The sequence below is a fragment of the Hoplias malabaricus genome, chromosome 9, assembly GCF_029633855.1.
Source record: "Hoplias malabaricus isolate fHopMal1 chromosome 9, fHopMal1.hap1, whole genome shotgun sequence".
Taxonomy (NCBI): domain Eukaryota; kingdom Metazoa; phylum Chordata; class Actinopteri; order Characiformes; family Erythrinidae; genus Hoplias; species Hoplias malabaricus.
In genome coordinates this window covers 6,957,782-7,060,546 of record NC_089808.1, presented here as the reverse complement: position 1 = coordinate 7,060,546, position 102,765 = coordinate 6,957,782, and the positions used below count along the sequence as shown (strand labels likewise).

Genomic DNA, 102,765 nt, shown 5'->3' with positions numbered 1-102,765 from the left:
GCATTATTTTTTATGTCACTTTTAAAAGGAGAATTCTCTATAAGAGGAACAAAGACTCAAAAGGATAAGATGGCATAAGGGCAAGAACCAAGACTCCACAACATCTCAGAGAAGAAACGCTGAAAAGGGCTAACGCTGCATCAGTGCACAGCAAAGAAACACAGCAAAGTACCGAGACAAATAAATCTTCACAGAGTTGCACAAGATAGTGGAATAACTGAGTGCATCATCTATCTGTTCCTTGCTTATTTAACCCTTTGTAATTTCCTTCAAGCAGCTGGACTTGACCTTCTTAATCCAGACCTTCAGACATTCCTCCTCTATGTCTGCATTTAAAATGCGATATTTATGTTCCAAAAAACGAAGAACAGGCTGTTGGTTTTGCTCCCCAGGGACCAAAAGTCTCTTCCAGAAGAAAGTTCGGCATTCGGTGGATGCCAGCAATTTACATAAACACATGAATAATTTTGAGTTTTTTTTTTTTTTAAAGAGCGAGTGAGAGTTCTTTTTCAACACAAAGCCACAGCTGTGGACTGTTAGCGCATGCTGCACGTAGGTAATAAGTGTGAAGGCAGAGTCTCTATTGCCTCTTTTTCCTCGTGTCCTCCTCATGTGAAACATTCAAACGGCTGCCGACGTACGTCTGATTGTTGATGAATAAATTGCTGCCTCTGGGTTGTGGAAGGCTGGGTTTTTTTGGGTTTTTTTTTTTAAACGACTATGAAATTGGACAGATCTTTCTTTTTCACTCACACTCTCCTTTTATTTCCTTTTTCTCCCCACCCTCCCCCAACTGCATTGAGTGAATGTGCCATGTGAAGCATTAGCTATGCTGACTGCAGCGTCATAAATAAAATTCCAGAATGCTGTGTGTGTGTGTGTGGGTGAGAGAGAGAGAGAGAGAGAGAGAGACACACACACACACACACACACACACACACACATCTGGGTTTGAATTCAGAGGCAAAAGGCAAAACATGCTGCGCTCAGCTTATACAAGCCATGAGAGATGGAAAGGCCTCAGTATGGAGGAGGAATGCAAAACAACTTGAACAGATTAGTACAGTCTCTATCAGAGGGTTGCACCAGGACAACGCTTGGCCTTCAACTTCTGGTGTGCGGTGCTGTTCTGCATATCAGTGCCGTAATTTAATTGAACCCATGTATTATATCACAAATGCTACAGCAGTACTGTGAACGCTGAGGAAATATGTTACTTGGTAACTGTAAAATTGACTGCTCTAAAAAACAACCACAGAGCTATTTTCTTAAGAACAATTTTGGCCGTAAAATAGAAAACAATAATCTCCACAATGATGCTACATTCTAATATTAATTAAACACAGGGTTGTAATATTATGTGAGTGCTAAAACAACGGTAATGAACATTGACAATTATTTTTGGCCACAGAAAGATAGACTTCCACACATTCACAGTCTGTCAAAGCGTGATTTGTTGATTCAATTGTCACCTCCTATTTGTGCTAGAGGTTAACCTGGGTCCTGCATAATCCCTCACTGCATAGTTTTTTATTAATTTTTAAATAAGTATTCCAAGAATATAGTCCCAATGTTTCCAAGGGATTCTTCTCATTGGTGTAGCACTGTCCCTTCGTGTCTGAAGCCCATATTTATCTGAGGAGATATAATAATAATAATAATAATAATAATAATAATAATAATTTTTACCTCACAGAACTGATGAGGCCCTGAGAATTTCCCATAACCTTTAGTCCAACCAACCCGGATTACTGAGGTTAACTCGAAGCCCGAATCGTTTTTCACGCTCACACTCTGCTGCTATCTTTCTTTCCATGTTTGTGTACAAACTCTATGTCCAATGTAGCCTTAGAATTGACAGCTGGTGTGTTCTGCGTGTGTGTGTTGGAGCTTGTGTGCTTGTATTTCAATATTTCTTTATTGCTCCATCATGGGCACAGTGGGACCTATTATCACTGCTCAGTCTAATGAGGATCAACTGATGGGCCAAAGAGAGAAGTGCAGCCAGACTTGTGATAAACAGTCAGAGAGTGACCCCTGGTGGACAGGAAGAAATTGCAACTATGTTGTTCCCATAAGATCAGTGTTAAAACACACTTGTGATGTTTGTGATGCTGGTTATTACAATAATAGTTATATATAGTAAAAATAAAAATAACTGATTGAAACTACCACTTTAGAACAAAATGTAAACTTATTAAAGTTTATAACTTGTTTAAAATCTGTTTATTAATATGTTGTTACATTAATAGTCATAAGTAGACATTTATAACACATAGGACCACGGTGACCTAATGTGATGTGTACATTAACATATTAAATGACTAAATTCACATTCTCTGGTCTGAGTTTATTCTTTCCCTTGATATTTTCAGTAGGTTCTCTGACACTTTCAGTGTTTTCCAAAAAAGAGTTCATTGTTTTACTTCCTCTCTGTGTTATAAATGATTATTAATGACTTTTAACATGTTTACAACCTAAAATGATTTTCATTTTATTTATGGCCAGCAGTTATTTGTTCCCAGATTGCAATGAAATTTTGGCCGAGATATGGCTCACATCAGCATTTTTTTTTACAGCCCATATCTGGCCGTAAATAACAGCATTGAATCAGGGTGAGTTTTTCTGCCTCAATTCAACCACAAGTCCACTTTATATGTCAGATATCTGGTATGTTTTGGGTCAAATCAACATTTGGCTCACTTCTGGCCCACGACAGGTTCCAGTGCCATAACTAAGTCAGATTAAGGCCACATGTGTCTGTTTGGATCGGTGATGAAGTGTAAATTACTAAATTCAACAATTATTCAAATTAAATTTTGAAAGCAATAATTGTAATCATTTGTCCCTTACCTCAGCTTTTTTATTATTTTAATGGGAACTTTTTACACGCCTTGTTTCTCAGCTGAGCACAAAAGGCAAGGCATTCACCAATAACTGATATATTTTTAAAGCAACCTGTCCATAAAGTTTTGGTAAATAAGGTCAGTGTTAATTTCAAAGTTACCTGATTTTAAATATATATTCATCTACATCTCAAGTACATATTAATTGCTGTTTGTTTTCACCTCTACTACTATTACCAGCCTAGCCACCATTCACATTTTACCCATATAAGTACAGCTACAAACTCAAACTCGAAGCAGTGATGTCTAAATTCTTTGTAACTTGTATTAGACTCATTTGTCCATGAATGTTGTATGTGATTTATAGGTAATATTTTTGTAATTATTTGTTCATTCCAAATTCCATCCATCCGTTCATTATCTGTAAGCGCTTATCAAGTTCAGGGTCGCGGCGGGAATACACCCTGGAGGGGGCGCCAGTCCTTCACAGAGCAACACACACATACACACACACACTCACACCTACGGACACTTTTGAGTCGCCAATCCACCTACCAACGTGTGTTTTTGGACTGTGGGAGGAAACCGGAGCACCCGGAGTAAACCCACGCAGACACAGGGAGAACACACCACACTCCTCACAGACAGTCACCCGGAGGAAACCCACGCAGACACCGAGAGAACACACCACACTCCTCACAGACAGTCACCCGGAGGAAACCCACGCAGACACAGGGAGAACACACCACACTCCTCACAGACAGTCACCCGGAGGAAACCCATGCGGACACGGGGAGAACACACCACACTCCTCACAGACAGTCACCCGGAGGAAACCCACGCGGACATGGGGAGAACACACCACACTCCTCACAGACAGTAACCCGGAGCGGGAATCGAACCCACAACCTCCAGGCCCCTGGAGCTGTGTGACTGCGACACTAACCTGCTGCACCACCGTGCCGCCCTCATTCGATATTGATATCTGCAATTTTATTCCAAAGAAGGAAGCCAGCAGCATGTTTACCACTGTTTTTTTAATAACACAAAATTATTTGTGTATTTAAGAGAGCAATGGATTCAGGTTTAATACTGTTATAGCAGAAGAGGGAAGAAAACTTAAAGATAAGATACAATCTTGTGGGAAGGATGTTAGAATTGAAGTGTGGGGGTACGGCTGAAGAAGTGTGGGTTCATTCAGCAAGGAGCAGGCAGGACTCAAAATAACATGTGATGACATCACGATAAGAGAGGTACCAATAAAGAAAAGAAAATGAATAAAAACAGTGAGTTGGAACTAAACAGACCTAGTTTCTCTGTACTGCAGTTCCATCACTGTAGTGATGTGTCTGTCGCGAACGAACCGGTTCAAAGAGCCGGCTCTTGTAAGTGAACGATGAGAGCCGGTTCCCGTCTAAGACCGAGCCATTTTTTTCTAAGGCTTGTCCATTAACCAATCAGAGAACAACAAGCAAGCTCCAACCCTCCAAGCTGAGACACTTGATTTCCTGAATGCCAATCTGCCTTCCAAAAATAGTTGAAGAAAATGTTAAATCAGTTAAATGTCTGTTGACACTTGTGGTTGTTTTAATCACTACCGTTGAATGCTGCTGTTTTGTACTTTGCAGAGTATTTGTTTATTTTATTACCCAGAAATGGATGATTATTTAATTTAATAAGCTATTTTGTAATACCTACCTTTTGGGTTCCATTGGCTATATTTCAGAGTTTACAAGTGATTTTTTTTATTAAGGTGTTTACATAAAATTCCAGTTATTTATACAATTGAATGTGTGAGTGCAATCAGTGAGTTATTACAAGACAGCCATAAAACAATTGGCCATTTCAACACTATTTATTATTTTTAATATTGAACAATAATATTTTGTCCATATAGTCATGTCAAATGTAGGTAATATTGTTCTGTACCAGCGGAAATAAGTGGTAAAACAAAGAGCCATTTAGGAGCCGAAAGAGCCGGCTCTTCATGAAGAGCCGAGCTAAAAGAGCCGGTTCCTCAAAAAGAGCCGAAATTCCCATCACTACTTCACTGGCTACCGCAGCCAAATCACCCTCCTTTTAGGAACTTAGCCCCACCCCTCTCTTAATTGGACTAACCCAACTCTGGCAAAGGGGTAACAAAGTTACTTACAGGAAGATATTTATTCCCTACAATATAACCATTAAAAGATATCCCCAGCACAAATTATTCTGGCTTCACAGGTAAGTATTTATCTTTGTACATAGTTTGTTAGTATTTTTACTTATTTGCTTTTTCCCTTTCACAGGTTCCCGAATCCAGCTCTTCCCTCCCCCTCTCTATACTTCACCGTGGGCCCTTCGGCTAGCACAAAGAGAGACAGGAAATTCGCCGCCGTTCCCTTAGGATCAGGACCTGAAACACAAGGTAAGTAATAATACTGGCATTACATTCCTTAATGTATATTCCAGTCTTGGTGATGGGGCCAATTCACTGACCTCATCACAAATCCTAAAGATAAAGGCGCTACAAAGGGTTATTTTAGCAGTGCCATTTCATAGTTATTTACCCATTTAAACATAAGCAAATACTACATATGGAATTATTGTTTTAAAAAAAAAACATTATGAAAATTGTTCAGTGCATGTGCAAATTAACTTGAAATCTGGAGCTCATACACTCAAACTGAACATCCCAGAACTGATCTTCTTCTATAGAGTGCAGGCACTTTTACTGTTGGTTTATGTGAGAGCACAAAGATGAGGTTAAATGAAGCAAAACAAACACAACATGCATGGACAGATAAGCACTTACGGTGAACTGACAAAAACATGGCAATGGAGATGAGAATGGAGAAGACAGACAACCAAGCAAAACCGGCTAAAATCCACAGCTCCTCAGTCCTGGGCTCAGCTGCGAAACTAAGCTCTGGCTCATGGTGATGTAAAGGAACAGGTTCTGAAACAGGTGGAACAGGGCTTTTTAGATTGGGAGAACGTTGTGTTATCTTGACTAATGCGCGTCAGACATTTCATTAAGACCTCCCGACTGTGTTGAGTTGGAAAAGGGATTATTACAGCCCTGAATGGGTATGTAACTTGCAAAGCAAGAGTCAGCTGAAGGAGATCAGGAAATTGTTGATGCTTCTACTTATGACATCACCCCATCCAGCTTTGTATGCACAGGGAAGTGTGTCTGAGTGTGTGTGTGTGTGTGTGTGTGTAAGATTAAAGAGCTGAACTGCTTCAGATATATTTCTCCACGCTCTGCCTGGCAGTCTCTGGCCAGCTTTGCTCTTTCAGGTTTTCCAGCCTCCTAACTTTAGGTTATCAATGACTATCCGCCTATTGCTCTTCTATCAGAAGGCTTTGGCCTTTTCCTTGCAGTGAGGGCCATTGTGAGTTCAAGGAGCATCATGTGCCAATGTATATCACACACTTCACTGGCCAAAGCAGTCATCTAAACACCCCACAAACATAACCCATCATACAATGCACTGTTTAAAGATAAACAGGTTAAAGGATATCACTGCTGTCCAATTAAAAATATGCATTTCTGTGCATTTAACTATATTTGAACACAACAGCTGTCCTTCACACTGTGTAAAATATTCACGAGGAATGGCACAACAGGAACCTAAAATCGTTTTACTTGACTTCTTTTGAAAGGTAAGATGTTTGTCTTTCTCCTGTAAAGTTGCTAATTTGGGAGATATGTGTTTTTCATTGAACAGCGAGAATATGCTACACGAAGAATGCCAGAAATGGACATAAAATATGCCAAACATCTTAATCTAAATATGGATTTTTACCCTGATCAGCCAAAATATTAACACCACCTCGATTGCAAGTGTTTTTTAATTGACATTTCAACCATAGAACAACAAACTACACAATACAACATAAAGGGCACGTGTGCAGTAACATGTGCAATGACACAAGACAATTTAAGATACAATGAACAATAAGCAATACAAAAAGGGAGGGGGCAGTGCAGGTAGCCCACTGGTAGTGGGAGCAGTAAGGTGCAGTTTGATATAAATGTAAACATTGTATTTAGGCTTTATTTATTTATTTATTTTTTGTCCATATTGGTATTAATGTCTGTGAGGAGTTGGTGTGTTCTCCCTGTGTCCGCATGGGTTTCCTCCGGGTGCTCCTTTTTGTTTTTGGATGATCTTCCTTGCTGCCACGCCGTTCTGTGTCTCAAACCAAGCACATCTGGAAGGGAGGCTTCACCGTCATAGGCAGGTGGTGTTGTCCTGTAGTTTGTGACGGCCTGGATGCCTTGCCACATGCGCCATGTGTCACCAATGTCCTTGAAGTGGCTGTGGATGCTCTGGCTGTGTGCTTCTCTGATGGCCCTTGCTGCTCTTAGGGCCACATTGTCTCCTGCTTTAAAGGCTGAGCATGTACCTCTGCCATCATCTACAGCTACTGGTTGGGACGTGTGGTGATGGTCGTGGAGACAGTCACGTCATCTATAAGTCAATGTCACTTGTCACCAATAACGTGTACTCCTCCAAGTCTGTGGTGTTGCTGTAGGTTGCAGCCTCCCTAAATATTTGTTCCCTAAAAACAGTCCTGAGGAGCAGAGATGTCTCCTGCTGACCAGGTTCTCATCTGCTTCAGACCCGGGTTTGATCACCTCCTTGTACATGCTTTTAAATAAATTTTACAACATACAGGCTCTAGTCTGTCAGTTTCCTGTTTAAGCCTGTTTTCAATGGTCAGGATGTCCACAGAACAGGTATTATTTGGTTGGTAAACTTTCCTCAGAACTGCAGTGACACTAACATGGCTGTGTTTTGCTCGTACAAGTGTGTGAGGAGTGTGGGTTTTGAGCCCATGGGCTGGGCTCAATGATTAACGGTAGATGTTAAGGGTCGCTGGTTGCTGATCGGATCATAAAAGGCCACAGCAACCTTAGTGTTGAGGTGTAGGATTCAACAGGAATTCTGGTGGCTGCAGGTAGGAAGAGAGTGGGTTGGGCTCTTTGTGAATCCCTAATTGGCATAGGATATATTACATCTTATCCTGTGCATGATTATAATTATATACACAAGGAGCACAGATTAGGAACACCTGGAAAAGATAACAATAGGGTAGGGCAACAAAGGAGGCACAGGTGGAGACACTGATTTGAAGGTGGGGCTAAGGCAGAGACAAGAGAGGAGACAGGATCCAAAACAAAACACAGATTACTGCAGAGAAACAGACATCACAAGAGATGGCAAGAGCGTGGCATATATATTTATCAAAAATATAAACCTTTTCCACAAGTTGATACATACCCCTATGGTCTTAAAATTATTTGTGACATGCTTTTGGTAAAAATACAACACATCGACATTCTCCTCCTGTCTAAAAACCCTGTTCAGAATGAATGACTCTTTTGGCACTTTTCCACTGCATGGAACCTACACGACACTACACAACTCGGCATGGCTATGTTGCTTTTCCACTGGCCAAAACTGACCCCTGGAACTGGGCAAATTTTCAGTCCCAGCTCACTTCGGGTTCTATCCGTACTGAGTAGGTACTAAGACTCACAACGGCAGCTCGTAACATTACGTCAATATGTTTTGAAGAGGTTTAAATGCTCCTTGGGCCGATGGCGGACGAAAATTTCCAGTGAAAGCCAAACATGCAACAAGTAAAACTGATCTGAGATCACTGGGGCGCGGAGCAGTGTTCAGTCCAAAAAACCTAAAACAACAAGCAAATACATAATGAGTAAACAGTGCCTAACCTTACCGCCACCAATGTTGTGGTTTTCAAAGACAGCGAGTCCTGTAAGAGACTGGGATTTTCAACGTCACCAGCTCTATTACGCAGGGGGGGGCCCTGCCAGTGGAAAAGCAACACGTTTAAAGCGTGCCGAGCCGTGTGGAGCCAGACACATGCGGTGGGAAAGCACCATATGAGTCTTTGTTTAATTCAGAGCCCAGGAATGAGGAACAAGTAGCAGAAGATCAGATTTTTTTGTGTGTCTTTTTGCACTTGATTTTCTTTATTCTCCATTCTCATTTCGTCAGTTTTTCCTCAGCACTTGTATTTCGCCAGGCTCATTATGTTTGTTTTGCTGCATTTAATCTTGTATTTGCACTCCCATATAAATGTGCATCCAGTGCTGTGAAACTCAGAAAACAGGCACTTAAGAATTGTTCCGCCTCCTCGTCTACGCTAGACCCAGCAAAAATATCAGAAGAACTTGTCATCTCATGTTTTCAAACTCGGCCAGATAACACAAATCTGAGTAGGTTGTTTTATTCCACAGTTGGTAGGAGGTCCAGATCCCAGATTAATGTGCTAATTAAATTAAAATTCATGTAAATTATTGTACTGAAAGCTTAATAAACTTCTAAACTGAATGGGTGGGAGTAATCCATGTACGACATCTGTCTTGATAAAGCTGTCACCTAATCCAGCTACACTAATCTCCACAAGTCTTCAAACAAGTGATTTCAGTAGATTTATGCAGAAAGATGGTGTTGCCTTCTCATTTCTGATTGAGCAGTGTACTTTTATGGAACACAACTGGATGTTAAACCACTTTACCTTTTCAAGATATATTGAAACTATTTGCCGTGTACATATTCCTCAGTCAGTACCTTCGTACTATATAAGCAGTCTGAACCTCTGAGAGGCTTGGGGCACACACAAACCCACAAACGTCCCTCAATACAAGCACTAGGTGCCACACAGCACCATTAGAATCTTTGATTCTCCCATGCAACATAATGGGACAAATCTTAAAAAGCCATCTGTTCTGAGCTGCATGCCCCTCAAGTCAAGCTTGAATGCCACCTGGTTTGCTATAAGTCTCTCCAGGAAACACATTTATTCTGTCATTTATCAATTCATAGCTGCAAGATGTTATTTCTTTAAAGCAGAACACCCTCAAACAAATCTTGGGCAAGACAAGAGTTTTTTTCTTTTTGTTAAAGCAAATCCATTGTTAGATTTAATGCTTTGATGTACTCATCAGAATGTAACTGGTAAGAGGTCTACTCTCACTTTGGTGATAAGACAAATGTCTGCAGAAATACTGTGCACTACTATTTTCTGAAAATATCACCTTAAAGAAAAGTTGATTGTGGGGAACTGCAGTTCTCTCTGGTTTGTTTATGTTCAGAAGCTTCAAGTCCTTTAACATGGAATGGTTTGTTTGAGGAGAAAAATAGCCTTTGATTGTATGTGTAAGTTTTATTCACTGTTTAAAATACAACAGAAACTCATTTGTAATTTGAGTTCAGTTTTTTAACAGTTCCAGGCTGTTTCTTTCAGCAGTCTCCTAAATTTAGGACCCTGTTTCCTTTCATGGTTTAAAAACATACATTGGTAGGTGGATTGGCTACCCAAAGTGTCTATAGGTGTGAGTGAATGTGTGAGTAGGTGTTGCCCTTTAAAGGTACACACTACACACACTAAACAGGGGTGTGGGTCTAATGAGAAGAAGTACACGAATTGAGGACTATGAAATAGCCCCCAAAACTGACATTCTCATACACAAAACAACACATTCATTTTCTGTAACCCTTATCCAGTTCAGGGTCGCGGTTGGTCCAGAGCCTACCTGGAATCATTGGGCACAAGGTGGGAATACACCCTGGAGGGGGCGCTAGTCCTTCACAGGGCAACACACACACACATTCATGGACAATTTTAAGTTGCCAATCCACCTACCAACGTGTGTTTTTGGACAAGGGAAGAACACACCACACTCCTCACAGACAGTCACCCGGAGGAAACCCACGCAGACACAGGGAGAACACACCAAACTCCTTACAGACAGTCACCCGCAACAGGAATCGAACCCACAACCTCCAGGTCCCTGGAGCTGTGTGTCTGTGACACCACCTGCTGCGCCACAGTGCAACACATTACCAAAAAAAATGTGTGTGCACATGACTGGATCTGAATTGCTGTAGTGCTGTAGCTTCCAACAAAACTATGGAGCCCATGGAGTTGCCACAGAAAATAAGACAGAGAAGAGGAAGCTTTACAAAGCCCTGGTAACTTTTAACATAAGAAGACGCTTCAAATAACCGATGGGATTCTTCTTCAGTTTTGTATATGTAAATTAAAACTGAACTATGACAAAAAAATGACATTCAAGTCACTGCTCCAGCTGCTTCACTTTCTCAGTTTCAGTCACATCTCATTGACTTTAACTGTCCCTTTCTGTGTTGATTTAAAATGTACTTTTCAGAGCATTTTAAACAGTTGGAGAAACTTTCTTCAATCTATAGATATGTGTTATGAAGCCAAAAAACATCTCATTAGCATTTAGCTTGATGTGTTTTGGGAATGAATTAAATGACAAGAAATACACTCAAGAACCAGTAACATAACAACTTGATATTTAATGTAGGACTTTCAGTGTCATGATCTATGTTTTACATTTAGGTTAAACTGCAATTATGTAAGGCTCTGAAGCCTAATAATTAAACGTTACGTTATAGGAGCAAACTGTTTATTTTAGCAAATAGTTAGAGAATAAATGTTCTTGATCTGCTGACAGCTCCACCTCAGTTTCTGTCGGTTAACCAATAAAGCACTGTCATTTAGTGTTCTACTCTAAATGTGTTCAGATGTTCAATTACCTTTTAATAGTTTCAGTTTGAAAATGTGTGATGAACCTTCATATGGGTCACTGAAAAGAACATTTCTAAACTGGGGAAATAGTGATGTGTTTTATCATTAAAAAGACAAATGTAAACACATCAAAGACAGGACTTTCTCCCAGTATAATTTATGGCTTGATATAAAGTACTATCTTAAATGACTGTTGTGTTTTACTGTTATCTTCTGAACCTTGTACCCATATAGTTTCTCTAGAAACAAATAAATGTTTAGCCACTCTGAACAGCAGCTGAGACATGCAGATGTTTTGGAGTTTTCCTTTAAATCTGTATACGCTAAAATGCTTGAAATTCTTTCTTTCTTTGTTTGTTATGTGCCATTATTGTTCTTTCAGTTCTTCCCCATGTTAACAAAGTAAATATTTATTCCGGAGTTTGAGATGGAAAAAGGTGCAAAGTCCACAGCAATTTAGTTCTGATAAATACAGTGCCAGTCAAATGTTTGGATACACCCAATCAGGGATAAGGGAGGGTTTTCTTTGTTTTGGGTCATTTTCCACATTGTAGTGAATGTACAGTACCAGCCAAACGTTTTGACACATCTCATTCAATGGTTTTTGTTGTTTTCTACTTTGTAAATGAATATGGAAGACATTAAAACTATGAAGGAACACATATAGAATTATGTAGTAAAAAAAAGTGGTAAACCAACATGTATGTGTTTTATACTTTAGATTATTCAGTAGCCACCTTTTGCTTTGATGACAACTTTGCTCACACTCTGCGTTCTCTCAATCATCTTCATGAGGTCGTCACCTGGAATGGTTTTCAGTGAACCGCTGTGGCCTCGTCAGGAGTTAATTTGTAGAACCGCTCGCCTTCTTATCGTGTTTGAGACTGCATTCAGAGTGTTGTGCAGAGGTAGGGGCTGGTACACAGTTCTAATACAGTGAACAGCCCTATTCCACCAATGACTAATGGGAAGAAGTCCAAACGTTTGACTGGTACTATATATGTGTCACAAAGCCATCCGTCATCAAATGAGTGGATAATATTATTCTGTAATATCAAGATTTATACTGAAATGAAACTTGTGTAAAATAGACCTGCATCCAGTCATCTCATTGGTTTAGTGTAAAGTGGTCAGGATAGCTGTCTTTTTTTCTCATCTACATGTTGTTGTCTAGAGGTCTTTTCAAAGTCTTTGACTTGGTTAGTGCAAGTTAGAAAACATGGGTTAAAACGAGCCCTCATTTTGCTTTGAAGCATGTGGTTTTCCACTTCGTTCCACCATCAATATTTGCTCATAAGATTGATACTGTACAATAAAATGGTTTTATAGCTGTGATTATATGATACACAGTGTACTTTGAGTTCAACAGGACAGCCATATCTTGAATAGGATGATACATTCATTTTTAAATTGTAATTATTGTGCTAAGTGAAACATGTATGGTGAAAGTTAACATAAGGTCTTCATGTAATCTAATAAATATTTATTCAAAAATATTTCTAATTAGTTGTTTATAAGGGTTTCATTATATTACAAGGCGATAACAAAAGCCCCTCTACGTTCTTCAGAACTGTGTAACCTTGTATAGTGATGAAGGGGTATTATCTATAACAGCTGAGTCTCAGTTATTGGCATTTGCTTGGTTTACACAGTAATTTCACCAGTGTTAAATCACCACTACTAGTGTTAACACTAATAAATGAGGTTAATACTTTGGTTTGCCATAATACAGCTGGACATATAGCAGAAGTATGCTGCATATTATTTTATCAGACATAGTGCATTGAAGCATTGCTCATGTTATAACATAGTAACTAACGAATAGCAGAATTATATATTTTTTATTTATATTATGGTTTATTATCAATTACGAACAACAATGTAAAGTGATTGGTCATATCTATTAACATGTAATGCAATCATCACTTTCATAGAAGTTGGGACAGTAAAGGAAATGCAAACAGAAGGCAGTGATTAATACATTCACTTTGACCAGTATTTAAATGAAAGCGGTACAAAGAGGAGTTATGTAATGTTTTGTCTTGTCAACCTTCATATGCTTATTCTGAAATCAGTTCATACTCCGCATTCCAAAATGGCATATGTAACACTCTGAAAGATTTATTCACATTTTGGAGCAACATACGCTGGCAGCTTGGTGACTCTTTCCAAGGTTTATTTTTTTCCAAATGATTTTGCTTGTGTTAAAGACATCTGGCATTCCTCGGGTCCAGATCTGTTTTCTTTAGAAAAATATGCAAAATACTAAAAGCAGAAAACAATCTACTTTCAAAACTGGATTAATTGATGTATTTAATCTCCAAATGATTAAAGCCAATACCCACACATTTACATTTTTTCTTCCACCAGTTATCTCTGTTTTATGATGAATGTGCTCTGAAAAAAAACCTGAAGAACAAGAATCCTGCAGGATTTGTCTTTTGAAAGATTTATTTATTTATTTATTTATTTATTAATCATAAGGCCCTTAAAACCCCATGTGGAATGGAGGAGTTTATAATGAGGTTAACACTTTACACTTATCAATGATAAAACGCATGCTTCCAGACCACATTCAGATTGTTACAGGATGTGTATATTTCCTGAAAAATGCTGCAGCACCCTCTGATCTTGACCTCTGACCTTGCTGGCCCCTAAAAGTTGCATGCAGCCTCTCCCCTGCCAGTAGCTAGCAGAAAAATTTCATCCATTCATTCATTATCTGTAACCGCTTATCCAATTCCGCTGGGTCCAGAGCCTACCTGGAATCATTGGGCGCAAGGTGGGAATACAACCTGGAGAGGGCGCCAGTCCTTCACAGGGCAACACACAAACACTCACACCTACGGACACTTTGGAGTCGCCAATCCACCTACCAACGTGTGTTTTTGGATTGTTGGAGGAAACTGGAGCACCTGGAGGAAACCCACACAGACACAGGGAGAACACACCAACTCCTCACAGACAGTCACCCGGAGGAAACCCACGCAGACACAGGGAGAACACACCACACTCCTCACAGACAGTCACCCGGAGGAAACCCACGCAGACACAGGGAGAACACACCACACTCCTCACAGACAGTCACCCGGAGCGGGAATTGATCCCACAACCTCAGCTGCACCACCGTGCCGCCCAGCAGAAAAAGTCACTTGGAAAAATAATCTAGAAAACCTCTCAAAAGGAAAAAGTCCTGTGTCATTGTCACTGTACAATTTCAGAGCACATTTATCAAGAAAAGTACCGATAACAGTTAGAAGTAACATATGAACGTGTGGACAATAGCTTTATGGTGAAGTGACACAGCTGTAAACAGGCGTCAAATTTGGAATTTTTTTACATATATTTGTTTCATTGTTCTTAAATAGTTTGTTATTATTAAATAGTTCGCTATAGTAACAATTTAATACCTTCTGAAATATGTCTTGTTTAAAAAAATGAGTATTTTATTATATTTGTTGGAAATATTAAGTGTTCTATTGTTGTTTTTAATAATATTATTGTTTTAAACAAGTTGTTTATATAAATTAACAGTAGATGTTTGTATCATAACAAAATAACACACCCATTATGCATTATGTTCAATATTTTACATCTGAAATTTTAGGTTTTACCTGTGATTCATTAATATCCGTTCTCTTAAACATATCTGATGATGTCAGCGTCACATGTGACAGGTTAGTTTAGGCTCTGGTAGCTGCGCAGATTCCTTCTGTCATTTCCCAGAAGTTGTGTGTTTGGAACTGATGAATGCTGCTGTATTTCATTAACAAGTACGGTGTAATGTTCATTTGCTGAAGCTGAGCTGCATAAAAAATACACATTAAGGGAGTACAGCAGCAAGTTAAAGGCAGTGAGCACAGTTACTGCTACCAATCTGCCCCAAGGACACAGTCCTACCCCACCCTGGCAAGACTGAGGTAGGTAGATTTCACTGGGATAGTGGCTGTTAAATTTGAACACGGGCCAGATGATGGCAGCACTGAGGTACATGACAGCAGCACACAGGTTTAAAATTGTTAGCCATCCAAGTTCCTTTGGGTTCCAGATCACAATCTTGATGATACTGGCCACTGAGCAGATGAAGCAAATGCAGTAAACCGCCATGCACCATTTCACAGCTGCCTGGCCATTGTACGACACCGGACTGCTGATGAAGACAAAGATGATCCCTGCCACATAGGTCTGACACACCAGTAGACGGCCTTGTGTTGTGGCCATGAAGCACTTTGCCTCTACCCAAGAGTACCAAGCCTCAAGCAGGTACGCCAAAGTAGCCAGACATGAGAAAATGCCAGCTGCTACAAGGTGATTGTGCACATCGTAGTTCTGTTGATCCACTATAAAGTTCTTGGGAAAGATAATGGAGGCAAAAAGACACAGCAAGGCTGCATTGCTGAAGAAGGTGGAGGGGAAGTTGACCCAGAAACTCTGGAAGTACTCCGTTAAGTTCAGTGTCTCCACCACGAGGACCAGCAGGGTGCCAGTAAAGCTGACGGTCCAGCAAAACATACACCACAGACCCACTCCTCCTTCCAGTCCCCCTGCATGTGCTACAAGGCCCAGCGTTACACAAGAGAAGGCCAGTGAGACCACACGAATGCAGTTTAGAAAGGTCATTATTGGCCAGTACAGTCCCGGAATATTAACTTGGGGTTACAGTGAAACCAGGTCACCCTCTGTAGAGGTTCTTGTACGTTTGTATGTGTCTTTATGTCATTCACCAAAGGTTTGCACAATGTGCCGTCAGAAAACTTCTTCCTGAACATGAGCACTATAATAGAAATAAATATCTGAGTTACTTAAAACAACATTACAACCATTTTATGCAATTTCACTCGTATTAAAGAAAGGCTAATGCAGCATTAAAACTCTTGCAGGACTTGTTTGGTGCAGAAGGAGTTGTATATCTGCCTAGAAACAGACCCATATTGTGTCACACTGAGGGCAGCTAAACCACTGAAATGGTCTGTATGACATTTGGAATCCTGTGACATCTTTTCTAGCGTAGTCCATGGTTATTTCTTTAAGACAGTGACATGCTTCATTCTGCACATGCTACAACAATGTGCATTTATAGACACAGAGTGCATGCATGTTCTCAACTGGCCTGTTAACATCTAAAGTAAAACTGTATGGTGCATCACGTAGAGGAGAATACAACAGTTGCAAACATGGACTGTTGTGTAGCTAAAGTCTAGACTGACATCAAATATGACAATATTCCAGCATGTAAATGTGCTTAAAGGGTAAAGAGTAATAACCTTAATTTCGTTGGATAAGAACAGATTTTTGCGAATACAAAATACTGCTTATAAAGAAGTCCCTTGAAGATGTGTGCAGTGCAGAGTTTTAGTTTCCCAGGGACAACTTAAACACAATATAAAACCATTAATTTTTACTAGCATTACGAATCATTCAGCAGTGAATACGGCGTAGAAGTAAAGCACTATTTGTTTTGAATCCAAAACAACTATAGATTGAAAATAAAGATACATACATTAGTTTAAGGCAAATAATATTTTTCAAAATGGTTTGAATATTATTTACTTTTTCATTTCACAGTAAAACAGAGATTACTCACATTTAGCTCCAAAATGACAGCAAATAAAAATGCTTTTGACAACCAGTGAAGCTCCACTTCAGTTCCCTTCTTCACAGGCCCCTCCCATAATTATTTATACAGCCAAATTATGGTTAATGATTGTCTCCACACCCAAGACTTACCTTAAACCAACTACTATGTGCTGCTAGGTCATTACCACCATCTTCTTAGACATCATAGACATCACATTATATACATTTTTACATGACTAGCTAAAATGCCTTTGTTCTGACATGCCTTATTTAAGTAAATCTATATTCCTCTTATTATATTTTATTTAAAAATATACTCTGACCTGGATTTTTATAATGAACTCATTTCTATTTTCATTTATGGAGTCACCAAGTGAATCATTTAGGGAATGAGCTAGTGAATTGTTTATAGATTTACCCAGTGCATAATTTAGGGAACAAGCAAGTGATTCATTTACGGAGTCACTAATTGAATGAGTTAATGAATGGAATGATTTTGTGAATCATTTATTGAATCATGAATGAATAATTTAGGGGATCACAAAGTGATTCATTTATGGAAGAAACAAGTGTAACGCATAGGGAATAAGCCAGTGAATCATGTATGGAACAATCTAGTAATTCACCATGTGAATCATTTAGGGAATTAGTTAATCATTTATGGAATCACCAAGTGAGTCGATTAGGGAATGAGCAAGTGAATCATTTAGTGAACTAGCTAGGAATCACCATGTGAATGACTTGGAGAATTAGCTAGTGAATCATTTAGAGTATGAGATAGTGAATCAGTTAGTGAATTTAGGGAATCCCCAAATAAATCATTTACAGTATGAACTAGTGAATGAGCAATCAAGAGAGAATCATTTGATGCATACTACAGTTTTAAATAGGCATGCTTACATTTAATGCAACACAGTTTCTAAAAGATTGTGAGGTCCCACTGAGCTGTAATGGGGAGAATAGAGCCTCTGTGGCTGCTACAGCAGGTCTTCTGCTAGTCCTACTGGAATAAGCAACTTCTGAATCACGGAGTGGAGGACTCTTGTGAGAAATGCGTAACACTTTATGGCACCAATGTCATAGCTACAAGCTCTGTATTCCTGGTATGGACATTATATGGCTGAGAGAGCAAGGAGAAGAAAATGAGCTGAAACAGCATGAGGACACAAGCTGGAGTTGCATTTGTTGCCCTTTATTCATGTGTTGCAGTGACAGTGATAAGTAATAAGTAGTACGTGCTTTTCTTCGGTTGCTATGTGGATTAAATGACTTGAGTTACACTTTATGTCGGTGGAATCCAAGCTTCGTTGAGGAGTTTTATAATCAGGTTTTTGAGAGTTACAGATGAACGGGGGCGAGTGATAGTGCCTGCTAACTTTAGCTCACTTTTAGCGTTAGATATCAGTTCTGGTAATACATGCTTTTCAGTTGATAGCTGTTGTAACGGCTGGACTACCACCAAAGTTGCACTTTATGGTTGTAATTATATGGTACAGTGTGTATTATGAGAGACATATGGGTTTTATCATGTGTCCAACTTAATTTCATGGGATTACACACATTTCTGTGATAAAGTGTGTGAGTGAGCGAAAGAGAGAGAGGTGTGTGAGAGTTCATTTCAAGACAGTACAGTAAAATTTTACATTTGCATTTGCTTACAATAACAGCATCATGCTACAGTATACAGGAAGATTGCATATGTGAAAACTCATATTTATTCCCGTAACACAACAGCAAACAAGGTTTTGCTGTTCATAAAGGCACAACAATGCAGCCATTAACAGGTCTGCCTGCATTTCTAAACACATTCTAATAAAAAGTGCAAACAGCAAATACTGTGATGTAGGAAATAGGCTTTTACGTTTCACAGCAAAGATATTTCAAAATAATGGAATCTTTTGTTCTGTTCTAACTCAGCAGTACATCTTACATTAAAGCAGCAGTGGTAAATATATCTTTCATGTGCGCACAAACACCAGTCGTGCAGAGTGCACCAGGTCTGCCAGGTAGATCAGGAAGTTGAGAGCAGTGAGAACAGCTATGGCCACTAGTTTGTCCCAATCGCAGAGTCCATGTGTGTAGTACTGGCAACTACTCGATCTTCCAGATGAACGACTGTAACGACTGTCAAATTTGAACACAGGCCAAAGGATGGTAGCCGTAAGATACATCAGCACGGCCAATAAGGCGTAAGCAGACAAGAAGCGAGGCAAAGGGACTGGAAGGTAGCTGGTACACTCTCCAACACACATCACCACTATGGCCATCGATATGATGAAGCAGATGCAGTACACGGCTAGGCACCATTTGAGTGCAGGATAATCGTCGTATGATACAGGGTTGCTGATGAAGAGGAAGATAACGATGGCCACATAGGTTTCACACACCTTCAGTAGTCCCGGCACCGTGGCCATGTAGCCTACCACTTCCCCAGGCCGTGCTCGAGACAAGCTCACCTCCACCAGGTAAGCAACAGTGGCCAGACAGGAGAAAACAGTGCTAGCGATGCTGTGGTCACGAGCTTCTCCACCGGGATTATTACCACCTTTGAGGAAGTACAAGGGGAAAATGATGGAAGCGGAGAGACACAGCAGTAAAGAGTAGCAGGCGAAGGTGATGGGAAAGTTGGACCAGGACACAGGAACTCGACTCTGGAGACCCAGCAGCTCCACTGTTATTACCAGCAGGGTGGTGATGAAGCTGAACACCCAGCAAAACATACACCAATCAAACATCGAGCCAATCAGCCGGCTTCCGTGAGCGGCAACGCTAAATGCCACACATGTAAACAGCAGGGCTGCCACACGTGCCCACAGAAGGCGGGAGGACTGGAAGACTACCAAGGGCATGATGCGAACTGTATTGATGGGACTGACACAAGTTTATAGTATGAACTGTAGATATGTTGGATTGTCCGCTATTGCCAGGTTTTTGTTCACGTTTTGGATCCTCTGAGGACAGAATCTGGAGATCCTCGTTTATGAAAACCTGCAAGTAAACAGAGACAAAATATTTCATTATGTGGACAAGATTTAAGCAAACACATTTCCCCTTTACTCCAAATGAAGTTGATTTTACATTCATTCATGGTCTGTAACCACTTCATCCTATTCAGTATGTTTTGAGCCGGGGGCCTACCGAAAATCACTGGGTGCAAGACAGAGAGACACACCTTGGACAGGGTGCCAGTCCATCACAGGGCTTCACACACTCACCCAGTCATTCACACACTCAATGGCATAAATTTAGTCTCAAAAAATAGGGACACATACAAATGATAACACTCCCCACCATAGTGTAAAAAATAAATAACCAAAAATCACTATGGGAATTCATCTTGTGAAGGACTGCCACCGCCTTCAGGGTGCATTCCCGCCTTGTGCCCAGTGATTCCGGGTGGACTCCAGACCCTCCGTGACCCTGACCTGTATAAGTGGTTACAGACAATGAATGAATGAATGAATGAATGAACTATGGGAATCAGTAACTAGGACGGATGATAATGTATAAATAACTTAGAGGACTGATAAAATCTGTCCATTACATTGTTAAGGAGCTATATTTACATTTACTTCTTCTGACAATCCCCAGATTCAGGCTTTCCTCAATGGGCAGTAGGTCTTTCAGAGTTGCTGCCCCCACATCTTTTCATCTTCAAAACTCAACTCTTTTCTCAAAACAATTCCTCTGAATCGTATTTTCCTTCTCCTCTCTTAAACTCTTCTCATTGTAAAGTGTCCTTGGGTGTGTGAAAGGCACTATATAAGTGTAACTATTATCATTCATTCATTCATTATCTGTAAGCGCTTATCCAGTTCAGGGTCACGGTGGGTCCAGAGCCTACCTGGAATCATCGGGCGCAAGGCAGGAACTATTATTATTATCATTATTATTTCCCATGTTACGTGTTTCCATGTTATGTTCTTCTCAGGAAGAATTTAGTCTTGTATTTTCTATCTGTGAGAGGGTGAGAGTACGACCTGCAAATTCTGTAACCTGCATAATTCAAAATAAACGGACTTGTTTTATATAACTGTTAGGAGCAAGCCACAGTAACACTGTGATAATGCTGAACTAATACAGTGATCCCTCGTTTTTCGCGGGGGATACGTTCCAAGACCACCCGCGAATAACGAATTTCCGCGAAGTAGAGCAAATATATTTTTTAATGTATTTAACGAGTATTTGGACTTTTAAAACCCTCCCTGTACTGCTACCAGTTTCTTTAATAGAGTAATTCCTAAGCTGTGATTTAGCGTCAGTAAATTTCACTCGGATGTGGACATGAACAATACATGTACTGTACGTAAGAAATACTTGTAAATGATATATTTTGTCACCTACAGGCCTAGTCTAATACATGTAAATAATAAAAAATACTTTTCATTTTCAATTTTCCTAGTTTTTCCCTCAGTATCCTCGATAAAGCGGCCATACGCGCCCTTGAAAAAACCCGCGAAAGATGAACCGCGAAGTAGCGAGGGATTACAGTAAATATACTTTTCTTTAGCTCAAGTGTTCCCTTTTCGCAATGCTTAGACTGTCCACACGAGGGCGCATCTGAGGGAGGCAAACTGTTGTTTATGCAAAACCTGAACTTTTCACCCCTGACGTAAAACGCTGCCAGCAGATAGTTCCTGAAAATATCACATCACTGGTACAAATATAAACCTTCTGTAAAATGAGGTAAAATAATAATAAAGCTTGAAAAGAGGCAGGGGAATGTTAAAAACGGTGTAGAAAACACTGATATTTCAGTACATTGAAAGCAGTCGTTCACACGGGTTCAGAATGTTCATCCTTGTTATTAGACATCACTGAAAACATGGTGACCATAAATTTAAATTTACTGGTAGAAAACATATGATTTGAAAATATGATGTTGAGTTTTTCTTACTCTGTTAAATTGTGAAACACTGTAATTCTTACTTTATTAGACTAACTTAGCACAATGAATGTATACACTAAGACATCACCACAGGAAAGTGTGACTCAACCACGCTTTTGATTTGATCTTGCCGTGCCTGATCTGTGACCACAGAGAGTATAGAATAAACCACACCAAACCAGTCAGACTCAAATGACAAACGCCCTATTTTCTTTAAGAAAGTTTTAATTCAGGAGTAAAAAGTCTGAGAAAAGGGAGGACAAAAAGGAAAATGAAATAGAAACCAAAAGAACAACGAGAATGCAGACAGCAAAAGGGAATACACACTCACACATTCACTCACACCTATGGACGTTATTGAGTCGCCAATCCACCTACCAACATGTGTTTTTGAACGGTGGGTGGAAACCGGAGCACCCGGAGGAAACCCACGCAGACACAGGGAGAACACACCAAACTGCTCAAACCCACCCCAGGACCCTGGAGCTGTGTGACAGTGACACTACCTGTTGCACCACCATGCCACCCTTAAAAATATTACACTCAACATAAAATGTAAAAAAAGAATAATAGATATAACACATTTTGCTTAAAAAAATAGCCAATAAAATACAGCTTATAAAGTAGTTGGTTGGGGTTGTTTGAATTGCTTTAGGAGAACGGCATGTGGCTTGGTTTTAGCAGGTTCGCCTCCCAATGCTGGGATCTTTGGTTCAAGTCCCATCTGGGTTGAGCTTCCATGTTCTCCCAGTGTCTGTGTGGGTTTCCTCCGGGGCCTCTCACAGTCCCATACACATTTAGATTAGGTGAATTGGCTGCTCTTAAGAAACCCTGTCCTGGTGTGAATGTATCAATGTGTATGTAAATGAATGTCTGTATGTGTAAAGGGTGAACCATTTAGCGTCTGATACTGTTCTCCATGTGGATGATCGTTCCTGGCTGAAAATACATGGTGCACATTTGGCTGCTGCTTTCGCCAGTCTGTGTATGGATGATGAATGTTGATGAATGTTGAATGGGATGGCAATATGTGGAGTGCTGATTATAAAGCCTCCTTGGGTACCTTGAAAGGTGCTATATATGTAACTATAAATAAGAAAACGCAAAAAATGATGATGATATTCAAAATCTGTCTTGCAAGCACTGTAATTACCATGATTATGTTTAATCTTGGTGGGAAGGTTGTGTGTGTATATTTCCCATATATATTTTTAAACATGATGCTGTCATTGCAGGTGGTGACAGTGATGTTTTTCTGAGAGTAATGTGGTAAAAATGATGCAAAAGCATAGCACACAAATATCACACTAGTATTTCATTGTCGTCCAGGAACTAACACTGTGTCTTTGAATTTCCTGTTTCTTAATAGCAGAATATGTTGCAGCTACAAACCTACATGTACTTAACACCCACATTTAACAACTCTCATAATACTATTCTATACTATGCCGTAAGTTGAAGTTTATGACTTTGTGAGCATAATCATCCATGGATAACAGCCAATATAAAGTTAAATTCAGTTTACCCTGAACCTAAAGTATCTGAATTCAGTTTGTAGGTTTATTATTTACATTAATATTACTGTGCACCTTGAGAAGAATGTTTAGCCAGAATGTTGGGAAAAGTAGTTCAAAGATAAGAGACATTGTAATCTTTAAACAGGCAAATATCTGTATGTGTCAAATATAATTTAATGTTTTTTAAAAGGAGGTAACACTGACCATAAATAAATGGTTAATATATGTATTAGCAACTATACATTTACACAAACAACAGCAGGACACTACTGCTTACAAAAACGTGGCATTAAACGTTGATAAAAGCCATGACACAGGACTGGTGCTTTAAGAAAAGCAATATTATCCTCCATATCTTCTCATATGCTTCTGATATGTAGCTACTGTTTGGCAGACAACATTTGGAAATGTACATAACCAACATGAACAGGTATTTTAAGTAATGTTTGGCGGGAAAACAGGAACATCGCAGAAATGATTGCAGACACGGGGCGTAGTGATATATATTTGTTCCCTGAGGATTTATTTAAACCGAAATACACACAATGCCCTATAAATTACTATTTAAATACCCGAATCCCCTCTATAGGATATCAGCTAAAATATTTTGCTTGAATTAACTCAATTCCATTTACAAGTAATTCTTTAGAATGTATTAAGTTTTAGAGAACAGGTTGAAGACGTGTTGTAGATGCAATACTGTGTCTGCGGGGTCACTGTAAGCGGATGTGGTGAGTAAACCTGGGTGGGGCTACGGTTGTAATGGTGGAAATAAAAATAAAGTCTAGTAAACGTAGGAACTAACGTAGATGTAGATTCATAGCTAGATGCCCTATTACTGGGTCTTCTACATTCGGATTCTCCTCCATTTTTTTGTATTTATCTTGTAACCACGTAAGAAACCATACATGTATTTTCAAAACTCGTTTCTCTCTTTAAAACACTTGATGACGCCAAAAGGGGACAAACGTTTAAGAAACCACGTTCTAACTGAACAAAGGGTGTTAGGGCGGGGAGGGGAACTGCTCCAAACTGCTCCAGCGCTGAAATCAGCGGAGCTATCGCTAAATGGCTAAGATTTTCACAAATAACGTTTAGCAACGTTTAGCAACGTTGGCTTCTTTGAAAGCCCTCCAATATATAAACTGTTCCAACCCATATTCCACCAAACTAGCGGTTTTCTTTAGACGTTACATCGTGAGAAGTCACGTACGAATTTAACGGATTTTTTTAAAAACATTTTTTTTACACATGTAAAAAACTAGCACCAAATCGTTTCGCTAATGAAGTCAGGTTTTATAAAGAAACGCACCTTTCCTGCGTGAGTTTGTCCGTTGTTTTAAAGTTTCTTGCAAATTCTTTGAGATATAAGGCGACGCCAGATGTTTCCTTCCTCAACGGAGCTCACACCGTCCTCCACCACGCCCATTCCTGACCAAATTAGGCGCTGAAACGCGCTCACTCCTGGCTTCTGTCTCCTACACGGGCCGAAAATACACCTAGGGTTATAAACACAATACATGGTAGCTCGGGATTCGTTATTTAGAGGAACACTCGTGTAGGAAGTGAAACTGGAACAATAAACTAAGAGCAGTGTTAAAAACAGGATAACAGAATCTGTGATTTGTTCGTTCATTCATTGCTCACTCGTGTATTAATTCTCTAACAATGAATTAGAGATTCACAATGACGTTTCACTTCTCTTGTGAAAAATAACGGTTTTGAAATTGAAGTGTACGCCCGGCTACGTCTGGGCGATGTTGGGGAAAAAATGTTGATGCAACGTTCACTGTATTTCTAGGACTTTGTGCACGTCCGCAACACGTCGTATCCTAGAACTGATCGAACGTTCCCAAACATCCATTCCTGGAACTTCCTGTAACGTCCGTCCCTCGGGTAACGCTATTTTTGTCACTTTTAGAGAATGTTTGAGAACGTCCGTGCGTGACTGCAGTAAAGTTGGTTTTATATTCGACATTCGTTTGAGATTCGGAATTCCGCTTTTTTTTTCGCCAGTTACCAAACGTATATTCACCGGTACAGTTGCAGATTCCTAATGTAACAAAAGGAACCAACAAAAAATGACATCCATAACCTTTATTTACTAAACTGGGACCGTTGCACTATTACTAGAATAAACGTATAGCGTTTAATGTTAATATCCAAATATTCCTTATTGTACCTAATGATGTCACAACATCTTACAAATGTTCAGTTTCTTACATACTAAGGCTAGTTTTGGTGATTTTTATTTATTTATTTATTTATTTTATGAATTCAATAACCAAAAAAATTAGTTAAACTTTCAAGTTATGGGAATGTGGTATCAAAACAACTTAGAAAAGTACAGATATTTATTTTTTGCACATTGCAAGGCTTATTTTTGGTGAAAAATGTAGTCATTTATTTTACAATTTTAAAATATTCATATAAATCTATTAAATCTCTCACGTCATCAGACCTAATTATGTCAAAGCAACATACAAACGTACAGATATTTTTGCTTCATACATTACAAGGCTTGATTTGGTGAAAAATTAAGTCATTAATTTTATAATGATTTAAATAACTGTATAAATCTATTAATATCTCATGTAATTGGACCTAATGATGTCAAACCAACACAGAACAATACAGATATTTATTCTTTACACATTACGAGGCTTGTTTTGGTGAAAAATTCAGTCATTAATTTTATAATGATTAAAATATCCATATAAATCTATTAACCTCTCACATTATTGGAGCTAATGATGTCAAACCAACTTACAAAAGTACAGATATTTATGCGTCACACATTACAAGGCTTATTTTGGTGTTAAATTCAGTAATTAATTTTATAATTATTTAAATAACCATATAAATCTATTAATATCTCATGTAGTTGGACCTAATGATGTCAAACCAACACAGAACAATACAGATATTCATACTTTACACATTACAAGGCTTGTTTTGGTTAAAAATTTAGTCATTTATTTCATAATGATTAAAATAACCATATAAATCTATTAATTTCTCACGTTGCTGGACCTAATGATGTCAATTCAACTTACAAATGTACAGATATTTATGCTTCACACATTACAAGGCTTACTTTGATGAAAAATTAAGTCATTTATTGTATAATGATTAAAATAACCATATATATCTATTAATCTCTCACTTTATTGGACCTTAGTTGTCAAACCAACACAGAACAATATTTATTATTTACACAATACAAGACTTATTTAATTTATAATGATATTAATAGCCAAATGAATAAAAAAATCCAAAAGAGTTGAGACATTGTGCACAGTGTAAATAAAAACAAAATGCAATGATGTGCAAGACAACATTTTAAATGTTGAAACTGAGAAAGTTTATGACTTTTTGAAAAATATTTGCCCATTTTGAATTTGATGCAGTTAGTGGTCTCCTCAGTTCTCATATGCTTGCAGAGTGTGATGTAACACAGTGGTAAACATGCCCCTGTCCCAACCATTTTAGAATGTGTTGCTAGCATCAAATTCATGATGGGCAAATATGTTTCACTGTCATTAAACAGAGGGACCTCTTAGCTGTCAACTGTAAGATTTTGGCAAAATTTGACTATATACTTTTCTCACAAAGTCATATTAAATACCTACTATTGTGATATGTATATGGACTTCTCCATAAATACCCATAATGCCTAAACCATTCCACAGTCATTAAACAGAGGGACCTCTTGGCTATCAACTGTATGATTTTGGCAAGATGTCACTGTATAATTTTCTCATAAAGTCATACTTAATATTTACCAATATGGATTTCTCCAAAAATACCCATAATGCCTAAACCATTCAACTGTCATTAAACAGAGGGACCTCTTGGCTATCAGCTGTCATTTTAACTATTCATATCAGTCAAAATATTCTGCAGAAGAGGCTGCAGTATAAAAACATTTACTATTCAATTTTTCTTCAAAGTGCCACATTTAAATCATGCAATATTGCAACATAGTTATTACATTAAAAAATAATGAATGTGGTTACATATTTAACATAGTTTTCCTAATATTTCAACAATTTACGTGTCATCCACAAGTGGCACACCTTTGCAAGATTTTACTTTACTTTTACTTGCTGATTCTAAAACGGTCCATAATAAATACGGCTGTCTATGGTTTATTGCTCATCATTCAACATTGTAGGGGAGGTATTATTATTTACAAATGGTTCCCCATTCTCCTATGAGACTACTACAATACTACAGGTAATACTACAAAATTTGAGCAGGAGAGAAACCCACCACCACAGGTAAACCCAGAACTACTCTGTGAAAAATGTAATGGATTTGCAGCTTTCTTTAGCAATAAAATTGTAAATATCCGGTAAGCGATCTTCAACATGTCTCTTGACAGCAGAGCTGTTCTGATACAGCCTCAAAATCTGAAATGTACCCTGTCTGAATTCCGTGCTATTGATCTGAAAACTCTAGAGAAAACTCTCCAGCGTCTAAAACCATCCACATGCATTAGACGTGTTGACTGCACACTTTATGAATGAAGGCTTCTGTTGTCTATCTGAGGACATACTGCAAATAATAAATGGGTCTCTCCTTTCAGGGGTCTTCCCTCAAATTTAGACATCACTATCCTGAACAACTACAGACCAACCTCTAATCTTCTATTCATAGGCAAAATTATTGAGAAAGTTGTTTTTACTCAGCTCAGCAAATTTCTACATGAACACTGTTGTTACGATGACTTCCTGTCAGGCTTCCATCCACATCATAGCACAGAAACTGCCCTCATAAAGATCCTAAATGGCATCTGTCTGAACACAGACAGCGGGAAATTATCTGTGTTAGTGCTTCTATATCTTAGTGCTGCATTTGATACTGTCGACCACAGAATCCTTTTAGACAGACTAGAGAACTGGGTGGAGCTTTCAGGAATAGTTCTCAGCTGGATAAGTATCTAGTGGATAGAGACTACTTTATTGCTATTGGTAATTATAAATCAAAACGAACATCGTTGACCTGCGGCGTTCCACAAGGATCAATTCTGGGGCCTCTACTGTTTAACCTCTACATGTTACCACTTGGACAAATCCTTAAAAGTAATAAAATCGCCTATCATAGTTATGCAGATGACACTCAGATCTATTTAGCTCGGTCACCAGGTGACTATAGTCCCATTGACACTCTCTGAAACTGCCTAGAATTAGTAAAGGCCAGGTCAGAAATCTTGGTGTAATCCTGGACTAATATCTCAAATGTAATGACCAAATAAAGGCAATATCAAAATCTGCATTTTATTAAGAACATTATGAACATATCAAAATTCAAAGGGTATGTGTCACAACCAGACTTAGAAAAACTCATTCATGCATTCATCTCTAGCAGGCTGAACTACTGCAATGGTCTCCTTACTGGACTTCCCAAGTCCACAGTTAGGCAGCTGCAGCTTGTTCAAGATGCAGCAGCTAGAACTCTTACCAGAACCAAGAGCACCGAGCACATCACTCCTGTCCTCAGGTCACTGCACTGGCTGCCAATTAAACACAGTATTTAAAGTGTTATTAATTGTTTATAAATCAATAAACTGCCTCGGACCAAAATATATTTCAGATATGCTAGAAGTGTATGAACACAGTAGGCCCCTCAGATCACTCGGGACTGGTCAGCTAGCGGTGCCCCGGGTCAGAACAACACAGGGGGAGGCAACTTTCAGTTACTATGCTGCCTGCACCTGGAACAGACTCCCGGAAGACATCAGATTTGCCCCAAATATTACTACCTTCAGGGCGGCACGGTGGTGCAGCAGGTAGTGTCACAGTCACACAGCTCCAGGGGCCTGGAGGTTGTGGGTTCGATTCCTGCTCCGGGGGACTGTCTGTGAGGAGTGTGGTGTGTTCTCCCTGTGTCCGCGTGGATTTCCTCCGGGTGCTCCGGTTTCCTCCCACAGTCCAAAAACACACGTTGGTAGGTGGATTGGCGACTCAAAAAGTGTCCGTAGGTGTGAGTGTGCGAGTGAATGTGTAAGTGTGTGTGTTTCCCTGTGAAGGATTGGCGTTCTTTCCAGGGTGTATTCCCGCCTTGCGCCCAATGAGTCCAGGTAGGCTCTGGACCCACTGCGACCCTGAACTGGATAAGCAGTTACAGATAATGAATGAATGAATTACTACCTTCAAATCTAGACTAAAGACCTTCCTGTTCTCCGGTGCATTTGAGTAGCACTGCACTTAGATTGACTAATTTTTGTTCTAGTACTGTTTTAATAACTCTCCTTTTTAATTACTCTGTTTTTATTGTTTTAAATTTTTCTGAATAGCTTTTAATAATTTTTTAAAATTTATTTATTATTTTTAAATTATATATTCTGTTTTAATTCTATTCTTATTTTCTTTTACTTTTTAAATTTTACTGTAATCTTTCTGTATCGCTCTGTAAAGCACTTTAATAAAGTGAGGTTCTCCAGTGGGCCAAATCCCTGCAGGACACTCAGTGGGTGCCCATATGTTACACAATGGGAACCGTTAAGGTGGATCTACCCTGCTTCACCTTAAATTTCTGCGGGACTTAGAGCTTACACCTTAGGCATGAAATGAGCCACCACGAGGTAAGCCCAGTGGGGGGTGGGGGTGGGGGGGTCTTGGGGTGCGATAGTCAGTCAGAGCCCTAACCTCTGGAGCTCATTCGAATCCCTCAGGTTGTTAAGGGGGATCTACACAATTCCCAAGTGGTTAGGGGTTAGGGGAAAACATCACCATTGGGCCCTGGATCCCCAAAGGTGATATATAGTAAATAGTTTAACCTATAGGGTGGTCATGGGGGGCGTCCAGACATTTAGACTGACCGCTGTCATTTTGGTTAGGGATTAGGAGAAAAAATTACATTTGGGTCCTGGTACCACATCGGTAATACAATGAGGTTTATTAAGGTGGAACTACCCAATACCACCTTAACTGAGTTAGGAGAAAACATTACATTTGGGTCTTGGTACCATATTGGTAATACAATGGGTTTCAGTGGGAACCGTTAAGGTGGAGCTACACTGTTCCACCTTAAATTTCTGCAGCACTTAGATCTTCACCATCTTTGAGAATTTTAGTCATCAGAAATGTGATCTTATTATAATTAGATGTAAAACAATCTGCCTCTTTCTCTAAGTGTGATTTGAGTGAGCTTTCTGAGTTTCATGCTTTAAACTCTGCCCAGTGTGGGCAGGGCAAGTGGGACTACCCACTGTTGGTATGCTCTGTTCTTTTGAGCTGGAGAGGCTAACTGGCCAGCCTGAATTCATCTTGTTCTCTGCTCCTTTGGGGCCACAGTGAATTGCACCAATCCCCTGGAAGAAGACTAAGGTCAGACTCATAATTTTAGTCACCATCTTTGAGAATCAGGCGGAGGGCTGCCACTGGGTGTTCCTCGACCTGGTCGAAATAATTTGTTACTATTAAAAAATGTGGAATAAACAATATATCCAGAGCCGAGCTCTTAAAAGGAAACTTACCTCACACCTCTAGTCTCGTCATTCATGGTGACTAAATATACAACAACAAAAAATAAAATATTCAGCATTATCACATGATTCATTCAGACACACCCATAACACTACCATGCACTCCAGGCAGAGGGGTTCCCCAAAGCCCAGGAAGCACTGTATTCTGTACATTATCTGTACATTATCTGTAACCCCTTATCCAGTTCAGAGTCGCGGTGGGTCCAGAGCCTACCTGGAATCATTGGGCACAAGGCGGGAATACACCCTGGAGGGGGCGCCAGTCCTTCAAAGGGCAACACACACACACAGACTCTTTTGAGTCGCCAATAAACCTACCAACATGTGTTTTTGGACTCTGGGAGGAAACCGGAGCACCCGGAGGAAACCCACACAGACACAGGGAGAACACACCACACTCCTCACAGACAGTCACCCGGAGGAAACCCACGCAGACACAGGGAGAACACACCACACTCCTCACAGACAGTCACCCGGAGGAAACCCACGCAGACACAGGGAGAACACACCACACTCCTCACAGACAGTCACCCGGAGGAAACCCACGCAGACACAGGGAGAACACACCACACTCCTCACAGACAGTCATCCGGAGCGGGAATCGAACCCACAACCTCCAGGTCCCAGGAGATGTGTGACCGCGACACTACCTGCTGTGCCCTATTGAATTTATTTTGAAATTTGTTATTTTTGAAAAATTTGGAAAGAAAAAAAAGGTGCAGATACTGTTTTTTAAATAGAATCATAGCTCTAGGCTCCTCATTCATGGTGAGTTAAAAAAAAAGTTCTCTCCTGATACTTAAATCAATGGAATAATAAAACCCTAGTAATTTGAAAGGAAACTGTTAAATTTGCATGTCCAGTGCCTTTTATTTCTATTTATATTTTTTAGTGTGGGTGGTGTGGAGTGTATTTGAATTGTTAGTTTTGCTGTACTTCTGCCTGCATGCCTTACACAGTCGCTGGTGACTACAGGGGGTTTCCCGAAGTTCATGGCCCCTAAAGCGTTGCAAAAGTGGAGCGGAGTGGTGCCGACCTCTGGTGGTAGTAATTTGTTATTTTTGAAACATTTGGAATGAACGCAACATGCAGATTTTGGTTTGGTTGTGGCAGAAAATAGTTAAATAAGTAGGAAAGTAAGTCCTGATGAATCAGGCTAAGAGCTATCTCATAATAACAATATACTCATCTCATAATCATGACATACTGAGGGTTTTTTTTTTTTGTCATCATACAAGATGCTTCTGTTCTCAGCCAGAAAGAACTCCTCTGTAAATCAGATAAAGATCTTTTCTTGTAGCAGTAAAACACTGACCAAGCTGCTTGTGGTAAAAAGCTCATCTTCATCTTCTCTATGTTTGCTTTCAGAGGGCAGAAATGCTTCCCTGATCGCAACAGATAGAAGAGTCCATTGTTGCGGTGGCTTGAGTTCCTTCGCAAGTCCAGGCCCAACTTTTGCAGATGGTCTGCATCTCAGGAACCTTGGTCTGAATGGTGTGCTCGTTTGAACGCACCACCCTCTGGAGAGATCAGATCTGCTTGGTGCTGTTCCCCAAACCAGACTATGATGTTCCCTTTGAAGATACTTTAGATGGTGCAGGTGTAAAGGTTCTGCAGCACCTTTGAGGGTAGTTTGAAATTCCTTAGGCATCTGAGGTGTAGGTGCTTCTTCGGCAGGGAGTCAATGTGATGTGAAGAATCAGTTGAATACAATGGTTAAATAGAAGCAGTCATGGAGTGTGGATGCGAGTTACATTCCCTGATGAATCATGCGTCTTCATTGGCCAAAAAATATGAAGTTCAAATACTTGTCTTAATTTGGTGTTCTAATGAAATTATAAGATGACTGCCTGAAGAAAACAATCAAAATTCCCCACTCATTTATGATAATGATATATTGGGTTGCATCAAGTACAGTAACAGAGATGATGACAGTTATCACTGCTGCAGTCAATGCACAGTTGAACAAATACATTTTAGACACTTCTTTTTGTGTTTGAGCAATTGTTAATGTGCAATCAAGTAAAAAAGCTGGATGGGCATCCTAGAAGTGTATTCACATTTTTGTCAGGTGGAGTAGGAACTCAGGGTTCTTCTTCACTGAGTCATTTCTGCAGTCTGTGGTGTGTGTGTGTGTAGAGGAGGCTGCCTGTAGGTGGAGATCTGGAGCGTGTTTGCTTCTCGAATCCAAACACAACCCCGGAGCTGTGCTGCGGCTTGTGGTGGTATGGTGTGCTTTCGAAATCAAGCTAACAGCCAAGCGAAAGCACTGTATTCTCACTTCTTTTAAAATGCATCAGCAGCCAGGCACCTAGCAGGGATTGGAGAAGAAGCTATGAGAGCACAGGTGATCGCTCAGGACAAAGGCATCTGACCTGTAATGAAGCAGAGAGAAGATCAGATGAAGCTTTCGGACCATCACAATCTGCAGAGTTCCCCTAGCGACTGCATCACTTGATAAACACTTATTTTTATTTTTTTATACCTCTTTTATTTTTGTGGGTGTTCGATTTGATCTCTATAGCGTTCCAATTTGAGGACTTGCTGACCGAAAACCTGTTTTTCTTCATGGGCCGTGCTGCCCCTTTTTGGACGTACCCGTAGCCGATGGAGCAGGGTCTACAACTGGCCGCTGCTTGTACGAGAGTGCGGGGATTCAGTTGTGGCCTGCGGCACTGGAAGAGCACCACTAGCTAAGCTAAACTGAAGTTACACTGACAGAAATCCGGCTATTTTCATTTTCAGTGCGGTTTATTTGGCAGATATCTATATCTGCATATATACGTAGCAAACTACGATAACTAGTCATTTTTATTATAACATTACTTTATATTTTTATCTGCACAGCCTGGAGCAACACTAACAGAACCAGACACTGCTGCTGATTTATTCTGTAGCCTAACGTAACGTAGCTTTTATTTTCTTTTCTTTTTTTTTTAACCTTACAATAGATTTGCTTTGGTGGATGCACTTTAATTAACATTTCACTGTGTAACAAAATAGAGACACTATTTTTGTTGTGTAGTCGGCTCCTGGAGCTTCATTTAGATCTGCAGGACAGAGAATGGTCCTTGTATGACAAATAGTAACGAAAATGTACAACAATAATATGCTGTAAGAAGTCCTAACAGTTATTATAAGCAGCGGGTTAGGCTTGTTTAAGTCCAGACCGAGGACCAAGATTCATGGCACTGGCCTTCTTATACAAATACAGCCCAGCAGCCTGCCAGAGGTTTAGTCAGTCACTAAATATAAAACAAACAAAGACATTTGTTTATTTTCCTTCAATAAGGTGCTTAATGTGACCTACATATTTTACAAATAACTGTCCTTGGAATATTTCTTGGCTTGTAAAGGTTATTACCAGTTAACTGTGTCTTATCTGTATCCACTTGTTGTTAGAAATATTGTCCCTTTGTTAGATGTTCTGACACTCATATTTGGACAGTCAAACACCCTGCTGGAAAATCACTAAAATAAAAAAAGGAAGCTTGATTTGTTTGATTCAGAAGCTGTTCAGGTGACTGGACAAGACCACACCGTCCAGCTCTCCAGGCCGTGCAAACGAGAAGATGAATTGTAGGACCACTGCTTTGTGCCAAATGAAACCACTTCAGAGAAACATTATTTGCTGTTGAATGAACTGAGACAGAGCTCAGACAGACTTTGGTCAAGGAAATGATCGAATATTGACCATATTTTGCTACACAGACAAGTGCAAACCTTCAGACACTGCGCAGCCATGAGTGTTCGACCCCCGACCTCTACTCTGGACAGGTATGTGGCTAATGCAACTCTGAATGATTTGTGGCCTTTTTGAAGGGCCAGGTTGTTGTTTGTACTACACACCTGATTCAACTGAAAACCATTACTGCATATTTGCCAAAGAAAAACTACAATGCTGAGTCAATTACAATGTTTGTTTGAGACGCTTAATAGGGCTCACTTATTCAACGGTGAGTAAAAATGTTCTTTATTGTTGAATACTGGGATTGCAATATATTTATGATTTTTTTTTTTTAAATCTCAAAAAGTGCTTTGGTGGAGAATCTTTAAAGCATGGTATTTGCTCTTAGAATAGATTTCCGGAAGAATTATCACTAGGCATCTCACAATAATTACCTTTGGCCTACCATACAATATGTGGACATAGCCTTTTGATGGCCTCAATATTGTCCATTGTGATGTTTAAAAACATTTATTTTATTTATGTTTTATTTATTCGCTATATGCAAACATATGCCTACTGCCCCCCAATTTTAAATTATTATTTTTTTAATATTCTAAAGATTGAATTCCAGGAGCATGATTAATTCTTTGATCTCAAAGAACTGTCATCTTTGTACAGCCATCTAAGACTTGATGCTACTGAAAACATAGTTCACTATCAGCAGCTGTTGTTGGAAGTGTAACAGGACTGGACATGATCCCAGTTGTATGACTTAAACAGCGGAAGCATTTGTAGAAATGAAAGTTCACATGCAATAAGCCAGTCTCAAAACCATCAACCCCCACCCCCGTTTGTATCGTAAACTCACTGTATTGATACTGGTTTTTCCACCTTCATGTACTTGTGTCTGTACTGCTGTTTGTTTCCGTATTCATAGTTTTTCATCAGTGAATGTTACAATAGCCTGTTTGTATCAGAGTAGACCACAGTGTCACACATGCGAATGAGTCAGATCAGAACATCTATCTTCATTTGGCAATCCACCAGGAATCTCCATCCATTGTGTCACTGTCTGTAGTCCATAGCCCTCTGTGTGCCTCAGTATCTGTCTTTGTACCTGTCTGTCTGTATGTGTGTTTTTATCTCAGTTTTTGTCTTGCGTTCTGTGTGTCTTCCTTTCTTCCCTTTTGTGTCTTTATCTCTTGCATCTTGTACATGCTCTTCACCTGTGCTTCCACGTCTTGTCTGTGTCCTGGTACTGCAGGACGTCAGTTAAGAAACAAACTCACCTGTCCAGGTAATAATAGCTCGGAAATGTTCATTCTAAATGTACCACACCGGTCATTACAGTGTGCTAGTTTAAATGTATTAACATGATTAGAATTGTGTACAAGAAGTTGGTTGAATATTGGTTACCAAGAGAATCCCAGAATAATCATTTAGCAGCAAAAAGAATAACATAAATTAAACAAAACAAAACAAAAATCTTCTATTTAGATTTCCATTCTATTCCCATTCAACTGTTGTTCCTTGACTGTAATTTAACACAAAATACACATTTATACCATTTTTTAATATGCAGTGAAATACTTTATACTAGATTTCTGATAAATAAAGCCATACAGAAAAATCTCGGAAATCTTCTTGTCATTTTGTATGATTTGTGGCATAAATTATATGCCGTATTTACAGGAATTTAAAGTGTAGTGAAAAATACAGTAGTTCAATAGAAATTATTTAGGTCTGTTTTCCATCTGTTAACACTAATGTGTTTTCTTTGATAAGATAAGATTAGGTTGTCAATGTTCAGTTTACTGCTACCTGCAGCTTTCTGTCAAATGTTGTAATTATGGCCAGAAGCATGATCTGTCTCATGGTAAAGTTTATTTGTATTTGCATTTTTGTTAAAAAAATGCCAGAAATTCAAACATTAAACATTGTTTCATTGTTTTATTTGATAAAATATGCCACATATTCAAAGATATATTAGCAATTTTACCAACAGTAACTAGTAACAGGATAGTAGCATTTTTTTGGAGCACAATTATTACAAACTGGTGTCTATTGTCTGTCAGTGTTTTTAATCTTTTTAGCAATGGTTAAAAATGTAATGCATTTTTGACACAGAGTTATCCTATAATTATTAACCATATTATCTTTAAGCATGGAGTTGAACAGGAGTGAAATGTATGTTATGAAGGCATATTTAATGGTGACTCTCTTTCTTTCTAACTTTTTTCCTTGTTTTTGTTTATGATGTTTTGCATTTCTTTCTTTCTTTCTTCCTTTCTTGCGCCATTCATGCTGTCTCTTAGTCCATTTGCTGCTTGGTGAGTTGTCTTATTTTCTGCATCTGCCAATTGATCTGACCAATGTACAGGGGGGTCAAGACACCAAAGCTTATGCATCATCAAAAAAAGAACTGTTGCAGCAAGTCATCTGCTTTAAATAAGTCACTATTCCTGTTTTTGCTTGAACTGCTGAAAATACCTCTTGCAAAAATTTGTTTAAAATGTTTAGATTATTAAAAGAAGCATTAAAATATCTTGATTTATGCACACAGTTGGTTTCTTAAAAATGGGAAGAGGTGGTAGAAACGCAAAAGCAGAAATGCAATTTCAGAAGTTTTTAATTTACCCATTTGGTTTTTCCCCAGGAGAAGAAATGCTTACTGTATGTGATCTTCTCCATTTTTATGGTTTTACTGTGAATCGTTGCACCTCATCTATTGAAAATCCTCTACAGCCGGCTTTTGGAGTATCTTAGTGTATTGGTGTTTAGTGACTACAGAAATTAGTCATGGAACATTATTCCTTACCCAGTTATTTATTTCACTAGCAGCAGAAGATACTCTCATGCTAGCTAGCATGTTTTAACAGTGGTATTAGGAAGATTCCACCGTATTTGTGCTTAGCAAATGTGAACTTTATTATTTATTTACCCACCTACTGAGAAGTTACTTTCACAGAAACCTCAATTTTTTTAGTTTTGTTTTTAATCTGATTGTTTGTAAAAGACCTTTCAATGTTTGCTGTAGTGACAAAGAGGAATGTCTCAAACTCACTAATCATTGCCAGTAGATTTTTGAGGAGGAAATAGATTTTTGATGACATTGTGTTCTGGTCATGTTGAATGTTTAGCTGCTACATGGGTACCGTCTGAAATATTTATTCATTTTGTTGCTTATGTGTCCTATAAAATGTTGCCTTTCCCTATGATGCTAATCCAAGTTGATCCAGTTTCTGCATTTTATAAACCTTGCCTTGCACAATGTAAATAAAACAAAATACAAAGATGTGCAAATCATGTAAAGCTTGTATTTAGGTACACACACATTTTCTGATAAATAGTTTTTTTAAAAATACATGCTCATTGTGAAATTGATGCCAGCAGCAACATGTTTGGGAAATGCTACAAAATCAAATAAATGATTATAATTGGCAACAGGTCGGCATCTTCTTTAGTCCCTACTCTGCTCACTTGGAACTGTATGTGAGCAAGGACTAAAAAGTACAAGCTTCAAAGGTCCAGGTTTTCCAGGTTTCCAAATTTTCCCAGTGGAAAAATAAAAGAGCCAATTAGACCCAAGTCGAATGGAAAAGTGCCAAAAAAAAAAAGAGCATGTCAGAGAAGCTGAGTCTGTCAGAAGTAAGGATGGGGAGGGGTTCACCGGTCTGTGAAAGACTGCATGGACAAACACGATTCACAATGTAAAATTGTTAACCTGGGGACATCTTCATCTACCATACATTAAAAGATTCAAAGAAATCTATGTTTTCTAGGGGACAAGGCCTACAACCAGTATTGGCTGGTTGTGATCTTTGAGTCTTAATGTGACAGACTTGTGTTTGTATTGGAAATCACTGCATGCACTCAATCCTTTTGGAGTACTATTGCCTGTAAACCACCTGTTTGGCTATAAGCATGCTGTCCAAAAGCCAGCAACCATGTTGGTACGAAGGTGTATTAGTGCACATGACAAGGGTGACTTGCACATCTGTGAAGGCCTCGTTGAACGATATGTACAGGTTTTGGAGCAAGATGCTTCCATTTGGGCTTGTCTTTTTCAGGCAGGGCTTTGCAGCCAGGGTCCACATTCTGCATGGGTTACACCAGCATTGTGCTGTAGCGAAAAGAGGGGCTAAACACGTTCAGAGCCACTGCAAACTATTTGTACATTATAAAATGGAGATCCAAACTATTACTGCAGTAGAATCCCATGACAGGCAAGAATGGGAACAGATTTTACTTTCAGAACTGCAGCAATTAGTCTCCTCATTTCCCAAATATTTAGTGTTTTGGTAAAAGTTGGTGTAGTGCATCACAGTGGTAAATATTCCCTTGTCCTATATTTTGGAACATGTTGCTGTAGGGCTGTGTGAAATGACAATATATATTGTGTGATGATAGAAAAGCATCTATTGTTTATTATTACGTTCTATCGTCTGGAAATGGATAAAGCCCATCGGAGATGCAGCCGCTGTAACAGTCCTTTCTTTAGCGTTCTTGAGGAGCTTTTAGCAGCACACTAGGTTGTGTCTCAAATCACACCCCGTTACATGTTAATATGGATAGTGTATAATGCACTGTTTGGTTGGAACCACTAAGTTACCTCCTTACTTATAGTCCACTGCAAAGAGAATATGTGAAAATTTGAGTCAGTTCCAGCTCAACCGAGCACCCCAGGTTTGATGAAGGCTCTTTTGGGCAGAGATACGTTTGTCTGGGGCAGTTTATTCAGCAGATTAGCGGTGTGGCTAGTTCACTCTGCAGGTTAGTGATATAGTAGTGAGGTGTTAGTGAGCTGAGGCTGATCCAGTCTGGGGAGTTAGCAACAAGCTACTTGTTGAGGAACTATAATTTGGCGGGAGGATTTACAAGTTTTATAAACATTTCATGTCACTTTCACAGCTCAGTTTAATTATTTTATATTTTATTTATTACCCAAACTGTTGTATAAAAGCAATAGAACCTGCGCCTTCGACTCGTGCTTGCGTCGCATCACAGTCATGCTGTTATTTCATGAGATCACACTCCCCCGTGTTCTATTGCTTAAATACACACTTTACTGCACCCCTCCCCCCCACCAAAAAAAAAAATAACAATGTGGTCATTTTATTAAAAAAAAATAAATAAATCACTGAATTTACATTAAATGTTTTACATCGTGATATTATTGTTATCGGGATATGAATGGACCTCTATAGGGTTATGACGTTTTGGTCATACCGCACAGCTCTGCCTTTAAATGCTTTTATTAAATTATACTCAATACATCCCCTTCAACAAATAAAACAAATAATGACTTCATTTAAGTCTGAGATTTGAGAAAATGCATTGAAACGCTAAGGAACCAAACATTATTTGCTAAATTTAAGCAGCAGACTGCACAGATCTACTGAGGTCTGACAGAGTTCCCTTGTGAAACCAGAAGTGTGACATTTTGAGCAACACAACACTTTATAATGCTGAGTACTTTAGAAATATAACCTTTTATAATGTTAAAAAAAAAATATATATATATATATATATATATATACACACCATAGTTTTCATTCCAAACCTAAAACTTATAAAAAATAAAGGCAAATTTAAACTTGCCACGCAAGCTCAAAACAACATTAAAAAGTTTGCTTATCTACTGTAAACTCATTGAGGCCTGCACAGCAGGCTGAATGATTTGGAAAGATTGTGGTTTGCTTATTGAGGTTCCTGAACATGAAATGCTCCCGGTTTCTCCTACTCTTGACAGGTTGTAGCAAACAGTTCGGAGTGTTAAATTTTCAGACATACCCCCAACCCATTGTACAGAAAACCCATGAGAAAGAATACTATGTATTGATTGCGGACTGTTGTTATTTAAATAACAAAGGCTGTTAGAGCGTTTTCCTTCTCTCTGCACCTTAAAGCCACCTGCACTGAACTCAAACAAGGAATGTCCTGCATTTCTGTCATATCTTTCCCTGAATGCACTGATCATGCTCTCTCATCACTTCCTTCTTTCACATTGATTTTCCTTCAGCTTATCATGCTGCATGTCCTATGCCTCTTCATCTTCTTGCCCTCTGTACTTTTATCCTGTCACTTTATCCCTGCTGTTGCAGATGTGCTGTGTTTACTAATAGTGATCTAAATGCATCCTGCTTGTGTTATCATTTAGGTTGAGCAGTTTGACGATAGGAGACGCTGAGCGCAAATCCTGTCTTGGACAGCAGAGGGAGTCTACTGCAGAGCTTCCTGCTGAGGGTGCAGGTAACATGGTCTAGTCAAATTCTTTGAGTGAAAGGAAGATTACATGCTTAAATCGGGTTTTAAATAATCATTAGAACACAACAATTAAATAATTATTAGAATGCAGTTAAAAAGTACTTTGATAACATTTGTTTAAATTGTGTGTGTATATACAGGGGTTGGACAATGAAACTGAAACACCTGGTTTTAGACCACAACAATTTATTAGTACAGTGTAGGGACTCCTTTTGCGGCTGATACAGCGTCAATTCATCTTGGGAATGACATATACAAGTCCTGCACAGTGGTCAGAGGGATTTGAAGCCATTCTTCTTGCAGGATAGTGGCCAGGTCTCTACGTGATGCTGGTGGAGGAAAACGTTTCCTGACTCGCTCCTCCAAAACACCCCAAAGTGGCTCAATAATATTTAGATCTGGTGACTGTGCAGGCCATGGGAGATGTTCAACTTCACTTTCATGTTCATCAAACCAATCTTTCACCAGTCTTGCTGTGTGTATTTGTGCATTGTCGTCCTGATACACAGCACCGCCTTCAGGATACAATGTTTGAACCATTGGATGCACATGGTGCTCCAGAATAGTTCGGTAGTCCTTGGCAGTGACGCACCCATCTAGCAAAAGTACTTCACTCTGGTCATGCAACAGTCTGGGTGATACGCTTCTTTGGGGCTTCTCCACACCGTAACTCTCTTGGATGTGGGGAAAACAGTTAAGGTGGAGTCATCAGAGAACAATACATGTTTCACATTGAATTTGTCCTCTCTGAACTCTGGTATGTCACCCATAATGTTGTGTGCATTGCATTATTTTGAGCAAAACTGTGCTCTTACCCTCTGCTAATTGAACCTTCACACCCTGCTCTTACTGGTGCAATGTGCCATTAATGAGGATTGGCCACCAGGCTGCTCCAATTTAGCCATGAAACCTCCCACACTAAAATGACAGGTGTTTCAGTTTCATTGTCCAACCCCTGTATATATATATATATATAGTTTTTAAATGAAGGTGTTTATTATTAAGAGAGAAGAAAAATCCAAATCTACATGGCCCTGTGTGAAGAAGTGTTTGCCCCTGAACCTAATAAGAGGTTGGGCCCTTAGCAGCAACAACTGCAATCAATCTTTTGTGGTAACTTGTTGTTACTGCAAACTGTAGCTGTGGAGGGATTCTGGCCCACTCATCTCTGCAGAATTGTTGTAATTCATGGAGGGTTGGAGGGTTGGAGGGTTTTCGAGCATGAACCACCTTTTTGAGTTCATGCCACAGCATCTCAATAGGATTGAGGTCAGGACTTTGACTAGGCCACTCCAAAGTCTTCACTTTGTTTTTCTTCAGCCATTCAGAGCTGGTGTGTTTTGGATCATTGTCCTGCTGCAGATCCCAAGTTTGTTTTAGCTTGAGGTCACAAACCTAAGAGAGACAAACATTAAAGAAATTAAGAACTAGTTACTAGTTTATTATTAGTAAAACTAAAACTAATAGAGTTGCACTCAGGCTACTACTATGGTCACTATAATATCAATAATGTAGTAAAAACTCTTTAAATGCACTTAAAACTGCTATAACCCCCCCACCCCCACTCTCTCTCTCCCTCTCTCTGCCTCTCTCTCTCTAGGACTGGTGCAGAGGTGTGTGGTTGTGCAAAGGGACAGCCTGGGCTTTGGATTCACTGTGTGTGGAGAAAGGATAAAACTTGTACAGAATGTTCGCCCAGGTAATTAACACACACTCCTGCCTGTTTTTCTAGTCATTTATGCAATCTATTCTAGGCTTGTAATGATTCTTCAATTTCATAATTTAATGTAATGCAATGCTGTGATTGAATCTTTCACAAACAGTAAAATTGGGTATTTTTATCATATTATGGATGGATTTCAATGTGTCAAATTTGCCATTTTATAGAATTATTCATTCAGTCATTATCTGTAAGCGCTTATCCAGTTCAGGGTCGCGGTGGGTCCAGAGCCTACCTGGAGGGGGCACCAGTCTTTCACAGGGCAACACTCACACCTATTGACACTTTTGAGTCACCAATCCACCTACCAACGTGTGTTTTTGGACTGTGGGAGGAAACCGGAGCACCCGGAGGAAACCCACGCAGACACAGGGAGAACACACCACACTCCTCGCAGACAGTCACCCGGAGGAAACCCACGCAGACACAGGGAGAACACACCACACTCCTCGCAGACAGTCACCCAGAGGAAACCCACGCGGACACAGAGAGAACACACCAAACTCCTCACAGACAGTCACCCGGAGCGGGAATCGAACCCACAACCTCCAGATCCCCGGAGCTGTGTGACTGCGATACTACCTGTTGCACCGTGCCACCCTTTTATATTTTTATATAATTATCCGTCCGATAATCAAACCTAGGATTTTGGAGGAACAATGCGGATTTCGTCCTGGCTGTGGAACTATGGACCAACTCTTTACTTTTTCACAGATGATTGAGGGGGCATGGTTGTTTGCTACTCCAATCTACACATGCTTTGTGGATTTGGAGATGGCATATGACTGTGTTCCCAGAGAGATTCTGTGGCAGGTGCTCGGTCCGTACGGTCCTTGTACCCTCAGAGTTTGAGTTGTGTTCGCATCCTTGGCAGTAAGTCAAGCAACTCCTGTTCCTAATGTTCATAGACAGGGTGACGAGGCGTAGCTTGGGACAGGAAGGCTTCTGTCGAGGGGTTTGGGAGGTGGCATCTCTGATTTTTGCAGACGATGTTGTTCTTCTGGCTTCTTCGCACGGAGGCCTCCAGCGTTCACTTGAGCTGTTTGCAGCCGAGTGTGAAGCGGTTGGTATGCGGGTCAGCACCTCCAAGTCTGAGGCCATGGTTATCGCCTGGAAACAGGTGGCATGCTCCTTTCAGGTAAGGGGTGAGAACCTGCCCCAAGTGAGGGAGTTCAAGTATCTCGGGTTCTTTCTCACGAGTGATGGGAAGAGGGATAGTGAGATTAACTGTAGGTTAGGTGCAGCGTCTGCAGTAAAGCAGTCACTACACTGGACCTATGTGGTGAAGAGAGAGCTGAGCCATAAAGCAAAGCTCTCAATTTACTGGTCAGTTAATGTACCCGCTCTCACCTATGGTCATGAGCTCTGGGTAATGACTGAAAGAATGAGATTGTGGATACAAGTAGCCGAAATAAGCTTACTCTCCGTGATTGGGTGAGGAGCTCAGTGACTAGGGAGGAGCTTGGAGTAGAGTCGCTGCTCCCTCATGTTGAGTGGAGTCAATTTAGCTGATTCTGACATCGGATGCCTCCTGGATGCCTCCCGCAAAGCACATCCAACTGGAAGAAGGCCCCATGGTAGACCCAGAACACGGTGGAGGGATTATATCTCCCAGCTGGCCTGGGAACGCCTGGGGATGCCCCAGGAGGAGTTGGTGGATGTTGCGAGGGACAGAGACGTCTGGGCTTCTTTGCTCACCCTGTTGCCACCTCGACCCTGAAATGGACAAGCGGAAAAGATGATGATGATGATATATATTTATGTTTTTAGTTTATTCCTTTTCGATTTCTGACTCAGTTCTCATCTAGGGACAGTAATCAGGACTGATAATTAATGAAGGTGTAGCTGAAGATCTATGACATTAAAGGTCTTTAAACTGTTTTTGAGCTGCTGTTCTGTGAAATTACATATGTTTTATTCATCTCCTCATTAAGTTTCTTATTCTTCTGTCAGGTGGAGCAGCGGTCAAGGCAGGGGTGCAGGAGGGAGATCGAATCATTAAGGTGATTTTAGTGTCATGATTTTTAAAAACATTTTTCTGCTTTTGAGCACAAGTGCAACATTCTTTGTCTTGTGTCGTCCACTTTTCAGGTCAATGGCTCCTTAGTGTCATCAATGTCTCATCAGGAAGTGGTGAAGATGATCAAATGTGAGTGGGAAATTTGCTCTACGCATCAAGAGTTGTTAATCGTTATCGTTCATTGTAATTATCCCTCTTTGTATCTACACTGATTGGCAAAATTCTCTATATTCCTGCAGCAGTTGCATGTTTTATTGTCATTTGCCCAAATCCTGTTTATTTAAAATATTCTTTTATTGCCAAAAACGTTTTTTTCATATGTAAAATTTAGCAATTAAACAATATCTATGCATTACAAATTGTGACATTTTTCTGTAACTCTCTGCTGTTAATTATTATCAAGGAATTAACCATTATTTATTTATTAGTATCGTATAACTTATACACACTTACAAAATGTTAATAAACTTTAAAATAAAGTGTTACCAATATTTCCTTTAGTTTGCGTAATCAACATGTCATTTGAACTATTTTCATACAAAGTATTTCTCTCTCTGGTTTGCTTTTTCTTGGTGTAGTTATTTCCTCTCTCTTTCTCTCAAACTTTCTTACACCTTATCCCTTGTTCATAGCTGGGACGTATGTGGCATTGACACTGCAAGGACCACCTCCATCTGTAGCTTCTGTCCCCCTTCAGCCCCTCTCCTCAGACCTCCTTCCCAATCACAGGACATCACTAGGAGGTGAAGCTCCGCCTCCCCCACCTCCACCTTTGCCGGCTACAGGAATTGGGACCCCTTCACAAAGAATCACAGGCCCTAAACCTTTACAGGTGGGTCATACAGCATCCGAGCATACTAAGGTCCTGTCTAATACTGCTTAAGTAGTAGACAGTGCCATCACAGTATATCTGAACTACCTTCCAATACTACCTTGAGATGACTTCTCATCAGCCATGTTGCATGTTTTATACTTGAATGAGTAGTCTGAAAAGTTTCGTTTAGAAGTTCCCTAGAGCTTTAAAACTAATGCAGCTTAAAATGAAAGATACAGCCACGTGAAAGCTTTTTTCATGTCAGTACGCATCTTAGTGATAACATCTAGCTTGTAAAGTTTTACTTTCTGATTGACTACACTTGGAGTTAAAATAGGCAACCCATCTAATATCTAATGTGGCCCTCGAGTTAAACCTTCGGTCCACCGCCAACAGAGCCACAGTCACATTGGGTTTGTGTCCTCGAATTTTTGCACATGAAAATTCCAAATTTTTTGCTGCTACTGCAAGAAATACCAGTGCTCTTCAGATGTGAAACTGCTGAGACAAAATGCAGGAGGGTTTACAGCACTGATTTCTCTCTTCACACTCAGCCACGCCCAGCTCAAGCTGTTTCTCAGTTTGTGTTCTTGTGTGTCCCTTCGCTCTCATGTTCTTAGGAAACGTTATCAGACGCAACCCACGAAGTCCACATCAAGCCAAGTACAGTCTAAATATGCATGGACGTATTCTTGCTCCGCCCATATTACAGAGGATGCACTGGGTCTAGACTTCTTTAGATTTGAGAGAGTCAGATATCGCAGAATACATTTCGCACCAACTTCTGCACATTGCCTTTTTTCCGCTACTGAGACAGTGACTCAAGTAGGTTGGCATTCCAATTGCAGAACGACAATCCAGCGTCCTCCCATCCTCAGAGCGTTGTACTCTCGCCCTGTTTGTACAACCAAGTAAGGCATTATATTGAGAATGAGTCTAAGTGAAATGCAAAAACCCAGTGTGACCAGGGCATAAAAGAAAAATGGAGGTTTAGCCTCCACAGCACAACAGGTTGCTCAAATGCATTCATTTTTTAAAGAAATCCTTTGCTTATTTTTCAGGATCCAGAGGTCCAAAAGCACGCCACACAAATCCTTAGGAAGATGCTAGAACAAGAGGAGGCAGAACTACAGGTATCTCACCACCTTTAATTTGATGAATCACACCTATTGCTTCAGCTCAATTACCAATTTAAGTGAGTTATATTTTCTTTGACCAATCAACAGGACCTGCTGGAGGAGCAGTCCCGAAATCCTTCCGCATCTTTAGAAGAGAGGATAGAAAGTGCCAAAAGGCGAGCAAACCAAGTCAGAGTGAAAATTCAGCAAGATCTGGTAAGAGGCATTTCTTGCGCAAGAGCATTGTTTTTACAGAGGTGTTTGCATTTTACTAAATAGCTGTCTGGCTCTGTCTTTCATAGGATGGAACACGGACTGAATCTGTAACCAGCTATGTGATGGCAGGAGGTGGTGTAATTTGCTTATCTTGGTTTTATATTGTTTTTGTTGCAGCGATTGTATAACATCCAAAAAGAAAACCACCTCTTGGACGTTTAGTCTTCATTGTTCAGTTAAATGTATTTTTCTGATCGTGTTACTTCATGTTTGTGCAAGTATTTATTTATACTTAACATGACTAGTGTACTATAACTTATTTTGTTAGGTCGGTTATCTATGGATTCAAGTGAAGGAGATTTTGAGGTGAGTTCCAGAAGCTTAATAACACCTGCCCTCATCAATCTTGTGTCTGGGATTTCCTCCTCCTCGTCTGGCTGTTATGATAAGATGTCTGCAGTAAAAATTAGATTGGTCATGCTGTGAAGTATGAAAAGATAATACTATGCTGGTAGACTGTCATTATATGTGCGCTTCAGATGCTCCCATATCATCCTCTGGCTGTCCTTCAAACTCTTTCAGCTAGATTGGGTACGAAGTGCAAGTCAATGACATTTAGCAAAATTGTACATTTAAATACAGTGATAACAAATATATTAAAACTGAATTATTTCATTTCTAGTCTAAACAGTCATCATTTATCTTTCTTCAGGGTTAAGAGGAACGGCACAGAAAATAACAGACCTGAAATCTAGAGTAGAGCTTGATTTTTATCCCATATATTGACTATGATAGCTTCTAAATGCTGTATATATTAAGGACATTTTTGGTAGGATATATCCTCTGTATTTTATAGCTTTTAATTAAAATTAGATTAATAAAAGATGGCCATTGATTCTGTATAGATCTGAACTACTGCAGTGAAAAATGTCTTTGTGAGACCTATTATGTTGATGAATGAATATTGAACATAAGGAATACTCCCTCCAATTGAACACAGTATAATTACCACTGTCAAATGTGCTAATACTGTTCTTTCTCGTTGTCTAAGGCATTCGAGAGTCCCGTCTCCTCCCCTGTATCTTCCTTCAGGACTCCCCAGCACCGTAGACAAGGCTCAGAAACACACAATATTGATTTGGTAAAATACCAATCCACACTTATTTCTTTTTATTTCTTACATGTTTTAACCCCTTAGTCACTTGGTGTGTCCTGAAGTACGGCTTGTTATTTAGAAAAATGTTAAAATTGCAAGTTGATTTTACCTCATTACAAATGAGGGCAAAAAACCTTTTGTTATATTATTGAGCTCAGCCAAAATATTAGTGTAACTGTTCATGCTTATACCCTGTTCAAACAGGATTCGTTTTAACTTTGGACATTAGGTCAAAGTAATTATTATCCGAGTATCTCAGTGCACACTCACGTTTCAGGCAAGATTCCTGAGCCTTTTACGTACTGTAAAATGAGCAGTAAAATAACCCCAGGTTATAGTGGTCCTGTCAGAACAGGCATGTGGTTGAATATTCGGTCATATCCCAGGGTAATGTGTTTTTTCTTTTGATGGGTTTTCTCAAGAAAGCAGGGGCTCAGCTGTTTAACAACACACTGCATTCAAATCCACAAAATGACTTACAGGATCTCTCAGTGGATAGATATTTCTGGTAGCTGTAAGTAGATTGCATGTTAGGGGTGCAACGATACACACATTTCACAATGTCGTGCAAGACTGTTTTTGCTCCACAATACGATACATTTATCGATAAAACATGGAGAAAGAACACGAGTTTAATTTCCCTTTTATTTAAATTCCCTTTTATTTGATGTAGAGGTCAAAGAGGCCAATACAAACAGTATATTTGGAAAAGATGAAAGGACTTTTAAAAGAAAAATTAAAATATATAAAAAATGGGGACATGGTGCTAACATAAGTTCTATCTAAAAGCAGAGCTTTTTTAAGCAATGACCTGCTGCTCTCCGTGCTGTAGCAATAGGAAGGACTGTGACTCCATTGGCTGATGATTGGCTAAATAAAGGTGACGACCAATGAGAAGTGCGTTCTCTGTTTAGAAGTTGTGGAGTATCTGCCCCTCACTCCTGCTGAGAGAGAGCTGCTAGTTTCTGTCTCAAACCATAACAGTGTGATTTCAAAAATACAGAACAAAAACGCGCCCTGTATCAGTTCAAAACGAAAGCATCTTTTAGTGTCGAAATACAGGATGATTCAATATTTTACAGGACGGTTGGCAACAATAGATCCAGCCCAGTCTTGCTCTCTCCGCTAACGATTTCACAATCAGCTAATCGTCCCACAGGCTAACCAAATAGCATGGTGTTGTTTCCCCAGTAGCTCCAAACACTTCTCTGGAGTCGTCATAGTAACACAGCATTTCTATTACACACCATGCCACTAGATGTCGCATAAAACTACAGAACACCTTAGAGCTGTTCTCATATTGAAACCCCTGAATCGAAAAAAAAAGGATATTACTATGTATATTGTGACACCCCTAATACCTGTTATGAATGTGTGTCCTACTCAATAAAGGCAGCATCTGTGTCTGTTGGGCACTGCAGCTCTCTCTCGTTTGTTTACGCTCAGAAGGTGTATGTCTTTTATGGTGTAATAGCATGTTTGAGGAGGAAAAAAAAAGTAATTCACTGTTTGAATTACCACAAAAACTTGTATGTAACTGTTTACTTTTGTGGCATGCACTCTCCTGAATTTAGAGTTTTAGTTAGAGTTCCTACCTAAGAGCAATAATAAGTCCAAATTAACCTCTTGTGAAGGAAGCGTAAAACAATATTCTTATCTCTTTTCACGATTATCTATTTTGAATGTCTAGAACATCGGTTCTCAAAGTTTTAGACTGAGTACCACCCATTATCACACCCAAACCTCCAAGTACCACGTATGTTTTTTACCACAGAAACATGTGCGCCCCTGGTTCTTCCTCTGTTCCCGGGACATAAGACAAAATCTTGCTTGAATTTTTGCATGTTTTTGTTGCTTTTTATTTATTTATTTGAAATGTGCATGCTTGGCACAAAACGATCTAAAACAATCACTAAAACTTATAGAGAGATTACAGGTAACTAAAGGCCAAAACAATGTCTTAAATGAGAAAAAGACATAAGAAGAAGAAGTCAATGTAATATCAGTTATGTGCTTTAGTAGGATAGAGGTGGAAACAGGCTTGGGGCTTTTACGCTACAGTAGATGGCGGGAATTTCTTGCACACTATGACTGTGTCTGAAACAGAAAGCAACAGACACCTTGCGTAAGGATGGGCAGTAGCCATATTTTTCATACTGTCTCGAAGTATTATTATGGTATTACTGTGGGGAGGGGGGCTCTGTCGGGGCTGAGAATTATGTCTGTGAGCTCCCTCTCTCTGTGGCTCTCTTAAATGCACATGAACATTTTAGCCAATATTTAAAGACACAGAACAGAAATTTGACACACCACACGTCCCACGTGGACGCCCTCTTTTTGAGATATCCTCCATATTTTTAAATACCACACTATACGTTATTATCATTATACCACCCAATGCTAACATTGTGCACCATTTTAAAATGGTGTTTGTAACTAAGTAATATTAGAGAGAGGCTTTAAACGCAGCAATATTTCAACACATTGTCAGGGCACTTGTACACCAACTCTCATTAGGTTACGCTCTTTCAGGCGTGACGTTAACATGGTGTTTCACACCCAAGGGTCTGCATCCATCTCGCACTGCAGTATTCTGAGTCATAAAAATCTAACATGTTTCATTTTTAACATGGTCAATTTGGGCAGCCCTGACTGCGCTGGAAGGAGATTGGAGGAGTAAACACTGAATAACACTCCACACAAAATGATAATCTCATAACATTAACATTACAATCTCCCTAAAATCAACAGGAGCAAACCAGCCTCAAAATCAGCCTGATTGTCCTGTACCGTGTCTCCTCTCTCTCTCTCTCTCTCTCTCTCTCTCTCTCTCTCTCTCTCTCTCTGTGTGTGTGTCTCTGTCTCTCTCTATGCTGTGTACTCTCCACTTTTTTCCACTTTGTACTTATTAGCCATGTCTCTCTCTCTCTCTCTCTATATATATATATATATATATATATATATATATCTCTCATTCTCTCTCTGCTGTGTACTCTCCACTTCTTTCCACTTTGTCCTTATTAGCCATCTCTCTCTCTCTCTCTCTCTCCCCCCCCCCCTCTATATCTCTCTCTCATTCTCTCTCTGCTGTGTACTCTCCACTTCTTTCCACTTTGTACTTATTAGCCATGTCTCTGTCTGTCTGTCTCTCTCTCTCTCTCTGTCTCTCTCTGCTGTGTACTCTCCACTTCTTTCCACTTTGTCCTTATTAGCCATCTCTCTCTCTCTCTCTCTCTCTCTCTCTCTCCCCCCCTCTATATATCTCTCTCATTCTCTCTCTGCTGTGTACTCTCCACTTCTTTCCACTTTGTCCTTATTAGCCATCTCTCTCTCTCTCTCTCTCTCTCTCTCTCTCTCTCTCAGCTCCTGCTTTGTCTCTTTTTGAGCAACAGGCTGTTTTTGAGAACAAGCTTTTGTATCCGATGCTAAAACTTGAGCGATTCCGAATAAAAACCATAAAAACTACACTTAGATTTTATAATAAAGCAAAAAAAATACATTTCCTCAAGTCAGTTTGTGCATATAATGCTACACATTTAAATCTCTTGCAAAAGTCCAAGGAAGTAGTAACGTTTTAACGGTTGTGATGATTACAGTTTTACAAAGACAAAGATACTAATATAAATATAATACAATTATGTTGATCTTAGATTGATTCTTCAGTCTTTAAAAGGGACAATGCTATTAATTGTGCAATTGATTAGTTGAATTCAATCAGCCCTGCTGCGAACATGTTGTTTCACATTGATTTGTCATCACATTATTCAAGCTCCCTCAAACATGTGCACAGAGGCTCCCTGTTAACTTAGTTTTCTAATGTTGTTGTTCCAGGGGGGTAAGGCCCATATCATTGGTCCCGAGGAAGAGGAGGAAGAAGACGGCTATACAGTCAATGAAGTAAATCATTATTTATTTATTTATTTATTTTTGTATCAGTGCGTTCCGTTGGTTGTTTCTAACGTTCTCACAATTCTCCTCTGCTCAGATGGACGGTCCGTTTCAGGACATTGAGCTGCTGAAAAGTCGTCCAGCACATATGACTGTGTTTATGAGATATATCTTCAGCCAGCTGCTAGATCCTAATCCACTGGTTGGTACCAATATGTTCCTTGACAGTCCCTTTTCTGTAAATCATTTCACTAATCAGAGATTTGCCTTTCTGTATTGTTTCATGCTGAGTTATATAACACATTTTAAAATAATAACAATGTACAAGAGAAATATTCTTATGAGGTAGTTCCCTGACAGAACCTTCCACTGTGAGTAACGTCTGTAACGAGGGTATGACTAATGTTCTGTGTGCGTCTGTGTTGTGTCCTCTATCTGTGTGTTGTAGTTGTTCTATCTGTATGTGGAGGTATACCTGAGTTCAAGCCCTAAAGACGCTCGTGCTCTTGCTCCAAAAATCCGCGCCAATTTCCTGGACGCCAATGCTGTGAGTCTCCCAAGTAAACACGGACAAATGGAAAACATGTTTCTGCTCAAATAAACACACACAGCAATAAAAAGAAGAATTGAAGAATTTGTTATTTATGACATAAAAGCTTGTTATATGCAGTTAGAATGTGTACGGTGTAGATTATGGCAAATATACTGCTTTTACATTTCACTTTCAAGATGAAACTAATATTTCAGGTGTTCCCTCAGTCTTATTTCAGTTTTAAGATTATTAGAAAGTGAAATACTTTTCAGGGTTTCAATTTACACATGTACTATGGAAGGCAAGGTCAGTGGCAAACATATACACCTTATATGAACTCAACATATGCAGTGGATCATAAAGATGGAGGTGCTGCATGTTAATTGTGCGTCAGGTGCCTTTAGCAAAACTCAACCCACTCTCTGTTTAAATTCAAGTCAGAAGCAAGTTCGAAGTTAAAGCATTTTCACTTTTTTACTGCAGAAGATAATTTGCTTGTTTTTCAAACACTGTTTGTTGTTGTCTTTCTGTTACCCTGTGTATAAGCTCTTTTTTACTCTCTCAATTTAACTGTGCTACTTAAAATACATAAATAAATTAAAAGAATATCTATGGTAGACTCCTAAAAACAACTGCACTCTAAAGTCACATTACTCGCACAGTTGGGCTTAAGCAGCACCGCACAGAAAACACATCATGTTGCAAGAAATAGCGCTATTACACAGCATGAAAATAATGATGCTGTGTCTAATCTTTGCACCCTGAAATCAAACTGAAGAACAAAACTGGTCCTGTAACAGTCACCACACCAAAACAACACTTAGAACGACTTGCTGCATGTTGATGTACTGTGCACTCTTCTGATTCTTTGCAGCCTCTGAAGATTAAAGTTCGAGACGAGTTCTTATCAGATATAGGTAAGACCCTTTTTTCATGTTAAACATATTTAAAAAAACTAAATAAAAATCTTAGTTTTGAAGAGGGTTAAAGGATTACCTAAGCTGCTTTCAAATCCGATCTCTAAAGTGACTGACCACTGATCTCTGTTTTTGTGTTTTGAGAGTGCACAGATATTCTGGTCATCACTCTTAAGTACGAGGAAACATTGTTATAGTGCATGGTCATTGATTGCTATAGGTTTAAAACGTTACAGCATTCCTCCAAATCCGAAGTAAAAGAGAGCCAAGCCTGTACTATCACAAAGATGAAGTAAATTTGAATTATGGTCTTATCTCTATCCAGAGGGTCGTCTCCATGCTCAGGAGGACATTAGAGGTCCACTCTCTGAACTTCAGCAACAGGTGCTTCCAGACATACAGGACCAAATACAGGACTACAGGTAAAGGCTTAGTTCACATATTCGCTCGTTTACTTGTGAGCTATGTATATTTTGATTTACAATGTTATAAAAATGTTTAAAGGTAGAATTCTCCAGATTTATTTATTTATGTAATGCCCATTTCATTTTAGGACTTGTTATGTGTTTTGCAGTTTAATTGGTTGAGACGGGGTTCTTTGCTATTAACAATGTTGTAATTGACTTGTTCTAACCCAGGAAAAAACAGATGATGGGGCTGGGCTCACTTTTTGGGGAGAGTGATCTTCAGCAGTTAGACGGCGATCCTGCAAAAGAGAAACATGTGGTGGACAGACAGGTCACTGCACTGTGGGAACTCCTGTAAGACCATATCATAATCATATTTTTGTGTAGTAAATGCTATGGTGCATGTTCTTTTCTAGTCGGTGACAGTCGTTCTATATTAGACATATTTTTATTCTTTTAAGTAGAGATTTTGCCTTACTATCATTTTTAAACCTTACCCCTTGCTTTTGACTGTAATCTTGTCTGAGGTACAAGGTGTAGTGGATAAAATGTTCTACAAAATTGGACACACCTTTGAGAACCTGATACGTCATCAGAACAGAAATAAAAATGAACGGTGCTTCATAACCAGGCTACAAGTGGTTTGAAGTGATGTCAGAGGAGCTGCCGGGCTTAAGTCAAATTTAGGGCGTCATACGCCTTGAGAAGTGTTCAACAATCATGTATAATCTCCCATTCTTAACTCATCAGTGATATATTTTATTTTTCTTATGAAGTTAAGGGCTATAATACATTGAAACTAGACTAAACAGTTAATTAAATATGTATCTTATTTTTAAAGGAGAAACAATATAAGAATAAATACGACATATAGAAACGTAAACTATATAAGGAACTGTATAAGAAGAAATTGCCCACTTAATACCAAAGTTGATGATGAAATAAAACGAAATGTTCGGTGGACAATCTTGTGGCTCAGAACTAAACATATTTATTTAATTTTAATTAAATATTTTAAATAAAGGGCAGCACGGTGGTGCAGCAGGTAGTGTCGCAGTCACACAGCTTCGATTCCCGCTCCGGGTGACTGTCTGTGAGGAGTGTGGTGTGTTCTCCCTGTGTCTGTGTGCGTTTCCTCTGGGTGACTGTCGGTGAGGAGTTTGGTGTGTTCTCCCTGTGTCTGTGTGGGTTTCCTCCGGGTGACTGTCTGTGAGGAGTTTGGTGTGTTCTTCCTGTGTCCGCGTGGGTTTATTCCGGGTGCTCCGGTTTCCTCCCACAGTACAAAAACACATGTTGGTAGGTGGATTGGTGGCTCAAAAGTGTCCGTAGGTGTGAGTGAATGTGTGTGTGTCTGTGTTGCCCTGTGAATGACTGGCACCCCCTCCAGGGTGTGTTCCCGCCTTGCGCCCAATGATTCTGGGTAGGCTCTGGACCCACCGTGACCCTGAACTGGATAAGCGCTTACAGACAATGAATGAATTTTAAATAAACCTGATTTTCAACCAACCTACCATTTTGGTCCATGTTGGTGACAAGGGGGCGCTGTAACAGTAGTGAAAATATATTTATCCAGATGAGCTTGAACCCCAATAATTGTTGCTTGAGACTATAATAGTAATACCCAAAGATGTTGTGCCATTTCTATAGTGGATTCTGCTATATGGAGTTACAAAGGTCACTTCTAGTCATAGTCATAGCCTCGACACACCTGAGCTTGGAGACTGCATCACATGACCAATAACACACACACACACAAATAAAACAAGGTCGCTTACCTAGAGCACAGTTAAAAATGCACTCAGTGCAGGGTCACATGATGACACGAGCTTAAGTGACGTCTTGAAAAACAGCTGAAAAGTATGGAAATGTTTCTTCTGTTGTTTTTTGTATTTATTTTGAGGTCTACCATGTTGTGTGTGTGTGTGTTGAATCAATTGTGCCAGTAAATAATTAACATTTTATGTTTTATTTACAGATCAAAACACGAAGAGGAGAAAAGGTAGGGAGAATTGCATTATAGATACATTTTTATGTCTAAACATTTGTGTTACAGAGCTGCTAAGCTTATTAAATAGTCAGATTTGTTCATTAGGATTGTGTTTGTTAATATTTTATTACACTTATTTGTTCTGTGGTGTTTTCTCAAATCTCCCCAGTTCACCATTGACCACAGCTATCGTCCTGTACCTGCGACATTTAGGCATCAAGCTGCGAGACTCTAAGGTTTTCCCAGGCTTGACTACAGAGAAGGAAAAGTGGTTTCCTTCATTTCCTAAACCCAAAAAGGTGCACTTTTTCCTCCCTGTTCCACCTCCATCATATTTGTGTCTCTTGCTTTCGTTTTTATGCTGTCAGCATGTAGGAATGAAAAATCAAAGTGGGTCATCTGTATCAATCGACAGAGTGATAGTATTTTAAAATTCAGGGGGTATGAACATTGTTATAGAGCACAGTATTTATTTTCTGAAAATATTTATAATTTATAAATACTCAAAAGTACAAGTAATGCACCTAAATGGCAGAAAACAATAAAATAAATAAATATATATTAATTTGTCTTAAATTCAGATTGTATAGATACAGATTGTGGGCTAAAATTCTTGGTAGACTCTGTACCCACCCTGACCTTGAAAACGATGGTTACAGAAAATGTATTAATCATATTTTTGCTGTTTAACATTAAATACATTCTTAAATTTGGACCTGACTCTTCATTCTGAAATGGTGTTACTCTGATAAAGTAGTTTATCTACGATGTCTTTTGGTGGGTATTTCCATGGCAAGCTTGATCCTAAATTTAATTTAATGTAAAAGGTTCTCGTGTATTTATTTGACATTCAGACAACGTGGAATATGTGAACACTGCTGACCTTTATGTTTAGCAATATCTAACCTTGAGGTATCTTAAAGATGTTTTCCTGAACAAACTGTTGTCCATCTGGTTAAAGCAGCTTTAAGTTTGTTGGTCTCGTTTTACCTTAAACATTCCTGCCTTATTAAGAAGATAATGATTTTTTGAGGTTTAACGCTATATTCTTGTAAAGGTTAATACAGCCAACATTTTTACAGTGATCATAAAAACTTTACTGTTAAGTAAAACCGTTATGATACCAGTTAATTGTGACAGTATGGAACAGTCTTTTAGAGTATGTTTTAAAATAAGTTTTGAATTTAAACATATGAACTTCTCTCTTTATCCTGTTGTGGGTTTTTGCTCAGTGTTTGCTTGTGTGTGTTTTACAGCAACCGGTTGGCAAGGAAAAAGATGGAGAGGATAAGAAACGAAATCCAATCCTGAAATACATAGGGAAACCCAGGAGCGCATCCCAGTCCTGTAAATGCATGTGCACACATGCTTACACGCATACCTACACACACACACACACACACACACACACACCCTCCCACATGTACATAATCCAGCCTCACTCTGCACGGATTATTTTTGTTTTTGTTTTTCCTTTTATAATGTTCTCTGTTCGAAATGCATTGATCTTTTTTATTTTATTTTATTTTATTTTTTATATCATCCATGTCAAAAGTGATGCTTCATTAGTTATGTTCCCTGTTGTCCCTGTTTGTTTTTCCAGTGTTCCATGTCCCGTTATCCCCTACCGAAGGTACATGCCTTTCCTTGTACATTCCCTACATTCCCATTTAAACGTTTTTGTTGTGGTTTTATTTATTTACTTGTTTATCGATAATACCCTTTCATTTGCATCTATCTCTCTCTGTATGTCGTTCTCATTCTCTCACTCTTTCTTGTAGTTCGTTCAGGCAATGTCAAGAACATAATTCAGCAGTTTGAAAACCATACAGACTCTGTTGGAGAGGACGGAGAGGGCGAGGGACAGAGACTCTCCATTGGCAGCCTCGGTGACGAGAACATGGACAGGTGTGTGTATGTAAATTGTGTGTGTTAAATTATTTTACAAAAATTAGACATAATACCAGGGTTGCATAATTCTGTAGGTTTTTAACTTACACAAGTACATCCTGAAATAAACAGCACGGTTTACTGTACATTGGTGCTATCAAAACAGTCATTACAAATGCATACAAAACAGAGGCCTCCAGTCAGCCCGAGTGTGTGAGAGTAGACCAGCACTAATGTCCTTTCCCCACTAGACACCCTTTTTTTTTTATCTGCTCCCACACCACTCCAGCTTTTCTATTTTGCACTCACCTCTAACCCACTCTTCAAAATGCTTTGTGTTCACTCCTCTCCAGGTATTTTTTTATTTACTGCTCAGTGTTTACTTCCCAAGCAAACAAGCAAATAATGCTCCATGTCAGTTCTGTATTATTATTTATTGCTATATACTATATCATTTGGAACATCTGACCAGTTTGCTTAATATGAAAGGAACTAAAATGGTTGGTGTTCCCTTTGGTGCGTGGCTCATAGTCCTTATATACTATTTTGAAGTCCTGGTCAAGGCATTATTTCCTCTCTAGTGACACTTCTATTTTAGGTCGACTTTGCAGGAAATTCATAAGTCTGCCCCTTCCCAGATATTAAGTATATAATACTGACAGCCAGAGCCGACCGCTCATTAAAAGCTTAGTAGACAATAAACTGATTATAAAATAAAACTCAAGAAACAAACTGAGCCATCGGTGTTATAAAAATCCACCGAAATTTCGTGAATTATGTGCTGTGTGGTGTTCGGATGCTTTGAAGACCATGGGTTAAGTGTAGAGTCGACTGATTGACTGAATCGGTTCATGAATCAAGTACAAATTCAAATAAGTAATTAAAAAGTTTGTTTACAAACATGGGCTGTACATGCTCTGACCTTGTGTACACACAGAGGAATAACACATTAAACAAGTACAGTGGAACCTACACTAACGAACTGTCCAAGATACGAACCGGGCATTTGAATATTTTTTGCCTCCACCAACGAACCATGACTCTAGAAACGAACCCGAGGCTACGCCGAGCGCGTCCAGACTTGAGTGAGCTTTTAAGATTAGCAAATTGTAGTTTTAGCAATTTAGCATTAGTGTAAATAGCAGACATCGAAATTCGTGCTAAGTTAAGCCGTATCTACGCTTCGTCTCCCCACATTCACCCGCCTACTCTCCGTTATTCCACCCACCCCCCACCTCCCGTCATACAGCCAGTGCCTGTGTTACTGCTCCAGCCAGTCGTCACGTCTTCAAGGTAGCGAGTTTTGTAAATATATATCAGTGCAAAAACGGGTGACTTTCAGGGACGTAATAATTGCTTTTCCATTATTTTAAATGGGGAAAATTGACTTGAGAAACAAACTTTTCCACTTACGAACCGGGTCACAGAACGGATCAAGGGCGTAGGTAGAGGTTCCTCTGTACTTAGGAAATTTGAAGGATCTCTTATTATTGAGTGTTTTCTACAATGGATTGATTGATCACGGATCACTGGACATGCCCAAATACATTGGAAGCCTTGATGGGGGAGGGGTGGACGACGTTGTCAAGGCAGCCGCCCTAACTGTAGCTCACTTGCACACTTGAAGCTGCCCTCAGTGGTCTTAATACACAGTAAAATAACTAACTTGACACACGTTTGTTTGTGTTGTCATACAGGAACCAGCGTTAGTTAAAGAACAAGAGTTCTCCATTCACAAGTTTACTGATGTTACAAATTCAGGGACTTAATTCAGTTTTAAATGAAACAGCTCAAATTACTCAAAAAATAAACAAAATTAAGGATGTAATTACAAAATAAAGGATGATGGTTATTTTTGCAGTTAAATGGATTTAAATGTTACGTTTGTGTGCTGTGCCTTTGTATAAATTTAGTTTTTAATTAAACGCATTTATTCTGTGTGATTCTCAGTCCGACAGTGTCTGTACGCTTGGCTCGCAGCGAGTCTCTGAAGGCTCAGGGAGAGGGACGTCGGCGTGGCGGTGGAACAGGCTCAGAGACAGTCCCCCGATCGCACAGCGATGTGGATATGGACAACTGTGATGAGAGAGAGGGGCCTGGACTGCGGCCCTTGAATCACAGTGCCTCATCCTCAGCTTCTAGCAGCTCTGGCAGGTCTGAGACACACTAGGGCTACACAGTTGGGAATAAATATATAATTGCAAATTAAACTACAGGTAATTACGTCCAGGCCTTTTTTTATTTGTTTGTTTCTTTTAAAGGAGCATTTAGATTATTTGTGTGGTTAATAACAAAAGCTTCTAAAGAAAAATATATATGAACTGGGGTGATGTTTAATATTACGAAAAATAGATTGTAAGTCAGGGTGTTTGGTTAATTCACATTGGTCTAACTTACAGGCAGTTCACAATCTATGTGCTGTTAGGAGAAAATTCCACATTGTAATTGTTTTTTAACTTATAAGTAAAATACTAGGTCCTGCAATTGTAACATACCACTTTTTCAAATTGCAATTTCATTAAAAAAACAAACAAACAAACAAAAACTGCACTGAGAAACGTTAACTGTGAAGGATGCAAATTTATCACAAAATTTACCAAACTTGAACTCTGCATGACCTTCTGCTCATGAGATTGATTTGCCCCTAGTGTCTGTGGCACTTAATCTGTCCTTGCAGTTGTACAGATGAATGGGCAAAATTTTGCTGATTAATGTCTAGTGTGACTGCTGCTTCATACAAACAGAACAGTCCTGAGTCAGCCACAGTGTTTACACATGTAACAGTGGCAACTTTAGATTGTATTGATATAGTTTTGCGACAATTGCAATGTGAAACTGTTTGTCTCTTCCTATTCCCCCCTCCACCCCCGCCCTCACAGGTCACTAGAGAATCCCACGCCACCATATACACCTCGATTTCGGCGCAGGTCTGAAACAGAAAATAATTACTATTACTAATACATAGTTATTTGGTTTATTATTTATTACTCTTGTGTTTTCTCTCTCTTACATGTTTTTCTTCTCTGTCTTCTCTATCTCTCTTTTTCTTTCTAGGAGTATTGATACACCAATGGCACTGCTGCCAGATGCTCCGGCTCTGGAAGACGACGTGGTTGACTTTCAGAATTGGCAGGAAACAGTGGACCCACACACACTTGCCAAACTCAACTCTCGAGAGATAGACCAGCAGGCCGTGATCTATGGTAAAATTAAAGTCATAGCTGTGAAAAGGGTGTTTATAGTAAACTAGCTTTTGTTAAGTTCTAAAACCTTTTCTTCTAGAGTTGTTCACAACAGAAGCATCTCATCTGCGGACTCTCAGGGTTCTGGATCAGGTTTTCTTTCAGAAGATGAGGACTGTTCTAACCTCAGAGGAACTTTCCTGCATATTTCCTAACCTGCCCCAGGTCTATGAACTACATGGTGAGGTTTGGCTGATTATGTATGTGCACGGTAACAGCAAACAGTAGTGTAACTGGTAGTAGATATAACAACAACTACAACACGTCACCTACTTTCTGAATAAGTGGATTCTCCACTGTTCATCATAATTCTTATGTTGTCATATATTTGCAGCAAATCTTTGTGAGTCCATGAAGAAGCTGAGGGAGTCTCCCATAGTCCATGGAATTGGAGATACCATGCTAGCAAGAGTGAGTGTCATTAATGCTTCTGTTCTGAAACAGAGTTCTAGCAGTGCTTGAACACGCCTTATTCATTTTTCTTGCTGCACACCACCTGCAATGGGGAACCACTGCCTTAGGAAAACTATGGATAAATTAAAGAACAGTGAGCTAATAAAGGCAATTGAATAAATTAAATGCACAATTTCTGTTATTTTTAAAAATAAATAATCATTACAAACATGCCATAACTTCTGTACAGTAAATATATGTACACATATGTTATTTTTAATGTTAAATTCAACTAACTTGCCCAAACGTTTGCTTATAGTTTAAATGATGTTTCCTATTAAAGGCTGAGCACCACTTAATGGACCTCCATGAATATTTCACATTATTTTAGTTACTGACATATATAAATATGAATTAAAATGAAAATATCAGCTTAATTTGCTTTAAAACTGATAGTTTTATTAAAGTGACGGAAAAACCAGAGCTCGCTACGGAAATTCTTGAAAGCAACTGTGACGTCACTTGTGGACAACAGCTGAACAACGCTGCGGTAAAACACCGTTATGACTGACTGTTATGACAGTATCTAGCTAAATAACCAACATTATTCATGACAATAGCCTAGCAATAAGCTAAACTCAAATTTAGAGGTACCGTTATTCTTGTAAATGTGATCGAAGTCGAACTCGAATTCATCCGACACTATAAACCTCCGTAATGCAGCTACGTAGCCGAGTATAATCTGAGACACCGAGTTTAGCGAGTCAAGCTAACGTTAACTAACACCAACTAAAACAGGCGAAGTGATTACCTCCATGTTACAGAGGCTCTTGAACACCTTTCGTTGGTGTCCTTACATGCCCATATTGTTGGAAAAGCGCCAGTGAAATGAGCTACAGATAACGGAGTGAGCGGATGGTCCTTTCCAAAGTGCCCGTTTAAAGTTGACAAATTTAGTCCATTTTCTGGATATTTTGGGATCTTTGGGCCATTTGTGCACTTTTGTGGTCTTTTAAACCTTATTCCTTGAATTAGTAAGAAGTAACATGTTTTCTGACTATCAATAAACACAAGTTAGGAACTCAAATTCCACTGTATTTATTTATTTGACACTTTCATATAGCTGGTGCTTAGCCTTTTTTATTTATTGTTGACGTACTTTTGTCATCCATAAATACGATTTAATATTTCTGTTTCTGTTTGTGTGTTAGTTTGAAGGTGCAGCAGGAGAAGAGTTCCAGGAGCAGGTGTCTCAGCTGTGCAGCCAGCATAGTCAAGCATTGGAGCTCATCAAAAACAAACAGCGTAAAGATCCACGCTTCGCTCACCTCATCCAGGTCTTTAACTGTTGTTCCTTATGAGGTTAATTATGATACACATTTTTACTCTTCACTTTGACGGCGTCCCTGTGTTTGTGTTATAAATTTAGAGAATTTAAGAACTTAAATTAGATGCTAATCATGTTTCGGTGATCTTTAGTTCTTAGGCTTTTTCTTCTTGGTGATAAATGGCTTCTAGAACATTCCTCATGCATCAGACTAACAATTTGATTTACGAGGATATGCCAGGAACTGAATAGTAATTTGAATGGGTTTGTTATTGTGTGTTTGCTTTGTTAGGAGTGTGAGGCCAGTCCCCACTGCCGTCGGCTACAGCTAAAGGACATGCTGGTGTCTGAGATGCAGAGGCTCACCAAATACCCACTACTGCTGGATAACATCATCAAATACACTGAAGGTACACATATGAAAATAAAGCATACACATGCTTTTATTACAAACTGAGTTGTAGCTCATTCTAATTAAAGAAACAGTCACTGAAATCAGTTGTTTTGAAATGGCCTGTTTAGACAGATGGGGTCATGCTGTGTTGTTTGATCCTTGTTCTATTTTTGACCAAAGCATGCCACTTATATTTAAGACCCCAGGGAACAGTGTTAATTTGTAGAAAGGGGGTTAGAATATGTCCCCTTTTTAAAAGCTTTAATTTCTGAGGAGGAAATTGAGGTCCACTCTTACTTCAGTGTAAGTCCATTTTTCCACTGTGAGAAGACAACCCAGTACTATGAGTATGAAGCTATTTGTAGCCACACACTTCACTGCAAAGCATTTTCAGGCACTTTAGCTAATCACATAAACCATGTGGACACTCAAACATGTGACCTAATGTAACTCTTATTCTTCCATACAGCTGGATCCCCAGACCTTCTTCCACTTCAGAGGGCACAGGCCTGTTGCCGTGGAATCCTGCAGGCTGTCAATGAAGTTGTCAGGGAGACGGAACACAGGCAGCAGCTCAGCCAATACCAGCGCAGACTGGACTTATCGCCTTTGGAGAGGCTGGCCAATCCTGTTGCAGCACAGTTTAAAGTACCACGATATTTCATGCCTACCACCTGTCACCTTCCACACCTTCCTTTTACTTCTTACTCCAATAGCATTAAATATTAATTATTTAGTCCTAAATCTCTTCCTCACTTCACAATAACACTGCCATGGTGTTGTATTCCCGAAACATTAAAGCCTCTTAAAATCCTGGGTGTATTACTTTAAGACACAGTATTTAGAAAAGTATCAGGCTGATAACGATAGCAGTCAGTTTTTAGCACAGCTGTCCCATTCCAGTTATGATTTAAAGTGGACATAAAATCATGCAGCTCTTAACTAAAACAAGCAAAGACACCAAACATGGTTTAAATGAGTTTATTACAAACAAAAATGAACTAGAATGTCAGATTTACTGCTGCTTCATTTCAGGTCGTATACATTTGAAATAAAAGAATATTTCAGATTAGTCACTTCACAACTCAAATATTAGATTTATTAAACATAAACCATAGCCTACATAACATCAACCTCAGACTATAAGCATGTATAGATCAGTACAATACAGAGAGGGTTAAACATATCACTGGTTTTAGCCTCAGAAAGAACTCACCGTATATAAAGAAGGTTGTGTTGGGATGGAGCTGTACTAAATATAAATACTACTTCATTTTTTTGCAAATGTAATATATTCTTATTGGTTTTAGTTTCTTTCTTGGAAATTGATATAGTTTGATGTCATGCATCTAAATGTATGTACTCTTCCACAAAAAAATTATTAACTAATATCATCTGACTTAATTGAGTACACACACAGTTACAAATTCTCCTGTAAATAAGCAATTGAATTAATTTCAAATTAATTTATGCTTAAGCATCATTCTGTGTTGATATGCATTTGCCAGCTAACTTAGCATTAGTTAGACTAACTCTCTCTCTCTCTCTCTCTCTCTCTCTGTGTCTCTTTGTGTATCTCTCTTCTCTATCTCTCTCTCTGTATCTGTCTCTCTGTGTCTCTTTGTGTATCTCTCTTCTCTATCTCTCTGTCTCTCTGTGTATCTGTCTCTGTATCTCTCTCTGTGTATCTCTTCTCTCTCTCTCTGTATCTCTCTCTGTGTATCTCTTCTCTCTCTCTCTGTATCTATTTTTCTGTCGCTCTGTGTATCTGTCTCTCTCTCTTTCTCTCTCTCTCTCTCTCTCTCTGTAGAATCTAGACTTGACCACTAAGAGAATGATCCATGAAGGTCCTCTGACATGGAAAGTCAGTAAAGACAAAGTTGTAGGTAAGACATCTCATCACGGCAATGTATTTACTGCCTTCAACAATAAAATCTTTTTTTTTTCTTTTAAAACATTAGAAAAACAAATAACATGATTCCAGTGAGTGTGATACTCTGTGTGTGAATGAGTGGGTTTAACTTTTTCCAAATCTCACCTTGTGGCAGTCCGTATTATTTGAGGTTATGATCGAATACCTAGTTTTACGGGTTAATAATGATTTTAAATAATGACAAATTCATGCAATCAAGGAGAATCTGAATAAAACATTGTTCTTCAAACTCACACCTACTACTTTTATAGAATATAAAATGATCTCATATATATATTTTTAACCTGTTTTTCTGCATAAAGTCTACAAAAACCTGAGATCTGTGAATTTTTGCTCTTTTCCGTGTGCAGATATCTCTGGTCACAAAATCAATAAAATATTTATCATGACCAATGTTCCACATCCTGTACAGAGAATCTTTGTCTAGATTTAATGCTTCAAAGCATTATGTATTTACCGACTTACTGCAAACACAACACTGTGGTCAAGGTGTGTTATATGCTTTATTTCAGTATGTTTAAAAATATTGTGCAAATAATTCAAAAAAATCAGTGCACCTTTTCTGCCTTTAAGCAGAGTATTTGATGACAATTCTCTCACTCAGAGCATGTGTGTATTTTCCAGAGATCCAGGCTCTGCTGCTCTCAGACTTGTTGCTGCTCCTCCAGCGAGGTCCAGATGATCGCCTAATTCTGCGTTGCCCATCTCGTTCACTGGGTGTGGTTGGAGTTGGAAACACAGACCTTAAAACTCCCTTCTGCCCCGTTGTCCGTCTGAGCTCCTCTCTGGTCAGATCAGTGGCAACAGGTCTGTGAGAAAAGGATGGTGTTGTTGATCTTGAAGACATTATATGTTGGTTTTTAATCAGTCAGGACACACAGGAAATGTCTTGATGTGTATTAACAGTTTGCCTCTTAATATAAACCTATGAAGCCATTCTTAATGTAAATATACCACCAAACTGTTTTGATAGAACAGTGGCTTCAAAAGTATTTTTAGTCGTCCAGAACTTTTCAGCAGAAGTAAAGTTGCTCGCAGGATACTTTTCAAAATGGCGTTATGCCTCTGGACTCTGTGGTAACTATAGCACATTTATAAGAAAGTAGTTTTGTAATAAGAGAAAAACAAACAGTAGAATTGCAAACTGGTTTTGGAGTAGTGTTCTTTCTTTATTTCTTCGGTTGACTGTTGCTTTCCTTTTCCTTTAGATAACAAGTCCCTGTATGTGATCAGTACCTCTGAGAGTCAGATATATGAACTGGTTGCTGGGACTCCCTCAGAGAAAAACACGTGAGTGCATTATTTATGGCTATTCCGTGGTTTACTAAGTGGTTTTGTAGAAACCAGAAAATGACAACTTTGCAAATATTTTCACAGGTGGAAAGACCTGTTAGAAAAAACAATCTCATTAGCTTCTGGGACTACGGGGACCCCAAACCAGCGATCGCCGGCTCCGTAAGTACTTTGTAGACATAAATGATACTGTTCCATAACGTGACTTAACGAGACTGAATTTCAGTGATGTGTTTATAATTATTTTACAACTGTTCCACCTCTTCTAGGTCAGCTGTTCTGCGATTCCATGGCAACCACGTCAGTCAGCTCGGTAAGTCCTGTCTCACTTTCTGGCAGATGACAGCTGGGCAGAGATAAGTGGTTTCCCTCTAAAACCTTGTCTAAAATGGCTGTAATGTTCCTTAGGGGAACGTAAACTATAATGGAATCTTTCTAAATCTCTCTAAAGGATATTAGACACCAGATATGATGCAACTAACGTGTGCATTAGGGAAAATAATTTTACCTTATTCGATTATGATTGTTGTTTTATAAGTTAATTTTATACGCTCAATTTCACCTCCAGGGGTTATTTTATGTTGTTTGATTTTTCATAGTTCTGTAATGACGTATTAAATATATTCACCTTTCCTTCTCTACAAGAGAATGTAATGTACCTTTAGGGAACACAGCTGGATTTTAAAACCACCGTTGTACATTTACTGTTTGTACATTTAGTGGCCAGGAATGTTTCTCTACCAGTTGCGATTGCTCTAAGACTGCAAGGGAAGCTCAGCTTCCCCTAAAATGTAAAAAAATAAGTGATCAAATATATACTGTTGTGTGTACATGTCATTGAATAAATATGCACTACAACACACTCAACATTTTGTTCAAAATCAGCTTCTTATCCCTGGTAAAGACGCGGCTTTCCTCTCAATCATTCAATCAGTGATTTAAAAAGCGCGGACGCTGAGCGTCCACAGAGTTCAATAGCGAAGCTGCAAAGTGCAGGGAAACGAGACGAGTGATTGGATAAATGCTGGGCTTTATCCCGCCCATCGGACGCTCAGCGTCTCTGGGGGTCTGTGGGGCAGTGGGCTGGCCTCGGCTGGCCCGGACGCTCAGCTTCTGCATGATGATTGGATGATCTGTCTGAGGCTGAATCCCTTTTTGATTGACAGCGAAATGAGCGAATCAGCGATCCTTTGGTGTAAAGATCCGTGGCAACACAGGTGGACACGCTTCACATGGGCCAAGGCCGTTTAAGCAGCCTAGCTCTGCTGGCCATTGAGAGGACACTAGTCTAGTCCCTGGAAAAGACGCCTTGTTGGTACGACAGGGTCATAGATCATTTTCTTAAAAAGGAACGGAGGGTAGAATTTACGTATAAATAAACCGACACATTTTATGATGTAGGCTGAAATTGAGGTTCCCCTCCTTGAAAGACCAGCATCCGCCACTGTTCTCTACCGTACCTAATTTTGAGAGTGTACGTTATGAATGTCTACTTGTTTTTCTATAACTATAGTATTCATAGAATGTGTTCACTGAGAAAAGACGTTTGGCTGAATTAATAGATGATTAGTGTTTGTTTAAGGTCTGCAAAATGACTACCTTTCTCTTTGTAAATAACCTGATAAACATCACTGTTGCTGTTTTATTCTTCTATAGATGGCTCACTAACAGAAGAACCTGGTCCTATGGAGAGAGAGTCACAGAGTGATGATGAAAGTGTTCTTACACCTACAACCCCAACCGACCAATCAGGGTCTTTCCTCCATAATGATGGGCATGATTACCTAGGGGATCGAGCTGAAATTGCTGAAGCTGCACTTCGAGATGGTTAGAGATTATTGAATTGTGTTGGTTAAAACCACTTTCTATTCTTCTATTCTGGACTCGCTGAATTCAACTCCTCCCCTCTTTTTCTCATGCTTTCCCCCAGTGGAGACACTCAGACAGCTGATCTTCAGAGATCTTGAAGATGGGTGGAGCCAGGACTCTGATGATACCCCTACAAACGAGACAGCCGTTGAAAGGAGTCCTTTCACAGAACAACTTGGGTCAGAGGTGTCTGAACCTACCTTCAGCGAAAGTCCAAGTCAGCTGGTCGAAGAGGAAGTAGATGCTCCACCTTCTGAGGTGGTGCAGCCAGCCTTTCAGGTTGTGAGGAAAGGTCAGCATTTATGACATGTTTTTTTTCAGTTATCTAACTTCTACATCAAAGTGTAGTTTAAAGGGGAGCTTTCCCTTCATCATTTAAAGGCTACATTCACACAGCAGGTAAAAGTGGCCCAAATCTGTTTGTTCTGCTGTTCACACGGTCTGTATAGTGTGACCTATATCTGACATCAGTCTGAACATTAGGACACATATATAAATCAGCTGAATATTTTAATTAGGATAATTGAATTTTTATATCCTCTGAATACTTACAAAGTGCTTACAGGTTTTTTTCTGCTTAAGCCAAACATTCACTATAACAACAAACCCCTTAAGCTCATGCTGTGCTTTAATTATAAGGGTAATTCGTACCCTTAGAATTACCATATTTTACTGTTAAAGCATTCACCTTTAACAGTAAAATATGACTGACCAAAAGTTATTCTGTGTACTGGTATCCTACAATTGACACTTATTTCTCTTCTAGTTAACACTCCACTGCTTTCAAACATCAAAAAAAAAAAATAATAATAAAATACCACAGCAGGACGTGTCGCAGTCACACAGCTCCAGGGACCTTGAGGTTGTGGGTTTAAGTCTCGCTCCGGGTGACTGTCTGTGAGGAGTTTGGTGTGTTCTCCTTGTGTCTGCATGGGTTTCCTCCGGGTGACTGTCTGTGAGGAGTGTGGTGTGTTCTCCCTGTGTCTGTGTGGGTTTCCTCCATGTGACTGTCTGTGAGGAGTGTGGTGTGTTCTCCCTGTGTCTGTGTGGGTTTCCTCCATGTGACTGTCTGTGAGGAGTGTGGTGTGGGTTTTTCCGGGTGCTCCGGTTTCCTCCCACAGTCCAAAAACCACACGTTGGTAGGTGGATTGGTGACTCAAAAGTGTCCGTAGGTGTGAGTGAATGTGTGTGTCGCTCTGTGAAGCACTGATGCCCCCTACAGGGTGTGTTCCTGCTTTGCGCCCAGTGATTCCAGGTAGGCTCCGGACCCACTGCGACCTTGAATTGGATAAGCGATTACAGATAATGGATCAATGAATAAATGTTCCCCAGTTTACCTGGAGGAGCTGTGTCTGTGAATGCAAATCCCTGCAACATTTGTCCTGTACATCACCCGAACTTTACTCTGCTAGCCCCCTAGTAAAGACCCTGGGTAAAATTTGAGTCAGTGTATGTGAGAACATAGCTGCTAATGTCCAGGAATACTACCAGCACGATCTGCACAAGGGTTTCCCCAAGCCAAAGCACACAGCACATTTCCTGTTGTGAGAGCAAAATAGATGCAGATGTGTATTACTCAAAAATCCAATAGAAATAATTTATACCGCACGTATGAAGTCCAACAACATGTAAAATATTCTATTTCAAATTCACTTTAATTACATATTTATTAACTTCATATGTTTTTCACTCTGTTTGTCTCTTTCTCGCTCTCCTCGCCCACTCTCCCTTCATCTGCATGTGCTCAGGGCTTCCTGTAATTGAGCTATGATTTTAATACACTTTTCCCTGTCTTTCCCTACTGCTTCTCTTCAACACACACACACACACACACACCTTCTCACTCACATGGACTTTTCCAAATGTTCACATTTCTGCTACTTCTTGTATGCACAACCATGATAACACACTTATTGTTGATGCCACACAATCTACTTCTACCACACATTCACTCGTTGTGCACATATTGGCTTTTCACACAAACACCTACTTGCACACATACCCTTGCACATGAACACATACCTCCTCTACCTGTCTTTCATGCACAGTTGTGGGTGCGGGCTCTTCTTCTCTTCCTGATGACATCACTGATGTCAGCTCCAACCAATCTGCCAAGTCAAAAGGTGGGAACAATACAATGGATTATACTTACTCATGCCCAACAGAGTGTTTGTCTTTCTGAGGAGAAATGGTGCCCTCATAGGTTTTCAGTATTTAATCACAAGCTGTATGACCTTAAGTTATAAAATCTAATTTACAAGGTTTGAAATGAACTTGGGCTATTGTTCCATTTAAAGTAATTTTTGCAAAAAAATGTATTTTAACAATTGGAATGATGTTTTTTCCATCGGAAATCTGATAAAGAGTAATTTCCCATTCTCCATTCCATTTCCTACATGGAGCCTTTGTTTTCTGGAGAATGCTTTTTGTAGGAGGCGCTCAGTCACAGAAAAAGGAGGCCTCAGCCAATAGCATTCCACACATGCCTAACAAGTCCTCTGATTGGTCAGAAGGGTTTGCTGACCTCTGAACAGTGCCCGCCCCTGGCTCTACAGATGCCCTTAAAAAATGTAAATAAAAATACAATTGCGTAACTCACATATTGGTTTGCAATGTGCAACATTTGCGCATGTTTTATACGAGTGGGTGAATGTTCACTGTTGCAACTGTAGCAAAACTGTGAGTGTATGAGATTTTAGGACTTGTGTGTGTGGAATTGGGTTTGAGCATCTGCACTGAAGAATTTTTAAAAGGTGTAACTCAAATCAGTACCTACTCCCTGTAGAGCGTTGGTTGCCAACCAGACGATTGTGATCAACAGGTCGACCTCCAAGGCCATGCAGGTCGATCGCGATAAACCATAGCTGCTTCATTCTGTGTCCACAGTGGTTCACGAGCTACTTAAGCAGGGACACAAAGCTGCGATCACACAGGGTCCGTGTCCGCAGATGCTGACACGCGAATTCGCATCCCTGACCAGTCTGAGCCCTGTCTGAGCCAACACGATGGCAGAGCTGACGGGTGTGGTTTCAAGATATTCCACAAATATTTCACGGATTACAAACGACAGCACAAGCGATAGTCACACTAAACCCCAGCGTTCTGACGAGGTGTGCTACCGTGTGGAAATGTGCGACCATAGAGTACTTTAGTAAGTACAGCCGCCTAAATAAAAGGTAGGGCATTTGAACAGACAAAAAGAAATCCCCTAAATCCCCTTATGAGGGTAAATATAAGGTAATTAAAGGTAACTATATTGATAAAGCATTGTTTATACATTTTTAATTTTTTGAACATTAGTTTCAGCACGTACAGTTTTGGAACGCTAATAACAGTAAGCTGATAACGCACCGGAGGGAAACACATCCCATGAAAAACACATGAAAACATTAAAAATTGTGGGCCATGCGCAGAGCTGTTGTAGGATAGTTACGAGTAGCACAACATGTCAGAACACCTGTTTCCTCAGGCACTAAGTACCACAGCCAAACCTCAGCTGTACATTAATGAAGTGAGTAAACAGTTTAATTGTATGTTATTGGAGGCGATGGGGACATACACAGATTTGTTTTTAAGTAGCCTACGCCTGGCATTTACACTGGTAGATCTTTCATTTGTTCAGATTTCAAAGGGTGATCTTGTATGTAAAAAGGTTACTGACCACTGCTGTAGTGTATACTGCAGATCTCTCCATGAAACAATCAATGTCCGATTTTGGTGTTGAAGTCAATATGTCGTGACCCAGATGAGGAGTTGTGGAACATGGAAACAAACTGATTAGTAACAAAAATGCAAAACTTTTTAACTCATTTACATTGCTGTAATTTGTGTAGAATTTTGATGGAAAAAACAGCAACAGATATTTTCAAGGCACACAAAGGAATGTAAATAAAGTGGTGAATCGTGTTTTTTTTTTTGGCACCATTTCTTTTCTAACAAAGAAAGTAGCACAGTTCTTTTAGGCATCCTTATAGTACATCCTTTCTCAACAACTTTCTGTCTCTTCATTCCTCATTTTCTTTATCAATTTAACCATTCAGGTATTTACGTCTCATCTCATGAGAGCTTGATGTAATGGATAATGCATTATTTCCATGGTTAGTTAGGTAGTTGGAGAAAAAAACGTTGTATATGTTGATTTGTATGTTTTGATAAGCGATATATTGCTTATTCACATCATATAATCATATTATTCACACAATATAATACCCCCCACCTCCCGACTGTACTGTGGTTTCACATTCTGTGCTTGTTTCTGCATCTAGGGAACATGTTCTACCTAGTGATGCCCAAAGATCAAATGGGTGCTCTTATAGAAGAGAGCAGCACAGATGACCTCAAAGATGCGAGTGCTTCAGAGCTTTCTGATCAGGCAGAGGAAATGACGTCGTCGTCCATGGATCAAGAAGAGGAAGAACAGGAGACCCCTAGCCGGTCACCAAATGACGAATCGCACCCAGAGCCACTAAGTCACGAGACAGAGATCAGCCAACCACGAGCCAGCAGACAGCGCCATGTGATAAAGAATGTGGATGAGATTTTTCAGACAATTGAGGAGATGATGAAAAAGCTACATCAGCTTAGGGTAAACACAATATGCTCAACACAGATATCACAGATAACCTCAAATGCAGTAAATATGCATTTGAAAGTTTCATGTTTTCCAGTTTACAGATACGTGGGTTCTCTAACGTTAGAGAGAATACAAAAATGCCTCACAGACCACTCACTGGAACCGTTTAAAAAGTATTCAGCAGTCTCTTTATTTAGTTTTGTGAATTATATATTATTGTTTTTATAAGGTTTTATAATATAAAATTACGTACATAATCTAAATCGGAAAACTCTATTTGTTGAATAAATGTACAGTGGAACCTCTACCTACGAACTTGATCTGTTCCGTGACCCGGTTCGTGAGTGGCAAAGTTCGTTTCTCAAGTCAATTTTTTTCCCATTTAATGTAATGGAAAAGCAATTAATGCGTTCCAGCCCCCACCCCGAAAGTCACCCTTTTTGAACTGATATATGTTTACAACACTCTCAAATTATTAAAAAAATACATGTAGCGTTACTAAAAATAAAAGAGAAATACAGTGGTAACAGTAATAAAAAAGAAATAATAAAGTTTTAAGTGGTTACACATCACTACCTTGAAGACGTGACGACTGGCTGGAGGAGTAACACAGGCACTGGCTGGATGACGGGAGGTGGGGGGTGGGTGGAATAACAGAGAGTAGGTGGTGAATGTGGGGAGACGAAGTGTAGATACGGCTTAACTTAGCACGAATTTCGATGTCTGCAATTTACACTAATGCTAAATTGCTAAAACTACAATGTGCTAATCTTAAAAGCTCACTCAAGTCTGGGAGCACTGGGAGACTCGCCTATTGGGGTCAGTGGCCATTTCCAGCCGCCGGCTCAGCGGAGGCTCGGGTTCGTTTCTAGAGTCATGGTTCGTAGGTGGAGGCAAAAAATATTCAAATGCCCGGTTCGTATCTTGGAAAGTTCATTAGTATAGGCGTTCGTTAGTAGAGGTTCCACTGTATATTCCATTAACCTGTGAACTCTCTTTGCGTTCATTCTTCTTGACAGGAGATTGAAGCAGACTATTACAGGCTACTGAGGACAACGAGAAAATCCCCTGTCAGTCCCGGTTTAGACGACCTCATCCACAGGACTCCTTCCATCAACAGGACACCATCCATGGACAGAGGGTCAGGGGATGGTGAGTAGGTTATCAGTGCCGTTAAAAAACGTAATAGTTGTTGTAATACAGATGTTATTTCACATTCGATAGCCATTGCTGAAACATACAAAACGACATTGGCTTCAACTTATATTTTCTTCCTTATTGATAGGAAAGGTTTGAAAATTGTGTTTAGTGGCAGGCAATTACTAAAACAAGAACCAAGACCGTTTATATTCACATTATTAGTAACATTGAGCATACTGTAGTTGATGGTCACATGTAGAAAGCATCAGAGACAGAGAGTGTGCAGTTTTGACAGGGGATTGTTTTAGTTATTAAAGAATATGAATTATTAATGTGACTGGTGATTCCATTCATACATATCATCATACTACCCTTCTGTCTCTCTCTTTCTAACCCTTTAGGTACTGAAGGAGGTCCATCAGAACCCGTTCAGTCTGTGGTCCAATCTACAGGGTTTTGACATTACACTAGACACAGTGAAAGACTATTAAGTGCACACTCACACACAAACACCCACACTAAGAGACTGGCGCTCCTGCCATATCTCACGTTCTATGTAGCCCCCTTCCTCCAATCCCAGCATGCCTTTGTTCTTGGGGCGTCAAGCCCAGGAAAGAATTGTGTTGTATTTGTCGTCTCAAACTAGGAAACGAAAGCCAGGGCAGATGAGCCTTCAGCGCACACACTGAAAAAAGAAGGGACGGAATGAGATGGGAAGAAAAGAGAAAAATGAAGGTGGAAAATAAGGGATGAATTCAAAAGAGAAGTATTCAGGTTAAAGAATTTTCCAGAATGGTTTTTGTTGTAAAGTGGATTGAAAAGCTGGATAATAGAAAGTGATGTTGCTGGTTTAAATACACACACAAAAAAAGACATTTTAAATAATATGAGATGTTGAAAAGGCTTGGCTTAGGAAATGACCCTGCCCTTTGAAGGAATTCCCCCCAGCACTTTACCCACTTGTATATCAATAGTCCTTTCTTTCACCTCATCAGTGATAAACTGGAAACCTACATAAACAGGTGCCATTTTGGTTCAGAACCCACGATGAACCTGTCAGCTTGAGCCAAAACGGCAGTCTCCACCACTGGTCGCCTTATGGTATGTGTGGGTGGATGACTTTGGGAGAGTGGGAGAGAGAGAAATAAATTCAAATTATTTTTGCACTGGGACCCCTGTGAGAGACGTGCTCTGAGTAAGGATTCTGCATTCGTATCATTGTGATTTTTTTTGTTTCATAAATAAACACTATGAGGAAAAGAGGGACGTGGGATGAAGGACTAGCTAGGTTCATGTCGAGTTTTCTTTAAGCTTTCTGTGGAAGAAAAACCAGTTTGGCTCTGTCTCCTTTTACGCACAATGGTTAAGGCAGGGGTGACTGGGGTTGCCTTAGCAATGCGTCATGGCAACACTACTGCACTGCTCACTGCTGTATTGCTGTACGGTTAAACCCTTTTCCAGACTGTTTCTTTCCAACATACGGAGGGAAAATATCGAAATATCTGTCGTATTACCTGCTATGAGACACGCTCTGTATGGTGTAAATACTGTGAACTTTGTCCCTCACGTTTTTGCCATAGCTCAGTGATGCCACAGGCACATGAAGGGATTCTGTAAAGATGTTATTAGAATTGGCTCCTGTGTACTGATCTGAATCAGTTTTACGACTGTCTCTTAAAGGAATGCTCCAGTGTTGTTCAGTCTAATCTCTATCTGCTGCATTTGTAGCACCGCAGACCAACAAGAAAAGAACAGGAAAAAAGTTGTGATAATATGCAAACACATTTTGGGCTTCTATTGAAAGAGGTTTTTGAGGATTTTATGGGTTTTTTTAAGGGTTAGGGTTTAATGCCTCAACTAGTTTCCTGTGGAAACTGCTACAATGAAGTACATAGAGATGAAGCTGAAAAAAGCTGGACTGTCTCAGTGTTTGAAAAGTCAATTCCTCAGGTCTTTCTTCTGAACTGATTAGATGAGACGTAGACCAGATGTACACCATAAAACGCTCATCCAAAATGATTAATATTAGAGAAACGATCAGATTTCTTCACAGTGGCGGTGGTGGTAAAACCCAGCCGTGATCACTACATTGTTAACAGAATGCCCCTTGAGTTTTAATGTCATTTGGATGTAGACGATGCCTCGCATGCAACGTTCTGCCATGAATTGTCTCATATGACCTTCACTGTGAACGATTCTGATCCTCTGCATGTTTCCAGAAAGGACCTTTTTTTCCATCCACTCAATGACCACACACCTTCGCTATTTTCTCTCCCCCCTCATTGGCTGATTCTGGCTTGAGCAGATAGCGCTGGTCTAATATCAGCGTTAAAAGATTAGCTTCTATCTGGAGCGTCTGAACACACTCTAGCGCTAGATTAGGAGTGCGTATGTCACTAGTATTAACCTTAAAACCCCTAAAAAAGGGAGAAGGAAAAATGGAGCTCTGTTGTACTCAGTTTTCCAGTCCATGTAGGACTTTCCGAGGGTTTCTGGTATGACTGGATTTCGGGTTGAAAATTTATATGTAACTACTGTATAACTCAGGTGGAGAAATGTAGACCCTATTTCTCTTTATATTTTTTAACTTTTCGTCCCTTTTCCATCCTCTTCTTCCACATTTTTTTTTCGTCTACCCTTTTCACGCTTTTAACTTCCCACCCCTCCCTGTTTCCATCTCCACAAGTGTTCATACTTTTTGTAAAATTAAAAATGCACAATGAAAGAAAGCAAACAGAGAAACCAGAGCTCGTGCAAACTACTGTCTGCGTATACATCTTTCTTTTTTTTTTATATTATTATTATTATTGTTATTATTCTCAATCTTGTTCACTCATGTAATATAGACATGGCACCCTTGTTTTATATGTTCATTTTATGTAAAGCTCTAGTTACTGCTTTTATTTTATTTTTGTAGATATGGGAAAAAATGTGTAAATTATTGTCTCCCTCTTTTTAAAATGGCAAGATTGTTAGATGCACAGAAAGAAAGTGTACACTCATGATAAACTCATTTGTTTTGTGACATTAAAAAAGGAACTGTTTAAATTATTTTACGTGACGATTGTATGCATCCCCTTTGATTAAATTTGAGAACGATTTTCCGTCTTACATTTCTCTGAAAGCCTTGGGAAAGGAAACCCTTTCATTGTACTCTGAAGCAGGGCTTTCCCAGTTCTGTTTGGACTCTCTCACCACGTTTCAGTTTCTTCTCTTCTCCTAACACCTGTTGAAGCGTTAGGAAAGGTTTCTGAGCGAGCTGACGAGTTGGTTTGATTGTGTTGGGGGCAGGAAGAACTGCAGTGGCCTACTCCAGAGCCAGACGTAGCAAACACTGCCTTAGGTTACTGTCTCAGATCTACACTTTTAGTATTTTGTATCTGTCAACTAAAGAAGGATTGTGAGAGTTCGGGCCTGGAAGGCACGTACAACAACTCAATTTAGCATGATATGGGGAAAAGCCACAATGTTTAATTTTACCAAATCTATTAAACCTTGTATTGTTATAACACACTGGACAATCATCAGACATCTAAACTGAGATGTTTGTTTTTTTTTAACTCAAAAAAAGCTTATATGACAGAAAACATTTTTTTCTGTCATAAAACATTTAAGTGAGTCTTTCAGATTTTTGAGACAATTTGAAAATAAAGAGAAAATATCCGCGGAAGGAAGCTAAACGTGTAGTTTTTCCACGGTATGGAAGTTGTGTTCGTATCTAGCGGCGACAGAATGCAACTACTGCGCCATTTAAGGTGGAACAGAAAATTCAAATGAATCGATTGCTTATCCTTTGTATCCCGGATGTGTATCTGAATTTTTTCACTCGTATTTTGGCATCTGAATTTGGTCTATCGAATTTGAGCAACTTCGAAATATATGGTTTGAATTTTTTTTATCTGAATTTATTCACCTTAAATTATAACAATGAAAACGTGTTTTTGAAAACTCACGAGTTCAATTCAAAATCAACAATATTCAGATGCATAATTTCAGTGTAAAAAAAAAAAAGAAAAAGAAAAATCAGTGCTACAATATCAAAGGTGGTAATATTTCAAAGTCTGATGAGACAGATTTGCTTCCATACGACTCAAAAACTGTCCATAGGTGTGAGTGAATGTGTGTGTGTGTGTTGCCCTCCGAAGGACTAGCGCCCCCTCCAGGATGTGTTCCTGCCTTGCGCCCAATGATTCGGCCCTGAACTGGAGAAGCGGTTAGATAATGACTGAATGAATGTAATGCCCCTCAATCGAAAACTAGTCCAGGCTTGAAACACTCCATATAACTTCAACATTAGTGGGTGTGGCCAAACAGATGCAAGTGAATGTTTGTGAATTAACTCGTTTTGTGCCAATTCAAACTGAATTGGTTATCACAGCTTAGCACAGAAGATAGTTGTTATACTTATTTTAAGCAAAACAGGATTTCTATCGTTGCTCACGAACCACGGCGGTGTAGCAGAATAGAAAGAAAGAGAGAGAGGGTGTGTGAGAGCAGGGAAGGCGGAGCGACCCCCAGGAACCTGGGGTGGGGGAGGGAGAGGAGTAGTGGAGGAAAGAGGAGAGCCGCAGAAAGCGTAGCGACCCAGGGTTTGAATGAAGGAGACGGAAATGTGCATTTCTTTGACTAACACTAGTAACTAACAGCTGCCCCCAGGGCAAAACATCAAAGAGGACTGGACCGGACCAGAACAGACCCGGTTTGGACTGAGAGTCCCAGATAGAGGGAAAAGGCGAGGATTTCTCTGTTCTCGGACCCATGCTACGACTGAGGAGGGGTGGGGGTTGGAATGGAGCTGGTTTATGGCCGCCTGCATGAGAAAGAAGGTAAAAGATAAAGAGAGACACTGGAGTGAAACCCTGTTATTTCGGTGGAAGAAAACCCGTGCTGTTTTTCCCCTCTCTCTCTCTCTCTCTCTCTCAACCCTAATGCCTCTGCAGCCCTCGGTTTTGGATGTTTTCCCAGGCGGAGCTCAATGAGAGCATTCACAGACCCAGCGGGGAACAACACTCACTGGGGTAGCTCAAAACCAGGCTCACGGGTCTCTCACTGCACTCATCCTAGAGACTACCGCCGTACTTGGTCGTCGGTTCTGTTGTCTTTAACACCAAGTTGCCTTGCATCAGCTGTGGAAGGTAAACGTTAGAACAGAAACGAGGAAAACCACAGATCCTTTGATTGCTCTTTGTGTTGCTGCAGCAGGGTCAACGGAGCAGAGCCTGTCTCAGAGAATCAAAGAAAGGTAAGTCGTTCCACAGTTTATCCCCAAAGAAAAAAACGCCAATAGCTCCCTGTTGTTCGCATATTTTGCCTCGCCTTCCTGTACTCGTTTTTCATTGTTGGGTCGATCGCATTGTTTTTATTGTCTCTCTCTGAGCATTGATGGATAGGATCGTTATGATGCAGTGGGAGAAGGGAACGCAGTGACTCAATGAAAACAATACTTTTCACTTTAGGAGTCTCAAATTTGACTTTAATTTATTCCATAACAAAAAAATCAAACCTGTCATTATCTTTCGCCCTCGTTTGAACTTTTTATTACTCTGAACTTTGTAGTTTTGCATGTTCAAATCTGTACTGTTAATCTTTACCCAGGGTGGAATCTAAACATCCCTCATATTTTGATTTAATCTCGTTCGGGAACGGGTTTTAGCTGAGATTAACCCTAAACTGTAGGGGCTAGTTTTAAATCAGTTGCTTATTATGAGAATTTTTATATTCAAAAGACTTTAGATTTACACTGAAGTGGGGATTCATTTGCTACACTGTTCAAACTAACTGGACGTGAATGTTACTATTCGTTTTGGGGCATTTTAACATTTTGAAAATGTTTTCCCGCTTTAAAATATTTGTACGATCCGCTTTGGTGTAGCTTACTCGGGTTTGAGTCACTGTGTTGAGTTTAGAGCAGTTCTTACTCTTCCAGTGAAGGCCTCAAAGCCGCGGTCTCTCGTAGTTTTGGGTTAGGGGGTGTCCTGATGCCTCCCCAAACATCTGCGCCTACTCCCAACCCGAGGCTTGTAGGCCTTGCCCTGCCCACACAATGGTCACTGCAGCCTCAGAAAATTGAGACCGTTCCTTTGTGCTTTCGTAGTTTATGTTACGTTAAGACTAAAGTTAGATGATGCAGATAAATATTCTGAAGATGATTTTTCTTTTTGTTTGTAGTTCTGTCCTGTTGAATGCAGTGTGGGACACACATTATTTTACCTGTGATTTGGTCTCTGAATCATTCCTTGAACAACCCATCTCTCTATGATTAAAAAAAAACATTGTTTTAATTGGCATAACAAGTGACCATATCTGAATAGTATTACCAGAAAAGCACACGTTCTCAAATTTATGAACAGCTCCCTTCTGCATCCCAGAAATTCCAGAATGAGCTTTTTTTTTTTGTTTGTTTGTTTGTTTATGTCCAGACATTTTACAGTTGTGTGATTTAAACTTGCGTACCTTGGATAAATTTCACACTAGTGATCAAACCAACTTGAACAACTTATATATAAAGGCCCTTCACAGTAAGTGGTTATATATGAAGTTGTTACAAACATAATAATTCCAGGGGCATTTAATGATACCTAGTGGTAGATGGTTTGATGTTTCTTTTAATGTATTTTCCCAGAGCAGAAGTGTTATATACAGGGTGTTTGGCAATCACCACATCTAAAATGGTGTGATATTTTTGATATAAATTTTTGCCAAATTTGCCATTTTGAGTGTTAAATAAAGTTACTATATTTTTATTGTTGTGACCTAATATTTCAATTGTCTATTATTGTAAGTTTGTAACCTTCTCTCCAATGCACAGTTTTATATCTAACCACCCTGAATGATTTTGGTTATATTTAATTATGCTGTTTTGAAAAATTTGTGGAATTTCCCTTTAAGTAAGTTTCTCTTTAACTGAACATCAAGTTCAATTGTGCTGGTTGTACTAAATGGGTCAGAAGAGACTTAGAATAATGAGTAACACAATAGCTCAACTGTAATGCACACCTGGGAGCTGTATGAAACCTGCCACACCTTAGTTAGGCACATAACACTCCATCCATATGAAGTTCTGCTGCACTTTTTTTCGTCCATAGAAAAGTCTTTTGTAGTTTGTCCATCTTTTTCTTAGCTGCAGAGGAACTGAATGTAAAGAAATTCTCCAGTGGTTGCAACCTGACCTTTTTACAAGTTTCTTTTCAGCACTGGTGTTTCTGCAACCTCGTAAAAATAATGCCACAAAGGATATGTTAATCTTACAAGGGTTAAGTGACTTAAATTATTTTTTTTCTCTTAATATTTTACATAAATTTTTTATGGCAGTGTGAACGTGTCAAATATATACACTACAAATCACATATTAGTCAGCTCCGTATGTGGTCCTACATCAAATGTGAATGGTCAGATCATATTTCATGTGTCTTCTTGCTTGCTGCTGTTAACAGACAGCACCGGCAACAACACACAGGCTTTAAGACCACAATAATACACACAGTTCTATAAAAGGAGCTGTGTAGGTGCTGGCTGAATATAAAGCATTTGTGCTACATGTATTGCACAATATTTAGGGACCTACCTTTTGCACTACATGGGGATTAGGGACCCATTGGGGAAGGAGCCACCTCAACATTTCTGTCCCTGAATAGCGCACATTGATATGTTCACCTAACAAACTTACAAATACGTTTATTAACATGAATAGTCAAGATGGCCAAATACAATATATGCAAAAAGGAAATTTAAACTGGTTAACTACTGGTTGTAATGTGAACATAGCCAGAGTACTCTAGTGTTGCTATAGAATTGCCACTTAGGGGTTGGCTAAGAAATATTTGCCAATAAATAAATATAATTAGTGTAAAGAACTGGATGTGTACCAATGTAATGATTCTTCTTGGAACTGTTTTTATTTGACATTAAGATAGTGTACCCACAGAGTGTATAAAGAACTGTCAGGAAAAACTGGTGGTATCTTCATGGGTGCATTTCTGTACCGGCAGTTAGGGAACATAATTGTAACTAATTCTGTATTAATTAGATTTTAGACCTTTAAAGAAATATTTTAAAATTGTAAAGGAAAGTTAAAATATATTCTACTTCTGGAGGAGAGAATGTAATGCACCTTTAGAGAACAAAAAAAAACACTTCTTCAAATGTACATTTACACTGTGTGCCTTTTTAGTGACGAATAAAATACCTCAACTTTTTTTCTTCCCCCTTCTTCTGAGAGTGTACGTGCTTTAGCTCACTGAGCTTCATTCAACTGGAAGACAACATTAGCGAATCACAAAGAATTATCCGTGTGATTGTTGGCTTGTTAATGCCAATAGATACTGATAGAGGTTAGATTTAGAACTCCTAGAGTTTTCCTTAAGTGCTTAGCTGTGTTTTCTGTAAGTTACTCTGTAGACCTTGGGATTGTCCCCCTTCAGATTGATGGGTGGCACGTGTTGTGAATCTGTCCTCAACAAATGGTGTCCATGAGTCCCTGACTGTCATATCAGCTTAGTAAACAACCCCTGACATGTGTGTTGCGACGTGTGAGTGAGAAAAACACATGCACACTTGTGCATCAGATTAGGAATTTGTTTTTTGTGGTTTTTTTTCCTCTCATAACAGGAAATCTCATGTTCTTATCACATGAAACCAACTAGAGAGAGAGAGAGAGAGAACGAGACAGAAATAGAAAGTGAAGAGGGTGGTGGCGCTTCATTAAGCTGATCAGATTATGCTCCCCCACCAGCTCCCACCCTTTTTCCAGGGTCTGCCCCAGTCTGTCAAGCAGAACCGCTTCATGACTGGTCGGAAATGCATCTGTTATTTTTAGGCAGGCCACACACACACACACACACACACACGTTCAGGTAAACACATCACTGCAACTTTTTTTTTCTGTCCCTTTTGCCCTCATCAGTAAAATAACCTTGTATGGTTAAAGGTCATGTAACCATAGAAACTCATCCCCCCACGCCATTCACAACTCCCATACACCGCCCATTCATTCCTATGGCAACAGCCAAGCTTGGTTACCCCAGAGATGATGAGGGAAGCCTGGGGAATGTGTGTATGTGAGGGTTTGAGTGATGAGACCTTGGTGTGATTGTGAGATTCAAATTGTGAAAGCCATGAAATTCAGAAAATTGAAAAAGGCAAACTTCTGTTACTTCATTCGTACATTGTTAAGGTGTTGTTTGCAAAACAAATATTCATTATATTGGTTCTGCTATCAGTCTAGAATAAAATGTGTAACCAAGTATCCTCCATAGTTTGATTTGTCCTTTGAATCATCTTACAGCAAACGGCCCGTTAAGCTTTAAGTTGCCTTTCAACACGGTCAACGTTGTCATGAAAAGATGATCTTTAAATATTAATGGTGAACATATTATTGCTAAAAGTTTATCATATACTCTCATACAGCCATGTCCCAGACAGCGTATTTTAGTCATTTAAAGTTTTTAAAATCAAACAACTGGGTTTTTAATAGATTAATTATCCACACACTCTTGAATCAGTGGAATTTTCTTTTAAGACATCAGTCTTTGAGCAAGAACAACAGCTAAATTGTCCTTTGTCTTCTGCAGGTTAGTCCACCCCTTTCTCATCAGCCTCCAAAATAGATTCTCTCAGGAGTAAAGTTGAGCTGCTGAAGCTGCCACTGTCGCTCTCCTCTAAATCCATCTCTGAACGCAAAATTCAACTGGGTGGGGCAACGGAACGTCCCAGGGGCGGAGCTGGGGTCCACAAACCCCGCCCACTTGCCCCAGACATGGACAACGAATCGCAATACTCTGGCTATTCCTACAAATCCTCCCATTCCCGCAGCTCTCGCAAGCACAGGTGAACACACACACACACACACACAGTATTATTCTCAATTATTATGAAGCCATAGGATGTGAGTTTATGCATTCTGAGTTTTTAATTCTTTTATTTCACAGAACAGATCAGATTTCACTGCAGAATATTTACAAAGTACTGGAATATAGATGTACAGCTGTTATTATGCATTTGATACTTTATTTTTCAATATATTCCATGTATAAACTGCAGGGATCGGAGAGACAGGCATCGGTCTAAGAGCAGAGACAGCAGGGGAGACAAGTCAGTCACTATACAAGCTCCTGGGGAGCCCCTACTGGATACGGAATCTACACGTGGCGATGACAGGGTCAGTGTTGTACATGTCTTTTTCTGGGCTGGGATTTCTGTTCTGCGTTCAGAGCAAAACCCCCTATTATTCTTGTAGATACATATTAATATATATATACACTATTACAGCTACTCATTTGTAAGCCTTCTTTCAAGGTTCAAAATTAAATTGACATTTTTGTGGCTGTATTTATCCCTCAGTTTTTGAATTGATTGACACCAAAATATTCCTGAAGCATTACACTTAAATATTTCTGTCCAAAACAGTATTTAATAATTATTATTATTGTACATTTATGCTGTATTTATAGCTAATGTTTGTAGAAAACACCCAAAAAAAGGCTGTAGACTGGTCTGATCATTGGTGTAACCTTTCTCACTCTGTGTAGGACGATAACTGGGGGGAGACTACCACAGTGGTGACGGGAACCTCTGAGCACAGCGTGTCAAATGAGGACCTGACCCGAGCATCAAAGGAGCTGGAGGACTCGTCTCCTCTAGAATGTCGACGGTTTGCTGGCCCCGTACTGAGTGGCATTCTGGGGCTTTTTGCCTTACTGACACCACTGGCCTTCCTACTACTGCCACAGCTACTGTGGCGGGACTCGCTGGAACCCTGCGGGACACCCTGCGAGGGTCTGTACGTCTCACTGGCCTTCAAGCTTCTGGTCCTGCTCATCTCATCCTGGGCCCTGTTCCTGAGGCCACCCCGCGCCACCCTCCCTCGCTTCTTTGTCTTCCGCTGCCTACTCATGGCTCTCGTCTTTCTCTTCGTGGCGTCCTACTGGCTCTTCTATGGAGTGAGGGTCCTGGAGCCCAGAGAAAGGGACTACAGGGGCATTGTGGGATACGCAGTCTCTCTGGTCGATGCCTTGCTGTTTATCCAGTATCTGGCTTTGGTGCTGCTGGAGGTGAGACACCTCAGACCGGCATTCTGCATTAAAGTGGTGCGCACCACGGACGGAGCCAGCCGCTTCTACAATGTGGGACATCTCAGGTACGTGTTTGTGATTTGTTTTTAAAGATTAATCAAAAGTAAGGTAACATTATTAAAACACAGCTGTGATATCTGTAAATTCTTTTAGTACTTTCTTAATCAGATTTCTTACAGTGAAAAAACACAGTGTTACAGTGTTAGCTTTGTTAGTTTTAGTGTGAAACAGATGAGACTCCACAACCCTCTACAGACTACAATACCAGTCACAAAAAGCATGTATAGGATGACGGCGTATGGCCCAAAACACTATCAAACATGTAATAAGTTGTTATTATTTATTTGTATAACCAATAGCTTAGGTGTTGAAAAAATTGGATTACCACTCACTAGAAGAAGGCCTTGTTGTGTTTTTGTGGAAATGCACATATTACTCAACATTTAAACCCACTAACTGATGAACTGAATAACATTGATTATCTCACTTCACTGGCACCTATGACTAGGTGGAGAATATATTTAGTATCAATACTCCTTGATGTTTTGAATGCAAGAAAAATGTGAGCAGTTTTGACAAGAGACAAACTGTGGGGATCACCTTGTTTTGAGTAATTAACTCACTGGTATGTGGTTGGTACTATGCACTAGCAGAATACTGGCTTGACCAATAACTGTAGCTGATATGTATGATTATAGGAATGGTCTCTTGAAATGGTGTCCATGCCTTTAAGTGTTCCCCTACGTAGCTGGCGCTGTTCTCTGTTGGACAACTCTACAGACAAGATCAGCTGTGACTGCTTAGCAGCTTCCCCTTGTCAGTGCGAGGTGCTTTTCTGTGTTTCTGCATGACCAACACACACACTTCTCACTTGGGCAAAACCAAGCCACTGCTGGATATAAGAGAAAAATAAAGCATTTTGCAGCAGCTGGAACAAACCAAAAAAACAAAAACGGGATTCTCCAAAGCCAGCATCCCCAACTCACCTGCAAGATGGCTTCAGGAAAACATTTCCAACTCATTGGTGCTTCAGGGTGGGCATGTGCAGCTGAACAAACTGAAATGGAGCTTCTGTGTGGTCTAGTAAAGAGTGAAGTAAATAGGACAGTGCATTTATTTGAGCAAAGCTTGGTTTACAACTGCTTGTATGTAACAAGTGCCATCCCCACTATTCACCCAGAGATCTGTGAGCTGGTTACATCATCAAGTTCTACACTACACTGTGTTATTTCCGGTGATTATGGATACGCTGTGGTTGCTATATAACACAGTAAGCTCACTTTGGAATAAGCACTCAGAGTTTCGGTGTTGTTGCGAGTGACCGGTGTAATTGTGCATTCTTCCATGTTGGATGTATAAGAAAATTAATATCAGCCCTAAATATTATAGGTGTTCTTCAATGCTAATAATCATTAGCGCTTAGCATGCTACCTCTTTGCTCTGTCGGGCATCAGTGAACTTTTGGGTGCCCATGACACTGTGGCTGGATCAGAGTTATCTTTTCTTGGTGCACTTTTGGAGCATGCTAATCCCTGCTCTGACCAAATCAATGTGACCATTGTCTTTTAGACTTTTCTCTTTTCGCATATTTTTTCTGATTCCAACACATCAGTTCCGTGAGCTAACTTCACTTTCTACCGCATATCCCAGCTCGTGACAGGTGCCACTGTAACAAGGTCATCTATCTTATTCACTTCATCTGTATGTGATTTAAATATTCTGGACAATCTGTGTAAGTGACTGAACATGTGTCTAGGTTTGGCTCTTTGTACCTCAGTACACAGCCATCATCGCTATCCACCAAGTCCTTTTTGTTATTTAGCACCCATGAGATTTTTTTCCTCGGTTTTGTCTTGGAGAGCTTGGATGTACACTTCTGTTTCAGCTGATTTTTGGCACTACCTGCTGATTCGTGACCCCTCAAGCCTTTGATTGAAACACGTTCGTCAACTAGGAAAAAAATAAAATTCCCCCATTCAAGTAGGGTTTGTGTTCTGATTCTTTTTGTAGCAGCAGAGAAGCCATAAAAGATCAATTAAGCTATAACCCTATTCATGAAGCTATTAACTTAACAAAGTGGCGTGATGTGTGACAGTATAATACTTTACACCACTGGTGTTTTTTAATTTACTTATTTTAATTAATTTATTATTATTTATTTTTTAGGAGTCGTATGAATGGCATCCTAACATTTAAAATTCTTTACAGCCTTGACTAGTTGCAGGTTCATTTCCTGTGAAATTGTTATGACTTTACTGAATGTGGTTTAACCCACTAGTAGTTTATATGGTTTTTGTGGAAGTTAATACACTGTTTCCACAAGATTATCTTGGAGCCTTTAATAAAGTGTTTTAATATTCATCTGATTTTATTTATATGATTATTACATTGTAATTATTATTTTTTTATGTAAATTAATTTGTTATTGTAACTGTAATTTGAGATTAATCTGAAATATCAGGTTAAGGCAGTGACCGTGGCATGGTACAACAACCAGAAATGTGTCATTTGTACACTGTATTTTTACAGTTGGCATATTCTGATAGTGTTTGATAAAAACATTTAGAAGTGAGACTCCAGTTTCATGACCTTGGACCTGGGTGTCCCACCATCCTGTACAAGCTGTATTCCACACATTTACCTGCACATAAGTAAGACCTCTTAATTCTTAGTCGGGAACACACTAAAACGTGCAGAGCAGAGGGTTTCCAAGACTTGGGTTTGAATGTGATTACAGCACACTACTATTCTACATTAATTTGAAGATAAAATGCAAATGACTAGTGATTCAACTGTGGCTGTTTGTTACAGTATCCAGCGAGCTGCAGTGTGGGTGCTGGATCAATACTACAGCGACTTTCCTGTTTATAACCCAGCTCTGCTCAACCTGCCCAAGTCTATCCTCTCTAAAAAGATGTCTGGCTTCAAGGTCTACTCTCTCGGTGAAGGTACAGTCCTTAAGGTCTACAAACATAAAACATATTGGTTGTAGATAAACTATAGTGTGATTGCAAACTCTCTTTCAAACACCTGTTTTCTGCTCGCACACTCTCCCTTTCCTTCCTTCCTGTTTTCTGTATTATTCTTAGCCCCTTTATTCAAAATGGTGAAGGCAGAGCAGCTAAACACGTTGATTTAACAGAACTCCTTCCTTCCTCATACGTTCTCCTCATAAACTCAGTTATTTGCTCATCTCCAGAGAACAGCACAAACAACTCAACCGGTCAGTCACGGGCCATGATCGCAGCTGCCGCACGGAGGAGGGACAATTCCCATAACGAGTACTACTACGAGGAGGCAGAGATGGAGCGCAGGGTGCGCAAACGCAAGGCCAGGTAAAGCCCAGCACAGTTTATTTGCAAACAGATATGCAACGTTTAGTTTAAATCATATAGTGTAATCGTCTGAAAATGATTTGTCTCACGTGATTCTGGTACTTCTGTTTTTTAAAAAGTGTTGATAGTTCCTTTAGTGCAAGCCTCTAGACCTACTTTTGATTACAAGGCATTGGCTGACACAGTAAACCATGCTTACACTTGAGCGCCATGACTGTTGTAGTCATGAGATGTGCTGTAACAGTTCGTAATTCGAAGAAATAATTAAATTCAAACACTTTATTTTTTAAATTGTAGTGTACTTAGTATGAACTGATGCACCGTGTCCGTGTTTACGTGTATGTAGTACTGAATAGTACCAAATCATAAAAAAATAAGATCAGTAACACCACCTTGTTGCTTTTTATTTTAACATTAACCTCCAGCTCTTGTTGTTTGACTAACTATATTGTCTTTGGTTATGCTAGACTCGTTGTGGCGGTAGAGGAGGCATTCACGCATATCAAGCGACTTCAAGAGGAGGAGCAGGCTTCTTCACCCAAGCACCCAAGAGAAGTGATGGACCCACGTGAAGCAGCTCAGGCCATCTTTGCTCCTATGGCCCGAGCCATGCAGAAGTACCTGCGGACAACCAGGCAGCAGCCCTACCACAGCATGGAGAGCATCATCGCTCATCTCCAGTTCTGCATCACGCACAATATGACGCCAAAGGTGAGGGAATATACTAAGTTTAGGCTTTTAAAGATGCAGTTCAGCAAAAGATCTGATATGTTTAACCCTTTCCCTGATGTTACAAATTAACTGGGGATGCCCCAATTAAGCAGGAAATTGAAGCAATTTAATTGTGAACAGTTTCACACTTTTCACAATTGCACACTTATTAATGAGCAACTGTAAAACATTCATTCAGTTCAGGGTCGCGGTGGGTCCAGAGACTACCTGGAATCATTGGGCGCAAGGCAGGAATACACCCTGAGGGGGCGCCAGTCCTTCACAGGCCAACACAGACACACACACATTCCCTCACACACTCACACCTACGGACACTTTTGACAACATGTGTTTTTGGACTGTATGAGGAAACTGGAGCACCCGGAGGAAACCCACGCAGACACGGGGAGAACACACCACACTCCTCACAGACAGTCACCCGGAGGAAACCCACGCAGACACAGAGAGAACACACCACACTCCTCACAGACAGTAGAAACTGTAACAAGAGAATGTGAGTGATCAGACAAAGCACATTATTTTTGCTGTAATTAGCAAAAATAAAATAATAATTATTTTATTATATTACATATAACGATTATTAACAAATAATATAATAACAATTGGGCGGCACAGTGGCGCAGCAAGTAGTGTTGCAGTCACACAGCTCCAGGGCCCTGTGGTGTGTCTGCGTGGGTTTCCTCTGGGTGCTCCGGTTTCCTCCCACAGTCCAAAAACACATGCTGGTAGGTGGATTGGTGACTCAAAAGTGTCCATAGGTGTGTGTCTGTGTTGCCCTGTGAAGGACTGGTGCCCCCTCCAGGGTGTATTCCAACCTTGCGCCCAATGATTCCAGGTAGGCTCTGGACCCACCGCGACCCTGAATTGGATAAGGGTTACAGACAATGAATGAATGAATAATAACAATTATGCATTGCACAGTCAAACTGACCACAGCAAAAGTTTGCATATAACTATAGATCTTAAATATCATATATTGCTCTTTTAACATCAAATATATCTTTTGTGAAAGTCCTTTATTTTGTCGTGTGGTAAAGCTGCCCATTTCTCGTAACAAAAAAATCTAGATCATGGAAATTCTGTGCCCTCAGTTGATAATGAGATCAGGAGGCAGTGATATCCGTTCCAGAAACTTCAGTGTCCTGAAGCCAGTTAAGCATCAGCTTGGCTTCGTTTCAGTCCCATGTGCGTCTTCGTGGCTAATGAATGCACATTCTTCTCTGATATGTTCTGATTTGATGCTGCATTCATTTTACTATTCATCTCAACCTTATTTCCTATCCCACTGTAGCTCATACACATCAGCGGGGAGGTGCCCCACATGCTTCACGTTCAGAATGTTGCTTCTCCTGTTTTGTTGACACCTTTCCAAATGCGCTGTTTATGGTCGTGACCACATTGTTAAGTTTGGGTCTCACTCCAAATTAATTGGTTCCAGGAGTTCCATTGGTTCTCAGGGTGTTTTGTTGGTTTTGGTGGAGCCAAGGCTTTTTCTCTGGCAACACTTCCATGCAGCTCATGTTTTAGTGTCTCCACATTGTGTATTCTGGAATAGCCACACTCTTTTGTTTCAGAGAAACCAGTCTTTCAGTGGAAGTTGCTTGTGGGATTTTTAGTGCATCGCAACAAATATTCCTTACACTTGGGTCTGAAGTATTTCTTGTTCTGATCTTGGTGTTGTGTTAATAGTTCCCATTATTTTCCATTTCCTCATTGAAGTTGGAACAGCACGGGGCTGGGTTTCCCCAAAAGTATCTTAGGACACAGAATATTCTTAATAGAAGAGTGAGCACTATAGAACTACAGGGGTTGGAAAATGAAACTGAAACACCTGGTTTTAGACCACAGTAATTTATTAGTGTGGTGTAGGGCCTCTTTTTGCAGCCAATACAGCGTCAGTTCGTCTTGGGAATGACATATACAAGTCCTGCACAGTGGTCAGAGGGATTTGAAGCCATTCTTCTTGCAGGATAGTGGCCAGGTCTCTACGTGATGCTGGTGGAGGAAAACGTTTCCTGACTCTCTCCTCCAAAACACCCCAAAGTGGCTCAAAAATATTTAGATTTGGTGACTGTGCAGGCCATGGGAGATGTTCAACTTCACTTTCATGTTCATCAAACCAATCTTTCACCAGTCTTGCTGTGTGTATTGTTGCATTGTCGTCCTGATACACGGCACCACCTTCAGGACACAGTGTTTGAACCATTGGATGCACATGGTCTTACTGGTGCAATGTGTAATTAATGAAGATTGTCCACCAGGCTGCTCCAATTTAGCCATGAAACCTCCCACACTAAAATGACAGGTGTTTCAGTTTCGTTGTCTAACCCCTGTGTATGGGACCAGGAGAAATTTAAAAGGAATGGGTGGATTGTAAATTGTGGTCTGTATGCAAATGTATGCTATGTTTAGCCAGCATGCGTAGGTTATGCTTATGAGATGTTACTAGCACATCTCTTCATACCCTGTTTGCCTTCTGGAACTGTGTATATTATCAGGTCAGTTATCAGCTTAGTACTCAAGCTAGTGAATAAACAATCTGTGATTTTTTTTTATTATTATTTATTTATTTTTCTTGACCTATATATAAAATATACATTAAGAAGTATAGTATTTCCATTGGCCTGTTAATTTCCTCTTATTTGTCCCTGTAATACCACGAGACATTATTTCCTATGGCTTACAATGTTAAGGACTGCATTCCAAAACGGTGCAAGTTCAGTTTCTTAAGCGCTTTAATAAATTTTAATAGTCATCATTCATAGGCACAGAGTTTTTCAAATTATTTGTAATGTTTCCTCCTTTTTTTTTTATCACTTATCCTCAGCATATATATATATATATATATATATAATTAAACTGTACTAGTAAATCAATGAAATCTTGTTAACTTTCTTGCCCTGAATGTTGCCCTATGGCCAGATATGGCATTAAATACAAATGAACTAACTAATGCTAATCACTTTGCCTCCTTACATTTCAGGCTTTCTTGGAGAGGTACCTAACCCCTGGCCCAACCATGCAGTATCAGAGGGAGAATGGCAGGGGTCGCCAGTGGACCCTGGTGAGCGAGGAGCCTGTGACATCAGCACTGCGACAGGGGCTCGTGTTCTCGCTTCGGAGGCTGGATTTCGCCTTGGTGGTTACAGTAACGGCCCTGCCCTTCCTCAACCTGGGGGAGGAGTTCATTGACCCCAAAAGCCACAAGTTCGTTATGAGGTTGCAGTCTGAAACTTCAGTGTAGGGAGAGGTAAAAACACACACACAAAAAAAGTGGGTGTAAAGAGGGATGATTGATTTAGAGTCGAATGGGGATAGAGCAGCGGAGAGGGAGAGAACCACTTTTTGTCGTTGTCTTTTTTATCTTTTTTTTTTTTCCTCCTCCCTCCTCATTATTAGTTTTTTTTTAATAAATTCAGGTCTTATCATTGGCCTCTTTTTATATTCTGAATGCCCAAGCCTCCAAGACTTTTTTTTAATTATTATTTTTTAGACTGAACAGTTCTTTCTACATTTCTGACTTGACTATTGCCATTCCTATTTTTTACATGATTTCTACGACAGCATGGAATACTGTAGTACTGTATGAACCTGTTTGTGCCACATATTTTTGCTCCAGTCTCCAAGCGTCCCAGCTCTGTACAGTTTGGTTGGACTCCCAAATAACAGGCGATGTTTTTCGGTTAAGCTGTTCAAGTAGGAAGTGAAGCTGCACATACAGAACCTCACTCAGTGGGATGTGCTTATTCTGAGCTGTAACATTTTAGTGTTTTCTACAGAAACTGACTTCTTGGGAAGCCTAATGCAATTTTAGAAGGGATTAAATCCTTCTTTAAAATATGTGACCACAAAATGACGCAGCTGTAGAAACCTGGTATGAAGCCTCTTGTGTACAAGGTCTGATTCAAGGGAAATTCTACTGTTTTTTTTCAGTTCTGCATAATTTGATCACTGAGTTGTAAACAATGTCCTTCAGAGTGGTTTTAGATATAAACGGTTAGTTGTAGAGAAACATACTCACTTGAGGGGACACAATGCATTGTTTCAAATGAATAGTGAACCTACTTGAGTGTTAAAATTGAATTTAAAATGCTGTATCCATAAACACAATGACATGGTGCCACTGACGCAAAGTTGATGGCATTTGTAGCAGTGCCTAATTATAAAAGAGTATGTTTTAAATGGTGCCTTTTGTGGCAAGGGTTTTTATATATACATTAAACCACTTCGAATGGCTTTGTTTGCGTCTCTATTTGTGTGATACGAATTTTGGGACATTGGTAGGATTCTTCTTTAAAGACATTGTTAGAAAAACAACTAAGCAACCAATCGTTGTCAGTAATAATTTAATAAGTATCAAGGTAAAAGCTTGGGGGTCTTCATCCATGCTGCTTTTGAACCAAAACTGAGCTCGATGAGCCAAGCTGTGCTTAAAAACTGTCCGTTCTCTGTAGTCACATGTGAATAGTCCTAATTTAATATGCAACTCATGTAATCTATTTGTGGTTCGAATGACATTAACACTAACAACACTGTTGACTGCCTTTCTGTACACTTCATATATATCAGAGAGTGGCAGCTCCAGAGACCTCAATACACATCGTTAGCATCGTCGACACTACTGTAACTCAGCAGAACTGGATCACTACACATCTCTACACCGAACTTGCTGCATATTTACAATCAGTCTTCAGTCTATATCATTCGAGTCTTTCTAAATGTGTGTAAATAGGGACCCAGATTCCAAGGGCTCATGAAAAGCAAACCCTTTATTATCCACAGCCTTGATCTTCTGATCTCTCTCTTGAATGTGTTCAGGTTCACCAGAAAAATGCTCACATTTCTGATGAAGGAAACTATAGTAAGAATCTTTTAGCACTATGCAAGTGAGATTGTGCTATCAAGTCTACATGACCTTTTCTTCATTTTTAATAATTCAGGGCGACCTGTTCTGCTGCGTCATTTGCTTGTCTTTTGTTTGTTTGTTTGTTTGTTTTTTATTATTATTTTAATTCTTAAAAACAAGGGGCCTTTTTATGTTTATTCGTTTTGAAGTCCATTGCACAGAAATAAGTGGTTCATGTACCAGAACAGTGCCTCCATTCTGAAAATAGTTTTCAGCACAACGTGGTAGGAAACCTGTTTCACACCTTCCTGCGTGGTATGTGTAATTTCTTAAACCCACAGACTCAAATGGAACATGAGTCGGTGGAAGAATGCAAAACCAGAATGGTTATGAATTGTATGTGTGATTAAAAAAAATCATTCCTGTCACGAACCAGACCTACTTTACACCTTGTGTTCAAATTACACATTCATGTAGCGAAATATTAATGTAGCAAGTGGTATTCGGATATGTCAAATAGTTGTAATAAACGCTGGGTCCCAGGGGGTTTGCAGAAACACTATCATTGGAGGCAGAGAACCTTTTGCCTTTGAATTCTTGTAAATATCATCGTTCAGATACTGACCTCCATTTGAAGAAGTGATTTCAGGCACTGCTGAAGTCACTCTTTGTTTCGGCAGCTTTCACAGTAGGGGTTTACCTTTTGTACATAACGCTAATTCTCGTGTTTTAAGAAATCTTTCTTGATCTGCGTTGAAACATCAGACTGAAACACTTTTCTGTGTAAATTGTTTTACAATGAACCTCTGGAAAAACTTTGCTTCTTTAGGCCTAATGCATGCACATAGGTTATGAAGTTTTGTACGTTTTTTTTTTATTCATTGCCTTGTTTTTATTGCGATTTATTAAAGTTAAGCCTTTAACCTTTTTTCCAAAAAAAATTTTTAAATCTTAAAAAAAAATGCAATGTAAAGAGATTTGTAGATTTGTTGTGTGACTTTTTTTTTTCCAATTTGATAATTTTAGAACTAAAAATGTTACAGCCTTTTTAATAAATGATTTCAACACATCCTCTTAAGTCTTGTTTTTGACGTTTTTAAAACTTGACAGGACCTTGAGGACTTGAGAGGACCATCATATCTTCCAAACCTTGTTCACAAATGACTGGTTCAATTATTCTAAAAGCTTCAGAACACTTATGTTGCATAAAAAGCATTATTTGTTGGTTTAATTTTATGATCACTATACTCTATATAATTTGTAATGGGATGAGACCAGAAACTACCAGATTTTTCTGGAGCTAAATGTTTTGTTAGGGTCAAATGTTTTGTTCATTTGGGGAACAAATCTGAAACTGAAAGTTCAAATCAAAGTTCAAACTTGAAAATTTGAAAAATACAACAATGCGTACAAAATTAAAGTAACAGTAAGATGACTTTTTTCAGTTTTAATACAATTTTATTTCAATTATGGATTTTTTAAAAAATTATTTTCATGTTTCACTTTTACTATATATTTCGATATTTGAAGTCTTGTATCCAGTTGCAGATTTTGTTTTCCAATTCAGATCTTTATTTTCCTTTTCAGTTTCATATCTTCCCCCCTTTGGTCACTTATCTTATTTTAAACTTATCCTGATGCACTATAGCTGACCACTCCAGAGTTATCTGAGCATCTTAATGAGTTCATACACTTCAAGCAGATATGTTTATTGCCTCATCCAGTTATTGACAGACTCTAGGCAATTGCATAGTGTGCCAATGGGCTATAGTCACTTGATGAGAGAGAGAAAATAAGAGAGTTAAGATAGATCTGCATAACTATGATAGATTATTTTTAAGGATTTGATCAAGTGTAACATGTAAAGGTTTAACAATAGCGGCCCAAGATCTGTGGATCTGTGTGGAACACCGTAGGTCAGCGTTTTTATTTAAACATACGAATAGCAATAAGAGTTTCTCCAGATACGATCTTAACCAGCTGAGAACTGTTCCTCAAAGCCCTGTCCAGTTCTCTAGTTCGTCTAAATGGATGCTGTGATCGACAATATCAAATGCAGCACTAAGGTCAAGAAGTGCCAGCACAGATATTCTACCAGAGTTCAGATCAGTGTCGTTTAGGGTCATTTATGAGGTCAGTCTCTGTGCTGTGATGTGGATGGAACCAGGACTGGAAGTCATCATAGTAACAACGTTCATTTAGGAATTTTCTGAGCTGACTGCAACTTTTTCTGTAATTTTGCTTATGAATAGAAGATTAGAGATTGGTCTGTAGTTGTTCGTGATAGTGCTGTCTAAATTGCTCTTTTTAAAAAGAGCCTTGATCACTGCAATTTTTAGTGCTTGAGGGAAGATCCCTGAAAGGAGAGACCCATTCACTATTTGCAGTCTGTCCTCAGATAGGCAACAGACTTCCTTCATATAGTGTGTGGGCCTTTCTCAGCCTGTCAGATATTGTAATTAAGATTGTTAGGATTTTTACAGGTAATCTCAGATTGTCTGGCCTTTCTAATTTCCAGGTTATATTTATTGAGATTCTCCTTATAAATTTCATGATGAATGTGAAGTTTAGTGTGCCTCTATTAACACTCAGCTTTTCTGCTCTCATTTTTCTTGGATTTTACCACCATGGTGCTTTCTTTTAGTTTTCAGAGGTGCCAAAACATCAATAACATTTAAAACGTAAAGTTAAAGTTCACAAGCAATTTCAGAAGAATGAGGTATTTTGGATATAGCTGAAGGACGTAAACAGCTCCTTTGTGTTCTCAGTAATATATAATTCCTTTACGCAGACTGACCTAGTTTGAACATCTGCAGTGATTTCAATATTAAAGAAGACTGAGGTGGTCAGAGATCAGGTGAGTGTAGTGGGGAGGAGGGAGGTTGCTGGGTCCTTGGGGCAGTAAATGATAGAAGTTAGGTTGAGCTGATATTTCTCCATACCTGCTGACTATATTGGCGCTCCTTGCAGGTAGAGGACCACTGATGAATGACTGGATGTTGATTATGTACCTATGAAGGTATATTACTGTATAGATTTTAAATAAATGGAATCCAATATCCCCATAAATGGACATTGTTTTGAATGATGAAACAAGTTTACTGCTTTATTAAATGGTCATAAGTAGTCTATACAGCCTTCAGATATCAATACAGTGTTTACCACACGTACCTGTGATATTACTGTATAGTTTGAGTAAATGTGTCCAAAATCCTTAAAATTGTCAGTTTTAGTGATAAATTACGTGTGAGCTGCTGTACGTAAGAGTTTTTGTATCTTATGGTTATAACATTACATACAGTAGTAGTAATAGTACATACAGTTACAGTAGTCAAGACGGTTTGAGATTAATGCATGAGTTTTTTAGCAACAGGGATGATCTGATGTTTCATAGGTGGAAGAATTAGGTTTTAACAAGGGAGTTAGTGTGTATGTCAACCTTAAGTGGAATCAAGTATAACCCCAAAGTTCAAATCAAATCAAATGTATTTATATAGTGCTTTTCACAACTGATGTTGTCACAGAGCAGCTTCACAGAATTCCAGTAAGACAAAGATTTGACATGAAATGTAAAAAACAAAATGTAAAGTCCTCAAGTGAGCAAGACATGGGCGACGGTGGCAAGGAAAAAAATCCCCCAGCTGAGGAAGAAACCTTGGGAGGAGCCATCCCAACAAGGGGTGACCCATCCTCCTCTAGTCAATCTACTGGTAATAATAGTAGTCCGTGAGAACTTCAGTGTAGGGGCAGCTTCAAGGCACTTGGTGGTTGCTGGAGCGTGGGAAGCTGATCTGAAGCATGGAAGAGGATCTACACAGTCATCCATCAGTGTCCAGACAGACAGGTGGGCAGTCGTTTACTCGGAAAGATGTAAAGGGATGGAATTAATTTTGAACTATTTGGTGTTTGTAAAGTAGAAAATATGAAAATTTCCAGAGTGTGGCTAATGACTCCAGCAGATCTGACTATGACAGCTTTAACCAAAAGGAGAGAACCAAGAGGACACACAGACACGGGAGCTTCCTGAAACACTGGCATCGCTCCGCTCCATAGTCAACAAACCTGAGTGATCGCGTGAAGCGGCGGGACGACAGCACCAGCGTCTCAGTATACTATAATTCCCTGTGTCCATGGACCCCCCGGATCTGCCGCCTTTATCTATGGGGGAGCATTAACTACCAAATGATAAACTAAACAATTGAGTTTTTAGCCTAGATTTGAAGATTGCGACTGTGTCTGAGTCCCGAACATTTTCTGGAAGATCATTCCAGAGTTTGGGGGCTTTATAAGAAAAGGCTCTTCCCCCAGCTGAGGCCTTCTGAATTCTGGGAACTATTAAAAATCCAGTACTCTGTGATCTGAGTAAACGTGGAGGCTCACAATAGGAAATTGTATCTTGAAGGTATTCAGGAGCAAGCCCATGTAGAGCTTTATATGTTAATAACAGAATTTTGTTGTCAATGCGGAATTTAACAGGCAGCCAATGAAGTGATAGAACTGGACTGATATGTTCAAATTTTCTAGTTTTAGTGAGGACCCTGGCTGCAGCATTTTGAACTAGTTGAAGTTTTCTTAAATTGCTGCTGATGCATCCTGACAGTAGTGCGTTACAGTAGTCAAGCCTTGAAGTAATAAAGGCATGTACTAATGTTTCTGCGTCCTGCAAGGATAAGGCATTTCTAATCTTAGCAATATTGCGAAGATGTAAAAAAGCTGTCCTAGTGATTACTGCCTATGTGTCGATCAAATGATAAATCCGGGTCAATTATGACACCAAGATTTTTTGCTGCTGAACCAGGTTTAACTGGAAAGTCAGCTAGATTTAAAATTAAATCTGATCATTTATTTCTTGCCACTTTTGGGCCCAAAAGCAGGACCTCTGTTTTGTTGCTGTTTAGAAGGAGGATGTTACGCAACATCCAGCCTTTCACGTCTTTTACACAGTCCTCTACTTTCTTTAATCTGTGTTTGTCATCGGGCTTGACTGAAATATACAATTGTGTGTCGTCTGCATAACAGTGAAAGTTAATGTCATGGTTTCTTATAACTGTGCCTAGCGGCAACATGTATAATGTAAATAATAATGGTCCTAAAATAGAGCCTTGTGGAATTCCAAATCTTACTTTAGAATAATTTGAATTTAGATTGTTTACTTTTACGAATTGATAACGTAACGATTCGAACCATAATATGGCTGTCCCCGTGATTCCAACCATGTTTTCTAACCATTCTAGGAGAATATTGTGGTCTATTGTATCGAAGGCTGCGCTTAGGTCAAGAAGCACCAACAGGGATATGTGGCCTTGATCAGAGGCAGGAAGATCGTTTATCTTGACTAGGGCTGTCTCTGTACTATGATGTGGCCTGAATCCAGATTGGAATTTTTCATATATATGATTCTTATGTATATATGAGCTAAGTTGTTGGGCAACGGCTTTTTCTAAGATCTTGGACAGAAATGGCAAATTTGAAATAGGCCTGTAATTAGACAGTGTACTAGCATCAAGATTTGGTTTCTTGATCATAGGTTTAAAAGCTCTGGGTACATGGCCCAGGCTAAGGGATGAGTTTACTATAGTTAAAAGAGGATCAATAATAGCTGGCAGTACTTCTTTGAGCAATTTTGTGGGAATTGCATCAAGTGTGCAAGTTGTACAGTTTGAGGAAGTGATAATCTTCTCTAGTTCTAATTGTGGGAGTGGGTAAAAGGTTTCAAGTCTTTCTTTTACAGTTACATTGTTTTATATCATTCACATCGGGTGGCAGCCAGGATGGATTTAATCCTGTGGCTAGAGTTTGTTGTCTAATATTCTCAATTTTATTATTAAAAAAGTCCATAAAATCTTTACTGGTGAGAGTTTCGGGAATTAGTTGTTCGGAACCTGCTTGATTTTTTGTAAATTAAAAAGTCAGGAACTGTATTGGAAGACCTGTAGGCAGCTCTGTGATAGGAATGCTGCTGGACTTTAGGTAAATGTAATGGGTCATATGCTTTCAGAGGTGTTCAACAATCATATATTATCACCCACTCATAAATCTTCTGTGATATGAAACTGAATTCAGTTTCTCATTTCGCAAGTTCCACATTAAATGTTACTACTGGATTACACTCTCATATCTTCATATCTTATCATAGTTTCTAGAGGAGAACTGACATTTTTTAGTTAATTTCTCTACAAGAAATGAGACCCCCTACCCCTAGGCTATATATCTGCATTTTCCTATGCCTTTGCACTCTGTCCTTTCAGCTGATAATGTCTCTGTCATCTGATAACTGACTCTTGTTTTTGCCTCAGTGAATACTTCCCCTATCTCTGAAGTTATTTATAGATCATCATCTTGCTGTTCTCAGCTAGACCCAGCCCCTACTGCAATTCTACTGTGTTTTCTGTTATTTCTTCTTTTATAGCTCGTCTGGGTGGGGGGTGGCTAAAATAATGAAAAAACTTGTAGCCTCTCAGCTGCATGACTTTTTGTCCTCTAGTAAGTTATATGAGGCTTTTCACTCTAGCTTTCACTCCCTACACAGTACTAAGACTGCCCTGTTTATAGATATTGTTTTTTCTAACATATTGTTTCTCTTAGATCTAACAGCTACCTTCGACACCATTAATCATGATCTCCTTATTTCTAGACTGTTATCAATTGGCATTACTGGACTAGCCCTTCACTGGCTATGATTATACCTTACTGACAGACATCAGTACGTTAGTTTAGGCTCTCATCTCATATGGCCAGTAGATCATGGTTTACCCTAGGGATCTGTTTTCGGACCTTAGGTTTCTCCTTGACTCACTGTTTACGTTTGAGCCCCATGTTAAGTCAGTCACCTAAACTGCATTCTATCATCATCTTAACATTTATAACATAACATTACCCCTAGGCTATATATCTGCATTTTCCTATGCCTTTGCATTCTGTCCTTTCAGCTGATAATGTGTCTGTCATCTGATAACTGCCTCTTGGTTTTTGCCTCAGTGAATACTTCCTCTATCTCCAGATTATTTATAGATCATCATCTAGCTAGACCCAGGCCCTGCTGCTATTCCAGCTTTTGTGGTTTCTGTTATTTCTCCTTTAATAGCTCATCTGATTAATATGTGCTTCTCATTAGTCTCCCCTCACTGGTGAACTACAGACCTATTTCAAACGTTAAGCTTTTTTTTTTTTTTTTTGCTAAAATTATAGAAAATTGTAGCCTCTCAGCTGCATGACTTTTTGTCTTCTAATAATTTGAGGCTTTTCAGTACTGAGACTGCCCTGTCTATAGATACTTGTGGCTTTTCTAACATATTGGTTCTCTTACATCTAACACCTACCTTCAACACCATTAATCATGATCTCCTTATTTCTAGACTGTTATCTGTTGGCATTATGATCATACCTTACTGACAGATATCAGTACGTTTAGTTTAGGTTCTCATCTCATATGGCCAGTAGATAATGGGGTACTCCAGGGATCTGTTGTCGGACCTCTTATGTTTATCATTTATCTTTCCCCACTCAGACTGATCATCCATAATCATGGTTTTGAATTCCATTGCTACGCTGATGATATTCAAATCTATATCAGCACTTCTTTTCTCTCAGCCTCTACCCAGGCCTTGAGCTTATGTATTCCAGATTTGAAACTACACAATAACTATTTAAAATTTAATGCTGATAAAGCCGATGTTTTACTTGTCAGTACAAAATCATCTGTTTCTTATATGCCATACTTTATTGCTGACATTGATGTTGCTATCAAACCAGCTCCTGTTGTGAAAAACCTTAGGTTTCTCCTTGACTCCCTGTCTACGTTTGAGCCCCATGTTAAGTCAGTCACCAAAACTATATTTTATCATCTCCATAACATCGCACATTTACATCCAATGCTTAGTGACAGTCATGCTCCAATGTTGATGTATGCTGTTATTTTTTCCTGTATCAATTATTGTAACTCACTTTTATATGGTCTTCCAATTAAACTGCTTAATTGTCACCAGTATATCCAAAACTCAATGGCCTTCCACCAAATGCACCGCTCATATTACTCCTGTTCTTCAGCAACTACACTGGCCGTTGAGGCTAAATTCTTCTTCTAACCTTCAAGGCTCTTCGTGGTCATGATCTCATTTCTCTGTGTCGTCCCTCACGTATCGTCAGATGCTTCAACTGCAGTCATGTTACTGTTCTTTCAACTTGGATTTCTACTTAGAGATCTTTAAGTACTGCTGCCCCCAAATTTTGGAATTTTCTTCCATCCTCTCTTCGTAGCTGTTTGTCCCTGTCACCCTTCAAATCTTTGCTTAAAACACCCCTTTTCCTTTTTATTTATTTGTGGGTTTTTTTTTCTTTGACTATGTAAAGCATCCTTGGGTTTGTGAAATGCACTAAATAAATTAAGCATATTATTATTAAAAGGGATTCCTCTTAATTCTGAGTATTGTTAATAGAGGTGTGGAGCAACAGATTTTCAGTTATTTTGTTTTATGTTTGTAATGTGTTGTGTTGACTGGGTCGTAAGATCAGTAGATAAATGTGGGTCACTAGGGTAACAAAAAAAAAAAAAAAAAAACTAATTTTCTTTTTTCTGAAACACTTGCCTGTGAAGGTTAAGAATGAAATCCCCAACTGAATATCGCTAGGGCAAGAAAGTCACAATATTTGAAATCCTCTGACAAACACATTCTCCAATGCATACACAGATGTAAGTTCAGAATGTACAGTGTAAACCATTTGTTGATGATGGCCAGAAAAACTTGATCACACTTTGAGCCCATGCGCAAAGAACTAACCCTCTGTGGAAACAGAAATTCTGGTCTGAGCAGTGACTGTTTCCTTTGTAGACAGCACCCTTAGTTGTGACCACCAACTTGTTTCTAAATTCGCTATCCATTCTCTCAGTTCCACTGACTATAAATTATACAGAATGTAGTCCATCTGTTGCTCTTCATTTGTTTGCCCACTTTCACCCTGTTATTCAGAAGTCTGGACAACCACATGTATGTACACAGATATGATTTGGTTGTTGGATTATTCTCAGTGCTTCAATGATACTAATATGATGGTGGTCTCTTAATGTTTTGTGTTGGCAAAAATATGCAGAGCAACCTATGGAATACAGTCTAACTGTAG

The 102,765-nt window shown here is 39.4% G+C and overlaps 4 protein-coding genes across 9 annotated transcripts; 2 read left to right on the top strand and 2 right to left on the bottom strand.

Moving 5' to 3' along the window:
- Positions 1-15,104: 15,104 nt before the first annotated feature.
- LOC136707276 (myeloid-associated differentiation marker homolog) lies at positions 15,105-16,046 on the bottom strand. Its single transcript, XM_066681256.1, has one exon. The coding sequence runs from the start codon at positions 16,044-16,046 to the stop codon at positions 15,105-15,107; it is 942 nt and encodes a 313-aa protein (XP_066537353.1).
- A 2,121-nt stretch (positions 16,047-18,167) lies between these two features.
- Positions 18,168-24,894, bottom strand: myadma (myeloid associated differentiation marker a). The gene is made up of 2 exons (XM_066681653.1): positions 24,721-24,894; positions 18,168-19,991 (listed from the first exon to the last, which is right to left on the bottom strand). The coding sequence occupies exon 2, from the start codon at positions 19,850-19,852 to the stop codon at positions 18,962-18,964; it is 891 nt and encodes a 296-aa protein (XP_066537750.1). The 5' UTR covers positions 19,853-19,991; positions 24,721-24,894; the 3' UTR covers positions 18,168-18,961.
- A 328-nt stretch (positions 24,895-25,222) lies between these two features.
- Positions 25,223-77,119, top strand: arhgef11 (Rho guanine nucleotide exchange factor (GEF) 11). Of its 5 annotated transcripts, XM_066680642.1 has the most exons (43): positions 25,223-25,304; positions 34,612-34,677; positions 36,886-36,900; positions 40,731-40,822; positions 42,438-42,536; positions 44,511-44,560; positions 44,649-44,706; positions 45,210-45,409; positions 46,453-46,524; positions 46,618-46,725; positions 46,812-46,857; positions 47,054-47,091; positions 47,777-47,866; positions 51,713-51,778; positions 51,867-51,971; positions 52,218-52,316; positions 53,176-53,218; positions 53,544-53,640; positions 53,857-53,979; positions 55,601-55,624; positions 55,782-55,911; positions 56,869-56,959; positions 57,216-57,245; positions 57,394-57,520; positions 59,453-59,656; positions 60,382-60,429; positions 60,557-60,705; positions 60,785-60,925; positions 61,079-61,155; positions 62,349-62,474; positions 62,757-62,874; positions 63,328-63,506; positions 64,669-64,744; positions 65,416-65,598; positions 66,000-66,081; positions 66,169-66,246; positions 66,354-66,397; positions 67,741-67,911; positions 68,015-68,245; positions 70,002-70,076; positions 72,219-72,538; positions 73,546-73,678; positions 74,068-77,119. In XM_066680642.1, the coding sequence occupies exons 2-43, from the start codon at positions 34,643-34,645 to the stop codon at positions 74,124-74,126; spliced, it is 4,332 nt and encodes a 1,443-aa protein (XP_066536739.1). In that variant the 5' UTR covers positions 25,223-25,304; positions 34,612-34,642; the 3' UTR covers positions 74,127-77,119. The 5 variants fall into 5 exon arrangements, with proteins under 5 accessions (XP_066536739.1, XP_066536741.1, XP_066536738.1 ...); XM_066680641.1 differs by lacking the exon at positions 25,223-25,304 and having other exon boundaries at positions 33,010-34,677; XM_066680644.1 differs by lacking the exons at positions 25,223-25,304; positions 57,216-57,245 and having other exon boundaries at positions 33,009-34,677.
- A 1,065-nt stretch (positions 77,120-78,184) lies between these two features.
- Positions 78,185-94,708, top strand: vangl2 (VANGL planar cell polarity protein 2). Of its 2 annotated transcripts, XM_066681969.1 has the most exons (9): positions 78,185-78,492; positions 78,607-78,908; positions 83,236-83,491; positions 83,705-83,822; positions 84,193-84,800; positions 87,547-87,683; positions 87,935-88,070; positions 88,538-88,781; positions 91,786-94,708. In XM_066681969.1, the coding sequence occupies exons 3-9, from the start codon at positions 83,421-83,423 to the stop codon at positions 92,044-92,046; spliced, it is 1,575 nt and encodes a 524-aa protein (XP_066538066.1). In that variant the 5' UTR covers positions 78,185-78,492; positions 78,607-78,908; positions 83,236-83,420; the 3' UTR covers positions 92,047-94,708. The 2 variants fall into 2 exon arrangements, with proteins under 2 accessions (XP_066538066.1, XP_066538065.1); XM_066681968.1 differs by having other exon boundaries at positions 78,185-78,908.
- The last annotated feature ends 8,057 nt before the right edge of the window (positions 94,709-102,765 follow it).

Coding starts and splice junctions, on each gene's coding strand:
- vangl2 (XM_066681969.1), top strand. CDS start 83,421: ATGGACAACGAATCGCAATACTCTGGCTATTCCTACAAATCCTCCCAT. Junction 87,684..87,934: donor GGTCTACTCTCTCGGTGAAG/GTACAGTCCTTA, acceptor GCTCATCTCCAG/AGAACAGCACAAACAACTCA. Junction 88,071..88,537: donor GTGCGCAAACGCAAGGCCAG/GTAAAGCCCAGC, acceptor TGGTTATGCTAG/ACTCGTTGTGGCGGTAGAGG.
- LOC136707276 (XM_066681256.1), bottom strand. CDS start 16,046: ATGACCTTTCTAAACTGCATTCGTGTGGTCTCACTGGCCTTCTCTTGT.
- arhgef11 (XM_066680642.1), top strand. CDS start 34,643: ATGAGTGTTCGACCCCCGACCTCTACTCTGGACAG. Junction 66,398..67,740: donor CAACCACGTCAGTCAGCTCG/GTAAGTCCTGTC, acceptor ATTCTTCTATAG/ATGGCTCACTAACAGAAGAA. Junction 68,246..70,001: donor CTTTCAGGTTGTGAGGAAAG/GTCAGCATTTAT, acceptor TTTCATGCACAG/TTGTGGGTGCGGGCTCTTCT.
- myadma (XM_066681653.1), bottom strand. CDS start 19,852: ATGCCCTTGGTAGTCTTCCAGTCCTCCCGCCTTCTGTGGGCACGTGTG.